Here is a 123,470-nt window from a genome sequence, read left to right on the forward strand (position 1 = left end):
GTCACATAGGCCCAATCAAAACTACTTCATAGGATTGTTGTGAAGACAAAATAATCTCATAGGGTTGTATCCAGTGCTAGTTACAACTCATATTCTCTCAACCATGTTCCTTGCAGGAGAAAGGGTTTTGAGATACAAATTAGGAATTTGCCTCAAAAGTGGTGATTTCAGGGAACTAGATCCCACCAAGACTGTGGGATCCTACCTCTGTTGTGTTTGTTTGAAACTGTTTGAACTCTTACCGCCCTCCCCCCCATAGATCGCTCCTCCACTTTTATCACAAGTGGTGGGGGTGGACAGAGAGAGAGAAATGGCCACTGCTGCTGCCACAACGATTACTGCTTAAGTGAGTGGTCACTTACGCATTGCCAAAAAATAAGAAATGCATCACCAAAAGAGAGGACAAAAGAGGGCATCAATTTGTGTCAGCTAATTTATATATATAGATTCAAATTTAGAAATAATTACTATCATTTAAATAGAAATACAGTACATCTCACCATAGTGGTAAAGACTATGAGTCAATGACCGATGTGTGTCTGCTCACTTTGCTGGCCAGGCCCTGCCAACTGTTGATGGTCAACCCTTCTTAGGGGTTTTTTATCTTTAAGCAGGACTTGGGCCAGACAGCCCCGCAAACAGTGAACACCTTCAAATAAAGGATGCCTTTAAATAAAGGACTGTCTTCTATAAAGTAGAATACATGGCCACACTAAGGACACTCCTCGTTTGGACAGTCCCCCTCTACCGTCATCTCCACCACCCCCAGCAAAATATATTCAAGCTGAAAGTTCAAAACTGCTATGTTTCAGCTTGGCCCTACTAATACAGGTATTGGTAATGTGTTTTAATTCTTTGTAATATTATGTTTTAGATTTTGTAACCCACCCTGGAACCTATTGGTGAAGTGCAGGCAATAAATATAAATAATAATCATTATCATCATCATCTCTCTTTTTTTTTACAATAATTTTTATTCAAATTTTCATAAAACAAACAAAACAAAATAAAAAAACATTCAAAGACAAAAAACAAAACAAAACAAAAATAATTAAACAGTAAAATAAAATGTTGACTTCCGATTTGTTGCAGATCAGTTATATGTCTACAATATATAACAATCCTGTCTCTTAAATTATATTATAAAATCACTTTCCTCCAGTAGTTATCTTAATTAATCATCAAATCTCATAAACATTACTTTATTCTATCCACAAAAAGTCAAAGAGAGGTTTCAATTCTTTGAGAAATATATCTATCAATTTTTCTCCAAATAAGCATGTCGATTAATCCATCTCGTTCAAATCTATTAGGTCCAATAATTTCAATAGCCATTCTTCCATTATCAATGTTAATTCCATCTTCCATCTTCAATAATCCTGTTAAGTCCAGTAATTTCAGTAGCCATTCTTCCATTATCAGTATCCCATAATAATCTTGTTGTCATAGCCATAGTCCAAATAGACATATCGATTAATCCATCTCATCAAATCTGTTAAATCCAATAATTTCAATAGCCATTCTTCCATTATCAATATTAATTCCATCTTCCATCTTCAGTAGTCCTGTTAAGTCCAGTAATTTCAGTATCCATTCTTCCATTATCGGTATCCCATAATAATCTTGCTGTCGTAGCCATAGTCATATAGTAAGAGTCTGATGGGAATTTCCTTTAGCACAAATATTTCCTTGCCATCAATTCTGAATATGTTGCTGAAATATTGTTGTAAAGTCATATCTCTGTTCTTCTTTTTTACAAAATGCACTGGCTCATCTCTTGAGAGTTTTTCCATTGTCACATATCTGTAGTTAATTCCATAGATTTTTTCTATGTCAAGCTCCATCACATCATTCCAGTCCAGAAAATTATCCAAGACATTGATAACTTTATCTCTAATATCTTCATTAATTTCTTCAGAGACAACGTTGAATTCCAGACAGTAAACTTTGTTTCTAATATCCATAAACTCCAGATCTTTTTCCAATTCCACATTTGTTCCAATCTCCAGGGCTTGTATCTTCCCTTTAATTTCTCATCTCTGATCTCATCAATCTCATCAATCTCCTCTCTCACAAGTTCCCCTATTTCTTTAAGCTCCTGCATCATTTTGCCCAATTCAATTTTCATCTCCTTTCTACCCTGTCTCAGGGTTTGTTTCATTATCTCAATCTCATCCATTATTTTCTGAAACATAATTACTTCCAGAATCTCAGCCACTTTCTTAATTGCCATTCTTAAAACCACGAAAACAAAACAAACAAACAAAAACCACTTCTTATTTCAGCAACAATTGGGTTAATATTCCAGGCTTGATGACATCACAGTATAGACAGAACAGCCTGCCTTATCTCTTATATGTTCAGGAATACAAAACAAATTTAGTTCCCAGCATCAAAACAGTTAGTGGCGTCGTGAACAAGCAGATTCGTCAAAATGAAATAGACCAAAAAGAAAATAGTCCCAGACATATAATATTCCAAAGTTCATAAATCAAATTTATTTATTTATTTTTCTCCTCGGAATAGAAATCCCTCTTCCGTTTGTATCTTTAGAATGCACTTCCAGGACAGCTTTTTGCAATAAAAACAAAGATAAGCTTTTTCAATTTCTTTCCTCCTTAATTTCGTGAATAAAAGAGAAGAGTTATAACTCACCCAGAAATTCTTTATTCATTGACAAATCTCTTTTTGCTACAACAATTTAAACCAAGTGAAAAAAAAATAGAAAGAAGGATGCTTGCCTGTTAAAGTCCGTTTTTCTTTGAAGAAAAGATAAACGTGTCGCATTAATCAGTTAGAGCTTGTTTGGAAGTCCGTCCGGCATTGTTGGCTGAACCTTCTCTCATAAATTAATGAAATCCAGTCCTCCCAACAAAAACAGGCTTTTGTGGTTAATCTCTACGTTTCTCCCTGCCCGGGAGAAAATCTTTACCAGTCAAAAAGAACGTTCTGACTGATTTTAAAACTGAAAAAGCTTCTTCTGAGACGAGAGCTCGTCTCAAAAAGCAGGCACAAGCGAAGTCACCCTTCCCGGAAGTCCGATTATCATCATCATCTCGAGGCTGAACTGACATGAGGCTACTTGGAAATCACTGCCAATCATTGTAGACATTAAATTCAATGGCCTGACTCACTGTGTTCCTAAGACTTGGTATGTTCTCAGAATGACTTTCTTTATGTTGTTATTGTTTACCATTCTTTCATTTTTATGAATGTATATTTACATATACAACATTTAAGAAAAAAATGAGTCCACCCTAACTGCTCTTACGTTTTAGCATACTAATTGTTCAGGTTGTCATATGTTTTGAAATGAATTCCTATTAGACTGTTTATGTAATGTAATATAATGATGGGTATTTTGCTGTTGTATTGTGAGCTGCTTTGGGCACATTTAGGTGGAAAAGCAACATACAAATTGAAATAATTATAAAAATAATATTTTTAAAAAACACTTGAAACATGTTTAGTATCATATCTAATCTGGTACTGAGTAATTGGTGCATTATTCAACACAACTATTCAGTGTAATTAAACCCAATGGAGCACTATTGTTGTATAGACCCTTCTGCCACTTCGGTTCAGCTCTTGGAGCACCATGATGGGGATGCTCCTACATTTTATGCCAGTTATGCAACTGGTTGCATTTGTTACTATGTGCCTTCAAGTCAATCATGACTTATGGCGACCCTATGAATCAGCGACCTCCAAACGCATCTGTCATGAACCACCTTCCTTTATGGAATCAATCCATCTCTTGTTTGGCCTTCCTCTTTTTCTACTCCCTTCTGTTTTTCCAAGCATTATTGTCTTTTCTAGTGAATCATGTCTTCTCATGATGTGTCCAAAGTATGATAACCTCAGTTTCATCATTTTAGCTTCTAGTGACAGTTCTGGTTTAATTTGTTCTAACACCCAATTATTTGTCTTTTTCACAGTCCATGGTATGCGCAAAGCTCTCCTCCCACACCACATTTCAAAGGAGTTGATTTTTCTCTTATCCACTTTTTTCACTGTCCAACTTTCACATCCATACATAGAGATCGGGAATACCATGGTCTGAATGATCCTGACTTTAGTGTTCGGTGATACATCTTTGTATTTGAGGACCTATTATAGTTCTCTCATAGCTGCCCTCACCAGTCCTAACCTTCTTCTGATTTCTTGACTATTGTCTCCATTTTAGTTAATGAGTGTGCCAAGGTATTGATAATCCTTGACAAGTTCAATATCCTCATTGTCAACTTTAAAATTAGATAAATCTTCTGTTGTCATCACTTTAGTCTTTTTGACATTCAGCTATAGTCCTGCTTATGTGCTTTCCTCTTTAACTTTCATCAGCATTTGTTTCAAATCATTACTGATTTCTACTAGTAGTATGGTATCATCTGCATATCTTAAATTATTGATATTTCTCCTTTTCACACCTCCTTCATCTTGATGCAAACCTATTTAAACAAATAGAGTGATAAAATACACCCCTGTCTCACACGCTTTCCGATGAGGAACCAATCAGTTTCTCCATATTCTGTCCTTACAGTAGCCTCTTGTCCAGAGTACAGGTAGAGTATAGTTGCATAATGATACATTATAGCAAAACTGCTACATGGTACTCCATAACAAAAGAGACCAGCTGATCCTTTGTGCAATAAGAGTGATTTGTCAGCATGGAATAAACCAGACCGCAGTCTGGTGATGATGTTTCGACACATTCTGCTGCCATTGTGTTTTATACAACAGTTTTCACTGTAATGTCTTAGGGATGCCAAAGGCTTTGGTTGTATCAACACAGAGAGTGAACGCCGGCTTCGTAGGCAGAAAGACATGCTAAGTAGTTCAGATTACTGTTTTCATCCAAATGTGGGGCTGATCAGAAACCTTTCATTCTGAACATTTTTTGAGCACAAAAGGATTAGCATTTCATACCTGAGGTACAAGCATTCAAGTAAACAAATGGCACCAATGGGAAAGGCAATCTCCCCTCGAGGGCCCAAGCACACATACCAACTTAAGACTCTTGCACAGGGAGTCATGGCTAAGATCTAACCTATCCTAGGGAACAGGGGACCTTTACTGTTCCACAATGATTATCATGCCAAAAAGTCCATCTCAGAAGTCATAATTCAAATGCTACGTTTCATCAGGAAAGATTTAATAAGTAGATGCCTCTGCTCTGGAAAATGGCAGTACAAGAAAGAGGAGGAGGGAACACTGCTGACAGTTGATACAAATATGTTTGCATGAGCTAAGTAAGGAGTCCCAGCATTGGTAACACTCAAGACAATGATCTATTGCAAAATAAGCCAGGATAGCTGAGGGAGGGATGGTCTGAGATGCCATAACCATAGACTGGCACTCAATCACTTTTTAAGGCAGTTGCGCCCCCTCCAACGCAACCTAAAATGGAAAGGGGATGTGAGATGGTTTTCTCATCATTCTTCTTTGGTCTCCAATGGCTTGAAAGCTCCAGCAGGAGGTTTTTCCCCAAATGAAATCTAGGAGACAGTTTGACATAGGTACTTTGCTTATTCAGCATGCATATCAATGAACTTTATCAGCTGGCAGGCAGGTCATACCAGGGATGGAGAACATGTTGCCTTGTCGCTGTTGCTGGACCCGTTGCAGCACATCATCCCTGACTATTGGCCATGCTGGATCAGGCTGTCCAACAATATCTGCAGGGCCACAGGATTGCTATTCCTGCCATATAATAGGGGTGTGGATTAGCTCTGTGGGGGAGTTGAATAACAAGGCAGACTGGGGTGATTAGGAAGTCTTTCTCCACCAACACCAAGGATGGTGACAGACATTGTTCAAAGGACAAATGAACTGATGCCAGTAACAGCAACTCCCCTCCAAAAAATCAACGAAATGCCCTCCCATTCTTGCAACCTGCAATTGGATTGGCAAAAATGGGGGGTGTCACCTTTGCCCTATCATTCTTCATACCCTATCAATGGCAATCCCTCCTATATTCCTAATGTGCAATAATCCAAGAAGTAAGCAACTATGATATTGAGATGACTATCTTGAGAAGGTCAGAGGCAGCATATTCAGGACCTGAATACTCTCTGTAGGTCAGGTTCATTTAAAATAAAAATTGAATCCTGCCAGAGAAGGGTGAAGAGAAGCACTGCAAGTTACTGCATGCATTTAAATTATTTATTTCTGATTATTCCTGTTCACACTGAGTTTGCCTCAGCCATTAGAATGATGGGAGGATTGTGAATAAACAAAGCAATGGAAAGAATCTCTATTTGGCTTTTTGGGGTGGATTTTTATAAGGCTCCGGTTACACAGAACAGAGCTTCAGATGTCACTATTTATTACTTGAGCATTGGGGAGGGAATGGGAGGGCATCTGCAAGTCTCATCACAGCACCCTGTACACACAGTCAGGGTGTAGAAAAGGGATTCTACAAAAGAAGGGACTCCAGAAAACTGACTCAGTTCCTTCACCCCTGCCTTAGTAGAGAAGGAATGGATACAATTATAATTTATTTTTCCTTTGTGAAAACATGCTTTGTGTCAATTTAATCACTTTTGTTAAAAAAATTTTTTTAAATATTTGCTCCTTTAATTTATCATGCTATTTTATCATGAAGAAGTTACAATAGGGCCTACCAAGCCCAATTCTATTGATCCTTGATGGCAAGGCCAGCACAAACCATCATTGTGTTTACCATCTAGCCTGATGAAGAACTCTATAGAACTTGAAACCCTGTATGGTATTTTGTGATATTTTGATGGGCCTAGTGACGGTATTGCCTTAAAGTGGATTTTGACACTTTCTTATGGGCCAATATGGCTGCATTTGTTTTTCTGTGTTACTGTAAAATCCATATTAGGAAAATGATGGTGTGGTTGGGCATCACTGCTCACTTGACTTCTGGTCAGTCACTTTGCTGCTGCTTACTGGGAAGCAGAGTGAGAGGAGTGAGATGACAAGGAGGCAGGTGTGGTGCTAATGCATTGGCAGGAGCATCAGATTGCATTGTACCAACCTCCCCACTGCCCTGCTGTTCCCCTCTACTTTCTGGTAAGTAGCAATGATACAACCAAACGGAGGTCAAGTGACACCCCATCATGCCATCCACTACTAAGGAAATGCTTTTATTAGGTCAACCAAAATATCACAACATAGTCTGCAAGGTTTTGAGTTCCCTAGAACACTTCATCAGACTAGATTATACCTTTTGACATAGGAAGCCACTGCTACATCCAGCCTCTTACTCTCACTTCAGCAAGTCTGCAATGGGGATAGAAAATCCCAAATATATAATGTAAATGGATGACTCCTTTTATAGGGAATCTGTGCATCACAGTGGGAACAGGGGGCAACCTCCAACACAAGAAGCCTAGTTACAGTACAAAGTCCAGCTGGTAGCACACACGTTGCTGTGTTTCCAGAATGTTCCTTAAGACTCATCCTGTAAAATTTGGTGGCAGTTGTACTACATACTAATATACACATTGGAGATTCAAGTCCAGGGAAAGTTATAGGAATACAGAACTTTCTATTTGTTTGTTTATTAAATGTTGTCATATCAATAAAGTTTACAGCGCTTTGAACAGTGAAATTTAAATGTTATATTCAGCAGCATATGCAACAGAGGAAAAATGCAGACATATAGATCTGAAATATGTTTTTGCTAAGATAGCTGAGACAAAGTATAAACATGTCCAAAAGGATTGTCCATAAATGTTTGTTGTTTCCCCATAACTGTCATATACACACACGGTGAATATCTAAGAACATGTCTGTGTAATTTGAAACTGAAGACATCGTAGCCATTTCTCAGTGCTCATCTTTGGTCCAAACAATTACTCATCTCTGGGAGATGGGATAAAAATGGAGGCACAGATTTCTCAAAAGAAAGGGTCTTTGTTTTTCCCCAATCAGCATTGCTTCAAACTGTCCTTGATTAACCTCTCTTCACAGAGTTTTAGGAGACTTTGGGATGATTCACTCACATACCTAAAGAAAATCTCTATGTAGGAAAGAAATATGTGCACCCATACACTGTTTGAAAACCGTCTGAGTGTTTGCTGTGATTATACATGCTTGGAAGTCACTTTCCAAGTGACAGTCACAGGCCAGTTGTCATCTTCACTGGTATAAAACATATGCAAAGATTCACAATGGACAAGGTGGCTTCCTACTGTTTCCCCTTCCACTCACATCCATTGATAAGCTCATGCCACAATGGATTTTAACTACAACCACTAACATGTCACCCTGCTGATGTTCCTGGACTACAATCCCCATCATTCCTGACTATTGGCCATACTGGCTAGTGCTGATGGGAGCTGGAGTCCAAGAACATCTGAAAGGCCACAGGTTAGCCACTCCTGTAATACATGTTGGGTTTCAAGAAAGAGTGCCATCCCATGTCTCTGTTGTGCTCTGGAGATGATCTTGTTACATGAGGAGGATTTTCCCACCAAGGGAATTGGATAGTCCTTTTGATGCTGGCAAAAGCCACATGGCAACTTTTCAAATCATTCCACTCTGTTGGCTTTTCATCAAGTTCAACAAGCAAGCCAAAGAAGGACAAGAATGAACTGCACTGGGCCAGAAAATATTATACAGAAATACAGCCACTGAAACAGAAGACATAAACATACAATCAGACAAAAAGGCAATGCAACTCCACAGATTCAAAGTTAATACTACTAAGGTATTACTTAAGCAGGAATCTTTCTGGATATTTACGTTAAATTTGATATTGCCCACTGGATTAAAAATTTTTAAATGATTTTAATTCCATCTTGTAAAAAAAAGGTTTATGCATATTTGCAAGATGAAAAATGTTCAGAGCTTCAATTCTCCGATATTATTCATCAGTTTTTCTAGAAAGTGGATATTGCAGTTACTGAGTATTTTCGGAGGGTTCCCTCCTCCTGTTCTTTTAAGGCTGCGTACACACCATATATTTAAAGCACATGACTACCCCCAAAGAATCCTGGAAATTGTAGTTTGTTAAGGGTGCTGGGACTTGTAGCTTTGTGAGGGGTAAACTTCAGTTTCCAGGATTCTGTAGGGGAAGAATGTACTTTAAATATGCTTTAAGTGTGCTTTTTAATTCTTTTGGCACTCTTCTATAGCTTTAAGACAAGAGATCAAGATATGTTGCTTTACCACATATAATTTCGATTAGCCTTTCCCAATCTGGTGCTCTCTAGATATTTTGGACCACAGCTGTCATCATCCCTGTCCATTGGCCATGCTGGCTTTACCAGGTCGAGGAAGGCTAGCTTAAGTGTTCATTCTCCAGTATATGAAGGACAATATCCATTATGAAGAATCCCACTGGACTGGCTTCCCTTTGCAGTTTATAAGGATTTTGTATGTTATAATACTGAACTATTTCTTCATTATACGGTTACAGTCCTGCATAGGCATAAGTGAATATGACATTATTGTGCTTTGATTGCTTGACTAGATTCACTTTTCATAACGTCTTTCCTTATCCCCCTTTTTTCATCCCCCCTTATGAGTATTTACATGTGTAGTTGGACTCCATTTTAATGCATGCAATTTTTAATGTTATTTTACCATACCTGGTATATTTTGATGGTCAGCTGTGTGTTCTCAAACACGTTTGCCATCATCATGACAGCAAACCTGCATGATGCTTCAAGTCTTTCTTGAAGACTTGAAGCATCTGGAGGTGAATTTGTTGACTCCTGCAAGCAACAGAACTTTGTGTAGTTGGATTCTCTCTGTTCCTTTGTAAAGAAAACATTGCAGTGATCATTGAAGGCAGCATAGGCAAGCTACAGCAACCCAAGGCATTTGAAAATTAAGAACCAAAGAATACTCACTAATATTCACAAACATCCTTTCCTTACTTTTCTTCTGCAGTGAAATCAGCATTGCTATAAATGAGTAAAAGTGGTTGGTAAAAAAAATTTTTTTACTGGAAAGGCCCTTCTATGTTACAAACCAGCAAAAAGATGAATAGTTTTCTCTTCCATCATTTGCCCTGCTCACGTTCTCTCTCTCAAGTGTCAGCTCGTTAAGTAATGTCATATATAAACTTTTGTTTATATTCCCCACTTTTCTGAGTGGTGAAAAGTTCCAGGACAGCATGACCTGGGTTTGATTTCCTTTGGAAGAGAGAAAGCGCTGTAGACTTAATGATGTCTTTCTAATATTTGCTTTATTTACAAATATAAAAGTAGAGAAGACATGGCAGCAAAAGGAAAAGGCAGCAGATCCACAGTCCCTCATTAGGTGGGGGGAGGGGGGAGGACAGAGAGGGAGAAAGAGATTCTACATTCATATTAGAAACTTTCAGATGGCCTTCAGGTTATTCACAGCCCTCTGTCTCTCACTCTCTTTCTGACTCTCTGTTTGTTCCAAACTGCAAAAACAGCTGTTTCTTCACATGCAGGCTTTATACCAGCTCTCCTCCTCAGCTAGGAATTAAAATGAAAATACAGACCTAGGAAATACTTGTTTTATACAGTTCTGCCGGGCTAAGACTGGGGAGACCTAGGTGCAAATCCTCACTCAACCATTAAGCTTATTGGATGACCTTAGGCCAGTTATTCTTTCACACATGATCTACCTCACAGGGCTGTTATGAGGATAAAATGGGAGACGGACATCCTTCTGCTCCCTTTGAGGAAAGGTAGAATATAAATATAACCAATTAAAATTGCTGTTGGAGTGACTTTAGGTAGTGCTTCCTGGTCTTTAAGACTGCAAACTAATTTTTTCCCATAGTGTTAGTGGGAAAGTCTAAAGATCCTTGTGAGGTGTGTGTGCAAGGGAAGAGCCCATTGGAACTCAGTACCAAGGACACCGTAAAGAGGACTTTGGGTTGGACTTAAAACAAAAAATATGGGTTCTTCGTGCAGAATTTGCTCCTCTCTTCCTTGTAATATCAAGTTTAATATAACACACTCCCAATCAGTGACTAACAGGATGAGAAGATGAGGAAGTATGCATCGTGCATTGTACTAAATGACACATTACAAAGAAGAGAGACAGAAATATAGAGCGCAGCAACTGTTCTCTATCTCTTGTAACATCTAGTTCTACCCACAGTTTAACAACATTCTCATTTTCAGAGGTTTTGAACATTCCTCTGTTGTGTCCCATTGATGCATGTTGTCTCACTTAACTTCCCTGGTTTACTGAAAACATGGTGTAATGTTACAGGGATTGACTATGAAAATGGACCAACACAGAGAAGTGGAACTTTGGCTACAAAGGAAAAACAAAAAGAATTTAATCCTTCAAGGTTCAGGAAATATTAGCTTAACTAAATTTTCTGAAACAGATCTGGGCTGAGCCAGATTTGGGAGAAAGAGAGAGTGAGCTGTCCTTTATGCACAGTATCCTTTCTTTTTTATCAGTTACCTTGGTTTCATTCTGCATCAACCCTGGTTAAAGTGGATGTTAAATCCCCACCAGACATCTTCAGGATGCAATATAGGCTTCAATTCTGACAGGTTGTTTCGACCTGCAGAACAAGCAAACTGCCATATGAATCCCAGGGAAATGCCACACCAGCATGACACAGCCTTCTATTGTTTATACCTGGCAGAACTTGTGAGTTTCTCCTTGATGTTCGTTTGTTAGTAATTACTAACTGAATTAGTAACTATAGCTGAATTCTTGTAGGGGGTGTGTGTTGCATCCCAACCCTGTGAACCATCCAGGGCAGGCTTCCATTTCTCCAGATGCTGAAAAGATCTGAGGTGTATTGTTGCCCCCTTCAACATCTGGCTGAAACCTCTAACCCTGGAAGCTGAAGTTTGCAGAACACTTCAGGAGCATGTGAGTAATTGCTTACTTTAGAACACATGGAAATATTTCATCAGAGTCCATCCAATGTGTAATCTCGGTCCTCCTCACATCAGTTACTGGCCATCAAAGGACTGCTTCCTGTTGCATTGTTGGTTTTCCACATTCCAGAGAAACATCGCTTCAGCTCCAAGCCAGCACAGCAGCTACATCTGTTCAGCTCTACATCAGCAGTAGGATTTTGGGCAGCCATCACAACTTGAGCAATTATCATTGTGTGCAAGGGCAGAATCACTCATAATGGCAGATGAATGACTACTGTCCAAAACAGAACCTCTGCTCTTCTCTCCTGGACCCATATAGAAAAAGAATGTGTGCTGTCATGTCATCACATTCAGAGTTTGCCCTCTAAGGGTCAAGTCTAGATATGATTCTGTTCCTGCAATTAGCAACTGTGTGAATCTGTGTTTAAAGTAAATACCAAGTATGGAAGACTGGGACTTTAAACTGCAGTCTGATCACGTCCCCCCCCCCGATTGCTATTTACATTGGGGGGAAGCTCCCATTTGCACCAGTGAAAGCTTTTCTTCCAATGCAAATAGCAGGCATACCCCCCCCCAATATGGATCAGAGCCACAGCAAGTGACAATGGTTAATCCCTCTCCCTCCCAGGTCCCAATCTGGACTAGCCCCCCTCCCTGTGAGTCTGCTATGTAATTTTAAAAACCCATTCATGCAGTTGCATGAATGGCATCGTGTCTGCATAGGCCCTGAGTGCAATGACATCCTGTCACATATTCCCTTTAATTATTAGTCATCATGGAGAGGGAAGGGAAAGATGGGTGGGGGGAAATCTTTATTGTTGGCAGCCATATGTCTCCTTTGTAATGTATATTTTCACTCTATTGTACAAATTTTCAGTGTTGTTTGTTTTAAGAAGGTGGGAATTTATACACATGCCTCTTTCTGATACAAGAATTAATAAGATTCCAAAAGCAGCTTCAGAGTTCATGAGGCTACTCTCAGAAACACAATAATTTACAATCAGAAGAATGGGATAGGTCCTAAAAATATCTCTCCCAGGTGTCAAAGGGCAGGGTAAAGAGGTACATCTTCGGCATATGACAAATGTCATATAATGTAGGTGCAATTGACCTACTGTTCTCTGTCTTGATGCACAGCTCTAGCCACTTTTGATTTATTTATGGAATTAATGGAGTATATGTTTTTTAGATCTCCTTCCCCATTAAAATATTAAATTGTAAATTGTAACTGTATGTTGCCCTGAGCCTTCAAGAGAGGGTGGGATATGAATAAAGTCACCTCACTTCGTATGTCACATTACAATTGCTTTTGTATTCTCCCACCCCCTTGGAAATAGGTGAGGTGGTCATGCTGAGGTTTACACCTAAAATGCAGAACAGTGTTCTGAACATGCATACCAACTTTTATTCTAGCTGCTCAGACTCAGGGAATTTGGGAGGTGCATGCTGAACCCAGGCACTATTGAACAAATGCCTTGCAAACATTCACATCTCATAACAGAAACCAAGTCTTGAATAAAGTCCTGGGTCCTCTTCTTCCATCTGCTTAGTCCCTTCACTTCTGCAGGGCACTGCATCTTGCCCAGATAAAACTGGATGAAGATGTCACTTCCTGGACACATGTTTTGCAGGGTGCCAGATTGCCTGCTCCTCTAAGCCATTCTGTCCCACACTGACACACACACACACTCTCTTTCGATTTTCTTCCTAGGTCTTCTTTTTCACCCATCAACTCCCACTCACTTTCCCTCTAACCACCCCATTTCAACTGTGATTGCCCCCAACATTCTATTCCCCATAACAACTGTTGCTATGAGTGTCACATCAGCATTTGACATCACCTTGCATCGTATGTTGAAATTTTCAATCTTTGAAAAGGAGTCTAGGAGCTGAACTGTTACTGGAATTATTATTATTTCATTTATGAATTGCTTTCTATGAAGCACCTCAAAGTGATTTTGCAATATAACAAAAACCCATTTGAAAAATGTGTGTACAAAAACAGTCATAAAAAGGTATATAACAAAAGTCATTACCTATATAAAAGCAATTTCAAATCCAATACAGATAAAGTGGGATAAAAATCTCCACTTAGAAGGCTTGTTGAAAGAGTAAAGTCTTCAGTGGACACCAAACAAAGACAACAGAGATGGTGCCTGTCTGATATGCAACGGGAGGGGGTTCCAAAAGGTAGGAACTAGGGCTGTGCACAGCATTCCCCTATCCACCCTGTGGCTCTGATCCAGGGGGCACCAGACCAACCCACCATGGAGACCACCACCCTACCCCACCCTGGATCCAGTCCTGAATAAGTACAAGGGCAGGGCTAATGTTTAATTAAGGTATGAAAAACCTGATACAGACAGGAGAGGGGTGGTCAAAGGAACCATTAATTCTGAAGAGTGCTGCAATTCATTCTGAAGGGTAGGGAGGCACCGCAGCACCCTGCATTATTGAGCCCTTTACTAGCTATTGACGGTGCTCCACAAATGGTTTTCCTAAAGGAAAGCTGCTTGCAGCGCATCACCGGCACACTGCAGAATCGCCCCCCTTTGCCGAACAGCTGTTGGTGATGCTCCACAAATGGCTTTCCTAGAGGAAACTTACACACTGCCAAATCAAACAGCTGACATGTTGGATGGAGGGGGAGATTCTGAGTAGGTGATGCTCAGCAAATGACTTTCCTTCAGCATATTGAACACCATTCGCAAACTGCAGAATCGCCCCTCAGCAGAAGAATCTATGTGGGAGAGTAGGTGGCAGGCAAGCAGGAAAGCAGCAGGCAGGCAGAAAGCCAGTCCTACTTTCTCCTGGATCTACGGTAGGTCATGACCTTTTTGCAGGCGTTTCCTACCCTGCTTGGCTCTCCTCCTTGTCTGATGCCCCATCCAACTCAACCCATAGCAATCTGTGACTGTCTGAATCCAACTTGTCCGACACCCTCCAAATAAGTCCAATTTGGCTCGGGACTTTGCTCAATCCAGTGCACAGCCCTAGCAGGAGCCACCACACAAAAGACCTAATTCTGGCTTAGTGTAGAATGGACCTCCTCATAAGACAGTACCTGCAAGATGCCCTCTGTTGGATATATAAGGGATGAAACAACAATTGTCCCCGAACATGTGTAGCAAATTTCATTCAATGGATTTCTCACGTTACAAACAACAGAAATGGAATGACAAATGGACTAATAAAACCAAAGGCTTCACTCTGACACAAATGGGTACATTTGAACATATAGCCAAGCATGTGGTTCATATGCAGGGGTACATGATCCTTTAAAAAAGGAATCATAATCTTCAAGAACCTATCCTTCAAGACATGGTGACTAATAATGGACAACACCTTGTCCCCAGTTGTAAATCAGATTAATTCTGGGAAAACTCAAAGCCCTCCCTGCCATTCCACTGCCACCTCCAGTGGGAACCCTCCTTGCCTTCCTTCTTTTCCCAGGGTAGCAGGCAGGGTTTCAGCATGACCATAGGCCTGAGGCTGCAGGCTTTACATGCCACTACATGCATCTGTAGCAACATGCAGTTCTGCTGGGAACTATGAGCAATATAGTTCCTATGGTTTCCGAAGTCCCTGGATGCTATCATGCACGTTCATGGGCACATCCAGGTTTCCTTGGAACTATGGGAACTACAGCTAGAGTCATTGTTGAAGGAGGAGTCGGTGGTGGCTGGACTAAAATTCACTCTGGGTAGCATGGCGTCGCTAACCCATCATCTCGGTCGTCATGGAGAAAGGATTTCTCCTCCAGGTCTTTCCCTCAAAATCTATTCCTTTGGACTTCTGTGCCCATCCTTCTTCTCACCCACATTTATTTTTTTATGTATTGGCTACTGTAAATTGTATTGTTTTATTGATGTATTTTGAAGTATTTTGATGTATTGATGTATTTTATTGGTGTATTGATGTATTTTTATATTTGTGTTTTTTTGTAAGCCGCCTTGAGGGCCTTTTGGCCGAAAGGCGGGGTAGAAATAAACAACAACAACAACATCAGCCTGAATCCTAAAGCCAGCTATGACAACTGCAACTAATCCAGTAACCAAGCATAAGTATATGCAACTGTAACAATTGTGTATTCATTTCCTGTGTACCCCAGCCTCTGTTTCCACTATGCTGAGTTTTAGATTGTAAACTCTCTGGGGCAAAGATCTGTCCTTTTGTACTCTATAAAGCACTATGTGCTCTACATAAATAAATCATCATCAACATGGTAATTTATGCTGGAAAACCACTGTAGACAACTTTTACAAGAATAGATCTGCCAGTGATCACCTGTGGAAAGGAATAGAGAAGAATTTCATTTGGTCTGCATTTTTAAGCAGACTGACCTAATTCACACCTCCCAGACTAATATGCAGATCAGAGCATTAGTAATCCTTTGGATTTCACACGTCTCTGAATTTTGCAATACAGTTCTCAGTTAAATGAAATACCTAGCTGCATTTAAAAATACATATTTTATGGTTAAATACATTTAGAAATGCATACATTGAGATGAAATATGCATTTAAACTGGTTATTAATTTGGAAATGGGATGGAAAAAGACTTTAAGAATGAGTACATATGAAAATGACACCAACTGGAAGTAGACCATCACTACCTGTAGAATGTCCTTAAGGCAATGTATGCAGTGCCGCTAAGTGCTAAAGAAGCAACCCTACTACTAAAGGTGCCATTTTGGATTGCCAACAAACTAGAAAAAGAAGCCTAGATTGCTTCTGTGTCTATAACAGCAAATCAATCTGCAGAAATTAGAAAATGCAGCTTTTCATGGAACAGAAACACATATTATTGCACATAATTGGAAGTCACCAAAACAACCATCTAAACAGCAGTAGATCATTAAAATTATTAAAATTTGTGAGATTCCGAATACAAACTTACAAACTTACTCAGCAAGTGTGGCAAGCACGGAATCCTCATTTAGCACCATGGTTTCTGCTTATTGTCTATGCCAGTGTGCCAGTGGTTCCCAACCTGGGACCATGATCCCCAGGGGGACCATGAAGTAATCCGGAGGGGCTGCAAACAGTAAAGAAATGAATCATTTATTATTATTATTATTTAAATTCTTCACTCCCTGGATGCTGTCTATTCCCCACTACTGCTGCAGATGACACCTCCCCCTTGCTCCAAACAAGGGAGGACTTTGCTGAAGCGCCAGAGTGTCTTTGAGGCACACCAAGGGCAGGCATCTACCGATACCATAGAAGGAGGCTGAGAGAGGTGCTACCAGGCAGGGCTGGTGCCAGGCATGCCTGGACCCCTGGGCACCAGCCTATCCCGGGCCCCAGTGCACGCATGCATACCCTACCTACCTGTCTTCCCTGTCTTTTGCAGCTGTGCGCACTGTGTGCACAGGGCTGCCATTAACCAAGGTGGTGGCTGAAGTTTCCCTAAAGGGCTGAAGCCTCCACCACCATTGTGGTTGATGGCATGCATGCGTGCTATGCACGCGCATCCCTGCCATCAACCAAGATGGCAGCAGGGGAATCAGCACCTTAGGGAAACCTCAGCTGCCATCTTGGTTAATGGTAGCCCTGGACACACCATGCACATAGCCGCAAAAGACAGGAGAGACAGGCAGGTGGAGCCAGCGAACGGGTGGGTGGCTTGGAAGCTCCCTCCCTGCACAGTTCATGGAAGGAGAGCGCTACTCCTCCCCCACCCTATCAAATGGCCCCTCAGGGGCCCCTGTGGCCCTCAGCCAGGACCTGATCTGGCTGCCCTTTGGCACCGGCCCTGCTACCAGGAAGAAGGGATTACTGTCCCAACTCCCATCTCCTTGCACTGCCACTGCTGACGACACCCTTACTCAGAATGAGAGAGGGCTTTTCATGAAGCAAAAAGAAGCAAGGCTTGAAGGAAAGATTGCTTTCCTACTTCCTTCCTGGCAGCCAGGCAGCCAGCCTGCCTTTCTTGGCTCCTGATTCACTGCCATCTCCTTTTAAAAGTTGCTCTCATTTGCAAGGCCGCCCAGATCTCACCTTCAGCCCAGACAGAGCCAAGGAGCAATGAGGAAGTTCAAGACTTGCTTGCCCCCATCTCTGAGGCTAAGTGCATGTGCCAATGCCTTTCTTCCACTTACATTCTGCCTCCCCAACCTCTCTCTCCAAGATGCTGCAGCAGTTGAGGGTTTCCCCCCTTCCACGTGCGCAGATGCATGCACGCCTGCAGATGCTTGCAGGAGGGGCAGGTGTGTTTATGTGTTTGCGTGAGCTGATCTGTCTTCTGCTCCACTCTCATTCCCCAACTGCATGCTATCGAAGTTATCAGTTCTGATGATCATCCCAAGGCCTAAAAGTACTAACCCCCCTCCTCAATCTGTGCATCCTTTTGTCTTCACAATCTAGCATCCTCACCATTACCATATTGCTGCTTCTTGACGATGATGATGATTTTTTAAAAGCTCAGAAGGTTGGCTGAGGCTGGGGTCTACATACTGCAGCTGAAAAGTATTTATTTAATTAATTATTATTGCATTTATATCCCACCTTTCCTCCAAGTTGCTCAAATTGGTGCACATGGTCCCCCCCCCTTTTCCATTTTATCCTTACACCAACCCTATGAGATAGATCAGGCTGAGAGACTGTATCTGGCTCAAGGTCACCCAGTGGGCTTCATGGCTGGGTGGGGATTTGAACCTGGATCTTAGCCTAACGCTGTAAACCACTAGTGTTGGGAGACAGGACAGTACATCTTCAGACTGTCAGGGCAGAGGGGGATCCCAATTTGATCGGATCTTTGCATTTAGAAAAGAAAGCAACACCTCCCTGTCTGCAGGGAGCTTTTCATGGAAATGGATATTTGGAGATGTGATTTTGCCACACACCAATTTTTCAATTAACAGAGACTAAAATTACAATTAGGGTCGAGGGAGGTCACAAAAAGTTTTGAGCTTACAAAGGGGTCCCGTACACATCAAAGTTGGGAACCGCTGGTCTATGCAGAAGCTGTTCAAGCTTCTGATTAAGTTCCAGTTAAGTACAAGTGTCTATATTTTTTCTGACTATGATGTATATGTCATATATTACTTATATATATGTCAAGTTATTCCATACAATATATCCAAGAATTGTTACTAATGAGGCTTTTTTGTTCCTTTAATAATCTTGTTGCACATTTGTGTCTATGTATTTTGTGCCTGTATTTTAACTCTATTTCAAAATAAAATTTCATGAAGGGAAAAAAGTATTTTTGTCTGCTAATGTCTGCAGATTAAGTTGCTGGTAAAGGAACAGGAGCAGCAGTTGGTAACCCTAATACCAGTGGGATTGCCTGGCAGCAGACACAAGGAGAGTTCTAATGTTATGAGGAATCAAATATTTGGAATTTTTAATGTTAGATTCATCTCAGTGAACCAACGTTAGGAAAGGCCTGCAACAGCAAAGATTCCTGGGAAACAGCCCCTCTGTGACCTCTGAATACATATCTTGCAATGCCTGAAGGTATAGACTTCCTGACTCCCATGGAAATTTGGATTTGTCACCCAGTAAGAATAGGCACTCGTTTCAAACAAAGGAAATGCTTAGGATAATCTAGGCCATCAGGAGGAAACAGAATAGCTCCTTTCAAACTAGGAGGTGTTGTGCATTTCTAAGCCTTTGGAGAAGACAAGATAAACTCCTGTCAAACAAAGAAACGGTTTTACACAAGGATTATGATAATCTTAACCTTGAGGAATCTACAACAGGGAGATCACACCTATTATCTGGGAACTTATCAGGAAATGAGTGGGTTCACACCTTCCTGATCACATTTACTTTGGGGTCAGTTAAGTTAGGAAAAATGATAAAACATGAGGAGTGAGAAGGGGAGGGCAGTTCCTCTTCTGGAGGGCTCCAACAACGCACGCTAGCATCTTTGGGACAATTTCAGAGCTATGGATTTGGGTGAGAACTTTCAAATCTGGTGCTGGTTACAAAGGGCGGAGCTTTTGCTCATTGGGCTAGATACGAAAGTCTCTCTCTCTTAGCTTTAGGCTTGCAACAACTCTCCAGGAAAGGTATATGCAACTATCTGGGCCTTTTTCTTTCCTTTTTTTTCTTTCTGTGTGGGTGAGCTTAATGTGAAAGTGTTTATTGCTTTAGTCTATCCAGTGTTACTGAAAGAAAGAATGAATCATAGTTAGAAAGCTGCTCATTGTTAACTGCAATTGTATACTGCAATATTTTCCCTTGTTCCTTCTCTTAATAAAACCACTCTTTATTTTACTTTCAGTGTAGGTGTTATTGGGTTAAGAGTAAAATTATACATGCTCTGGGGGTGACATGCGGGTAACTCCAGCAAAAGATCCTGCTGCTCTCTTTGGGGACTTGGATTTCTAGTGAGCTATGCGCATGAGGAAGTTCAAGGTCCTGTCGTAACACTAACCACAGCAGTTTCCAAAGTTTAAATGGAAACTGTTTGTGAAATTTTTCAATCTACTATTAATGACTAGTATTCCTCAGACCATTCCTCCTACAGTTCATCCTTCAGCCAATACTCTAATAGATTGCTTTGGAAGAGAACTGATCCTTTATTTATCAGAGCAAAGTTCTGCCAGTCCTCCTCACTGGAGGGAAATTCCCTTGTTCTCTGTTTATAATGAAGGTTTAAAGCTCTCAGTTTTGTATCCAAGACTGACCTGGCATTTGGATTCTGGATTTGCTAATTAATATATCCTGATTTAATTCAATAAGCAGAAGAAATACTAATTACCAAGGTATAAAAAGCCACCATCCATCTAACCAGCTTTGTAAACATTAGCAAATCTTGCTGTATTTCTGCTGAACTGGATTAATCAAACAATTAATCAATGGAAAACACACTGTAGTACTGATTACAAATCTCAATCCACTTACTCCGGGGTGGTCTCACTGAAAAAGGAAAGCTTTGGTATAAATGGCTAGAGGATTGGACAATGCTTGGTGCTACAATTGCTCTTAGGCCTGCCAATGGGTTTGCGCAGGCCAACCGCTGTATAGCCCAGATGCCAGTTTCCAGATGAAGCAGGCTATGTGAGTTTCATCACGTAGCATGTGCTTGGCCACTGTATAAAAGACAGAATGCCAGACAAGTCTTGAGTACATTGGATTCTGAGAAGGCTGGTGCTGGCTTTACCAGAGCAAAGTCTTGATCATTATTCACTAATAGGCAAAAAAACCTTGCAGTTTAAGAACGTACCTATAGCCCACAGAGATTTCTATCAAACTTTAAAAAGCAGGGAAATTGGGCAGCTATAGTGAATGCACCAGGGGAGCAGGAGACCTGACCTCCTCTCTGAGATAATGTACTGCCCTACAAATTTGTCAAAATGCAAACACAATTTGGGTTGGTCTTTCACAGTCCAATCCACTTTTCCCTGCTTTTTAAAGTTTAATAGAAATATCTGTGGGCTATAGGTACGTTCTTTTGCCTATTAGTGAATTTCTCTGTTTTTTAATTCAGGAGGTAAGAAATGGGATCCTGTGCAAGTTTGCTGAGAATGGATTGATCATTTGCATGCTTATTGAGTTCAGTGGGATTGACTCCCCTGCAATCATGCTTGGGATAGGTGAAACTGGCCACAGGGGATGGGGGGGGCAGAGGGGAGGAGGGTGATGGGAGCAGGAAGGAGGGGGAGGGGAGGAGAAGGACAGGTTTGATCTTTTGCATGTCTATTGAGTTCAGTGGGATTTACTTCCATGCAATCATGCTTAGGATAGGTAAAACTGACCAGGGGGAGAGAGGGAGGGCTGGGGTGGGCAAGGGAAGAGAAAGAAGGAAGTGGGGAGGGGAAAGACAGGTCTCATCATTTGCATGCTTATTGAGTTCTATGGGATTTACTCCTCTGCAATCACGGTTAGGATAGGTAAAACTGACCATGGGGGAGGAGGAGGGGGAAAGGGAGGGCAGGTTTGATCATTTGCATGCTTATAGGGTTCAATGGTATATACTCCCATGCAATCATGCTTAAGATAGGTAAAACTGACCATGGGGAGCAAGAAGGGGAGGGGGAAGAGGATGGGATTGGAAGGGGATGGGGAATGGGGAGGGAGGGGCAAAGGAAGGATGAGGGAAGGGGCAAGAGGGAGGGGATAGGAGGGAGGAGAAGGGAGGGTGGGTTTGATCAGTTGCATACTTTTTGAGTTCAGTGGGATTGATTTCTGTGTAATCATGTTTGAAAATGGAAATGGACTGCCTTCAAGTCGATCCCGACTTATGACGACACTATGAATAGGGTTTTCATGGTAAATGGTATTCAGAGGTGGATTTACTATTGCCTTCCTCTGAGTCTGACAGGCAGTGACTGGCCTAAGGTCACTCAGTGAGCTTCATGGCTGTGTGGGGATTCGAACCCTGGTCTCCCAGGTCCTAGTCCAACACTGACCTGGGGGAGGGACAGGGAGGTGAGTGGGAGGGGAAGGGGAGGAGATCTTGGCACTGGGCAGAAGGGAAGCCTCTTTCCTTTCCAAAAGGAAAACCTTGTGAACAGTATCATCGCTTTACAGCGTTTCCCCCTCCTTTTTATTCTACAGCAGGCACATGTAGACTCCCACCCAAATTTAAACCAAAGCTGTCCCTGGCCACATCCACACCAGGCCTTTATTTCACTTTGGACAGTCATGGCTTCTCTCAAAGAATCCTGGGAAGTGTAGTTAGTGAAGGGTGCTGAGAGTTGCTAGGAGATGCCCTGTTCCCCTCAGAGACCTTCAGTCAGAGTGACTGACTATTAAACCAGTGTAGCCACTGGAGCTCTCTCAGTGGAATAGGAGTCTCCTCTCAGCACCCTTCACAAACTACACTTCCCAGGATTCTTTGGTAGAAGCCATGACTGTCTCAAATGAAATCAAAGTCTGGTGTGGGCCCCTGATTAGCCAAGCTAAGCAGCTGTGAGTCTGGCTTTTAGAACACTGACAGTTGGTTCTTACTGAGCATGCCCGACATTATCATTCAGTTCAATGCAAAATTTCTTAAATTAATTAAAAATCAGCCAGGCATTTTTTAACTTTTAAACTACAGAAAACGAAGGTCAGAGTATGAGGCAAGGTCAGTAACAGGTTTACAGGTACTCTGTGAACATGGCTGATTTTTAATGAATTTCAACAGATTATGAGAAGTCTGCGAGAAAAAAGTCCAAAATGGCTCTGGGGTTTTTTTCTCTCTTTGTAGACTTTGAACTCTCTATTCTCTCTGATTGTTTTGTATATCACCATGAAAATTGAGAGGGTTGTAAGCAAGCGTTTCTGAGTTCAGGACTATAAATTTTGTAAGGTTTTGTTTTGAAATGAGCTTATGGGAATCATCAGAATGGCATAGGGGGTATTTTCAATTTAACCTTGCGGAATGTGAAAAATCCACACTGACTATAGTATACAGCCACTCTTGTGGCTGTACAATAGCCTGTGCAAGGAAAGACATATGAGTTTTGACATATCACAGTCCTGTAAATGATAGCAGCGGAAGCTGTGGGCTGTCTCATCAGTGAGTGACATCAGTGAGTGACATCAGTGAGCTAACTGAACTCCAAATTTCGAATACAAATGGTTTGATGCTAAGCTCAAGATAGCATTCAGTGGTGCAAACCTACCAAATGAGCAAATAACCCTATCATCAAATAACTCAAGCTTGAGTTAAAGCAATTGTCTTACACTGTGGATTTAGACAAACGATATTGCTCAGTTTTCCACTCCATGAGCACACTATTGAAGAGTTCAGCTTACTGAGTGGGAATCAAGTTCGCTTTACATCCTGCTTCATCTTCATCTCAAGTAATAGTGACCTTTTCCTCTAGTGAATCTACCTTGATGTTTGTTTCTAGAAGTAGCTCAGCTACTGCTTTATAGTTACAATGGAGCACTAAAATTCAAAGCACCCTTTCTAATCTTATCACAGCCACAGACAGTACAGAAACCTTTTTCCTTGAGAAAGAAGGCCTATAGACTTGTGCCAAAGCAAATGGTGTTCCTGTACTTGCTCCAACTTTAATCCCAATTCATAGTGCCCTAGTGCCTTCTGGCTCCTTTACGGGTTTGAACTGCACACTTGACACTGCTGTCATATTGCACAACAACAGAACACCTGCCTTTTAGTGTCATTAGGATGATGATAAACCTACCCCTTTGGCAGGTTAAATACAAGTCCAGGAGCCCTGAGCCTCCAGAGAGAATCCTGCCACCTTCACGACAACCCATATTGGAAGAAGGCAGGCCACACTAACACACCAGTTCCCTAAACATGGCAAAACATGATTCACAAGTGGCTGCAAAGGTATACCATAATTACTATGAGTATTGAGTCCCTACATAAATTCACCCTTTTACCATTACATGTGTCCACTTTGTTGCATGGGCACAACCTAGCCGCGGCAAAGCTATACTGGCAACTGGAAGCCAATATCTAGATTAGGGGACAACCTGTGGTCCTCCAGAAATTGTTGACTACAGTTCCTATCACTACTGACTATTGGCCATTCTAGTAGGGACTGATGTGAGCTGGGATCCAACAATATCTGGAGGCCCACAGGTTCCCAGTTCCTGATCTAAATAGAAGGGCACTTGTTCTCTTTATCTGGGGAATCATCCCTTGAATATCAAGTCTAACCATAACCTCTCAGGGCCCAGCAGGGTTAGAGGTAGAAGATGTAGAGGTAGAAGATGTGGTCTAAGGTGAGCTGATGGTCAGGTTCCAGATCAGAAAGACAAGGAGGGGGCAAGGCGAGGTGAATCTGTTGGGCCACCCGGTGAGAGAGACACAGTTATATCCATCCAGCCAGGTCCCTGTTGTCTCCATCCCTGAAGGTAACCCAAACAGAGCTGAGGCAGGGCAGCCGCATGGTCAGGCCTGAGCAGGTGCGCCAGAGGAACCAATCCACTGTTTCCTGTCATGGCCTTGGAGTCAGATTCCCCTTCTTCTGGAGATAAGGTCAAGGACTCTGAGGCAGAAGGGGAAGGTCACACAGGGCCACCCTCAGAAGCACTTCCACCTGATGACCCTGTGATGCCAAAGTCCCTCCAGCTAAAGAATACAGTACTGTTGTCTTCAGACTTGGGGGACTCCATTGCAGAGGCTCCAGGGAGACCGGAGCCTACCCTTCTCCATTGGAGTAGAAGACAGATGGAGGGGGCTAGGGCCCTTTAACCATAAACGCACCTTCCAATGAGGGTCGGGCGAATGATAGGGATGCAGCTGCTGCTGCTTTATGGGGCTCAGTCTCAGCTTGACGGCTGCTGAAGCAACACCAGAGCTCGGTTCTCCTATGGCCTCAGACTGAGCTCCATGTTCCGCTCACAGCTCTCCCACCAGTGCACAGCCCAGACTTGCCCCATCCAGGTAAGCTGTAGCAGTACCAACGTTGGCAGGACAGCTCTGCCCCACCACGTGGGCTGCTGTGGTGGCTGCCGCTCCTGCTGCCGCCACCACCCCCTCGCTAGACATATATATCCTTCTATCTATCCTAATGTTTTTTCCTTGCAACTGTGCAATAACCAAATGAAAGGATACTAAATACCTGAGCAATTTGTGATGGTGAGGCTGCTTAATATCTAAAGGCTTTCCCCTCCAGGGGAAACTAGACACAGCATTCATTTCATTTAAAAGGAGCTAATGCATACAGTTTTTAAATTTTAGATTGCTGCTGTGAGGGTCCACTGAACTGGAGTTGGGACCATGGCACATGTGGAAGGGGGCTTAACCCTTTCCCCCACCATGATCCTAATTAAAATCATGCCCCCAGCTGCTATTAGCCCAAGAATACAAACTCCCCTTGGAAAGGCAGCTTCCCTTCTGGAGCTAATAGTCATTTTGGGAAGTGCGGTTTCTCAGGACTGCAGTGGGGTGGAAGTGTTAACCCCCTTCCCCACCTTGAGCCTGCTCAGACTGGCTGTTTTCATTTTAAAAACTGTGCCTATTCATTCTTTTACCCATCATGAATGTCATCTCTAGTTTGACCCATAGTGCCCCTGGGGCAAAGCCTAGAAAGTTGAAGCAGCTTCTCAGTTAAGAACTGCCTAGATGTTTGCCATCCTTTCATTTTGCTGTTGCCTGGGTGCAAGTCTCACCTGGCCCTATGCTCTGCAAATTCAACTTATCAGGTGCAGTGCACCAAATCACATTTACTCTTCTTCTGATTGGGGCACTTCTGAAGCATGCTCATACATCCAGCTTTAAACTTTAAACTTGTGCCAGGAATAACGGTAACAGTTTATTAATTAAAGCCAATTATCTTCTGAAATTAGAGATGTGTTAAAATTAAAAGAGTTGCATTAAAGACAAATCAGAGATGCAAGAAGCCAGTTTTACAGGACTGAATAAGGGGGGGGTTAATTAACTCAAATGGATGATTCCTGCCACATTTAAGCTGCCAAAGTTTAAAGGAAGTTCAGAAAGAATTAACCTGGGCTGTAGTTGAGGATGAGGCTCATTATCAATTCATTTCACCAGCCTGCCTAGGAAAGTGAGTTTTTTTCATGTGTGGGAGGTGGGGTCCACACAATGATCAGAGTGTGCGGTTGTGTCATTTGTCCCAGCCCCACACAGCAAGGTTAGCCGTGCCCCCTAACAGCCATGCATTGAGTGAGGATGTCTGAACAGGAGCCTGTATGTCTGAGCAGCTGTAATGCATGAAGGTGGCTAGAATGTGTCCAGCCATTCAAGTTTAGGTTGGTAATGCACTTTGTAGTTTACAAAATACTATTCTTTGAGTATTGAACTGTTGAAATATTTTGGAAGAACTTGAACTGAGCAAGTTCATTTTGTAAAAGAATAAACGGGAACTGGGACTAGTTTCTTTTTGGACAGGACTAGAACTAGTTCCTTTGAAAATGAACTTCTCAAGCACTGCAGTTGAGTATCTCATATTCCAGTGGCATACGGGGGGCTTCTGTCATATCCAGTAGTCCCTCAGCCAGCAGATCTTCAGCACAGGATTGTCTCCTTAATCATTTCAGAAGAGAATTCAGGCAGACAGAGATTTATTGGATGTTATCCACTAACAGGCAAAACACCCTTGCAGTTTAAGAACCTACCTATAGCCAACAGATATTTCTATCAATCTTTAAAAAAGCAGGGAAGTTGGGCAGCTATAATAAACGCACCAGGGGAGCAGGAGACCAGACCTCCTCTCTGAGATATTGCACTGCCCTACCAATTTGTAAAAATGCAAACACAATTTGGGTTGGTCTTTCACAGTCTAATCTACTTCCTGTACAGCTTGGAAGAATTTGGTAACAAGTGCCTCTGAGCATATGGTGAGTGGTGGCAACACCTGCAATCAGGATTGCATCTCCAAAGATGGAGAAATGTATGTTTGTTGGTGTTACTTGGATTCTTTCCTGTGTTACTATTGATTCTATTTCCTGTGTTACTACTGATTCTACACGGAATCTAACCTAGAAAATTATATTTCTCTCATTATCCATCCTAAAAATCTGTGTCAAATATATTTTTATTAATTTCAAAGCCTTTTTATTGGTGAATGTCATATAATGGTGAAGACAGGCTTTTGTGTTTCAAACTAGAGGTTATATTCTATTTCTATTTTGGATGCATTAAAACAGTTGAATCTGAAACGGCAGTTTGATGTAAAATTAGACTGATTACAATACGTTTCTACTTAAGCAATCACTCTAGCTATTGGAAAAAACAAACTTGGCCTGCCCAGTATGAATGTGTTCAGCCTGCTATGCTTAAACCATTCCACTTAAGGAAGGATGGGCATGGTCAATTAAAACACAGAGCACATCTGGAAATTGGCTAGAATTTATTTCACCTCCCACTGTTTATCTTGTGCAAACTGAGACATCGTTCATATCCACTGGAGACTATTCTGCAGAATAGTCAGTGCCATTATTCCACACTTTTTAAAGGTTTTTTTAGTGTAAGTTATGCAAAGTATTGCTGTACACATATCCACAGAAACAGAAGAAAAAGAAAATAATTTACTGTAGGAAACTTCACTAAAATTGCAAAGTAAATCAAATATATTTCAAGTAGATACCTGAATGATATCAACTGTCTTAATATTGTTGCTTCCTCCCTTCTAAAACAAGATCAGCACAGCACATGTCTTCTTTCTGTTATTTGGGCTGATTGCAGGTGTTGCTACCACTCACCATATGCTCAGAAGCACATGTTACTAAATTCTTCCAAGTAACAAAGGAAGTGGATTAGACTGTGTAATACTGGCTGTATAATACTGGAAGAGTACATATGAAAACACACCTCTGGGTCTTGCTGTTTACTGTTAATAAATGAGTTTGCAAATTACCAAGTACATTTTTTAAAAGAAAGAAAGAAAATGGCTCAGGCAGTGCTCACTTCTTCTGTTCACTCCTTCTGACCAATGTCTCTCAGCTGTGTTGATTTATGAAGATGTTCATGATGTGGAAAGTGTTCTTTCAAATTCAAAGATGCTTTTAGATCAACATACCCTCATAAAAATATTTCCTGGAAGGTAATATTTGTTGGAGACAATTGGGTTCACACACGCCAGTCATTTAAGTGTATGTTGGCAGAAGTCATAATAATGCAGCTATAAGAATGAATCCACACATAAATTGCCTTCCTGCCAGATGTTTCTTGTGACAGAAACACAATACAACCTTCTAATTCCTTGCAGTTTGATATCTTGCAGGCATCTCCCCTTTCAAATATTTTGCCTGCAGAACATGTTTTGTCAGTTTCTCAGGCTTCCCTAATTAATTAACAGCTTGCTTTGTGCTTTATTCAACTTTCAAAACTAATTTATTTTTTGTCAAATGCTAAACACAATGCCTGCAGCATGCTCTTATGGCACATACAATGATGTGAGCAAATCAAGATCCTAAAGGCTTTTCCATTGGAAAGAAAATTATTGTTTTCTGAATAGTAACTGAACACTAACAGATGTTGTTTTCTTGCATCATTAGCCTTGGTCTTTGCACAAAAGGGTAAATGCTGAACTGAATTGTTTTAGTCCCTGCCCAGTTTTCTCACCATGCATTCACACCATTCTGAATCTGGATGCTATTTAAATGATAAATAGCAATAATACCAGTACAGGAGTCTTATCTTTCCGGAGTGGGTGGAACTAACTTATCCATACAACTGTTTCATGAATGACACTAAAAACAGCTTTTAGATTGCATCATATATGAAAGTGATAAATGTGCCCATGCAAAACAGGAGAGACATTTTTAAATCATATATTCTAGCCACTGTCCAATTTTCACCCAAATTACAGACACAAGAAATGCAAACTCTAACTGAAGCATCATTTGTAAAAGGTTTCTTAAAAGCACTAAAATGAACATGCCAATTTTACCTCTGTCGCTACTAGAAAATATTATTTGCAAATATGCAATAAGCTACAACTAGGATATTAGGAAGGGATGTCAGATGAGAGAGAATCAAGAGGTTTTTGAGTAAGTTTTCAGACTTTCCTAAAGAGCTAGTGAAACTAGTGAGGAATGATAAAATGGAAGTGAGAGGCCATAGCTTAGTGGTAGAGACCATATAGGAGGTCTCTCGGGTTCAACCCCAGCATCTCCAATTAAAAGGATCAGGTAGGAGGTGATGGGAAAGACCTCTACCTGAGACCCTGGAGAGATGCTGCAATCAGAGTTGGTTATTGAGCCAGACCAACAAACAATCTGCTGTAATATAAGGCAACTACCTGCGTTCATACCTTTGTGGATTGTAGGGTTGTAGTTGTGCAGGGGTTCAGGGGGTCTTAGACCCTTTACTTTTTGGGGAGCAGGGCTCCAGCAGGTCCGTATGTCTCCAGCATGCTACAAGTCAATCAGCATGGAAGGGGAGTGTGTTAGCCACTGAGAAGAGTCTTCTAACACGCTTTCTTGTCCTTTGCTGCAGATTGAAGCCAATCAGTGAAAGATGAGTCAAACACTGAGAAGACTCTTCTCAGTAGCTAACATTCTCCTCTTTCATGCATATTAGTTCCTAGGCATTATCAAGGATCTCATTCTCAACCCCACAGCAAAAAAAAATGGGGAAGGGGCATGACTATGATTAACATGAAGGGACCCTGCACTTCTGAATTTGCCACTACTCTACTGGTGGATTGTTTGAATACTGGTAACAGAGCCTCTTAGCAACTGAGAGAACTGGTGCAACTGCAAGCATTCAGACAACTGATTTGGTCGAGATCTTGCAGATTGCAAGCCCTCAGTGGAGGCTGGTCCACTGGGGCTACTGGGGCACAGCCTTTCCAACAGAACATACAGGATTTTTAACCACCACCCCAAATCTAAAAGCTAGACACTCTTTCCTCTGCAGCACTCAGCCAATCTTAATCCAAAAATATTGCTATGACAAAGAGGTCCCTCCGTATGTCTCTAGGCAGAAAACCCATGTGACTGATATTTGAATTGTAGGAAGGCTAGTCTGGAAAGGCTATGAGACTCCATCTGTTGTTGTAAGGACTAACCAGCAATCTCATTATAGGCCTAGTAGGGCTGCCTTGAAGGGGTCTGAGCATGTTGTGTGTTTTTTTGAAAGCCACACCTCAAAGCCCATTCTTTGTAGGAAAAGGATGTGGGTACTAGTTTGCGCAGCTTGGTTTTTTTATTATTGTTATTTGTTAAGAGAGAGCAATGGTGGACAGAGTGTGTGAGTAGTTATCTATTTTTTACTTAATCATTTGCATTTACTTTGTGAATGGAAAGGAGGATTGGGAGAAGAAATGGTAGATGGTTTCTGATTTTTACAGTCTGCTACAGAGGAAGAGATACTTTGACCTTAAGAGGGCGTGGTCATTAGGAAGCTGCGAGATTAACCCCAGAGCTTGGGAAAGTTACTTTTTTAAAACTACAACTCCCATCAGCCCCAGCCAGCATGGCCACTGGATTGGGCTGATGGGAGTTGTAGTTCAAAAAAAGTAACTTTTTCAGGCTCTGATTAACCTTTTGCCTTTAGTATGAACGGGAAAAAGTAGTTTGAGGGCTCATATAAGGTAAGCAGTATGACCCTTTAAACCCTATCGCAACGAGAAAAGCTTCTTTAATCTGAAATTCAGCTGAAATCAGCTGCAGTGTGAACCAGCCTCACCCAACATATTTTGTTGATTTATAGTTTTGACTGCTTTTAGTTAATTTTCTGTAATTTGTGTATTCTAACATGTATTGTCTGTACCCCACTATGGGCTCTGGTATGATGAAGGGCGAGTAATAAATATACCACATACATAAACCGTCTTCTTCTCTCAGTTTCTCTTTTGCTCCCTCCTCTATCGGCCCCTGCCTCCTGCCTGACTTGCAAGGTGTGACTGGGCTCTTCTGCCTCTGCTAGAGGGATGGAGAGAGGGGACTGTAACAACCAGGAAATGATGACAGGATGGGAGGTTTGACCTTTTCTTCTTCTTTTTTTGAAAAGTTATGTACTGTGTCCAGGACTTACATTGTGTGACTTGGTGGCCCTTAGGATATGAAACAAACATCTATAGATTACCTTGCTATCTGACTTTTTTCTGGGCCTCAAATGCCAGAAAGGCATTTTTATGAAAACAGCCATTCTGATACCACTGGTATTTTATATTCCACAAGGCCCACTTTAATTTAAACCCACATTTTCTCATTTGGAGCAACAGCCCCTCTCTTAACTGCATTGGCAGAGCTCCCAAGAAGTAGAAATTGAGCAGGTAATGCTTTTCCCATCATTTAATCTCCATGTTAGAAAAAGGGGAAAAAAGGCTTTGCCTCTGAAATTTCTGCATGCTAGAAACTTAGAAACACAGGAAATTTTCCAGGAGACAAATTGGTAACCTTATCTAACTCTGAGCCATGGCTTTTGATGAGTACACCATTTTGGGACAGAGCCTCTGGAGCAGAGGTGGGGAACCTGTAGCCCTCCAGATTTTTGCTGACTACAAATCTTTCCTGACCATTGGCCTTATTGGCTGTAGCTGATGGGGAAGTCCAACAACATCTGGAGGGCTACACGTGATCCACCCCTCCTCTACAGTGTTAGTGGTTAGGGGAGGCTTGGCTCTGTTTCAGCCCTAAGCTACTGCAGAACTAAAAGAGGAGCTCAGAGTGGAGTAGGGAGCTGATGGCATTCAGTCCCAATAGTAGGGACTAGATCTGTTAAACTTCCTGGTTCGCATCCCTCACCCCCTTTGCCCCACTTGAGATATAAACATACTAGTTGCCAGATCAAATCATTTACATTAGCCACACCTGGAGGGGAGACTGGTTGATCTGCTGATCAGTTACAAAATCTCTTTGAAGCTGATTTTTTTTAAAAAGGACTGAAGCTGCTCCCACCAGGCTTTACAGTAAAACAGGGTGGGGTTTGACTAGCATTGTGTGTCCCTATTTTCCAAAGAGTGAGGTGGAGATGCACTGGAACTGGCAGAACGGTGTGTGTGTTTCTACCCTTAGTATTGCACTATTAATCCAGAATAAGGATGTGACTATTAATTGGGACTGGGCAGTTCAATCATGTTATGCCAATATTTTATCATCTGCACTGAATTCCAGTCCATTTCCAGGCCCAATTCAGAGTGTTGGTTTTAGCATCCAAAGCCACTGTGGGCTCCTTTGAAGGAAGGTGCAGGATATAAAACGAATAAATAATAAATACAAAGACCTAACCTGCTTGGAACCAGATTACATGAACTCTTCCCATGTGTTCCTACCCAGACCCAGGCTGAGATAATCTTCAATGGTCCTGGTGTACATGCCAAGCAAGAGGCAGTGGGTGGCTGCAGGAGAAAGGGCCTTTTCAGTGGTGGCACCATGGCTATTGACTGCTCCCCCCCAGAGAGGCTTGTCTAGCACCTACTTTATATTTTCAGCACCAGGTGGGTCTTTTTATTTTCCCAGGCCTATTAAACGCTTAGTTTTTACATCTAAAATATGTCTAATTTATTTCTTGGTTGTATTTTATTGTTTATAGTTGTAATTTATGGTTTTTAATACTTCTGTAAGCCAATTAGAGAATGTTTTTCCTGGACAGGATAAATATTGTTAATAAATAAATCCACCAGAGCTGCGCTTATGACTCTACAAGTCTTTTGTGAAATGAATTTCTTGTTTGATAATGTGGGCCAACACACAGCGATACGGGTATAAATAATGAGCATATTAAGAATGATTGTTCTTATAACAGAATTGCGGGAGCACCAGGTGTCAAACTGGCTGTCTCTGGCTTGGACATTAATAAAGCACAATGTTCCAGGTCACATCAAATTGTAGTTCCCCTTGCCTACCTGTGTCACTCACACACACACACACATTTGCATGCTCTTTGTTTCTGAGGAACATGACCATTTCCACTTCTGGAACACCCGAGTGACAAATGATGACATGGGGCCCAATAAGCATTTGTGTTAAATGAAGCCGTTCACTGTCACTGGGTAATTTCTACCTTTGTCACCTTGTAAAATGATTGCTAGCTTCTCTGAAAGTGAAATCATTTCAGGAGCTCAGACATATGCAGTTTCTCTTTTTTGCTGTCAGTGGATTCCAAATCTAGTTTACAGACCTTCCCAATGAGTTCTCATTTGTCAAGCCCTCTCATTAAGAGCTGCGCATCTGCATAAATCAGTCAAGATGGAAACTATTTCAAAAAAGAGACATTTCTATTATGCTAATGACATGCTACATTTCCTATCAATATTGACAAGAGATGCTGTGGGTGTCAAACAAGATACAAGTACAGAGATGCTTTTGTTGCTTGCTCTGAGTAATAATACAAGGGAATGGCGCATAGCCTCCAAAATGCATTCAGTGCAAGTAGACAAGGTTTCTAATAATAATAATAATAATAATAATTTAATTTTTTTTAATTTTATTTTTTTTTAATTTTTAGGCCGCCTATCTGGCCGAAGCCACTCTAGGCGGCGTACATATTAAATTCAGTAAAATACAAAATACAGTAAATACAATAAATACAATAAAATACAAATAATCATCAGTGACAGAATAGCAGCAATTGTAATATGTTATATGTTATAGCAGCTCCCCACAACAGAGTAGAGAGCCATGAGCACACACAAGATATTAATTTGGTGTGTGTTGCAGTCTCATGCCCTACTTCTGTGCATTTTGGAAGCTTTAACTATAATCCACAAATGTTTGTGTGTTTGTTTATTAAATCTGTATCCCGCCTTCCCTCCCAGTATAAGCCCAGGGCAGCAGTAGTGATATATAGACATGCAAGGTAGAAACGCAAACAACAGCCAGGGCTTCATCCATTGTTTTCTCCACAGCGCCTCCCACTCCTGAAGAGTCAAGTCATAGATCCATTTGCAGCACTAGTGGAACCCCTTTCAGAGAGACAGCACAACAAACAAAGCCCCATCTGTCTGCTTTGTATATCCCACAACCTACCCGCTCCACCCTGACTGCATGTGTGTATCATTTCTTTGGCTCCTATTTTTTAAATTTAAAATGTATGTTTCTACATAGCCCAGGAAACACACATTCTTACTAAAGGCCTTTGACAATTAAGAAATTTTTGTGGGCCACCCCCCTTCTCTTTTGTTGACTCTATACTGTGCTGCTTATGCTTGGAACTGTTTTACATGTTTTAATAATTGTATATAAATTGTTTTATTTATTTTATTTGTTTCTAAATATATGGTTGCATATTACTGTAACCTGACCTAGGACACTGGAGTGAAGGGTGGGTAAGACATTTAATAAATAGGTTAAATAAATAAGTATGAGTCCAGAAAAACTGACTGGCTAAATTAGACCTGGGGTGATATCCAGTTCACTCATTCTGTCCGTGCAAAGATTTCCTTTGTGCAATGGAACTCACCACCACCACCATATGTGCCGTGCACTCTCCCCAAATCTGCTCTGGAGGGTTGGGGGGGAAACCCAGAACAGATGTAGGTGGTACATGGATAGGGTTACCAACCGTACTCTTTTAAGAGTACATGTACTCTTTTTGAGATGGTGCAACAGCATACTCTTACTTTGCACTTATCGAAGCCAAATGTACTCTTTTTGAAATGACAAAATGATGATAACCCTATGCATGGAGGATGTCTAGGGAAGTGAGAGGAAGGAGAAATTCTGTTGCACAACCAAAAGTTCTGGACCTGTTTATCCTGGTCTTTGACACTTGAGATGTATATTGTTGCAACCTGCCCTGGGACTTCAAGGTGAAGGGCAAGTAAATAACAACAACAACAACAATAGGGCTGGTGGAAATACCCCAGGTGCCCATCTAGTCTAGCATTTTATTTCCTATAGTGGCCATCCAGAAGCCGCTGGAAGCTCATAAGCAGGTAATGATGGCCGTCTCTTGTTTGTTCCAGACATTGAGATATAGTCTACCACTGAATATGGATTTCAGTTTAGCTAATCTTAAATGAAACTGTTTAACCTTTCCTAAATGTCATCTCCCTTACTGACTATCAGCACCACATTCAGAAGCTCTAGCCCAGGGATAGGGAATGTAATGCCCTCCAGTTGTTGTTGGACCCCAACTCCTATCATCCCCAGCCAGTATAGCCAATGGTCAGGGATGATGGGAGTTGTACTCCAACAACAACTGGAGAGCCACAGTTTTGTCACCCCTTCCATAGCCAAAACCTACTGAAGCCTTTTTCTGCATCATCCCTTCTTGTTGTTGTTGTCATTAACAACTTAATACCAAGATGTCTTCTTAGTAGTAAATGGTTTACAAACATAAAACCAACTGCACAACATTGATGAAATACAGAATAATTAAAAATGCACTATAATTAAAATACAATATAACAATTCCATTAAAACATTAAATTATAAATGTCCGTGATTAAAATATGCTATAAAATAATTCCATTAAAACAGCACAGCAGTTAAAACGAGATTCTGTCAACAGATTGAGAGAATGCCTGTGCAAGCAGATGCATCTTCAAAATCAGGAGGAATGCCAGTTCAGATGGAGCCTTTTGTATTTCATCAGGAAGTACATTTGATAGCACCAGTGCTACCAGAGAAAAAGCCCTCCTCTGCATCACCACAATGTATCTAAATACATATCTTGGGCAAAGGTGAACAGTAAAGTGAGAAAGCCCTCTGGGATAAATAAGAGTGAAGTGTACAGACCTCATCAGCTCTTGTCTTACTTGTTGTCCAGAGATTGTCTAAGGATGTGTGCGAGAAGCATCTTGGTTTAGATCCTGAATCTGTGGGTTGTGTGTCCAAGTAAGTTCTACTCAGAGAGCAGACTCACTGAAATTAATGGACCTAACTTAGTCATGTTCATTCCTTTCAATGGGGTCTATTGTGAGTACGACTAATATTGAATACAAAACTGTTGTAAGCTCCTTTCTCAGGCTGTGAACACACTAGTCACCAAAGCAAAGTGTTTCATTAGCCATACCCGGAGGAGGAAGGGGTTGATCTTCTAACCAGTTGAGAAATCCCTTTGAAGCTAAGTTTTTAAAAAATGCATTCAGGTTGCTTCCACCAGCTTTTACAGGGGTGGCGTTTGACTAGCACCATATGCCACTGTTTTCAGAAGAAAGAGGTGGAGATGCACTGGAACTAGCAGAATAGTGAGTGTGTTTCTACCATCACCTTCAACCCAAGCTGCAACAGGGGTATAACGCCTCTAGACAACATTGCAAGTTTGCTGTAAAGCACTCAGAGCCAGATCTGCAGGATTCAGTATAGACTACCCAGCCTTTCCCAACCAGTGTGCCTCCAGATGTTGTTGGACCACAACTCCCATCAGCCTCAGCCAGCATTGTCAATGGCTGAGGCTGATGGGAGTTGTGGTCCAACAACATCTGGAGGCACACCGGTTGGGAAAGGCTGGACTACACTGTCATAAGTCACACTCTTCTGGCTACAGCCACTTACAACAAGCAGGTTAGGTACACAGAAATGAATTTGTTTTGGAATAAGGTGGACCCTAGTGATGTAATGGGGTAGGCCCTAGTGATGTCACAGGGGTGGGCCTGATTAATGTTAGTAAGCATGATACATTAAGTATCAACTACAGTTTCTTGGAGCATACCACTCAAACAAAATCTCTGATTGGAAATTAAGATAAAAGTCTTAGCTAAATGAGGGTGTTCCCACGTCCAGCTGAAGTGACAGGATCTTTCCTTCTCACCTGCTTAGGGAGTCTCGGTAGAGAACATTTAATCTAGCCTGCTTGCTACTGGCCCCCACTAGGATGCACACCTTAATGTGGTGAGGGGGTTTGAGAGTGTCAAAGAAGCTGAGAGCAATGCCGTCGGGAGTCTAGACCAAGAGGCTAGATTCCTAGCAAATCACCCAAGGCGGAATGGTCAAAGCTGAGACACCAGACTAAGATGCATCCATACTCAAAGGAAGGCAATGGTAAACCACCTCTGAAAACCTCTTACCACAAATATCCTATGAACAGAGTATCCAAAATGCAACATGAGATACTGCTGGAAGATGAGACCCCCAGGTCAGATGGCACTCAGCGAGCGACTGGGGAAGAACAACGGATAAGTACAAGTAGCGCTGTGACTAATGGCGCAACTGGGTCAAAGCCGAAAGGAAGCCCAGAGGCTGATGTGCACAGATGCAAAACGAGAGTCCGGAGTTGTACAACGCACACAATAGGAACATGGAATGTGAGAAGCATGAACCAAGGAAAGTTAGACATTGTCAAGCAAGAAATGGAACTTATGAATATTACAATATTGGTGTGAGTGAATTAAAGTGGAAGGGAATGGGACACTTTCAATCAGGCAACTACAAAATATTTTATGCAGGAAATGAGAAATTAAGAAGAAATGGGGTTGCTCTAACAGTGAGAAGTGATGTAGCAAAAGCAATTAGAAGCTATAATGCAAGCAACGTGTCCTCCCGACCCTTACCCTTCTTCGCTTCTTAAAGCTTGTCGAGGGGGTCTGACTGAGTGGATCCAGGGTGTGGTCAACACATCATTGTGGGAGGGAGTGGTTCCAGCCACCTTGAAAGAGCGGTGATCCGACCACTCCTGAAAAAGTCTACTCTGGACCCACTGGTTTGTGACAACTACCAACTGGTTGCAAATACCCCCTTTTTAGGGAAGGTGATTGAGAGGGTTGTGGCGCAGCAATTGCAAGTACTCTTGGATGAAACAGATTATCTTGACCCATCCCAATCTAGGTTCAGGCCTGGTTATGGGACTGAATTGGCTTTGGTCACCCTGATGGATGACCTTTATCGGGAGAAGGACAGGGGGAGTGCAACCCTGTTGTTCTTGCTTGATCTCTCAGTAGTTTTTGATACCATTGACCATGGTATCCTTCTGGGCCAACTTGGTGAGCTGGGTACTGGAGGCACTGTTTTACAGTGGTTCCGATCCTATCTCCAGGGTCGCTCTCAGAGAATAGCACTGGGTGACTGTCTTCCGTCCCCCTGACAGCTGTGCTGTGGGGTGCTGCAGGGAACCATCTTGTCCCCCATGCTGTTTAACATCTATATGAAGCCCTTGGCAGCAGTCATCAGCATATTTGGGGCGAGGTGTCAGCAGTACACTGACAATACCCAGTTCTATTTCTCCGTAACATGAATCGGGAGAGGCCGTGCAAGCCCTGGACCACTGCCTGGACTTGGTGGTGGGCTGGATGAGGGCCAATAAACTGAGTCTGAATCCTGGCAAGACGGAGGCACTGTGGGTCGGTGGTTCCCGAGTTTGGATAATTGGTCAGTTGCCTGCTTTGGATGGGGTCGTACTCCCTCTAAAAGAGCAGGTCCGTAGCCTGGGGGTGCTCCTGGATCCATCTTTGTCGCTAGAGGCCCAGGTGACCTCAGTGGCTAGGAGTGCCTTTTACCAACTTCAGCTGGTGAGACAGCTGTGGCCTTTTCTGGACCGGGATAGCCTGACCACTGTTGTCCACGCACTGGTAATCTCCAGGCTGGATTACTGTAATGCACTCTATGTGGGGCTGCCTTGAGGTTGGTCCGGAAGCTGCAGCTGGTGCAAAATGTGGCGGCGAGACTGATCACTGGGGCAGGGTATCGCCAACATGTCACCCCGCTGCTGAAAGAATTGCACTGGCTGCCCATTTGCTACCGGGCCAAGTTCAAGGTTCTAGTTTTGGTGTACAAAGCCCTGTACAGCTCGAGACCAGGATACCTGAAAGACTGTCTTACCCCTTATATACCCAGTCGATCACTGCGCTCTGCAGGTGAGGGCCTCCTGCAGATACCATCTTATCAGGAGGTTTGTTCTGCACTATATAGGAAACGGACCTTTAGTGTGGCAGCACCTACCCTGTGGCACCATCTCTGCTATCTTTTCAGCGCCTTTTGAAGACTTTCCTCTTTCAACAAGCCTTTTAGATTGAGACCTATCCCAGTCTGCATGTGTTAGAATTGCTTAATATGTTTTTAATAATGTTTTAAACTTTTTTTAAAGTTGTTTTTTAAAAAAATGTTTTTAACGCTGTTTTTTTTTAATGTATTCTAAGATCTGTTTTTATAATGTTTTAAAGTGTTTTTAGCGCTTTGTTTGCCACCCTGGGCTCCTGCTGGGAGGAAGGGAGGGATATAAATCAAATAATAAATAAATAAATAAAAAGGAAGATGGAAGCATGACAGATTCATTCACGAAGGAACCGCATGATGTAGAACCAGAAATTTTAGAATGTGAGAAGAAAGCTGTTCTTAAAATACTTGGAAGAAACAAATCACCAGGAACAGATGGCATACCAGTAGAGTTGGTACAAGTTACTGAGACTGGATCTGTCCAAAGTTGACAAAAAATTGTCAACAAATATGGAACAGAAAACAATGGCCCACAGACTGGAAGCGTTCATTATAAATCCCAATTACAAAGAAAGGGGATCCCAGGGAATGCAGTAATTATTGAACTATCACCTTATATCCCATGCAAGTAAAGTAACGCTCAAGATTCTACAACAAAGGCTCTTACCATATATGGAGTAAGAAATGTCAGATATCCAAGCTGGATTTAGAAAAGAAAGAGGTACCAGAGATCATATCACAAACATACATTGGATAATGGAACGGACCAAGGAATTTCAGAAGAAAATCACCCTGTGCTTTATACATTACAGCAAACCCTTTGATTGTGTAGATCATGAAAAACTATGGAATGCTTTAAAAGAAATGGGGGTGCCACAGCATCTGATTGTCCTGATGCGCAACCTATACTCTGGAGAAGAGGCTACTGTAAGGACAGAATATGGAGAAAACAATTGGTTCCCAATCGTAAAGGGTGTGAGACGGGTGTATTTCATCACCCTATTTGTTTAATCTATATGCAGAACATATCATACGGAAAATGGGTTTGGACTAAGACGAAGGAGGTATGAAAATTGGAGGGAGAAATATCAATAATTTAAGATATGCAGACAATACCATACTACTAGCAGAAGCTAGTAATGATTTGAAATGAATGCTGATGAAAGTTAAAGAGGAAAGCACAAAAGCAGGACTACAGCTGAACATCAAGAAGACTAAAATAATGACAACAGTAGATTTATGTAACTTTAAAGTTGACAATGAGGACATTGAACTTGTCAAGGATTATCAACACCTTGGCACAGTCATTAACCAAAATGGAGACAATAGTCAAGAAATCAGGCTAGGACTGGGGAAGGCAGCTATGAGAGAACTAGAAAAGATCCTCAAAAGCAAAGATGTATCACTGAACACCAAAGTGAGGATCATTCAGACCATGGTATTCCCGATCTCTATATACAGATGTGAAAGCTGGACAGTGAAAAATAGTGGATAAGAATCAACACATATAAAATGTGGTGTTGGAGGAGAGGTTTGTGGATACCATGGACTGCGAAAAAGACAAATAATTGGGTGTTAGAACAAATTAAACCAGAACTATCACTAGAAGCTAAAATGATGAAACAGATTATCATACTTTGGACATATAATGAGAAGACATGATTCACTAGAAAAGACAATAATGCTGGGAAAAACAGAAGGGAGTAGAAAAAGAGTAAGACCAAACGAGATGGATTGAGGAAGCCACAGACCTTAACTTACAAGATCTGAGCAGGGCGGTTAGAAAAGATGCTATTGCAGGTTGCTGATTCATAGGGTTGCCATAAGTCATAATCGACTTGAAGACACATCACACATCACACACACACGCTTCTGGCAAGAAGGATTTAAGTGCCCTCAGGCCAGACCAGTCACCAGAAAGCCATTGTAGGAAGAAGAGAGCGTAGTGTTGTGGAGATGTTAGATTAGAGCACTCAGGGGTAAAGATGGATGCTCCACAATTCTGCAATTCTAAACACACTTGCTAAGGGACTATACCCCATAGAATTCAACAGGATATACTTCTGAATAGGTATGGTTAGGATAGTGCTATTGGTGAAGCTTGACTAGGGATCCTCTGCAATGATTCCATATCCAAGCAGTGCTGGCAACCCCCTGCCTGGAATGCCCTGCCTGCCTTTTAATGTGGCTGCTCCAAACTTCTTTACAGACTTGACCCTTCACTGCAGAGAGAGGTTTGAGAAATGAGTAAGAGTTAAGAAGGTTCTCTACCTTTTCCTGCCTACCCTGTAAGTTGCTATAAACTAGGGTTGCTAGACTCAGGGCCTGAGACTGATCCTGTATCTTTAGGAGAAGAGAAAGCCAGCCAAGTGCAGGTGTTCTTGCAACACTGTAATGGGAAAAACCACAAGGTGGGATTATCCCTTTGCCCTGCACAACTTTTAAAGATACAGAAGACCTCTCGGTTGCCAGGCCCGGCGTCCAAGTTATACACTCACACAACTTTTGATGTGCAGACAAGCAGGAAATGGAAACTGTTTTCAGGATTTGCAATGGCTTCTAGCTATTGCCTGGAGGTCAGCAAATCTCTCATCAATCACAACCCTGACTTCACTTACTGGCTAAAAATCTGAAAGGGTGGGGACTAGAGCAGCCAACTTCTAACAGAAGTTGTGGGGGGGCAGCTGACAGTATATCTCTTGAACCAGACCACCTAGAAACTTTAATTTTAAAAAAATGAAATCTTAGAGTCCAGAGATTGGGGGACTCACCTGAAGACCCGGAGAGGACCCCCCAAAACCAGAGTCTCCAGTGAGAACCAGAGAGAAGTGTGTGTGTGTTGAAGCTTCCTGTTGTAGAAGGGAAGGTACTTCTTAGTAGCCTTTGAAGTGTTGGCTTTCTTTAATTAAAGACAAGCATTTCACTCTTTTTGAGACCTACTACTACATACTCTCAGAGCACTTGTCACTTTAATTTAAAAAGTTTCTCTGCACAAGTGTGGAGCAGCCATAACATAAGGCAAAAAGCTACTGAGCTGTAATTTGACACTTGGCACCATGCAGGGGCTGGATGTCATGTCAGCGGGAAGTGTTGGCTCCTGTTCTGGATGATACCTGCACCTTAACATCCTCCCTAAGAAAGAAGAGGGATTTGGATGGGAGGCATTATCAAATCAAAGCAGAGTAGAACGATAGTCTTGTGGAAAGAAAGAAAAATCAAGATATGAATTGGGGAGGGTGACAGACTCATGACAGCAGCCCACCACACTGCAGCTCTCTTTGCATCTCTGCCCCTTACCATGAAAGGCAAATCATATGTTTTCACCTCTGAGAAGAACTTTACAAAACAGATGGAAGTTTTTAAGAATAGGTGCTTAGGTGGAAAATATTCTAATAACAAACTCCTATGCATGTGTTCTCAGAAATAAACTGCACTGAGTTCAGTGGGGCTTACTCCCATCCCAAGTAAGTACATAATAATATTACAGCCTATAGGAGTCTTCTTTGTGGCCCATTCTTAACTGTGTGATAAACAAGATCTTGAGACTGTGCTGATCATATGAGGACTAGTGAGACATTATCCAACTTATCACCTGATTTTGTACATCTTGATTTCAAGCTGATTTTTTTCATCTAAACATTTGAACTCACCCTCTAATATTGCAGTCTATGCGTGTATGTGTGAAGGAGGGAGTCTTCAAATAGATGGTCAGACTTCAAACACAGGATAATAAACATATCAAATGTCACTCTGATATCTCAGTGTTCAAGGAACATATTACAGTGTAATTTGCATCTTCTCTCCCCCCCTTGAAAATGGATGTGAGGTCAAAAAAGGAATGTAGAAAGGTGTTCTGAATAGGCACACTAATGTTCATGCTAATATCTCAATCTTTAGAAAATATTACATCTCAATATATTTTATATTTTCCTCTACAGCTATGCAAGCAGGCGTGGGGGTGTTATTTGAACTTGAAATGTAGAAAGTGTGTCATGAATTTATGTGCCACAATTCCACTATCACAACATTCAAAGGAGTGGTGTTACAATCAAACAAATTTACAAAGAAAAGAAATGCCAAAAATGTGAGTGAAACCAAAGCCTTCACTTTGTTTGGCCAATAAATTCAATATAAAAATCCTAAAAGCAGGCCAAACTATGATATCCAAGTCCACTACTGGAATTATTGCAGATTTGAATTGATACCTTGTGAAAATTCAGTCTGCAACTTTAGAAAGATTTACTCTGTAACTAACTATTTTTTACCACCAGGAAAATTTGGGCAATAAACCTTTGAAATTATGGGTTTCCTTGCCTTATTAGTTAGTTATATTCAATTAAAGGCAAAGACCACATCAGTAGACACATCTACCTTTCCTAGAGGCATGACCCCTGAACAGGGAAGGGGAAAAAATTGATTCATTCCTAATTTAATGGTGAATCTATCAAATTCACACTTTCTGAAGCAATGTGAGAATCAGAACAAAGCCATTCATCAGATTTGCACTTACCTGAATTTTTTGATGCAGTTCTTCAACCAATGTTTACAAAAATGCACATATTAGGGGAAATGTGCATAAAAATGAATATATTACTGAAAATAACATACCATGTATTATATTATGATAAATTGTTTGCAAAAATGTGTACATTAGACAAAACTACATATATACATTAGTTCTATTAGGTGAAATTCACACTAAAATGCTGAAGAATTTCCATGTGGGTTGTTTTTTTAAAAAATCACAAATTGCTGCAGGAATGTGGAGAGCTGAATTTAAAATTATTATTACATTTATATTATATTATCATTGTATTCCACTTTTCCATATAGATATGCTTAAAGCGGTTCACAACAGAACAACAAAAATGCAAATCACTACATCAACAATAATACTAAATAATTTCAAAACATAATATAACAAATAACTCAGTTTGATTACATGAACATTATAACATTTAAAGTCACAACAAAACAAACAATCAATTAAAACATACTAATTAATGACAAGCATAATTAACTTTCCAATACAAAAATACAAGAAAACAGTCACCCCAGGCCAGATGTTGTAGCCTCTGCTGGTTGCTGTCAATGTTGCTGCTGCTAGGAAAGGTTGGAAAAATGAAAATCTGAGAGACCCAAAATGGACAAATCCTTCCATCCCTACCCCTGAACGATCATACTTTCACTGGGCTGAGTTTACTTCTCCAGTTGGGCAAAGCAATCCAAACCTCCTTTGCATCAGCTTGGAGTGGGGTATAGGATTGGGCAGGGAGAGGCTAAGCCACACTGTTGCCATTACATGGTGGTTCTGGGCCCAGTCCTGGCTTGATCGCTGTGCCAGCTGCAGGCTGGTGTAGTGAGCTGCCTAAGCTCTCTCTTTCACACATACACACTCATAGACCACCCTGTGCAGCAGGTCTGCAAATGCAGCAGTGGCCAGCCACTCCATAAAAACCCCTCATGAAAATTCATAAGGTGAACTTCTAATATACACATTTTGTTTGCAGTTTTGCCCATATACATATCTTTGCAAAGTCTATTTTACATAAGATTTATATTTTCTCTTATATAATTCAGTTTTATGTTTTTTATGAATATATGTGTTTTATGCACAATTTAGTATCTGCATTTTTGTATACGTTGGTTGGAGAATTGAACTGCAAAATTCAAAGAAGTGCAAACTTCAAATGTTGGCTCCATTCCAGTTCGCATAATATTTCAGAAAGTGTGAATTAGGTAAATTCACCTTTAAATGTGAACTGAATCAAATTTCTCCACTGAGCAAGCACACACGCCTCTATCTTGCTAATCTTAAAAGAAAAGAAATAACGAATGGGGCTCTCATCAGAATCGTCACACCCCTCCTATTTGGTCAGGTGGTGGTAGTAATGAATCGTTCTGTATATGCTGACTCTTAAGAGACAGCAAGAATAGAAAACATTTACCTGCATCTCTTTAGCACAGCAGTCCTTTTGAAATTGCTTTGCTATTATTTATCCAGCAGAATCCTGAGTGTTTGCAGATATATAATGCAATGTATGCATGCAGCACATGTGTCTAGTTGAGACATCCTGGTGTGTGGTTCAGCTTTGTTTGCATTGGGAGAAACTCTCACTAGACTTGGCAGTACACCCTCCCAGATGTGAGCACACGGATCCAGCCAGTAGGCAAGCAACTGGCTTCTTCAGGAATCTTAAATACACCCCTGAAGAAGCTAAGGTTCTCATTCTGTTTCATTCCACACACCTACACAACACCAAACACTCCAGTAATTCGTTTGTATATTCAATACATAAAAGAGAGGCAAGCAGCCTGTGGACTTGGGGCCACACAGCTGCCCACAGCCTAATATTAGATGGTTTCAGTCTAATTTCATAAGACCTCTGCAAGCTGTCAGTTCACTCTTCTGGCAAGAGTGGCCTGTTCCTCCTCATACAGCCCACCGGGTGAGGAGGGAGAGGGAGAGAAAGAAGGGTTGATAAAAAGTAAAAGGGGAAGGGGCCCCTCTCACTTTTACCTCTGGCCCTGCCTGCTGGTGGCATGTGGCCCCCAAAGGAGTACTACCAAAGGAATGTGGCCCTCAAAATATTATACACTCCTGACCTATTAGATTCTTTCCATGAGCTATGGGCAAAACCAGGATCAATTTCATCATTTGGAACTATCTTCAGACTTCAAACTGTGATGGATGGCCATCACAAGAATCTACTGAAATCAGAGGCAAAAAGGATTTCCTCTTAACAACCATCCACAGAGAATGCACAACATACTGAGTTGGGTAAATGAATCTTTTCCCATTTCTGAACAAGTATGAGCTATTTTTGCAAAAGGCATTTTTTTAAAAAAAATCCTGCAGGTTGTATTCAATGTACTATAGTTCCATCAGCGCAAAGATTTCTGCTTGCTTAGTGGAACTTCCCCCCTCCCTCTGTGCCACCCTAAATCTGCTCTATGGGACGATGTGGGGTGTGAGGAGGGGAGAGGAGGGAAGCCCATTACTAGCAGTAATCCTTGCACTGGTGGGACTGGTGAGTAGAATATTGCCCTGCATCTGTGTGATATCGTTACATTAGATAACAACAGGACCCCCATTACATGCATTCAAAATTAATATTTTTCTGCTTTTAAAAATATGAACCAACAATCCTATATTGCAAGAGATGCCACACTCTATCAAGGAGATCCCAGATGGTCTGGGGAGACAGGAAGAGCTATGAAACCTCAGTCTTTGTTTGTGCCTTCAAGTCAATTACGACTTATGGAGACCCTATGAATCAGACCTCCAATAGCATCTGTCGTGAACCACCCTGTTCAGAACTTGTAAGTTTCCTTTATGGAATCAGTCCATCTCTTGTTTGGCCTTCCTCTTTTTCTACTCCCTTCTGTTTTTCCCAGCATTATTGTCTTTTCTAGTGAATCATGTCTTCTCATGATGTGTCCAAAGTACGATAATCTCAGTTTCATCATTTTAGCTTCTAGTGATAGTTATCGTTTAATATGTTCTAACACCCAATTATTTGTCTTTTTCGCAGTCCATGGTATGCGCAAAGCTCTCCTCCAACACCACATTTCAAATGAGTTGATTTTTCTCTTATCTGCTTTTTTCACTGTCCAACTTTCACATTTATACATAGAAATCGGGAATCATCCACACAATCTGCTCCAAGGCCAAGAAAGTCTGCTTACCTGGGTGCCATCACAGCAATAAAGTCAGAAAACAATGCCCAAAATGTAATTCATACTATGCATACCCTAGATCCGACAGTCCTCCTATGCTGCTTGTAGCCCACTTCACTAAGTATAGCATATTGCATGTTGCTCACCTCCTTCCTCTTTCTATAAACCTAACACAATAAAGACTCAGGACAGATCTTTCCAGCCAGGGCCAGACATTTTGCTACCTGAGGTGAAGGGCAAGGTGGCACCCCCCCTTCCCATTTCACATACGGAAGCTGACTGGACTGTCAGTTGAGTCTTACTTAGCACTGGTGATAGCATATTCCACTGCATCTGAGACCAGGTTGAGGGGACCAGGATAGGCCATGTAGTAACACACACAGCTATGGCCTTAGGAGAAAGGGGGCTGCCACCACTGCCGTGCAAGGCGGCCACCTCACTTTGCCTAATAGGAGGGCCAGCTTTGCTTCTGGCTAATAGAGTATGGTCTCATAGAAAAATTTTCAGGTGTGCTGATTCATAGGTTCCAACAAAAGAGAAGTTGCTGTAGATTTCTCCCCATGGTAGGTTTTTCTAAAGTGCCAGCCAACTTATGATTTTCTTTCTTTCCAACTATGGTTACAGTGATCTTTCATACTAGCATTGGGCATCCCATGTCATTCCCAGTTGACTGACACCTTCTCCCTCAACAACTTTCACTCATGTTCAAAAGCACTCCTACCTCTAACTGTCAGCACCATCTACTGAAGACAATAATATATGATTCCTTCCTGTAAATACTGTGGAAGGCAGGCCAGGCCACTTCTACGCACATTGTCAAGGAGTGACAAGAATGGACCACTTCGAGAAAAGATTGACCCCGACACTGGGTGAACAGCAGCTCAATTCAAGAAGTGGCATTTCCTAGGCCTATATTGAACAACAGGTTTCTGCCCCATTCCACTAGGTCACTCATAAATGGGAAAGCTCTACCTCTGTCCCTGATAAAGCAATACCTGTATCCCTGACAGAATTCACCTCAGCTGACCTCAGTGCTGCTCCTTTTGCTGCTGTTACTCTTGTTAAACACCAACACTGACAGAGCTCCACCTCAAAGGACAATGTTTTGGCTATTCAACAAAAGCCTCCTGTTCAGGTCTTTGCATTCAGCGCGTCCTGATTAGCTGGGTACACAGTGTACTGTCTGCAGATGGGAATGTTCCCTATACCTCCTACTTGGGACTTGTCTCTCCCCCCCACACACACACTTTAAAAGAAGCTGGAAGCTGTGGGGTTCTCAGCTGTGGGGAAAGGGGATTTTTCTCAAGCGTGAACAAAAGCTTATATTTCCTGCTGTCAGCTTCTCTCCCTTAATCATCAGTACCCCTTTTACTAAGGCATTCCAATTCCTCCAATAAATAAAGGGTTTCAGTTCATCTTTCTTGATATAAGCCCAGGTTTCATTCACATCAATCTGGGGTGAACATTTCAATCTGAATCTGAACAATCTACATACCAAGAAGGTAATCATAGGCAGTGCCCATCTATGTTATCTTGTCTCATGACTGACAATTCAAGAAGCCAGGATGAAAATAAGGACATTAGAATAAACGAATATATTCAGCCCCACCCCCTACCCAATCACATACCTGACCCTTCTTCCTATCCAATCACCAGCTACCAATTACACAGTCATCCACTCTACTGTTGGCCACTGTAGAATTGCTGTAGAATCTTTAGGTTTATTAGCTAAGCAATAATTCTCTCATCCCTGTGGCATTATGATATCAGAGCCATGTCAGCCAATTGTCAACCCATCTTTGTTTTACATATAACTTGTATACATCACAATTATCTTGTCTAGAATGGTTGTGAGGAACCAAATTGCTGAGGAGCTAGGTGTCATCTCTGTGGGCCGATAGATCATGACCGAAATAAGTAAGGTATTGCTAAAGATGACGTAGCAAGGGCATTTATTCCAGGGCATGGGAGCACACGGAAAAGATCTTTATGGTCCACTTCATTGAACCAGATACAGATTCAGAGGCGGAGGAGACATAATGTCTGGACCTTTGCTATGAACAAGGATGAGGTGTCCATAAGCTACTCCTATGGATCCTTTGTTGTCTCATAATGCCAGAATATTTTGTGGCCCCCAAGCCCTCCTTTAATTTAAAATTTGCTTTTTAAAAGTTTCTGACTACTCACATAGGTCCCCACTGTAATAACTGTGATGTCAAAATGTTTTATGTTCCCAACGCCCCTGAAATTCATCATTTGGCCACATCCACTTTGACATGCAGCCCCCAGAAGGTTGACCATGGGTCAATGTGGCCCTCAGCCCAAAATCATTTGTCCACCCTAACCTAGATGGAGCGATGCTACCAGACACAAATGTCAGAACCAAGAACCTGGCCTGCTTCAGCAGGAGCCCCTTGATAAACTGCTCCACCCAGGGCTGGCTCCATCTCTGAAGAGGCCCCAGGTAAAGTGCCCTCTTGATGGGGCCTCTCCACTGTTGGTAGGCCCTGGTGGGCTTTCTTGGCAGCAGTGGCAGGCAATAGCAGTGCTCTGAGCTGCACCAGGTGGGTGGGATGCCATTTTACTTTCCCACAGTGCTCCAAAGTAACATTACATCATATCCTTGTGAGAAATTAAAATAGCTGTTAGACACAGCCAGCAGGTGCTGCTTGGGGCACTGGGCTGGTGGGGAGGGAATAAAGAGGACCTAGGGCAGGAGTCAGTGGTGAGTTCTGCCAAGGCACTGTGGCCTTGGCAATTGTCAAAGGCTGTCCAGTGCTGACACCACCCATAATCCCACCAATTGCCCAAGTCACCCAGACTCACTCTCAAAGACACCAGGAGACCCATGAGAGATCACAAAGTACCACAAGGATACTGAGCATGAAGAGGTAAGAAGCATACAGGAAGGAGGGGGCCTGGCTTTGGGCTTCAGGTCGTCCAACAGCTCAGTCTAGCTTCTGACCCACACAGAAAGCCATGAACTGCACTGGAGCTGTCTGACATCCTGCAATCCATGTCTAATCAATGTTTTGCCCCATTGCCACTGCCTTCTGTTGCTTCCATATGCTTTGACCCAGTCCTCAATTATTTCTTCTTGCCCCACAGGCCACAACCTGTCAGGACAAAATCCCCAATCCAGTATTAAAACTGGGGAGGAAGGACTTCCGGGAAGGGTGACTTCGCCTGTGCTGCCCTTGAGACGAGCTCTTGTCTCAGAGGAAGCTTTTTCAGTTTTAAAATCAGTCAGAACTGGTAAAGATTTTCTCCCGGGCAGGGAGAAACGTAGAGATTAACCACAAAAGCCTGTTTTTGTTGGGAGGACTGGATTTCATTAATTTATGGGAGAAAGTTCAGCCAACAATGCCGGACGGATTTCCAACAAGCTCTAACTGATTAAGCGACACGTTTATATTTTCTTCAAAGAAAAACGGACTTTAACAGGCAAGCATCCTTCTTTCTATTTTTTTTTTCACTTGGTTTAAATCGTTGCAGCAAGAAGAGATTTGTCAATGAATCAGCTATAAAGATCTTCTGGGTGAGTCATAACTCTTCTCTTTTATTCACGAAATTAAGGAGGAAAGAAATTGAAAAAGCTTATCCTTGTTTTTATTGCAAAAAGCTGGCCTGGAAGTGAATTCTAAAGATACAAACGGAAGAGGGATTTCTATTTCGAGGAGGGAAAAAAATAAAATAAATTTGATTTATGAACTTTGGAGTATTATATGTCTGGGACTATTTTCTTTTTGGTCTATTTCATTTTGACGAATCTACTTGTTCACGACGCCACTAACTGTTTTGAAGCTGGGAACTAAATTTGTTTTGTATTCCTGAACATATAAGAGATAAGGCAGGCTGTATTGTCTGCACTGTGAAGTCATCAAGCCTGAATTATTAACCCAATTGTTGCTGAAATAATTTTTGTTTCGTGGCTTTAAGAATGGCAATCAGGAAAGTGGCTGAGACCATGGAAAAAATTATGTTTCAGAAACTAATGGATAACGAAACAAACCCTGAGACAGGGTAGACAGGAGATGAAAATTGAAATTGGCAAAATGACGCAGGAGCTTAAAGAAATAGGGGATCTGGTGAGAGAGGAGATTGATGGGATTAGAGATGAGAAAAGAAAAATTAAAGGGAAGATACAAACCTTGGAGATTGGAACAAATGTGGAATTGGAAAAAGATCTGGAGTTTATGGATATTAGAAATAAAGTTTACTGTTTGGAATTCAACGTTGTCTCTGAAGAAATTAATGAAGATATTAGAGATAAAGTTATCAATGTCTTGGATAATTTTCTGGACTGGAATGATGTGATGGAGCTTGACATAGAAAAAATCTATGGAATTAACTACAGATATGTGACAATGGAAAAATTCTCAAGAGATGAGCCAGTGCATTTTGTAAAAAAGAAGAACAGAGATATGACTTTACAATAATATTTTAACAACATATTCAGAATTGATGGCAAGGAAATATCTGTGACAAAGAAAATTCCCATCAGACTCTTATTATATGACTATGACTATGACAGCAAGATTATTATGGGATACTGATAATGGAAGAATGGATACTGAAATTACTGGACTGAACAGGACTATTGAAGATGGAAGATGGAATTAATATTGATAATGGAAGAATGGTTATTGAAATTATTGGACCTAACAGGTTTGATGAGATGGATTAATCGATATGTTTATTTGGATTATGGCTATGACAACAAGATTATTATGGGATACTGATAATGGAAGAATGGATACTGAAATTATTGGACTGAACAGGACTATTAAAGATGGAAGATGGAATTAATATTGATAATGGAAGAATGGCTATTGAAATTATTGGACCTAACAGATTTGAATGAGATCGATTAATCGACATGGTTATTTGGAGAAAAATTGAAAGATATATCTCTCAAGGAATTGAAACCTCTCTTTGACTTTTTGTGGATAGAATAAAGTAATGTTTATGAGATTTGATGATTAACTAAGATAACTACTGGAGGAAAGTGATTTTATAATATAATCTAAGAGACAGGATTGTTATATATTGTAGACTTACAACTGATCTGCGACAAATCGGAAGTCAACATTTTATTTTATTGTTTAATTATTTTTGTTTTGTTTTGTTTTTTGTCTTTGAAAATTTGAATAAAATTAATGATAAAAAAAAAACTGGGGAGGAAGGCGGTAGAGGGGATCTCATCTGACCATAGGCCAGCGGACTTCCCTCCAGTAACAAAGAGGAATTTAACTCCTAATCTGTCAAATGTCCAGAGACTGAAAGAACCATCTCCTAACTGATCCCACACCTGAGTTGCTCACTGAGCTGAAGCCAAGATCCATGTACAGAAGTAATTCCATATTACTGAGTCACCTGGGGGAAGTCAATGGCTATTATGAAATAATGTTCTGCCTATGATGAGGAACCCATGGGTGTCTAGCATGTAGGATCAGGCATTCAGAAACTTGTGAGTCAGATGCCCTCTGAGGTGTGTCCTGTATTCCTCTTCTGATGTAGTTATTTGACTGAGGTGTATAAGTGATGAGTTGCTTCCAATTATTCTGTATTCTGAAAGCAATTAAGAACATGAAAACACAAGAGAACAGCCCTGCTGGATCAGGCCAAAGGCCTATCTTGTCCAACATCCTGTTCACATAGTGGCCAACCAGATGTCTATGGGAAGCCTACACAGCAACAGCATTCTCTCCACTTATGATTCCCAGCAACTGGTGTTCAGAAGCATGCTGCCTCCGACAGTTTTCTCCAAACCATTGATTGAAACATCTGAGTTTCTCAGCTGCAATTTGCCAAAGTATTTTTTCTAACTTAAAGAGAAGTTGAGCTGAAGATTAAAATGTTTGCTTTGCATCAGCACCTGAACTTCTGAGCAACTTTGCCATCAAGCACGTTATGTGATCCAGATCACATAAGCATCACTCTGAGAGCCAATTAACACAATCCCTGGATACATGCCAAGGTATGGGATAACCAGTCAATCCACATTGTGGTGCATGCATTATGAAGGGCCCATTTAATTGTCTAACTGTTCATCCAGGTCAGAATTCAGTGGGAAAATGTACTTCGCTCATTGAACACTCTGCAGTGATGATCCTGTTGGGTGGTGCTAAAGCACCGTGGTCATTGCTCTCTGCGTACTCACTGCAGTGTGGTTCAAAGTTAATCCACTTCTCAGTGTGTTGAGAGGATTGTGTGACTTGGCTTTCTAACAGACAAGAGCCACCCCTTCATTCTCTTTCACAGACATTCCTGTGTGACTTTATACATTCCTGAGAGCTTAGTTTTCTCTATTTTTTTCCAAAAAGGTACATCTCTAGCCTTTGGGAAAGCAAAGAAACAAACAAAAAAAGCTTTAAAAATGCAAAGAGATGCATTTAAGGTAACTTTTATCTCTTTGACATTATCTACATTTTTTTTCAGCTCTACCTCTGGCCTTGCCAGGCAATCTATATTTCTGCAATACTTTGTAGAGTTATCACTCAGAATAGATCCAGATATCTATCACCAAGCTAGCATTCTGTGATGGGATACCACATTTTCCCAATATCCAAACTGCAGTGGAGTTGGTGTTGTTTCCTCCTAGTAAGATAGTGAATGTCACAGGCACCCATGCCTCTTGCCCCCATCTCTCCTGGCAGCATACTGGCAACTTTTTTCCTGCAATGTTTACAATATCATTTGCCAATTGAGCCTTACTGTGATTTATAGATCCAACATCTCATCCGGCAATGAAGTTTTGTATTTTCTTTTATTTCTCTTTTTAATATGTGAAGCAAAGCCCTGCTCTTTCCATCACAACCAGTTGGATTGCCCAAGCTGGGTGTAAAGCAGTGGAGGGATCTCAAACCAGGTGTCCTGGCAACCAGACCAAGGTGCCTTATGCCACCTTTTAGTGACTTGCCAGAAGAAGGAGGTGTCAGCCTGCTTTCCCCTGCACTTAGGCACCACCAGTGCAGCTGGTCATAGTGCAGAACTGCAGCTTCTAATTCAACAATTATTAGGTGACACACAGAGCCAGCAGGATTCCACCAAACCATACAGGATCAGACTCTGGCCTAGGTTCTGTGTCTGAACATACTGCTTCAGAAGACCAAGTGACTATCAGGCTTCCCCTCCTGTGCTAATTTTTCCTTCCGATTGTTGGCCTTGATGTTGGGCAGCTGCAGAAGCCACGTCACGTCCTCCTTCTAGTGCTTTTGTGTTCCTCCTTTCTGTGCCTGAACAGTCTTATTTAGAAAAAAAAACAGGTGGGAAAAGCTGGAGTGCAGCTGTCCTACCATTCACATGCTATCCCCATGGTGTGATGTGCCAGCTGTATATTTCACTATTAGCAACTTGCATTAATCCTGGAAGACTACAGGGGAAAATAAGTCTGGGATAGATAATGATTACCTGATTGCATAGATAAACCCTAATTAATAATATGTGTTACTGTAGATCTCAATTCTTACATCTGTCTTCTTAGTATCAAACCAGAACTGGCCACATGGCATCATAGAAGAAAAATAAAAAAATATTTATGGTACTCACCAGATATTGTTGGCCTACAACTCCCAATATCCATGATGATTGGCCATGCTGGCCTGGGCTGATGGGAGTTGTATTCAAACATCATCTGGAAGGCACCATGTTGGTTGCTTCTGAATTAACCATTTGAATATGAGTAGGCAGGCAAATGAATTGCAATTTCTGGTTGCAGTACAGTCCATAGTGCTGAAAGCAAGGATCAGGAACTATCATTCCTTACCATTGGTCATGCTGGCTGGGCCTAATGGAGTCCAACATGTGGAAGTCCACAGGTTCCCTCCCCTCCCTTGAAGCTTCCTCACTCCTTTTGTAAAACAAACAGAAGAAGCCTGATAGACAGAAGTAACTGAGCAGGATAGGAGAGGGGGAGTGTATGAATTAGGGCTGACATCCAATTAAATAAATCTTAGACAATGATTTGCATGGGTTTTACACTCAATCAAATCTGCATAATATGATACTGGGGGAAGTAAGAAAGCATTCTCCTTGGCTTTAGATGGCACATAGATGCATGGTAGCAGGCATCATGTGAGAAGAGGCACTCTTTTACAAAAAAGAATTTTATTTATAAAGTATGTTTTTTTTAAAAAAAAACACTATTAGTTTATGTTAATCATTTAAACAAAGAAAATATAAATAATCTGCCTATATTAAAAATTTAAATAACTTTTCATATATATACATGAAACAAAATCTGCACATAAAAGAAAATCACTGTCATACATGTAAATAAGTGCCACATTTTCTTCTTAGTTTGAATCTAATCCACTTCCAGAGGTTCTCTCAGAGACTGGTGGATCCCTAATACCACTGGGAATCAAGGATTCTTATCACTTTTCTGCAGATAGCCTCTGTGTTTCTCCTACTCCTTTCCTGGCTCGCCACTGAGGTTTCTCCCCCAGACTTTCTACCTAGCAGTCCTCTACCCCACAGTGTCTGTGCTAGTAGCAGCATTTCCTTCTTGTGCGAAACCTGCTCTGCTCCTCTCACCTCTTCTGGATGTGTTTTCTTCTTTCTGCCCATTCATGCCTCCTTCTCATGTGCTGCTACCAATACTGCTAATGCTGTCCCCCACACTGGACGGCCACCCTTTCTGGGTCCATAATGAGTGTGAGAGCTTGTCTCTGGCCCTGGTGCTGCACCCCACTTCTGGCTCAGTTGTGTTTACATCTGGCCAGACCAAGAGACAGTTTTGACAGAGGCTGCTAACCCATGTTGCAGCCACTTCCTCACAGCATATGAATCAATGCTAAATAAGACATGGTCTGGTGAACACTTTTGATAGTGAAAGTAAACTACAAGCTAAAATTAGGGCTGAAATTAGAAACCCTTAATAGGCATATGTGGTTTTATATTTTCTAGGCTTTGTTACTGATCCATCAAGATCCCTGGCATCCAGGTAAGCATAATGCAAAATAGCATATGCCATGCCCATCCATGATTTTTGTAGATAGTTGCATTGATTGATAATCTGAAAAGGGGTAGCTGCCTGTACTTTGAGATTAGCCTTGGAGGCCCTGCTTGTATGCCCATCAGTGAGAGCAATTAAACTGATGGACAGCAGGGACAGGGCTTTTCAGTGGTGGCCCCATGCTTGTGGAATTTTATCCTGATGAAAATATATATTGCTAGTGCTTCATGTGTTCCCTGGCCCTTTAACGGCTGTTCTCACACGGGTGAGAGACGTCCTTTGTTGGCTCAGGCTTGTTGCTTCTGCCTCGTCCTGCCGTCCCGTCGCTGTGTTTGTGCCTTTGGTGGTAGCTGTGTTGTTGTGCTGCTGACTGGGGCATCGTGGTGTTGTGGCGTTGTTCCCATTACCTCGCCTGTTTGCGTGCAGCTGGGCTGCCGCTGGGATTCCATTGCTGGGGCTTGCGCACGCTGCGGCTGACCTGCTCCTCGGGGTCCCCTTGTCGTGGTGGGATCGTTGTTCTTCGTTGCTGTCTGCTGCTTGTCTGCTGTCGTTGTCGACTCGTTCGCTTCTGCCGCTGCTGTGCCGCCGCCGTTGTCGCCCTGCCGCTGCGGGCCGTTGGTCTGTGCCGCTGGTGGTGGGCGCCTGCTGTCGAGAGTGAGAGCGTGGCGTGCGGAGTTTGGGGCATAGCGGCGGGCCGGACCCTGTGATGGTGAGAGCGTCGCAGAAAGGGTCCAGGCTCATGATTTAGAGGACACCGCGTGGAGCTGCACATGAGGCGGAAAGAGATTCGGCTGAGTACAGAGGACGCTGTGTGGAGCGACGCTGGAGGAACGAGACGGCCGGGTTGGCAAGAACAACGCGGAAGTCCGGGTGAACGCCCAGGGGCCATGTAGCAGCTTGTCAGTGGTGAGAGCACCGCAGGAGGAGGCTAGGCTGTCGTCGTGGGCCAGTTGGCGGCGACGGCGGCGGCAGGAAAACGCTGCGGAGGATACTCTAGAGAAGACTTGCTACGGAGGAGGGTTTTTAATGCTGGTTGTTATTGTTGTTGTTTGGCTGTATTTTAATTTGTTTGTTTGTCTGTTGTTGTGTGAATGAGATTGAGTGGATGTGTGTGTGTCTTTGTGTTTATGTTGTTTAAGTGTTTTGTTGTGTTAGTTTTATTCTAAGATGTGCCTGGGAGAACATACCTCGGGTTTAGCAAGGAGTTTTTCGGGGGCCCCAATTAACGTTGTGACGGGTAATGGGAGGTACGGTGTTGGGAGGAGAACGTGCCAGGTTAGGGGAACTTGTCCCAGACAAGTCGTGTCTGTGCCTTGTTCCGGTTCTCCTCATACCCACAGGATTGTTGGTTGTACTGTCAGCCAGCTCTCAGATCTCCAGGTGCTGCTTTTAAATGCTAGGTCGGTCGTTAATAAAAAACCCCTTATCCACGATTTGATTGTGGAGAAGGGCGCCGACCTTGCGTGCATTACTGAGACCTGGGTGGGTGAGGAGGGAGGAGTTGCTCTTTCCCAGCTTTGCCCACCTGGGTATTCGGTGCAGCACTGTGGTAGATCTGAGGGCCGGGGAGGCGGGGTTGCTGTGGTCTATCGGAGTTTTTTCTCTCTCACCAAGCACCCTGTCCAGTCGGCGACTGGTTTGGAGTGTCTTCATCTTGTGTTGGGCCATGGAGACAGATTGGGAATACTGTTGGTGTACCGCCCACCTTGCTGCCCAACGGCTTCCCTAGCTGAGCTGACGGAGATAGTCTCGGAGGTATTGTTGAGGTCCCCCAGACTGGTGGTACTGGGGGATATCAACATTCATGCCGAGGCTGTCTTGTTCGGGGTGGCTCAGGACTTCATGGCCTCCATGACAACCATGGGGCTGTCTCAAGTTGTTACTGGCCCTACGCATGTATCAGGACATACCCTTGATTTGATCTTCGCCACTGGTCATGGAGATGGTGATCTGAGGGTGGGGTATTTTTCATCTACCCCATTGTCATGGACAGATCACCGCTTGCTGAGCTTTAGACTCACGACAGCCCTTTCCCTCTGCAGAGGTGGGGGACCTATTAAGTTGGTCCGCTCCCGGAGGCTTATGGATCCTGTTGCTTTCCAGAGTGCTCTGGGAGTTTTTCCGGCTGATAGTACTGGCGCTCCTGTCGAGGCCATGGTTGACCTGTGGAATACGGAGATGACCCGGGCCATTGACATGATTGCCCCCGCACGCCCCCTTCGGTGCAGAACTCAAACAGCACCGTGGTATACCCCGGAGCTGAGAGTGATGAAGCAAGAGAGAAGGAGGCTAGAGTGCAGGTGGAGGCGAACTCCTGATGGATGCAGTCATTCTTTGGTGAGTGCCTCCACTAAGGCGTATGTAAAAGCGGTTAGGGCGGCAAAAAAGTCTTACTTTGCTGCCACCATTAGATCATCTCTTTGCCGCCCAGCGGAGCTTTTTAGGGTGGTACGAGGGCTCTTACATTCTGCCCCTCATGATACTAAAGAAACATCAGAAGCCCGCTGCAATGAATTTGCGGAGCACTTCCAAGACAAAATTGCTTGCATCCGTCGGGACTTAGACTCTGATGTTATTACAGATGATTCCATTGGAGTGTCCAGAGTGCGGTCTTGTCCTTCATTGTTGGATGAATTTCAGTTGGTGCAGCTTGAGGAAGTGGACAAGGTGCTTGGAATGGTGTGGGCGACCACGTCCGCCCTGGATCCTTGCCCATCTTGGCTGGTGAAGGCCGGCAGGGCTGTAACCACCGGCTGGGCCAAAGAGGTGATAAATGCCTCCTTGAGAGAGGGAGTAGTCCCTGGTAGTCTCAAGGAGGCAGTAGTGAGACCTCTTTTGAAGAAACCTTCTTTGGACCCAGATGTTCTGAACAACTACAGGCCAGTGGCGAATGTCCCTTTTTTGGGCAAGGTCTTGGAACGGGTGGTCGCCGGCCAGCTCCAGGCGCTTTTGGATGAAACCGATTATCTGGATCCGTTTCAATCCGTTTAGGCCCGGTTTTGGCACCGAAACAGCCTTGGTCGCCCTGTATGATGACCTTTGTTGGGAGATGGACAGGGGGAGTGTGACTCTGTTGATTCTCCTTGATCTCTCAGCGGCGTTTTATACCATCAACCATGGTATCCTTCTGGGGAGGCTCGCGGAGTTGGGGGCACTGCTTCGCAGTGGCTCCACTCCTACTTAGCGGATCGTCGCCAGAAGGTAGTGCTTGGGGAACACTGCTCGACACCCTGGACTCTCCATTGTGGAGTCCCTCAGGGGTCGGTCTTGTCCCCCATGCTTTTTAACATCTACATGCAGCCTCTGGGTGCGGTCATCAGGAGTTTTGGAGTGCGTTGCCATCAGTACGCTGATGACACGCAATTCTACTTCTCCTTTTCACCTTCTTCAGGTGAGGCTGTTGATGTGCTGAACCGTTGCCTGACCGCGATAATGGACTGGATGAGAGCTAATAAACTGAAACTCAATCCAGACAAGACTGAGACACTGTTGGTGAGCTCTTTACCTGCCCAGATGGTGGATGTTCAGCCTGTTCTAGATGGGGTTACACTCCCCTTGAAGGAACAGGTTCGTAGTTTGGGGGTCCTTTTTGACCCTTCCTTGTCGCTTGAGGCTCAAGTGGCCTCGGTGGCGCGGAATGCATTTTACCTTCTTCGCTTAGTAGCCCAACTACGCCCCTATCTGGACAGTGACAATCTCGCCTCTGTTGTTCACGCTCTGGTAACTTCTAGATTGGACTACTGTAATGCGCTCTACGTAGGGCTGCCCTTGAAGACCGTTCGGAAACTTCAGCTAGTGCAAAATGCGGCAGCCAGGTTGTTGACGGGGACCCATTGGTCCGTGCATATAACACCTGTCCTGGCCCGTTTGCACTGGCTACCTATTCGTTTCCGAGCCAGATTCAAGGTGCTGGTTTTGACCTATAAAGCCTTACACGGTGTGGGACCGCAATATCTGATGGAACGCCTCTCCCGCTATGAACCTACCCGTTCACTTCGTTCAGTATCTAAGGCCCTCCTCCGGGTACCAACCCATCAGGATGCCCGGAGGATTGTTATTAGATCCAGGGCCTTTTCTGTGGTGGCCTCCGAACTATAGAACAGCTTACCTGAGGGGATACGCCTGGCGCCTACGGTACTTTCTTTTAGGAGCCAGGTTAAGACCTGGTTATAGTCCCAGGCATTTTAACGTTCATGTTTTATATTCAATGTTTTTTACTCTACCTTGTTGTGACCTTGTATGTTTTATTGTAACTTTGTATTTTAACTCTGCTGTTCACTGCCCAGAGAGCTATTCGCTATGGGCGGTCTATAAATAAAATAAAATAAAATAAAATAAATAAATAAATAAAAGGGGGCAGGAAGTTACTCTGCAGAGGCTTCTCTCTGCTCTCCTTTAATACCTCCTTAAGGGACATGCCCAATATAAAGTCTTAAGATCAGATATAAATAATACAGGTCAAGCATCATAGGTATAAGAAAAACCAGTAAAAGGAACACAAGTAAGCAATGTCAGGAAACAATACAAATAAAGTTGGAATGATCAGAAAAAAATTATACCTGCTCCAGTCAGAGCTGGCCCACCCATTAGGCAAAATGAGGCAATTGACTCAGGTGGCGGGGGCTGCACATAACAAATTAGTGTCCCCAGGCCCCTGCTCAGTTGCCCTGCCTGCCACTCCTCTCCTCCCCTTCCCATCCCAAAATGTTTCCCAAAACATTAGTTTTGCTGCTGCTGCTGCTGCTGCTGCTGCTGCTGCTGAGCAGCACATCCCCTCCACCCTGTCCTCCTCTCCTCTGTGCCTTGCTCACCTTGCCTCAGTTGGAGTCATGTCTTGTACTAGCCTTGGCTCCAGTTCCTTCAATGAAGTGGGGCTTAGTTGGTGCTGCCTTGCTTCCTGCCAGTGCTGATTTCCAGATTTCTCAGGAGCAGTAAAAATGAAAGAAAGTTCTGGGGTTTTTTTGGGGGGGGGGGATCTTCCATGCGTCAGAATCACCACAAATGCTAACCAGCCTGTTGAAGAAACAATGGGTGAGATGGAGAGGGACTTCTATCACTCTTCAATGATACTCCTTTTCTTCCTTGAAAAAGACAGACACTGGCTCCTTGACAAAGTCTCTCACTGTTGCTGATACCTCCTGCAAAAGGGAAAAATGAGCCCTTTTGAATCTTTCTGTCCCGATTCATGGGATACTTACTACCACAAATAATGATGGTCCAAGCAAGGGGGAGGTCAGTAATCCAAGGCGGATTGGCAAGGCAAGGATCAGCATCTTGGAGAGCAACCTAGGAGTGGGTTTCAAGACCACAGTGATTCTGAGGCAAAGCATACAAGTTGTCTCAGCAGTGTCCTGGAGCAGACTTTGAGCTAGATATTCACTGAGTAGACGCTCCACCCCCTGAATGCTGTATCTGGCCATCCCCACTCCACAGAGGACTGAGTGTGATCAACAGAAAAGATACAGGGCAAGTGCCTTCTTCGAAGCCTGAAGTAGGCAATGTGGTGCCCTCCAGGTGTTGTTGGACTACAACTCCCAGCATCCCTAATCATTGGCTATGCTGGCTAGGGTTGAAGGGAATTGGAGTCCAACAACATCTGGAGGGCACTACATTAGCCACCCCTGTTCTAGGCCCTGCAGTTTCTAACTGTGTGGACATCTCCTCAGGGCTCTCCTGATCATCTGAAGATCTGTGGACCATTCATCAGAATGTGATGGTAGAGGTGTCACCTTGGGGTTCAGGGAGGGTGGATTAGAGAGTGGATCCATCTTCTTCCCAGGGCCGCTGTCATCGGAGTACTCTGGCCTGAAGGATTCCTGGTCTAAGGGCCATGACACTGTTGGTTTGGTTTTGCATTGACTGGTAATAGTTTTAACTATAATTAAGATTAATATGATGAATTGCTATCGCTATTGGTAAATTTTATTGCTGTCAGACACTATTGTTGGTTTATGGCATTTTGATGTCTTGACTAATGAATACTGTGTTTTATATATTAGAGGCTGCCTTCTGAGGACATGGCCCTAAAAAGCAGCATAGATACTGCATCTCTTAACTAATAAACAAATACCTTTTAAATCCCTCAAAAAATGTTCATTGACTAATCTAACCAATTAATCAATAAAGGCTGCAATCCTATTCATAATTATTTGGAAACAAGCCTCACTGAAGTCAGTGGGACTTACTTCTGAGTGAGCATGCATATGATTGGGCTGCAAATAGGAAAGCATGTCAAAGCAAGTTTTCTTTCTCACCATGAGCTGCCAAAGCAAGCTTACTGAATGCCATAGATAAGGAGTTTCCATTTGTATGCACAGGTACAGAATGATATAGGATGGCTGGAGTTATCATTTCTTCAAGCCAATTCACTGATGTCCCATGACAGTGGGTTGTTTTTAAATGGATTAACTGAGCAAAAGGCTGCTACTCAACTTGAAAATCGGGTGCAATGTGAAAATAGAGCTTTTGAAATAACTTTGAGTGTCTACACAGGTGCTAAGTGACTGTTCCAACTCAGCGTTTGTGACTCATGGACATGGCACACACTTGTCTCTCCCAAGACTTCCTGTCAGCTGCTGTACGGGAAAAGGCTGTTTTGTCACACTACTGGGAAGAAGAACTGGTTAAGGGAAATGGGGAAAGGTTTTCTAGTGCTCATTACAAGTTTTTGATGCAGAGGAAGTCAACTGAGCCAGCCAATTGTAATTGTATAAGGACAGGGCCAGCCCCATCATTAGGTAGAGTGAGGCAGTAAACTCAGGCAGCAGATGCGGGAGGGGCAGCTATTCTTCCTGAGCCTCCAGTCATTTCCCCCTGTTGGAGATCAAAACGATGTGTTCTATGTGTGCCACATGTCTGTGATAGTAAAGCTAGCCTGCTGACATCAGGTGCTGCTGTCCCGTTGCCGGTGTTGAAGTAAGATTCAACTGCTGATCCAGTCAGCCCCTATACAGGAAATGAGGGAGTGGGGGCACCCTCTTGTCCTTTGTCTCAGGCATCAAAATCTCTTGGCCCAGCCCTGTAAATGGGAGAAAAATGCTTTTCCTGGAAAGTAACATGCAACCATCTCCAACCTAGTGCCCTCCAAATATATTGGATTACAACTCACATCACCTCCAATCAATGGGATAATGAGAGTATCTGGAGGGCTTCGCATTGGGAAAGCTGACATAGAGGTTTAACTCAGTTGTAGTTACCTATGTCACTGTTTATGGGCTTGCAGCTAAAGTTGATCCATAGACTGATAGTCTTATGCTGAATTCAGCCAACAGTCTATTCTGTGTCTATTGTGAGTTGATTTGCTTCCCATTAGTCTAGAACTGAGGCACATCAGCATCTGCCTGTGGGATTCCCACAGACATGTGGTTGGCCACTGTGAGAACAGAATGTTGGACTAGAGGGGCCTTTGGATTGATCCAGCAGAGCTCCTGTTATGTTAGGATCCCATAACAGATCTTTCTTTGACCTTCATAGTCAGAACACTGTGAGATTCTCTGCTTTCTATGTCCACCTCCAAAACTCAGTCAATATGTTTTTTATTATTATTATTAATATTGCACATGATGAATAGGCTAAAAGAAACCAGGGCCAGCATCTGAAGGCTCATGAACAGAGCCATTCTCTCCTTGCCTGTTCAGCAGCTGTAATGAACACAGAATGGTGGGGCACACAGAGCCAAGTCTGGGGGGTGGGGCAGGTCCCTGCCCAGCTGGAATGAGATTCTTGCCTCCAGCATACTGCAGTTCACACTGACAGGACAGCTATAAAGGTGAAAGGGAGCCATTCCACTTCTAAGAACTGGATTCTTTCCATGCTGGCTGAGTGCTTTGAGCGCTGTGCCCATGTTTCAGCTTTGAATGCCTTCCAGCCAGAGCATTTTTACTCCAATCCCCACCCCACAGAGGACAGAGTGTGATCAATGGAAAAGATGAGGATGTCAGGTATAGCATTACTTTGCAATCCCTTAAAATCTAGGTGACTCCATATAGAATGACCTTCAAATAAGCAAATATTTTTTGCAAATCAAATTTCTGTGACATGAAAACATTGCCCGCTTGTAGTTCTACTATAGAAAGTTAATATTCATCAATCAGTTGTAAATTCCCCTGTCGGAGTACATAGTACTACAATGAAGTTTACTTTAATCCTAAAGGGGTTCTCGAGATCCCCTTCAATTTTGTGGTTTTATTAGCTGTAAGATGAGATTCTGCAAAGAGTGAGTGAAAGAGAGACTGTTAACATGGTCAAACCAGTTTCTTAGCCTTCACCTATGCTGTTAATCCACTTTGCTATGTGAGCTTGGCTCAAGGTGTTGCAACAAAACTACTAGCTGAATACACTTCTAGAAGATTTTATTTACATTTAATAAATAATAACAAGGAGCTCAAGGTAGTGTACAAATATGGTTCTCTCCCTCCTGATTTTATCCTCACAACAACCCTGTCAGGTTGACTGACAGGCAGTGACTGGCCCAAGATCACCCAGTGAGCTTCATGGCTGGGTGGGGATTTGAACCCTAGTTTCCCAGGCCCCAATCCAACACTCTAACCATTACCCCACACTGTCTCTACACCTTCCCCAGCTGCAGATGATATCAGCAAAGTCTCTGCATGCTTGAGAAAGAATAATAGCCGGTCTGTCCCAAAACTGGGCTGGAAAGAGACACAAACGGCATACACACCTTACATTTAAAGCACATTTCTTCCCCAAAAGAATCCTGGGCACTGAAGTTTACTCCTCACAGAGGTACAAATCCCAGCACCCTTAACAAACCACAGCCCAGGATTCTTTAGGGGAAGCCAGGTATGCAGCAATAGAGGCCTGATTAGCTCCCCGTGAGAATCCAAAGCTATGGCTTTGATTCTCTCCTCCCACGGACCCTAATGGAGGGACGTGATCTGTAGGGATAACGCTTCTTTCCATCTTTCACTGTATATATTGTAAATGAAACCTTATATCACAAAAATGCCAAAACCAAGTTTATGCTGGGAACCCTGAACCCTGTTTCCAGTCAGTTACCAGTTATGCACTAGTGGTCTATTAGTACTGATTTGATTATTTGATTATTATTTTATTTATTAGCCTCCAATTCTACCCCCACTTCTGTGGGAGTAAACCCCACCATACTTATTGGGGCTTCCTTCTGAGTAGACATACTTAGGATTGTGCATTTAATTACTTAATGTGCAGATTGCGCCATAATAAGTTTAAACACACCATAATAAGATAAAAATCATAAAACAAACCAGCAAGCAATGTTAACTGCAGCTCTAAAATAACTATATGAAACAGATGACTGCCCATATTTTAAAGTTTTTCATCCCTTATGGAAAAGAGCAGAGCTTGGAAGATTACTTTAAAAAAGTAATTAATGTTACATGGCCCCAAAAAGGAATGAATTACCATTACAATTACAATTGCTCTTAAAGGAACTGATTACCATTGCTCAAAAATAATCACTACAATTACACTTAAGTTACTTTTTTTTAAAAAATGGAATGCCTGCAAGGTGCTAGCCTTGGTTGCTGCACATCTAAGTAGCCTAAAGCTACACACACACACACACACACACACACATCTTCAAGCAGTGCCCACAGACTTCAAATTTTGCACGTCATCTTTCAAAATGTAGCACAAGGTTATCTTCCTAATGGGCACCTTGCAAACCATTATACTCTGACTCCCTATACATCCTCAACCAAAAAATTGGGTTGGTATTTTCAAGGTTGGTTGGAGTACTACATGAGATTATGATATATCATTAGTAATATATTTTCTTATACATATATATAAGCTGAATGAGATGTATCTATGTAAAGCATTTTTTCTCTTTCCCTTTTCTTTTTTATTATTATTTTAGTACTACTTTGTAATTCTATTTTTCTGAATAAAGATTATTTTTAAAAAATATTATTAATAATGGTAATTAATTAATTCTGCACAAGCGTCTATGCATTATTACAAAATTGCCAGGGGGGTCGGGCATGGATGAATTGAAATGGGTTTGCTTTGGAACTTTGGAAGGAAGGAACTATATGGAACAAACTTCCCCTGCCAGCAACTAAGACATGTGCAGGACTCGCCTGCCCAAGCAAACATTATTAGTGTGTGGGAGGCAGGCTGTCTAGCTAGCTAACAGTGGTAGTCTCTCTGCTGGTAAGGGGGGAGGGGAGGGGAGGGAGGCAGAGGCCACCACTCAGAGCTTCGTGCACCAAACCAAGCACAACCCACACACACACACACACACTCAGCCAGCAAGCATCGTCTCTCTCACTCGATCACCTCCCGGACCTTGCCTTATCACCAACTAAAGCACACCTGCCCAAGCAAACATTTTCCCCTGGGGTGCAAAAAAGTTTAAACCCTGCAAATGCAGCAAAGTAGCCAGGGAGGGTGGCGGAGGCCGCTTTGTGCTTCAAGTGCAAACACAGTATTTACACACATACACCATCATCATCTCTCACCTCCACAGTTCTTCATCTCCATTCCACTGGTGCCTCCTTCTTTGCCGCCTTCATTTACGTCCTTGCACTCCAGCTGCTTTCTCCTTTCATTCCATTCTTCTCCACCACCACCCATTTTTAAAACAATTGTTTTCTCACTATAGCTGCCCAATTTCCCTGCTTTTCAAAATTTGTTAGAAATATCTGTTGGCTATAGGTACTTTCTTAAACCACAAGGTTTTTTGCCTGTTAGTGAATTCCTCTGCTTTTTAATCTGGGAGGTAAGAAATGTGCAAGTTTGCTGAGAATGGATTGATCAGCGATGGATTACTGAATTCATGCATTACGTTGGGGACTACATCCAGATGAATGGAAAAGCAAAAAAGCAGGGACAGGCAAACTTCAGCCTCTGTTTTAATTCCTACTATAGAATGTATTCTCAAAAATGGGTACACAGGAAGGCATTTTCTAGTCCAAAATATCCAAAATTTGAGGGGAGAGGGAAGTCTCAGATGTGTACATTAAAATAAATGTTCTGCCTGAGCTACAAGGAATGGACTATTGGAAGTCAGCAGAGTTACACAGCAGTAGCAACAAATCCATCTGTTAAGACCACTGGTAAAGGTGAGAAAGAAAAGTTAAGGTTTATTTACTACTAGCACACATAGCCATCTCTCCAAGTGGGAGCTCCTTATACATGGAGGGAAAACAAAGGATGGATTCAGTCTAACAAGAAGAAGGACAAGTTCAAAAAACAAACAAGTTACAAGAGTCAGTGAAAGGAACACAATGATTTCTCTGTCTAGCACCCCCAACTGGTTCAGGTAACTAACTACAAGTGTTGTCTCCCATTCCAACATGGACAACTGGCTCAAATTCCTTCTGATTACCCATTGATTGGCTAGTGCTGGTGGAGTGGAGTTCTACCTATTATGATAAGGAAAAATCCTTTGTTTTATAGATAAACTGTTCCAGAAAATGACTGTGTACTCTTGAAACTTCTTGAAATGCTTCCCAGCAGCACAATGTTGTTCCAGCTGCAGATGTCCTGAGCTACATACCACTCATTATATACAAAATGCCTGAACCCCCTCACAACTAGTGATGCTACTAACATTCAAAATTAGTCAGTCTGTAAGTTGAATCTAGCAGACTTGTAATTCTTGAATATTTTACAAGCCCTGTCTTTGATCCAACAAACTTATTTTCATGGTTCAAATATTTTCATGATTCAAATTTAGATTGATTATGAGTCTGCATGGCTGGTATGACTAAGCAGCCAAACTCTTCCATCTTTGTGTATGCTCAGATGTTTGTGACTACTGTAATCCTCTACTTTCCAAAGGAAATTTAAGTGTCCCATTTGCAATGCCCATGTGGGTAGAATTATTTACCTTTCATTTCCTCCTTGACAGGATCAGGAACATGCCAAGGCTTATGACTGTTGGAAGTGGGACAAGAGCAACTCCTAGTTTGTTCTTTTGTTTATGTTCCAGAAGGGAGATAGAATTAGGGTCCTCCAGATGGCTAGGCTTGACTACCTTCACCTGTGATGCTCTGACTGACTTCCTTCCATCGCAGACTGATATAGTTAGGGAAGCTTATCTGCCCCTCCTCCTTCCTCCCTTTCCTTCTTCTCTTCTTCGACTCTCAGAGAAAGGGGAGACATATTTTGTCTTTGCTCTCTCTTCTGAGCCATAAGGGCAAATCCCACATCTGTGTTTTGCACCTCCAACTTAGTTAGTACTAGGTATGCCTTTCCTATCTACTATGTATTTCTATACATAAAGTAGCTTTTCTTATTTTACTAAGTCTTCAGTCTCAGTAATCCTGATGCAGGGTAAAAGCCTGTTTTCTTAGGTAAACGCACACACTGGTACACAGGAATCTCAAAACGATGATAATCTCTGCTCAAAATATACAAATTTACATAACAATTATGAGCTGGCATTTTGCTTGCTGCTACCATGTCTGCTTCCACAGCTGATGCCTGCACATGTGGCTTCCATTCCAAGATGATCTACTATTGTAAACAAAGCATATAAAATAACAGCCAATCAGAGATGGATTCACCATGACACATAATTTTGGGACTATGAAGGACAGAGTAGAAGAGAACCATTTTCTGCATACCACACTCCCTAAATGAGTGGCACACATGTGCAAAACTTAAAAGACACGTCAAAATTTCGCAATAACAAGGGACCTTTGTCCAAATTTATACTGTTGGATTTGTATCTCAGCAAGCAAAGTACAAATTATGATGAGGTCGGTTTGTCTATCATTACTCAGAACAAATTCTATTCATTCTTATGCATGTTTACTCCCAAGTAAGTCCAACTGAGTTTAATGAGGCTTACTTCCAACCTGTTAGGTGTAGGATTGCAGCCTATTCCCTATCATGCTGTATGCTGGGCAAGAAAATTGATGCCAGGAAAGAAAAAAATGATGGATTTAATGACCTATAAAATAGAGATACAACCATTCCTGGGCAACGGGGGAACAGAAGGGCTACACTGGTGCTAAACAATTTATCATCCTGTCCCATTCTCAGTACATCATAATTGCTTTCCTTTCCTGCACATCAAAAAAGGCATTTGAGTGGGGGAAGGGTGTCATAATAAGCAACGCTGACTACTGGCACTACATTTGTAGGTAGGGCCCAGACATATATTGTACTTAACACCTTTTAAATTGGCATTCTAAAGTGCTCTCACATGCCTCGTGTTCTGGTCTCTAGGAAGATTGACTGACTGCAATCTCTAAATATAAAGTGATAGTTTCTTACATAGGAATGCAAATAAGATGAGGGAACAGTTTTTCTAAGAATGTTGTTAGGTGAAAAGTAAAATGCCCATGTCCTATGTTTCACGGCTAGCCATTGTGACTGCAGACTTTAAGCACGATGCGTAAGGGAGGTGTCTGTGGTTAGACATGTAATGTGAACTATGAAAAGTGTGTTTTATTTATCCCTCGGTTGTCCTTTCATCCTGATTTCTGACTTGCTCCTTGCTCCTGTCTCCTGGTTTGTCCTTCAGTTCTTTCTCTTTGGTCCTGACTAGGGGCTTTGTCCACAGCTGCAGGTTCCTTTCTCATCCAACAGCTGCCTTGGCTCACCAGCCCAGTCCCGATATACTAGTGTACCTAGGATGAGAGTCAAAACCGTTTAGGAGGTTTAAAGCTAATTAGCAGAAGTAGTTTGGAAGTTTTGGAGGAGTTGCTGTTGTCTTGGGGTTGATGTTGCTGTGGACTTACTCAGCCTACAGGTTCAACCTGTACATTTGTCAATAAACAGGCTATTATAAGAACAGCCTGTTTTACTATTGTAACAAACATGCCAAGCTCTGTGTGGCATTGTACCCCATAAGTCACCAGTGCTTCCTCTTTCAAAGGAAATGGACCTTGTAAAAGGCTGTCTTGAACTTCCCACTGGTAGGGAAAAGAGGAAACAAAGTTATAGCATGGAAATGGGAAAATGTGATTTAATGGACAGCAGCTGCAAACTTACCATATGATAATAGCATCATCTGAGAAGGCCCCAACAAAAAGTCTCTTCTTCTGTAACCACAGGGCATTTAGACAAATAAGCTGGAAATCACAATTCGTTCATTAAAAGAACAATCTGAAAAACATGAATGAAATGTGTTCAGGGACGCCTGCTTAGTCATTTTCAATACTATGGCTGTGTTTCTGGTTTTCCAACTGTGTGATCCACTAAGCTGAGAAAGGATGTTATAGGGCTGGGTGGCAGGGTGTTGGCATCAATGAAAGGGCATAACATATTCTCATGCACCATTGCATGAGATCCCAACAGAGGTAGTTCTGTTTTAATTGGATTCTTTTCCCCCATGGATTTGGGAGTATGGGTTTTCGAACCAATTTGGGACATTCTGTTGAAATCACCAGATGATTGAAATGAGACCAAAACGCCTCAAAACCTACAGAATTCTTAAACTTTGAGAGGACCCTTTCCTGAACATCCAGGGTCTCAGCCACCTTCTTGATTGTCATTCTTAAAACCAAAAGAACAAAACCCCTTCAATTCCAATATAGTCACTATTCTCAAGCAAAGAACAGTTTATTTCTTTTTCCAGTCACAAAAGAGTTAATCTTCCAAGCCAGATGACATCACCCTCTAGACAGCACGAATTGCCTTATCTCTTATATGTCCAAAACAAATTTAGTTCACAGCGTCCAAATGATTAGTGGCATAAGGAATAAGCAGATTCGCCAAAAAAAAAAGTAGACCAGAAAAAATAGTCCCAGACATATAATGCTCAAATATCAGATAAATCAAATTTTCTCTTCAAATTAGATGCCTCTCATCCATTTATATCTTTAAAATGCTCAATTCCATGCCAGCTTTTTGCAATAAAAAACAAAGATAGGCTATTTCGATTTTCTTCCTCCTTAATTCCGTATGTAAAAGAGAAAGTTATAACTCACCCAGGGCTTCTTTGTTGCTGACTCTTTGACAAATCTCTTTTGCAGTAACGATAACAAAATGATGATAATAGACAGGAGGATGCTTGCCTGTTAATTTCCGTTTTTCTTTGAAGAAAAAAAAAACATCTCGCTTAATCAGTTAGAGCCTGTTTGTAATCCCTGGCTCTGTCCGACGCTGTTGGCTACCTTCCTTCATAGGCGATTCCAATGAATTCCAGTCCAACAAACAAAACGAAGCTTTCTGTGGATAATCTCTTCGTTTCTCCCTTGCCTGGGAGAAAATTTTTTCCAGTCAAGAAATCTTCTGACTGGTTTTATAACTGAAAAAGCTTCCTCTGAGACGGGAGCTCGTCTCAAAGCTGCACAGGCGGAGAATAATGTTTCAGAAAATAATGAATGAGATTAAGCTAACGAAACAAGAGCTGGGACAGAACAGACAAGAGATGAAAATTGGATTTGGCAAAATGAGACAGGAGCTGAAAGAAATTCAGGATTCTATAACTGGACAAGAAAAAGAATTTGAAAGAAAGATCAAAGGGAAGGTTCAAGCCCTGGAGATTGGAATAGATTTATCAAATATGGACCTGGAAAAGGATTTGGATTTTATGGTTGTGATGGATCCTAAAGACAAATATTACTGTTTGGAATTCAGCACTGTCCCTGAAGGAATTGGTGAAGAGATTAGAGATAAAGACATCAACGACTCGAAAAAATTCCTGGATTGGAAGGATTTGATGGAACTTGAAATAGAGAAAGTTTATAGAATAAATTCCAGATATGTGACAATGGAAAAACTCTCAAGAGATGTGTTAGTGCATTCTGTAAAAAAGAGGAACAGAGATACAACTTTACAACATTTCAGTAATACATTCAGAATTGATGGCAAGAAAATATCTGTGATGAAAGAAATCCCTATCAGACTCTTATTATATGACTATGGCAGCAAGACCAAGATTATTGGGTGTGCAAAGATGGAAGATGGAATCAATACTGATAATGGGAGAATGGGAGAAGAGCTATTGAAATTACTGGACTTAGTAGACCTGAAGAGATGGATTAATTGACATGTCTATTTGGAGAAAAATTGATGGATATATATCTCAAGGATTAGAAACTTCTCTTTGACTTTTTGTGGAAAGAATAAAATGATGTTAATGAGATTTGATACCAATTAAGATAACCACTGGAGGAAGGTGATTGTATAATTTTATTAAGAGACAGGTTTGTTATATATTATAGACTTATAGCTAATCTATGACAAATCGAAAGTCAATAGTTTTTATTGTAATAGTTATTAATTTGTTTTGTTTGTTTTGTTTTGTTTTTGAAAATTTGAATAAAAATTAATGATAAAAAAAAGAATTCTTAAACTTTGAATTTTCTGAGAGAAATGCATCATAATCAAAAGTCAATAACCATGTGAAGGGTTTTTTTGCTTCGCTCAAAGCACATAGGTCTCCCACCTTTCACTTTGAGCCATTCTCAAGCACACTTGGAGCTCTCATGAAAGCCACCTCCGTTCTTTGTATTGACCTTTTAAGTGGGAAGCTTGATTGGGATATTGCTAGAGGGCATAGGCTTTGTTTTCTTTTTATCTAAACAGCATAATCTTGTGAGTGGCTTGATCAAGGTACAACAGCATGAATCACTGTGATACTTTTTCTTTACATCTGAAGATTTTTCAAGGTACAAGCAAAACTAATGGGACCACATCAATGGCTCTGAAAATAAGTACCTACGTTAGGAACCACTGTCCTGGCCAAGCCTGCTGGAATCAGCCTTAGACTAGCTGATGTATTCTTCTCCAGTATGTTTAATGAAAAACTTCAGAGCACTTCATGGATCAGCTTACAGGTCACACAAGATTGGGCATCTCTACACAGCATAACTAGGCATGACTTCAGAAAGCTAATACATTGTCGTAGCAATTAGACACACTCCCTTACAACCTCTGTATACCATTCCAATGTAGCTTCTTAAGCATGAGTAGACATTTCTTGCCAGTATTGTAAAAGCACTGATGATACTAAGGATCCTCTTAGGCCTAAGGGATATGCATAAACATCCTCACTGTTAAAGATGTGCAGGGATGAGAACATTCTGATCTATTCTACAGTCGGTTTAAGGCACAAACACCTACAGACAGTGAAGGCAACAATGTGACTCTCATATGTTACTGCACAGGGTAAGATAATGTCAACAACAAAGATTTCTTTGACCACTTATCTCCTACGCATCATTCCCATTATGCCTTTATTGGTTCTTTATCTTCAAAGCCTTTTAAAAGTATGGATGATTGAAGAAGGATTCTAAATAAATGAAATCAATGTTTCATTTGCTGCAAATATGTCATCAACTGAAAGCAAAGAAGCAGTCACCAGTCTGCCAGAATTACTAAGAACTCTGAGACATCATGTCATCTCATAAATTGTTTGCACCCACGGAGTAAAAATAACATCTCTACCACAGTACTGCCATTTTGGCAGCAGATCTTGTTGTCCATTTCTGAATATCTGAAATCTTTGCCATATATCTATCCTGGCATGATCATTTAGGAAGTTTGAGGGTTTGTCATTTTAACCTTTTCTTAACATTCACAGTCCTCAAGCTCCTAGTTCTCAAAGAAAGTGGAAGGCTATAGCCAAATTATTCTTATAATTGTTATTCTGATGACTTCTTACCTGGTAATTTGCACATTATATTTAACCTTTCACATGTAAAAGCTAGTTCCCAAAATCTAGTGGAAGTTTAGCACTAATTTTTATAATAATATCAGAAATAATCTGTATGCAAGGCTGAGATCACAGGAGCTTTGCACTAGATGCAGCCACTCACGTGACAGGCATCCCAACATGCAACACCATCCTGCCCTTTGGTCACACACCAATTTTTCTTTTGTTTGATGAAAATTGTACCAGTATTCCAGTGTAGGCGAAGGTAGTAGCATTCCCTTCCTTCTTTTCCCACACACAGCCCTGTGTCCAGACACTAACTCAAGCAGTGAATTATAGGGCAACTACAGTGCACTTATGTATAACAGGTGAGGGACAAAAATAAGGCGCTGTTTGTTGCAGCAATGAGAAATGCTGGTATATTGGCTGAAAAAGCCATGGTTCCTTAATGCAACAGTTACTGCAATGTGAAAGGAATTTTAGAAATTGGGACAGAAATGCTACCATTTTAATCCATTAAACTAATACAATAAGCCACATGTCTGAATGCAGCCTCAAAGTTCATACTCATCTCTACTGTGCTATAGCAGCTTTCTTGTGGTGAAGAATTCACCATCCTGAGAAAAATCGCCTTGTTTATTAAATGAAACAAGTCTGTGTTGTTGTTTTAGTCCTTACTGCTACAAAGATATGTTTGTCAGCATTTGATAAAACCTCAGATGCCATACAGGGACTCTGATGAGATCTTTTTGCAGGAGGGGCTCTTCAGGAATCTGCACCATGCTCCAGCGAGTGCTCTCAAGGGCTAGGGTCCCAGTCCCATGAGATAAAAGCTTCTCATTAAAGTACTTAACTGCACAGACAGGCCATGAGGTCCAGCCCTACTTGGACTACTGTCTGCATCCAGGAAGCCCACAAAATGTATGCCTAGGAAACAGCAGCACAAGTGAGTATTTCGCAAAAGAACACCTGATTGTTCTGACTGCAATCTAAATACGTTGTTAAAATGTAAACTCAAATAAAAGAAGTGTAAGAATAATACCACCGGTGGAGCAAAAGGCAAAGATGGAGGAAGCAATCACAAGCTACGCATAAGCACTATTCAGTAGGGCAAAAGCAACCTAGAAGAGAACAGTCATTTTGCCAGGCTCAAAAGCCTAGGAGGCTGAATGCATTAACAGAGGGACAAGGACAGGAAAGAGAGAGGAGGCCATGGAAAGAAACATTACCAAAGGAAACTTAGAGAAAGGAGATTATTGACTTAATAAATAATATTCTATTCAGCTGAATTCCAGGGGCAGTGCTGATGACAGGCTTTGTTAGCAGGGAATGAGTCATTGTCCAAGTGGTTAGAAGGGGCAAGCTTCTCTCTGGCAGTTCACAGTCAAGAGGAAGAGAGTCGGCCAAGGAAGTCTGCCCCTTTTATCGCAGAGCTATCTGCAGCAAAGTGATTAGGCCCTTTATGGGCTTGGTGCCATGAGCAGCTTTGCATTTCTGACATAACTGGGGAGAAGGCTATTGACACCAATCTTTGTTTAATTTATTGGATCTCAGAACAGAAAGGACCTTGCAGATTGAAGCTAACAAAGAGCAACCAAATTGGTCTCCTGAGTAAAAGGGCATTCATTGCCTGAAGAGGATGTGAAGGCACAGCAGTTCATGAATTATTAGTGGTTACAGTCAGATGTTCTCATGGAGGCTTTGGAGGGAATCGTGATTTTCAGCCTTCACAAAGTGCTTATCTATAAGTGCAGACTAAGCATGCTTTACAAAAGAGGTACGCACCGTTTGTAACACAAGTTCTGTCAGCTAAATCAACTTTATTTTTTTTTTGTATTTTCCTTTATATATATATTTTTGCTTTGTTTGTGAGCGCTTATAGTATGCTAGTATCTGACTGTTCTGATGCGCAACCTATACTCTGGACAAGAGGCTACTGTAAGGACAGAATATGGAGAAACCGACTGGTTCCCCATCGGAAAGGGTGTGAGACAGGGGTGTATTTTATCACCCTATTTATTTAATCTATATGCAGAACATATATGGAAAGTGGGATTGGACCAACATGAAGGAGGTGTGAAAATTGGAGGGAGAAATATCAATAATTTAAGATATGCAGACGATACCATACTACTAGCAGAAACCAGTAATGATTTGAAACAAATGCTGATGAAAGTTAAAGAGGAAAGCACAAAAGCAGGACTACAGCTGAACGTCAAAAAGACTAAAGTAATGAGACCAGAAGATTTATGTAACTTTAAAGTTGACAATGAGGACATTGAACTTGTCAAGGATTATCAATACCTCGGCACAGTCATTAACCAAAATGAAGACAATAGTCAAGGAATCAGAAGAAGGCTAGGACTGGGTAGGGCAGCTGTGGGAGAACTAGAAAAGGTCCTCATATGCAAAGATGTATCACTGAACACCAAAGTCAGGATCATTCAGACCGTGGTATTCCCGATTTCTATGTATGGATGTGAAAGTTGGACAGAGAAAAAGGTGGATAAGAGAAAAATCAACTCATTTGAAATGTGGTGCTGGAGGAGAGCTTTGCGCATGCCAAGGACTGCGAAAAAGACAAAAACCAGAATGAGCTGAGGCTGGCGAGGGAAGTGAGGAACAACAAAAAGGGTTTTTTCAGATATGTTCGAAGCAAGAGAAAGACCAAGGAAATGGTGGGACTGCTGCTCAATGAGGAGGGCAAAATGTTGACAGATAACAAGGACAAGGTAGAACTGCTCAATGCCTATTTTGCCTCTGTTTTCTCCCAAAAAGGGAACAGTGTGCAACCTTGCATCGGTAGCAATCTCAGGAAGGGGTCGGGATTGCAGTTCAAGATTGATAAGGAGATAGTTAGGAAATACCTAGTTAACCTAAATGAGTTCAAATCTCCAGGGCCTGATGAACTGCATCCCAGAGTATTGAAGGAACTTGCTGATGTACTCTCGGAACCTCTTGCCATCATCTTTGAGAAATCCTGGAGAACGGGAGAGGTGCCAGAGTATTGGAGACGGGCAAACATCGTCCCGCTCTTTAAAAAGGTTAAAAAAGAAGATCCGGGGAATTACAGGCTGGTCAGTCTGACTTCAATACCAGGAAAGATATTAGAACAGATAATAAAAGAGTCCATTGGCAACTATCTAGATGACAATGGTGTGATTAGTAGGAGCCAGCATGGGTTTGTCAAGAAAAAATCCTGTCAAACTAATCTCATCTCTTTTTTTGATTGGGTCACTAGCTTAGTAGATGGTGGAAATGCTGTAGATGTCATCTATCTAGATTTCAGCAAAGCATTTGATAAAGTCCCCCACGACCTTTTGATTACCAAACTGGTCAAATGCGGACTACATGGAAATACTGTCAGGTGGATTCACAACTGGTTGGAAAACCGTACTCAAAGAGTGGTCGTCGGTGGCTCTGCTTTGGACTGGAAGGAGGTTTCGAGTGGAGTGCCACAGGGTTCTGTCCTGGGGCCGATACTCTTCAACATTTTTATCAATGACTTAGATGACGGGGTGGAGGGAAGCCTTATGAAGTTTGCGGATGATACAAAACTGGGAGGGATAGCTAACACAATGGAAGACAGGAATAAAATCCAAAGGGCCTGGATAGACTAGAAAATTGGGCTGAAATTAATAAAATGAAATTCAATAAAGACAAATGTAAGATTCTGCATTTAGGCCACAAAAACAAAATGCACGGGTAGAGGATGGGAAATACCCGGCTTAGCAGTAGTGCGTGTGAGAAGGACCTTGGAATTGTAGTGGATCGCAAGTTGAACATGACCCAGCAGTGTGATGCTGCGGCAAAAAAGGCAAACGCGGTTTGGGGCTGCATAAACAGAGCTATAGTTTCCAAGTGGAGGGAAGTAATAGTCCCACTATATTCGGCATTGGTCAGGCCTCATCTGGAATACTGCATTCAGTTCTGGGCGCCTCATTTTAAGAAAGATATAGACAAGTTAGAGCAGGTTCAGAAGAGGGCGACGAGGATGATAGCCGGTATAGAGAAAAAGTCTTATGAGGAAAGGTTGAAGGAACTTGGCATGTTCAGTCTGGTGAAGAGAAGGGTGAGGGGTGACATGATTGCACTCTTTAAGTACCTGAAGGGCTGTCACATAGAGGAGGGTACAGATTTATTCTCTGCTGCCCCAGAGGGTAGGACTAGGTCTAGTGGTTTTAAGTTGCAGGAGCGTAGATTCAGATTGGACATTAGAAGGAACTTCTTGACAGTAACAGCGGTTTGGCAATGGAACCGAGTGCCTAGGGAGGTGTTGGAATCCCCTTCGCTGGATGTCTTCAAGCAGAGGCTGGACAGCTATCTGAGGGAGATGCTCTAGCTGTTGATTTCCTGCTATGAGCAGGGGGTTGAACTCGATGGCCTACAAGGCCCCTTCCAGCTCTATGATTCTATGTGTTAGAACAAATTAAACCAGAACTGTCACTAGAAGCTAACATGATGAAACTGAGGTTATCATACTTTGGACACATAATGAGAAGACATGATTCACTAGAAAAGACAATAATGCTGGGGAAAACAGCAGGGAGTAGAAAAAGAGGAAGGCCAAACAAGAGATGGATTGATTCCATAAAGGAAGCCACAGACCTGAACTTACAAGATCTGAACAGGGTGGTTCATGACAGATGCTCTTGGAGGTCACTGATTCATAGGGTCACTATAAGTCGTAATCGACTTGAAGGCACATAACAACAACAACAACAATAGTATGCTAAGGTAAAAAATGTAATTTTTTTTTAAAAAAAAAATTAAAAAACAAAAAAACTCCAAAAGAGGTATGCACCAGGGCCAAACAAGCCATTGGCTTCATAAGTAGCATGCAGCAACACATCTTGTTGTCTTTAAATAACTAGCGGTGCAGGGAGGGGGGACTGATTCTTACTAGAAAGACAATGGCTGGGGAAGGGAGGCTTATGTCTTCACTCCTCTGCTGGAATGAGAAAAGTCTCCATCGGAGCCAATGGAGAAGTTTTTCTAAGGATCCTTAACTCTGCTGGAGAGAGAGAGAGAGAGAGAGAGAGAGAGAGAGAGAGAGAGAGAGAGAGAGTTTTCCATTCTAATCATGGTAGAGGAGTGAAACCTCTCCTCCCCACGACTCCTTCCCAGTAAGAATCTCCCCTCCAGATATGTAGCTGTATGCTATGTGCAAACCAGATGTCTGATTTGGCCCCCAGAAACCCCTGTAAAGCATGGGTACATGTATAGGGGAAGAGGTCATAATGAGTTCATACAGAGCATGAAAGACCATGTAACTATTACTGCATTAAACCAAGGGGGCTGCATTTGTCAAATGCAGACTCCAAACCTCCTTGTCCAATAGATACAGTGTCTGGACAAATGCATCAAAGTTGAGCCATCATGGAAAAGCAGTGTTGCCAGCTCCCCCCCCCGCAGTTCTTGTGTCTTTAAATAACAGCTGTAAACCCCCTCTGAATACCGCTTACCATGAAAACCCTATTCTTAGGGTTGCCATAAGTCAGAATTGACTTGAAGGCAGTCCATTTCCATTTTCAACACAGAGGAATGTAGCAGTTGGCCAAAGCGTTGAAATGTAGCAGCTGAAACACTTCACTTCAGATCCTATGCCTCAAAAAATTGAAATTATTCAATATTCTTATCTTTAAAAAAGCTTGATATTGGAAGTAACATATACTCTGTTGAAGAATACATTTTAAAGTTTCCAATATTTCCTGATGAAGAGTTAATTATCACAAAAGGCATTGGGATAAGGTACTTTTTGTTAAAAGGTTTTTAATAATCATGTGCTCTCTCTGGATTGTATCTAACAAAGTTCTCCCATTAGTGCAAGGACTTCCACCTTCACAATGGGACTTCTCCCTCTCTTTTCCCTGTGTGCTCCCCATGCCCCCCATCTGCTTCAGAGGGTTGGAGGGAAACCCAGAATAGCTTGGGGGTGCACTGGGAAAAAAGAACAAGTCCCATTATGCAGGCAGGAGTCCAGTGCTCTAATGGGATGGCTTCACTGGATGCAAGCCTACAAAGGCAGTTGTAAGGCCTTTGCTGAAAAAGCCCTCCCTGGACCCCTCTATTATGGATAATTATCGGCCAGTGTCTAATATCCCATTTCTGGGCAAGGTAATAGAGCGTGTGGTGGCCTCCCAACTACAGGGATTCCTGGATGAAACGGATTATCTAGATCCATTTCAGTCTGGTTTCAGACCTGGTTATGGGATGGAGATGGCTTTGGTCGCCTTGGTAGATGACCTATGCAGAGAACTGGACAGGGGGAGTGTGTCCCTGTTGGTTCTGTTGGACCTCTCAGCGGCTTTCGATACCATCGACCATGGTATCCTTCTGGGTCGCCTTACCGGGATGGGACTTGGGAGCACCGTTTTACAATGGCTCCGTTCCTTCCTGGAGGGTCGAACCCAGAAGGTGGTGCTGGGGGATTCCTGTTCGACTCCTTAGCCGTTGGCCTGTGGGGTCCCTCAGGGTTCAGTTTTGTCCCCCATGCTATTTAATATCTACATGAAACCGCTGGGAGAGGTTCTCCGGAGGTTTGGGGTTCGGTGCCATCAGTATGCAGATGACACCCAACTCTACTTCTCCTTTCCACCTAATTCCAAGGAAACTGTCTCGGTTCTAAACCAGTGTCTGATAGCAGTGGTGGACTGGATGAGGGTGAACAAGCTGAAGCTTAATCCAGACAAGACAGAGGTGCTCCTAGTCAGTCGAAAGGCGGATCAGGGAATAGGGGTTCAGACTGTGCTGGATGGGGTTACACTCCCCATGAAGACGCAGTTTCGCAGTTTGGGTGTGCTCCTGGACTCAACCTTAAACCTGGAGGCCCAGGTTTCTGCGGTGGCCAGGAATGCTTTTGCACAGTTAAGACTAGTGCGGCAACTGCGCTATGGTGACACATGCCTTAGTTACATCCCGCTTAGACTACTGTAACGCGCTCTACGTGGGGCTGCCTTTGAAGACTGTTCGGAAACTTCAGTTGGTGCAACGAGCTGCAGCCAGAATGTTAACTGGGGCTGGTTACAGGGACCATACAATTCCCCTGCTGCAACAGCTCCACTGGCTGCCAGTCTGTTTCCGGACATAATTCAAAGTGCTGGTTATGACCTATAAAGCCCTATACGGCTTAGGTCCAGGCTATTTGTCAGACCGTATCTCCCTATATGAACCTGCCTGGGCCCTGAGATCTTCAGGAGAAACCCTTCTCATGATCCCAACACCTTCACAAGTGCGACTGGTGGGGACACGAGATAGGGCCTTTTCGGTGGCTGCCCCTAGGCTCTGGAACTCCCTCCCTAGGGAGGCAAGAATGGCCTCCTCTGTGCAGTCCTTCCGCTGACAGCTAAAGACTTTTTTCTTCCGGCAGGCCTTTGGAACTCAAGGTTTTAAGGGTAGTGACTGAAGAGGATGCTGTATGTTATTGTTTTATTTGTATGCTCCTAAACTGGGTTGCAGTATTTTAAGTGTATATCTGATTGGTTTTAACATCTTAATAGTTTAATCCTGTTTTAATGCTGATTTTATATGTTTATATGTTTTATATGTTTATAGGTTCTTAATGATATGTACTTATTTTTATCTGGAAGCCGCCTTGAGTTCCAGTTTGGAAAAAGGGCGGGGTATAAATAAAGATAATAATAATAATAATAATAATAATAATAATAATAACCCTATTTCTTTTTTAAAAAATCTAGTTTTTTATAGTGTACTATATTGTTTTTATTTGATTTGATTATTTGATTATTTGATTATTTGATTTATATCCCGCCCTTCCTCCCAGAAGGAACCCAGGGCTGCATTTTGTGCCTTCAAAAATCTTATCAATACCATTGAAACATTTTTGCTATCTTTGAATCTGGTACCCAAACACCATTGCTTTGGAACCCTCCTGAGGAGAAAGCTCTTTGGAGAATGCACAATTTACACCTTTTCGTAGTGAAAGTAGGATCATGAAGTATTATTATCCACAGAACAGCGTAATGCACCTCAGATACATTGATGGTCATAATACGCTTTCTTATTCCGGGAAGAAATTTTCTGTAAGTGCCATTTATATCCACCATCATGGCTTAGACTTTGCATTACAAAATATCATATCTTTAAGAAGGATGCTAGTTTAACAAGAAAGTTCTTGGAGTGCTTTAAAATGTCTGTATAAAAATGGCACTGTATCTGGGGGATTGAGGGAGATGACGATGTGTTAGACTTGAGTTGTTTTCATCATAATCATTCCTTCTAATATCAAATTTGGGTAGTCCCATGCCTATCAGTCTGAAAGTGAATTGGGGTTATTCAAAATAAGGGAGTGGTTTTCTTTTTTAAATTTTAAAAAAATCTTTTAAAAAAACAATAATTTATTAACACAACAAGTACTGCTGCCATTACAGGGTTGGTTCCAGAGGGCAGCCAGGTTGGACACTGGCCAAGGGCACCTGTGGCCCAGAGGGGCCCCTGAAGGGCCCCTCCTTAGAGTGGAAGGGTAGAGCTCCTGTTCCGTGATCCCAGTTAACTCCCAACCCTGCTGCAGATTGCAGAGAGTGAGCTCCCAGGCACCCCCCTATACAGACCATGCGGGCTTCAATAAGCCTGCACTCACACCCCACCTACCTCTCCCATTGCTGTGAATGCTGTGCATGCTGCATGTGCTACCTACTATCAACCAAGATGGCGGTGGAGGTAGCATAGCACCCATGCATGCCATCAACCAAGATGGCAGCAGAGGCATCAGTCCCTTAGGGAACCCCCCATCGCCATCTTGGTTGATGGTAGGCATGCACATGCAGCATGCATGGCATTCACATGAGGTGACAGGAGAGGTAGGTGGGGTGTGCGGGTGCCGCAGACCCAGGACAGGTTAATGCCCAAGGGCCCAGTCATGCCTGGTGCCAGCTCTGGCTGCCAATATCAGATAATGGTACAGGGAGAATGAAAGAATACTTCAAGAAGCCATACAGACTATATAAGAGAGAATCAACCAAATTAATCAAAGCAAAGGTAAGTAATATCTCACCCCAAATCCCATCTCTCCCCCAATTCAATTAATAGCTAATGTTAGGAAAGTTATGTTGTACATGACAAAGCCAATTCTTGTTCCAGAGCTGTAGAAATGCATGCAACATGTCCAGTTTTTGCCTATATGTGTTAATATAATCCATAAAAGGAAGCCAGACTGCAAAAACATCCATCAGCTTTGCTTTCCTTTTTTAACATTTTCATGGTAAAAGTTAATTTTTCTGCCATGGCCACATTCCAAATTCTATGAAGCCATAGTTTGAGGATCAACATTTCTGCAAATTTTAGCTATCTCTAACTTAGTTGCCAATAATAAAAAAGGATATTAAGGATATACATGTTAAGTCCTCATTTTCCCCTCTCACGGGAGTACTTTTTGGTTTGTTTTTTCTGTAATTTCCTTAAAAATAATTATCCAGTCAGATGTTACCTTAGGGCAACTCCAACACATTTGTATATAGGCCCCTCTTGTCCCACATCCCCTCCAGCAACTATATCTTTTTAGCCAGATACATGCTAACATAGTGGAAATAAATACAAACAATGGACTCACTTCAGAGAGCGCTCCTTGGCTATCATGGAGGTAGATTTAACTGGTTGTTTGCTCCATAGGTTGGCTCAAACTTCATCTGGTATAACTTGTTCCATATCATGTTCTCATATCTCCTTTAAGGAAGCAAATGAATTTGTCTTATCACTTAATAAAGAGTATATTTTTGAGATCAATCACTTAGTGCTGTGTTCATATTCTAATTGCAAATGTTCAAAACCAGCAAGCTTATAATGGAGTGTTTGTTTATAAATGGATGGCCAGTGAATATGAAGCCAATTTACATGCAGACCTTGTAATTTAATAGTCAAGTTTTCCATAGATACATGCTGCCTATATTCATAAAAATCCCTCAGACAGTAAATTCCTGTATTGTATCAATTTATTTATTTATTTATTTATTAGATTTATTAGTCGCCCATCTGGCTGGCTGTCCAGCCACTCTGGGCGACGTACATAACAGAACATACAAACACATCAGGACATTAAAATCTAAACAATAAAATAGAACCTAATTCTGTCCTTGTCCAGAGCCTCCTTACTCTTGCCCGGCGACGACAGAGTTAGAATCGGTTATGGTGTTAGTGGTGGGCGGCGATGATGTACGGGCTGGGGGCCGGTATGGCCCGGAGCCTGTAGTTCTTTCTAACTCTCTGGAAAGGGGAAGCGCCATTTTTGCGAGGCTGGCTCCTAGATCTTTTGTCTGTGGCGGCGGCTGCCGTGGGGGGAGCTCCTGGCTCGGGAAGTTGTGGCAGCGGTTCTCGAAACTTGCGTTTCTCTCTCCGCAGCTCCCGGCAGTTCTTCCTTGATATTAAAAAGATGGATGTAGAACCAGAGAAAGTAGTGGAGAGATATTTTTCATGACTTTACTTCTCCATTTTTTCCGTATAAGAATGGTAGCTTTTATAAATTGATTATGTATCCAATCTAAAATACAGAGTGGTTGCTGTCCTAAAATTAAGGAGTGATTTCTGCAGACTGAAAAGTACTATGAATGCAGAAGTATATTAGTTTGCAAATTAAAAGGGTTTCTTTTAAACTCCCAAAATGGCCTAATAAGGACCTATGCTCAGTGACTTTTTGGACCTGCAAAAAGTTAAGAACAGTCAGACCCAGTGACAGTGGTTGGTCAGTGTGGACACTGGCCAAGAGCCCCGGCACCTCAGAAAGGCCCCCCACCAGCCCAACCTAGCTGTGCCACCACTCCACCCTCCTTGTCAGGCCCTTGGATAGCTGTATAAATGGTATCCATCCATCATTTAATCTATAGACTTCATAGATCCATGAGCTTGAGCACTGCATTTTCAATGAATTAACATGACAGGCAGGCACACAGAGTGGAACCAACCAACTGCTTGCCCAATGCTAATATGTCCTCAGGTGTGCTGGGAATGAGAGCATTAAGTATGTTGCTGCAGTTGCTGCAGTTGCTGCAACAGCAGTACTGGAGGAGAGTGTGGTCAAATTGGGGGAGGGATCACAGTGGTGGCACCCCCAAATTCTGACACTGGTCATGTGGGCAGTTGAGCTGTGCTATGGAATGTTACGTGTGACAGTTGAAGAAAAGGGAAAGGGAAAAAAGAATAGAGAATTAACCATGCTTGAGTTCCTAACATCCTAGAACAGGGGTGGGGAATCTTTTCTAGACAAAGGGCTGGATCATCATCTCCCCAACTGCTGGTAGGCCAAAGTTGGCCCACCCACCTTTCATTCACCTGACATCATCAAGACATCAGGAGATGCTTCCCTTGAAGCTCCAGTTTTTGGGACTTCAAAGCAAACCAGGAGGCATACTCCAATGTGTCCAGGATAGGAGCACGCCTCCAAATGCCCCACCTCTGGGGACTGAAGTCATGCTCCAATCAGACCATCAGCTGGAAGGTGGATGGGAGCACACATTCAAACACTCCCCTCTGAGGTCTGAAAGAGAAGGGTAAAGAGGATTGAAAGCGTGCACCAATAGACCCACCAGCTGAAGGGCAGATGGGGGTGCACCTTCAAATGCCCCCCTACACTTCTGCTTCAGACATCTGCAGTCTGAAGGAGACGCATGGAGGTGGCCGAAGGCATTCTCTGATCTGCCTATCAGCTGATGGGCGAATGGGAGGACACCTTCAAACAACTGCTCTCACATCAGCTGGTGAACGGGTGGGCACAGTTTGGGGGAAATGGTCTTGGGGGCCAAATTGGACTCTCTTGGGGGCCATGATTGACCCAGAGGCTGGAGGTTCCCCACCCCTGTCATAGAGGGAAGAGGTTTCAGGAGAAATATGTTTTTTCTTTCCCTGCTGTTCAGACTACTACCCCCATAACAATAACAGCCAGATTCAGGCCTGGCAGCTAATGCCAACTCTGGGTGCCATATAGCACTCTGAAGGGGGTGGGTGGGAAAGAAAATATGATGTCCTTTTCTCTTTGCCTCCACCTCAAGGCATGAACATCACAAAAGGCTCCTGTACCAGACTAGTTGGAATCCTGAACAGGAGCATTCCTGTGGTAGGGCTACAGATACATTGCAAAATATTGTGGTAGGTCCCCCATTTAGTAATACTATCTCAAAGAATATTTCACTTTTTTATCTTGAGAACCAATGCAATTTGAAGAGTGACATTCATGGTGACTTGCAACGGTTTCCTTATTCACTGAGAGCAGGGATGTTAAGCTGCGTCAAGGAAAGGCCAAAAGCAACACATTGAAAGGGGGGAGAGGAAGAATAATGAGGAAAATGAGAAACAAAACAAAACAAAAAAGGCCAGACAACACTAAATGGGTTTTAAAATAGCCTGAACCAGAAAGAAAAAATAGCTGTCTTCTCCTGATGTTCTGATCTGTATTAAATTGCTTTTAAATGTGAATCTTGTTGTGTAAATTTGTATAGATATTAGCAGAGATTGTCAACGGTCTGAGATGCTGTGTGCCATGTGTGCATTTACCTAAGAAAGCAGGCTTTTACCCTGCATTGAGATCAGTGAGACGTAAGACTTAGTAAAGTAAGAAAAGCTACTTTATAGAAATACGTGCTAGATAGAAGGCATACCTAGTTCTAACTAAGTTGGAGGCCAACGCCCAGGTTTGGGAGTTGCCCTCATGGCTCAGGAGAGAGAGAGCAGAGACAAAGGTGTCTCCTCTCTCTCGGACAGTCGAAGAAGAGAGGAAAGGAAAGGGCAGAAGGAGGAGGGGCAGATAAGCTTCCCTAAGACATATCAGCCTGCGACAGAAGGAAGTCAGTCAGAGCATCACAGGTAAAGGTAATCAAGCCTAGGTATCTGTGCGGTAGGTATCTCTAATGAAATGGCACTTCACATCTATGTGCTTGGTCCATGAACTCACCCCTTCTGATTTCCTGAGTCTGTTGCACCCTTGATTGCTTCATGCATCACAACAAGCCCAGGTATAGAGATGCCTAAGTCTTTGAACAGTTCAAGCAGCCTTTGCATATCCCACTAGTTTGGGATCTTGCAGCTGCTAGCTTCAGTTTCATGGTTGTAATGCCCTTTAGATGTCTCACCACTCTCTTTATTGCTTCCCAGTCCTTCTTGGTTGGTGAGCTGGGGTTTTTTTCCGGTACAGGAATCCCGCTGCTACCACCACATCTGGCCTGGTAACAGTACTGATATACACACATTTTCTGATGGCTTGTCTTGTATCTCTCAGCATCTCCTTTAGCATCTGGCTTTTTCTTGAATTTCCTCTTGTAGCCTACAGCTTTCCTTTCTTGAGGAAGCTTGGTCAGTGTCCAAGTTTTACTTTTGTGTAGAGCTTCCAGCTCTTCCTTGGCTGGCTGTCTCCACCTCTCAGCTTCAGCTTTGGATAAGGCTTCGATCTCTTTCCAGGTCTCTGGTTTTGGAAGTTCATCTCTCATGAGGTAAGCAAGTCTTTCTGGTGGTACACCTCTGTTGGTCCGTTCAGAGCATCTGGGTGCTGATGCTTCGGCTTCCCCTTCTGGCTCTGTTGCCTGTTCTGGCTCTGTTGCCTGTTCTGGCTCTGTTGCCTGTTCTGGCTCAGACTCCTCACCTTCCTGTGAAGGTGTATTGTTGTTATACTTTCTATGATGGAAGAATAACTCAGCTTCTTCTTCTATTTTGCTGTCATCTGTTTGGTGTTGCACCCCTTCTGGTGGGTGTGCGTACTTTCCTTCATCACAGTGGACAGCTCTGTATACTCCAACTTCCCCAGTTTTGGGATCTATTACTCGATATCCCTTCTGCATTGAAGAGTATCCAATGAATATTACTTCCCTGGCAGTGTTGTCAAGTTTTGACCTCTTTTGTTTCAGGATGTGCACAAATGCCTTGCACCCGAATCCATGAAGGTGAGACACGCTTGGTGTCCTATCATGCCATAGTTCAAATGGTGTTTTGTTGGTTGCAGATTCAGGAAGTCGGTTCTTCAGGTAGGTGGCATTAACTGCTGCTACTCCCAAGTACTTTTGTGGTAACTGGACTCCTGCTGGGAGGAAGGGCGGGATATAAATTAAATAATAAATAAATAAATAAAACTGTGCATCTTCCAACAAGGAACAAATCATCTGTCCAAGGGTCCTGTTCATGCGTTCCATGACCCCGTTCTGTTCTGGACTGTAAACAACTGTAGTCTGGTGCTCTATGCCTTCCTCATGGAGAAAGTCTTGCATAGCCCTTGATACATATTCTCCTCCATTGTCAGATCTTATGATCTGTGGCTTTCTGCCAAATTTGTTGGACACAATCCTGACATAGTCCTTCAATTTTTGAAGTACTTGACTTTTCTCTTTTAGTAGGTGCATTGTAGTATACCTAGAGTAATCATCTATAAAAGTCAGCATGTATAAATTTCCACCCTGGGATGGCACTTTCATTGGCCCACAAAGATCAGTGTGAATTAATTCTAGAGGCCTTTTGGTTTTCCTCTCACTTTTCTCAGGAAATTTTGGTTTCACACTCTTTGTCTTTATATGACACTCACATCTTTCTGTGCATTTGCACTGTCCAATATTTATGCCTCTTGCCAAATTCTCTTTCTCTAGAGCTCTTACTCTGGCTAAGCTGGCATGTCCCATTCTTCTATGCCAAATATGCAAACATTCAGAATTACACGTTTCCTTGACCATATTTGCATGCATAGCTTCAAGGTATTCTAAATGCAAAAGTCCATCTTTCAATTTTGCAATGCAACATATTTCTCCTTCATCTAGAACGTGGCAAAATTCTCCACTCATATAAAGTTCACCTCCCAATTCCATTATCTTAGTAGCACTTATTAAGTTGTCTTTAAAATCTGGAACATATAGGCAGTTTTTAAGTTCAAGCTGTCTTTCGCTTGCTGGCATTTTGCCAATCAGTTGGACCGTGCTTATTTGTTGAGAAAGGAACGTATCACCAGAGGTGGTCTTTACTTCCTCTGTATCATTTTTAAAATACTTAAACAAATTTTTATCTTTTATTAGGTGGGTTGCACATCCTGAATTGATTAAAAATCTTTTTTTATAATCATCTTTCCTTTCATCAGATAGATGATAACTAGAAGCCTTTGTTTTTGCCTTTTCAGTCTGTCTTTGTTGAAAGACAGGCTTTGCTCCTGTCTGACACCTATCACAATCTCTTTGAAGATGATTTGATTTGCATTTAAAACAGAGCTTCCTCCTGTGTTCTGTGCCCTGTGGATTCTGGCAATGACTAATGATGCTATTGTTTGTTTTTCCTGCCCATAGTAAGGTTTGCCTCTTCAGACAGAGTGTGTTCCTGTCTCTCTTTAAAATCTTGATCCTTTAAATATGACATAATGCTATTCATACCCTGGCCTGTCTGTTGTAGCACACAAGCAGTTAATTTATGGTGTTCATGGAGAGAGCTCAGGAGCAATGCTTTTTGCATCTCATCATCAATGTTTCTTCCACATCTCTGAAGTTCTCGGATCAGACTTGTAAATTTTTCTAAATGTGTATTCAGAGTGTCTGCCTCTCTTTCCTTCAGAGTAAACAATTCCTTGTAAAGGAACATTACATGATTTTTAGACTTTCTGTCATATATTTCTTCTAGCTTCTGCCACATTTCTTTCACATTCTTACATCCTATGCAAACATTTAGTGCCTCATCTGATAATGCAGAAATACGTCTCCAGAATGCTGTAGCAGTTTCATCCTCTGCCGAGGGTTCAAGATCGGTCAGGATTCCATACAAATCCTCTTTCCAGGAGTGCAGTCATTGAAAAACTCCAAACCACATAATTGTCCTTCTCCAGCCTTGAGATGCTTCTCTTAAGTGTTGATTCTTCAGCCATCCTTTCCTATCTTTTGTTCTGCTTTTCTTTCTCTAACTTAAAGTCTCCTTTTGTTGATCTCTTTGTAAATCACAAACAGTATTTAGCCTTTTTAGCTTTTAGGCACAACTTGCAATTCAACTTAGCTTACTGGGCCAGCATAACCCTTTGTTGTGTAAATTTGTATAGATATTAGCAGAGATTGTCAACAGTCTGAGATGCTGTGTGCCAGTGTGTGCATTTACCTAAGAAAGCAGGCTTTTACCCTGCATTGAGATCACTGAGACGTAAGACTTAGAAAAGTAAGAAAGCTGCTTTATTTATAGAAATACATGGTAGATAGAAAGACATACCTAGTTCTAACTAACTAACTAAGTTGGAGGCGCAACACTCAGGTTTGGGAGTTGCCCTCATGGCTCAGGAGAGAGCAAGCAGAGATAAAGGTGTCTCCTCTCTCTCAGACAGTCGAAGAAGAGACGAAGGGAAAGGCGGAAGCAGGAGGGCAGATAAGCTCCCTAAGACATAGTCTGCGATGGAAGGAAGTCAATCAGAGCATCACAGGTAAAGGTAATCAAGCCTAGCCATCTGGAGGACCCTAACTCTATCTCCCTTCTGGAACATAAACAAAAGAACAAAACATGAGTTGCTCTTGCCCCACTTCCAACAAATCCGTGATGTACAAAGAGCTTGAAATCTCGTCTTCTCTAGAAAAAAAATAGCAAGAGTGTGGCACTTGGGGCTCATCCAAACGAAGCGAGATAATCCACGTTTTCCATATCCGGTTCGTCATCTGACAGTCCTCACTTTGCCTGTTTGTTCGCTCTTTCCCAATTAAAAAAAATGCTTTTTTTTGCGCCCGCACACACAGCGGGAGGACCCATACTTCTTCTTGCTTTTTCCCAGCTCTGCCCATAACACTCCCCCCTATCAGCCAATTGGTCTGCAAAATATGATGTATGCTCCTCTCCCCTTTGCAACGAAGCACAATATCGCGCATGCGCTTAATCATAAGAGTACAAAAGTTTGAATTTCCTCTGGGTGTAATGGAGTTCCTTGCCGCTCGCCACTCTGGAGCAGGGCCGGCGGGGTGTATGTGCTTATATGCCAATAATTCCTGTATTTTTGTATGCTTGTATTTGCGATATAAAGCAAAAATGAATGTATGTGTTTTTGCCTTTATGCATAGTAAACATTCTGGAGATACACAGGGCTGGCAAGGCTCAATCAGCAGAGAGAGCAGAAGGCTGCAGGCAAGAATGAAATCCTGGCCTGGAGCCAGGGGTTCCTAGCCAAAGGATGCTGAATGCACTCTGGAGAGGGGGAAGGGGCGCCTGGGCGACTGGCATCCCTTGCTTCTCCATCGCCTGCTGCCCCTTTTGCTCGGCGCCTTGCCTGGCAGCACCCCCTGTCAGCTGCTGCCAGGCCGCCTCAGCTCTCCTCCCCTTTTCGCCACTCTGGCTGGCTTCTCTCTGATCCACCCCTGGGCTTCCAGGGTGCTCTAGCCCACCACTTTGCTCTATGAGCGGCTGGAGCGAAGGGGCGGCAAAAACGATCTCCAGCTCTCCTGAGGAGGGGGCCAAGGGCTCCAGGGGCTTAGCGGGGGATGGGGCACCCCTCCGAGAGCCCTTGCCACCCCATCTCCCCCTCCACCGCCACCTCCTCCCCAACAGCCAGGCTTGCACTGAAACTGCCTGCTTCCTTCCTTTGCTCTCTCTCTCTGTGCTCTGGCTGCTCCACGTTAGGCAGCTGTTCTCCCTCCTTCACCAAGCCGCCGATCAGCTGGGCTGACAGCTGAGTCATCAGAGCGCCCCACAGCTGATTCGGCAGACCCCTTCCCTTGCTGCTTGCCGCCCAGCTCTCCCTCAGGCTGGCGATCATAGCTTCAAGCAGCCTGTGGGAGAGAGGCTCCTGCAAGGAAAGGGGTTGCCTGGGAGCCTCCCTGGGGTCTCCCCCCACATGGGGGTGGCCTGGCATCACTGCCCGCTCTTTCCCCAGCTGGCCCTCGCCACCAGCGACCCCTTCCTCCACTCTCCTTCCAGAGCCTCCTTATGTGTTTTTGCCCTTAGATGGTTGCGGGTGGCCATCTAGCAAACCACTTATATGCCAATAATTGCTGTGGGTTTTTTGGTTGTATTTGTGATATTTCGCAAAACCAACTGTATGCTTTATGCATATTAACATTTCTGGAGATACACACTTATTTCTCCAGAACAGCTCCTCCCCATTCTCTCTCTCTCTCTCTCTCTCTCTCTCTCTCTCTCTCTCTCTGCCTGCCTCTCGCTCTCCTTGTAGGCAGTGGCGGCAGCATAAGGGAAGAGCCACCGAGGGAGGCTTCCCAGCAGCTTCCCAACCACTTTGAGCAAAACTTGATGCTCCGTTGCCTTCACCCCCCCTCCTTCTCCCTTTCCTTCCCGTGGCCCTTTGCAAAGCGCCAGGCTCTTGCTTATCTCCGCCTTGTGTGCCTGTGCGTGTCTGTCTGTCTCCGAGTGAGAAGGAAACAGCAAAGCGAGCTCCCTGCACCAACCAGCCACACTTGAGTGAGACCAGCTAGGAAAAGGGGGCCTTTACAAACAACCACAATTGCAGATCTCACCCTGAGCAGCTGCCCAGTTCACAGGCTGGCTAAAAATTAACAGCCGTTGTGCTTCTGCGCAAATGCGGTTTTTTGCATCTGCGCAGTAGAAGTTGCCGAGGCCTCCCCAACACCACACCATTGCTCTGATTGGTTCCGTTTTCCCGGGCTTTCCCCAGACATTCGTGCACATGCGCAAAAGTGGAAATACGTGATTGGCTGGGGATGAGGGGAAACGCCCAATGACCACCCACGGAACACCTCCTGCTCTAAAGTCCATGGTATTGCATCCCAGCCCCTAATGTTGCAGCGGATGATTCCCGATCTAAAAAAGCAAATCGCATTTTTCGCAGTAATGCCAAAGCAGATTTAACCACACGAAAATGCGCAAAAGGGCGCGATGTCGTATGGACGACCGAAAAATTATGAATACACAAAGTGATCATGTCACACATTATACAGTCGTCTGGATGAGCCCTTGGATTTTAAGTATTTGTCATGGAGTCAAAGCTTGCTGTCCGAGCTCCTCCAGATAAATGTTTATTGTGTGTTCATTCAGATTTGCTTGCACAAAGCAGATGCAGAGGTGAAACTATGTCCAGTCATTACCGAGCATTTGTTCCGATTTGTTTGTGGTGTGATTATATGACAACAATGAGCATTCATCCTGCATTCATCTTTAATTTGCCTGTACAGTGATTATATATCTTCCCATTAATCATTTATTCATCCAGGGCCAGCACCAATCTTGGGTGATGGCAGGAATGCATGTGCATTGTGCAGGGTGTACCCACTGACACACTAACATGACAGGTGGGGCAGGTGGGCTTATTTAAGACTGTGCTACCTGTATCCAGAGGTGCCTGGGAGCTCCCACTCTGCGATCTGCAGCAGCCCTGGGTCGCATGATCCGATGCTGCTGCAGATTGCAGAGTGGGCTCCACCTTCCCACCCTAAGGAGGGGCTCCTCTGGGCCACAGGGGCCCTCAGCCAGGGCCCAACCTGGCTGTGCACTGGTGCCAGGCCTGAATTCATCCTACACTTTTCAGTGCATTTCCCCATCACATTCTTAACCACAAAAACTCTGGGTGTGTTTTCTAAAGTGGATTTGTTAACAGAGTGTATCAGAGTGCTTTAATCCAATTTACCTGTGCAAACTAAATTTCCAATAAGCAGCTGAATTCGTCTCACAAAATAATGACAGTGTGGAGGCACTTCAAGTTTCTCATTCTATCCAAACATGTTTCTTATTCCACCCAATGCCCCAAATGCAGGATATAAAATACGAATAAATTCATTATATCCTGAGAGAACATTTAGCCCGGGAGAACCAGGATCGTACCAGGTAAGCAACTTTCACATTAGCACAGGTATCTGTTGCATGCACACATCTAGATAGTAGGGGGAGAGTGGATTTCTACAACAGGGCTGATGCCAGCTTTTTGTGGGCACTTGAGCAGCAGAGTTTCATCTGTGTGTTCTCTTTTGCACCACCCCATCCTCTTCTGACCACATGCCTTTCCTTCTCTGGCCCACTCTTACCATTTGCAATTAAGAGGTCAAGAGAGCAATGAGAAATCATGTGGCAAACTACCCCTAAAATTTTGCGAACGTGTAGTCACAAATCAATTCATACTATAGATCACTTCATCTGATACTAACAACATATAGCAAAAACATATTAGTTCCCAATGGGTACCCAACATATCAAACATGTTTCATTCTCAGAAAAGTGGGCAAGAACAGCTTCATGAAAAAGAACATTCAAGAAGGAAACTCACATCAGGTTGTATCCAATCCTACTCAGAGAAGACCCATTAAAATTGGCTTGTTTTAGTTGTGGCCATTAGTTTCAATGGGTCTACTTTGAGTAGAACTAAAATTGGATAAAACTCATCAACTACAATTGATCAAAACAAAACGGAGCATCTTCTCTATGAGGAAAAGTTTAACTGTTTGGTACTTTCATTTTAGAAACTAAGGAAGACATGAAAAAGGTTCATAAAATTATGCCCATAAGCAGTCAGTTATGCAAAAAAGTGATCCTATCGCAAACATACGTTGGATAATGGAACGGACTAAGGAATTTCAGAAGAAAATCACCCTGAGCTTTATAGATTACAGTAAAGCCTTTGGTTGTGTAGATCATAAAAAACTGTGGAATGTTTAAAAGAAATAGGGGTGCCACAGCATCTGATTGTCCTGATGTTCAGAGTATAGGTTGTGCAAGAGGCTACTGTAAGGATAGAATATGGAGAAACTGGTTGGTTCCCAACTGGAAAGGGTGTGAGACAGGTGTATTTGTTTAATCTATATGCAGAACATATCATACAGAAAGCGGGATTGGACCAAGATGAAGGAGGTGTGAAAATTGGAGGGAGAAATATCAATAATTTAAGATATGCAGATGATGTCATACTACTAGCAGAAACTAGTAATGATTTGAAATGAATGCTAAAAAAAATAGAGGAAAGCACAAAAGCAGGACTACAGCTGAACGTCAAGAAGACTAAAGTATTGGCAACAGAAGATTTATGTAACTTTAAAGTTGACAACGAGGACATTGACCTCGTCAAGGATTATCAACACCTTGGCACAGTCATTAACCAAAATGGAGGCAATAGTCAAGAAATCAGAAGAAGGCTAGGAGTGGGGAGGGCAGCTATGAGAGAACTAGAAATGGAATGAACTGCCTTCAAGTCAATTCCAATTTATGGTGACCCGATGAATAGGGTTTTCATGGTAAGCGATATTCAGAGGTGGTTTAACATTGCCTTGATGTTAACTGAGGCTGAGAGGCAGTGACTGGCCCAAGGTCACCCAGTGAGCTTCATGGCTGTGTGGGGATTTGAACCCTGGTCTCCCAGATTGTAGTCCAACATTCTAACCATTACACTACACTGGCTGTCTTGAGAGAACTAGAAAAGGTCCTCAAATGCAAAGATGTATCACTGAACACTAAAGTCAGGATCATTCAGACCATGGTATTCCCGATCTCTATGTATGGATGTGAAAGTTGGACAGTGAAAAAAGTGGACAAGAGAAAAATCAAGTCCTTTGAAATGTGGTGTTGGAGGAGAGCTCTGCGCATACCATGGACTGCGAAAAAGACAAATAATTGGGTGTTAGAACAAATTAAACCAGAACTATCATTAGAAGCTAAAATTATGAAACTGAGGTTATTATACTTTGTTCACATAATGAGAAGACATGATTCACTAGAAAAGACAATAATGCTGGGACAACCAGAAGGGAGTAGGGGGAAAAAAGAAGGCCAAACAAGAGATGGATTGATTCCATAAAGGAAGCCAGAGACCTGTACTTCCAAGATCTGAACAGGGTGGTTTATAACAGATGCTGTTGGAGGTTGCTGATTCATAGGGTCACCATAAGTCGTAATGGACTTAAGGGCACATAATAACAACAGTGCAAAAATGTAAACCAGGGATAGCCCAGAGTGATTTCCTGAGGCTTTAAGTGATATAACAAACCTATGTAGGTGTGCATCTTAATCACATGTTAAATTGTGCAAACGTCTTTGAAATGAGTCATTCTATTACAGGAGGGGACAGATGTTTAATAGATAGTAATTAAAACTGTTTAGGAAAAACATACACCAGAGGTAGCCAATATTGTGCTCTTGAGATGTTGCTGAACTACAACTCCCATCATTCCTGACTACTGGCCATGCTGAGAGACTGATGGGAGTTGGAGTCTACATAATGTATATTGCTTAACAGCAGACATCAGTAGCTATGAAATCGAAATACTGAGAGAGAACAAAAGGTAACTCAACTTGGCAGGGGTAGTGCTGAAACTTAGCTCTGATAGTCCTGGCAGTATTAAAAATGGGTGTAACGAGGTCAAGATCGTCACCAAAATCATTGAATGCAGCAGCATACATCAAATCTCTGTCTTGGGGCCAAAGAATGCATTGCATTATATATGTGGTTGTTACCAAATATGACAATGAGACATTTTCTCAACCCTCCCCCAGTAAGGAGCCTGGGGATTGCATGCAAAGCATGTGGTCTACTGAGCCATGGTTGTGTTTTAATGCCTTCATAGGTTCTATCATGGGAACGTTTTCTGTGAGAATTTCTATGCTATAGCTCATAGTAGTGGTTGTTTTCGACCCAGGTTGTTTCTAGAGCCCTGCTGAGGTGTCATTTCCCCATCCCCCCAACACAGAGTTAAGTAAATTTGTCCAACCATGTTTAGAAGCTCCTTGTGTTTGGGCAACCTGCATTATCAGAGTCATGAGGAGCCTCCTCAGCATGTTCAGCAAATTGCACTTAGAAACCCCTTCAGACCTTCCTGCCAAACAAAGTCAGGACAAGGTACAATGGACAGGGACATGTTGGGCGGGAAGATCTGAAGGGGTTTCTAAGTGTCTGGTGGTGATATTAGCAGCCAGGCTGGCAGCCTCACAGCCCCAACTTGTATTGCCATTCTCTGTTCAAGAACAATGCCTGAACAGGACTTAGGTCAATCCAGAAAAGACTGTGCTCAACCATGCTATCGGGGATATGTGAGCAGCCCTGCCTCAGTAACAAGACTGATTTCCACAAGAAGTTTTAACTCTTCACTAAGCTTGCACATGGGAGATTGTCCCAGCAACCACTTAGCATCTCTCAGAGTTTTCTTGTCCCTTGAATTAGAAGCACCTGGCTCTATTTTAGGTACGGGGAGAAATTTGATTTGATTTCTGTAGGGGATGCTGGGAGGGGACTCTTGCTTGAGTGCTGATTTCTGGCTTTTCTCTGGTTTCTGCTTTCCTTTTCTGCTCCAGTGAGCCCTTGGCAATTTATCCCTTTCATTTAGATTTTCTGTTGGCATAGCACCCTAACCTGCGGGTGGTGACTCTTAGTTTTCTATTCTTGGTGCCTTCCTTTCTCTTGTCTCTTGAATTTGATAGCTGCCTCCATATTATATGCTTTGGAAACAAATCTACTTCTGTCTTAAATAATAGTTTCAGAAAGTTTACTTTCCCTTGTTCACCATTTCTTAGTTAAACAAAACACAACCACTGGAATTCTAGACTACAAAATAACCCCCCATCTATCCTCATTTCATGATCATTTACTCTAGGCTGAATTACACCACCTTTTGTCTTTGGTTGAAGGCCAACAAAACCTTACTGTTAAGAGCAACAGAGATTCAGGTATCTTTCTTGGAAGCAGAGCCGTACTTCAAAGTAGGGACTTTCTACTTAGCAGTACTGGTATGTGCACAAGAGATTTATCCACCAAAGTTGCTAGAATTTGTAGCTTTGCATATCTCATACTTTAACTGCACAGGAAACTGAAAAGAGGTTAACTTTAAAGAGGTGTGCTATATGAAGAGAAACACAAAGATGCAGCTCATGTCATATTCAAACCCAATGTACCAGAGCTGGAAGTAAAACATACCTATAAACTAAACAAATCTTGTTTGGGATGCATATGAATCCCTTCCATTTAGATTATGATTGTGAATCTGGTAGTATTATAAAAAAAACTTGGGACAGTGATCACTTAATCCACAATAAATTATTTTTATCCCAGTGTCGACTTCCATTGTGAAATATAATTGGATTTTGCAAATCCAAATTATCTTCATAAATACAGAGCCCACACTAGCCCAAATGTCTGTGTTTTGATGCCATTCAGTTAGTTTTAATTGCCATTCAGTTAGTTAACAGATTTTACAGAATCTCTGGATATTTTTTCCATTATAGCCTTTAATGTCTTGTCTGTCTAAGTGGTTGTTTGCTGTCAGGTGCATTAGTATCCAGGGAGCCCATGACTTATTGTTGACATGGGCTTTTTAAGCAGTAGAGCCTGATAAAGCACAGCTACTGTCTAGTAAAAGTTGGGGGTCTTTTAATGGCTGTGCTTGAAAGAGTCACCTTTGCAAGTCCCTGAAGATTGTTCAGGGTGCTTCCAAATGGGTGTTTATTGTGGGATGGGTGCTGCTCAAGCATGCACATTATTTACAGCAACCATATGATGCTGTTGACGTCAAAATGTCAGCCTGTACTTTCCCCCCCTTTAGTCTAGATTTACCCTTTCCAGGGAAAAAAAAACCCTGTTGCCAACAACCCATTTGCAATATCTGAATAGCCCATTTGCAAGATTAAGCCCCTGTCTGAAAGCACCCTTAGTCAACTAGAACTGCAACATCTGAAATAGGTCAAACCTTTAATAAAGGAGTAGGAGAAGTAGGGGAGAAGGGAAATGCTAATTTCATATATACACTGACACCGAGCTGGCAGTGACTGACCAGGAAAGAGATCTTGAGGTCATACTGGACAGCTCAATAGAAATATTGATCCATTGTGCGGCAGATGCAAAAAGGCGAATTTAATGTTAGGGATCCTTAAGAAAAAAAATCAGAAATGAAACTACCAATATCATAATGCCTTTATATAAATCTTTGATGTGACCATACGGAAATAAGGTGTGCAGTTGTGGTCACCACATTATTGTATTGAAGAGCAGGTGCAGAAAAGGGCAACCCAAATAATCAAGGAGCTAGAGTAACTCCCCTATAAGGAAAGTTTACAATCTCTGGAGCTTTTTAGCTTTGAAAAGGGGGTAAGGGAGGATGTGACAGAGGTGCATAAGATTATGCATGGTGTAGAGAAAGTGGATAGAGAAAATCTTTTCTCCCTCTTTCATAATAATAAAATCTGGGGCTGAATTATGAGAAATTTAAGGAAGATAAAAGGAAGTACTTCTTCACACAGCACATAACTATAGAATCCACTGCCACTGAGGTAGCAACAGCCACCAACGTGGACAGCTTTAAAAGGAGATTAAACAAATTCATGGAGGATAAGACAATGGTTACTAGTCATGATGGCTATGTACTGCCTCCAGTATATGTCTGGGGAAAATGAGAGGGCTATTGCCCTCATTATATCTTGTTTGTTGTGGGCTTCCCATAAGCAGCCACTGTGAGAACAGAATGCTAGACTAGATGGGCCACCAGGTCTCTTCTTCATATGTTCTTATGACTCCATACCTTGTCAGGTGCTTCAAACCAGGTGTCCTGCAGGTAGGGCACCAATTCTCTACTTCCTGCACTAATGAGGCCACTGACTGGAGAAGAAAACTGCAGAAAATTTGAGCCAAGACAGTACAACCATAGACTTGAAATTCCTGGCCCTGGGAATCAAATGTCCTCACAGAACCAGTCCTATGCCACTACCTGCTATGACGCTCTTAGATATTCTGCACTCAGCTGAAGCAATTTGCTATTAAGGAAAGCAATTTGTCACCAGGCTATCCCTCTGTCATTCCAGGACGCCTGCCTGTGCATTCCAAATATTTGCCAGCACTTCAACCTGAGTACTCTCTCATCTCCTTTAGGGGCACACCAATTAGCCAATTTTCCCATTCTTGGATAGATGAACCTTTTAAGAAAAAAGAAGGGTCCCGATGGATCCAGCCAAAGACCCATCTGGTCCAGCATCTGTACTCATGGTGGCTAAGCATGTGGACCGTGAGAAGCCCACAAGAAGGACCCAAAAGCAATAGCATTCTCCCTGAAACCTTTTCTTTCTATTACTTCGGAGCACTATAAAAACTTTTCCCACTGGAAGAGCAGCAGCAGTAATGGATGGGCAGATGAGTCTAGGTCTAATGGCCCATCTAAACGATTGGGTTTGTTTGTGTGTGTGTGTGTGTGTGTGTGCACAAGTCCAGCATTCAGTTTGCTAATCTGTTTATCTGGTAGTTCTGTGACAAAGATGGGAGGAAGTCTTAGAATCTTCTTTTTATCTTACATATCCCAGCTGTGGTCTGAGAGAATGGAAATGTGGCAAAAAACACAGTCCATTAGGAAGTAGAGGGAAATTTGAGCACCAAATACAGTAACTCATCTTCTTCTATATCCCCTAGTGACATTAAGAAACACTGAAATCAAATAATAGTGTTTGTGTAAAATGCTGCAGACATGATCACTTGGTAAAAGATTAAAAAAAAGAAATAGTAAACCTGCAGTCAGACAAACTATATTTTCATTCTGCTCAGTGAAGGACACTTTAAGGTCTGCACAAAATGGGTGCAAATGCCAGTTTTGCTCTGAAAATGAATTAAGCCCATCCCTTGTATAAATGCAATTACATGCAAAAATATAGAAACCAAACATTTCCTGTCATATTGTCATGCCCTTTTAGTATTTCATTTGTCCATTCATCAGTCTTGGCTTGGTGACGCATTTCAATATCATGTTCCATCTTGATTGTTTCCATTCTATTTGACTACACATTAGGCCTTCCAGATCACTGCCTGTTTCCACAAAGGAGTCCATTTCAACGGCAACACAGCAAGTATGCCAGCCATGTGCTCCGTGGAGCACGTAGAACAGCATGACTTTGTCACCCCACCAAAGCCAAAGAACAAGGTGTGTAGGATGGCAGGTTGAAATTTCACTTCCTCAAGGAAGCAGATGGAGCACAGGGCGCTGCAGGTGGTATGTAGCTCCTGCTAAGAGGTCAATTAATGTGGCAAGGAAGTGTGATATTCCTTTTTTAAAAGACCAGAATACCTATTGCCAACTCTCACACATGACATCTCTCCAATCATCTTCCTGCAGTGTGATGAAGTATCATATATATCATTGGCAAACTCAGTTACTCGAGGGCTCAGATGAAGCAGACTAGAGTATGCCTGCTCACCTCCATCTCTAGATTCCCTGTCTGAAGCACATGCATGACAGCTTCAGCTGTGGAACTCTACTGCCAATCAAGGCTAGTGCCCAGGTGCTAGACGGGGGCTCCTGAGGGGGTTGGTCATGTTGGGTGAGAAGCAGCAGTGTAGTCATCCAGGGTCTTGCAGGGGGTCTTAGACCCCTTACTTTTTTAGGGGCAGGGTCCCAGCCAGGTCCTAAGAGCCAGTGTCCTAAGAGCCAATCAGCATGAAAGGGGAGTGTCTTGGCCACTGAGAAGAATATTCTAACATGCTTCCTTGTCCTTTTCTGCTGATTAGAATCAATCAGAGTGAAAAGAAGTGAGTCAGTAGTTAACACACTCTAACACACTCCCATTTCATGCTGATTGGCTCCTATGGACATCTGTTGTTGTGGGAGAAGGCTCAGGGAGGAAGGCCTCAGGAGTGCGGAGATGACAATGGAAATCAAGCAAGTAAGTGAGGGGGTGTGGTGTGACTATCATGAACGGACCCTGCACTTCTGAATTTGCCACTACACTAATGGAGAGAAGGTTCTTCACACCTGCTTCTCTCCAATCAATACATCTTTCTTTGTACATGTATCTGCCTGCTCCTGGAAAGTTGACATTGGAATCCACTACTACTAGAACAAACCTAGGACTTATCCACATGGGAGCATAACATCGTATTAAAGACACTGTTTTTACCTCCATTTTCTGGATTGATTTGATGCAGATTTATAGGGAAAAGCAGCAGCATATCTTCACCTTCAGGGCCGGCTCCAGGCATGCCGGGGCCATTGGGCACCAGCCTGCCCTGGGCCCCTCCGCTCCCCTTCCGCAATCCACGGCAGGAGCCACAGATCGCAGGACAGGAGCTTCCAAGCCGCCCACTATCCCCCCGCTGCACCTACCTTTCTCTGCTGTTTTTTGCGGCTGCACACACTGTGCATGCAGGGTTGCCATTAATCAAGATGGCGGCCAAGGTTTCTGTAAGGGGCTGAAACCTCTGCCTCCATCTTGGTTGATGGCACACACGCACACACATTGCTGCCATCAACCAAGATGGCGGCAGAGGCTTCAGCTCCTTACGGAAACCTCGGCCGCCATCTTGATTGATGGCAATCCTGCGTGCACTGCAAAAAACAGCAGAGAAAAGGTAGATGAAGCAGGGGATGGCGGGCAGCTTGGAAGCTCCTCCTGTCCTGCAATCCGCGCCTCCTGCTGCGGATCGCAGAAGGGGAGCGGAGGGGCCCCTCAGGGAGGGCAAAGTGAAAGTAGTATGTCAGAGTCAGAGATAACAATTTCACCAAGTTCACACAGAATTGAGAAAAGTTGGAGCTGAACCTCATACATTCCAACAAAAAGGAGGCTTCAGCTAAATGCATCAGCTTCCCTCCCTAGAAGGAGCTCCCACCTTGCTGCACAAGCTAGAAAACACCACAGTACCTAGTGCCAGTAATGTGCCTGCCCATCTCTCTTATGTTTAGAGTGGATGGACTTGATAAGGTCATTGTGATATAGTCTGCTATTGCCTCCACATGTTTAGTCTGTTTCTGAGACATGCCTAGTTGGTCCCTGAGACATGGCTAGCTGGTTCTTGTTCTGTATCCTGAGTATGCCTTGTCTGCTCCTGTTCTGTATCCTGAATCATGCCTAGAATGCCTGATGTTGCATTGCTGTACTGACTACTGGAATAAAGCTTTTCATATAACCCAGTTTCCAATCCTGAGTCTGCTTCTCTGGTTGGGAGTCCAGACAGCAGGGCCTTTTTAGCTGTGGTACCCACTCTCTGAAATGGATTACCTAGAGAACATGGAATGGGCTCATACCCTGCATGCTTTCTTCTTCCCCCTCACCATTGGGGGGTGTTGGTTTCTGTCAAGCTTCCCTGCTGTGTTTATACTCTGGATTGTAGTTTTGTTGTAGTTTGCAGGGCTGGCGCCAGAGGGTGGCCTGGTCAGGCCCTGGCCGAGGGCCCCTGAGTCCCAAGGGGCCCCTGAAGAGCCCCTCCTTAGGGTGGGTGGGTAGCATTCCTTTCCACAATCCACTGCAGTGTTGGCTCCTGACCCTGCTGCGGATTGTGAGAGGGAGCTCCCAGGCACCCCCCCTACTGCCGTGCAGGCCCGTGACACCCGCCTGCATGCCCCACCTACCTCTCCCATGACGTAAATGCTGATGGCACTGCGGGCACAAGCCTGCCATCAATTAAGATGGCGTGTGAGGTTTCCCTAAGGGGCTGATGCCCCTGCCAGCATCTTGGTTGATGGCAGGGATGCACACATGTAGCATGCATGTGTGCCATCAACCAAGATGGTGGCCCAGGCATCAGCCCCTTAGAGAAGCCTCGGCCACCATCTCAGTTGATGGCAGGCATGCACGCACAGCACAGGCAGCATTCACCAAGGGAAAGGTAGGTAGGTGTGGCGTGTGTGTGCATGTGCCGGGGCCTGGGGCAGGCTGCTGCCCAAGGGCCCTGGCATGCCTGGCGCTAGCCCTGTTAGTTTGTATCCTATTTGTGTATCTTGCTTTGAGTGAATAGAGAAAAGTGGATAGATAAAAGTTTTTCTCCATTGCTCATAACGCTAGAACTTGTGGGTATCTAATGAAGCTGAATGTTGGAAGAGTCTGGACAGAGAAAATAATGTACTTCTTCATACAGAACACAATAAACTAAGGATTTTGCTCACACAAGATGCAGTGATGACCACCAACTTGGATGGCTTTCAAAGAGGATTAGACAAATCATTGACGATAAGGCTGTCAGTGGCTACTAACCCTGATGGCTATGTTCTACCTCCACTGTTGGAGGCAGTATACTTCTGATTACCAGTTCCTGCAAACTGCGGGAGAGAAGAGTGTCATTGCACTCAAGCCTTGCTTTTGGGCTTCCTATAGATATCTGGTTGGGCACTGTAAGAACAGGACGCTGGATTAGATGGGCCACTGGCTTGATCCAGCAGGCTCTTCTTATGTTCTAATGTTCTTATGGTTTTGGTTTGAAAGGAGACACAAAAGATAGGTAGATATCTATTCATTTTGTAATATAGAAAACATTCCTATTCTCTCTGTAAACATTTTTAAAATTACTCTGCTAATGCCAATACAGACAAAGTCTGTCATTACTATACCTATATTCCAGAGAGTGAGTCTGTGGCTGAGAGAGTGTGGGTTATGCCAGCCCTCCAAAGTAACCCCCTGTTACTCCGTTGTTAATGTTCTAGCGTGTTGTGTTTGGGTTTTTGTTTAGGGAAATGCAATGTGGCAGGGTTGTGAAATTGAATGAATGTAGCAGCAGTGCAATTAATTAAGGACCAGAGGGGGTGAAGGGGCACAGGAAAAGAATTTAGAGTGAGTGAAAAGGCAGTGTCTTGATGCCAGGTCTACCCATAGTGAAATAATGGATGAGTAGACCTGGTCTACAGGTTTATCAGGGGCCAGGTCTATCCCAGGTCTTGCCACCATTCAGTCACCAGAAATTGTAGATGTTGGTTATATATATTATTTATTTATTGAAGTATTCCCTCCCCCCCAAAAAATTCCTGTGGACACCCATGTTCTCAAGTGCCTGGTATACAGCTTCTGCCCCTTTCCTGCAGCAAGTTCGCTATGCTGTGATTTTTGATTGTATTCCCTTTGCAATCCCTTCCTTGTCTTTATTTCCTTGTGAATTGTTTATTGCTGCTGAGTACTTTGCCATTTCAGCAGTACAGTAATAATAATAAGATCATAAAACACTTGCAAAACATTAGTCAACAGAACATTTTTAAACCATCAGCCAGCTGACCATAAACAAATAATTTGGCCTCAACATGCTGACAGCCTATACAGCATTTGCTTTCACGACAGCAAGTCAAATATTGTTTGCTATAAGCACAACCACAACCACCTTGAATGCCAGCCATCTCAGCTTTCCCAAGATCAACTGTTGATTCTCTGTCACTGGCCAGAGTAGCAGAGTTCTGTCAAGAATACTAGCCAGTCACTTTTTGTCTGATCTCCTTATACAAACATGTTAATGGCAAATGGACAGGTGCTTCCATCTTCTTCAAGCATTTTTTATTTTTTTCCCTCCTAGACAAGCATCTCAGCATTTACCTGACATATATTTTACCTGTGTGACACCTGAAGAATACTGAAACAACTGAAATGTAGAAGCATGTCTACAACAATTCAGGAAACACATGGTGTACGTGTATCCAAGAGTTGTGTTGTATGCCTAACACTGCTGCAAGGGCATTTTCAAGGGAGAATTAGCAATAGGGTGGCCACTTTCTTACCCACCATCAAAAAAGAGAGAATGCAAAAAAAGGGTGGAGGTTTATATAAAATTTACATATGCAAATTTCTATGTAGACATGCAAATTTAGACATTAGTATACTTTAAATGGAAATACAAACCATCTCCCCATAGTGAGGAAGACTGTAGCCAGGTCACCTGTGCTGCCTGGTGAGTCTCCTATCTGGTGCTAACGCTTGAAAGGCAACTCCAAGGCCCTTGGTCTCCCTTCTTAAGGTTTAGTTGGTTGGTTATTCATTGAAATAATGTTTAAAATACCCACCACTCAAAAATATTGTGGCAGTGTACAAAAGAAAATTAAAAATAAAAATAGTAAATTAAAACAATAAGAATACATTAAATCCATCAGTAAAACCAACAATTATTTTCCTTTAAACTGGACTTAGACTGAACAGCCCTTCAAATAGAGAACTGTCCTCTGTAAAATAGGACACATGGCCACACTAATTAGCAAGTGGCACAAAGGTGTGTGATTTCCTCTGCAACTCCTCCCTGCTGGCTAAATGTTTTCATCCCCCCACCCTTATCAACGAATCCCAACAAGCCCTCCTGCCCACTGATTCTTCCATATAGAGGAAGGGTCATAGCTCAATGGCAGGGCATCTGCTTTGCATGCAGAAGGCCCCAGGTTCAATCCCCAGCATCCCCAGGTAGTGGTAGAAATGTCCCCTGTCTGAAACCCTGGAAAGCCCCTGCCAGTCAGGCTAGGACCAATGTGCCTGACTTGTTATTAAACAGCTTTCTCTTTGTTTAGGTACAAAAAGCTCCCACCCCTGCACTACCATCAGCCAACAAAGATATGCTTGTCTGCCTGCATGGTGTGTCTTTCCATTCTAACCAGCAAACTTAGAAGTGCTGGTTAGATAGTCATGATAGTCACAGCCACGCCCTTCCCATTCTTTTTCTTTTTCTTTTTTTGCTGCTGGGTTGAGAATGAGGTCCTTGTTAATGCCTTCTCCCACAACAACAGATGTCCCTAGGAGTCAATAAGCATGAAAGTGGAGTGTGTTAGCCACTGAGGAGAGTCTTTCACTCTGACTGGCTCCAAACAGCAGGAAAGGACCAGGATGCATGTTAGAAAATCCTTCTCAGAGCCCAACATGCTCCCCTTTCATGTTGGTTGGCTTGTAGCATGCTGGAGACATTGATACCCTGCTCCTAAAAAAGTAAGGGGTCTAAGACCCCCTGAGACCCCGGATGACTACACCCGATTCTAACATAATGAGGTAACTTCAGCAGTGGGTAAGAGCTAAATGAAAATGCTGAGCTAGTCTTGGGACAGCTGGGAAAGGGGAAAAAAGATGCCTATTAGCTTTCTTTTCTTTTTTAAACTATGAACTTCAGGAAATCAATGGGCTGCAGGTGGCTGGAGAACATGCTTTCCTGTCAAAGTCATTTTCTGCTAAGTTCTGTGGATGCCGAAAGCCAGCAAAAGCCTAAACAATTTGTTCCCTTTGTCCGATGGCCTTGAATCATATTCTCTGTGAGTTCCATTTCTCTCTAGATGCTGGTATCAGGTTGTGTACAATTACGTAGGCAGGGAAGGGCAATCTGAGGAGACAGTGATGATAATTTCTGGAAATTTTCAAAAGAAGTGTGGGGGAAGCCCTGATGGAACAAAACAGAGAGGTCTACCTGAGCCTCTTACCCTTCCTGTATCACTTCATTATTTCAAAATGTGCAGACATTGTTATCCAGGCATTTAAATCCACAAAGCCATCTTCTTGATTCTGGGAAACTCAAATAACACTAACTTGCTAGGTAGCTCAAAGGAAAGTAATACTGTACTGCTATTCAGAACACCTTCTGCTATTCATTGACTTCCATCAGCTGGAGTTCTCAAGTCTGTCTTGTAGCTGCCTGCTGGGTAATTTTCTCTCATTACTTCAGTGCCAGTAAGAGTATTCTCAATTTATGTACCCAGCCCCAAATGTGGCACTCATTGTTGACTCCAAAATCTGTTAAGCTCATTAGTAACACTAAAGATGAGTAATTATACAGCCACGAAAATGGGTGTATATTATAGTCAGCTATAATATCTTTCACATTCCTCCATGTTAAATTGAAAATACCCTTCATGCCATTCTGCTGCTTTCCATAAGCTCATTTCAAAACAAAATCTTACAAAATTTATAGCCCTGAACTCAGAAACATTTGCTTACAACCCTCTAAGTTTTCATGGCAATACACAAAACACACAAAGAGAATCCAGAATTCAATGTCTAAAACAAGAGGGGGGAAATCCAGACCCCTACTGGACTTTTTTCTGTCAGTAGAGCCAGTGTGGAGTAGTGGTTAGAGTGTTGGACTATGACCTGGGAGACCAGGGTTCGAATGCACACATAGCCATGACCTGGGTGACCTTGGGCCAGTCACTGCCTCTCAGCCTCAGAGGAGGACAATGCTAACCACCTCTGAATACTGTGTACCATGAAAATCCTATTCATAGGGTCGCCATAAGTCAGAATCGACTTGAAGGCAGTCCATTTCCATTTTCAGTCTCATAATTTGTTGAAATTAATTAAAAATCAGCCATGTTCACAAAGTATGTGTAATCCTATTATTGACCTTGCCCCCTACTCTGACCTTCATCTTCTACAGTTTAAAAGTTTAAAAAATGCATGGCGAATTTTAATTAATTTAAGAAAATTAACATAGGAGTCTATGATAAGTGCAGACATGCTCAGTAAGAACCAATGGTCAGTGTTCTAAAAGCCAGACTAACAGCTGTTTAGCTTGGCTAATCAGGGGGCCACACCCACACCAAACATTTATTCCACTTTAAACTTCATGGCTTCCTCCATAGAATCCTGGGAAGTGTAGTTTGTGAGTGCTGGGAGTTGTTAGGAGACTCCTATTCCCCTGACAGAGCTGTAGTGGCCAGAGTTGTTTAACTGTCAGCCCCTCTTCCCAGAGAATTCTGGTGATTGTATGTCTCTGAGGGGAACAGAGCCTCTCCTATCAGCTATCAGCACCCTTCACAAACTACACTTCCCAAGATTCTATGGGAGGAGCCATGACTGTTTAAAGTGGAATAAATGTCTGGTATGGATGTGGCCAGGGACAGCTTTGGTTTAAACGTGGGTGGGAGACTACATTTGTCTGCTGTAGAATAAGGTGGGAGAACCCCTGAAAAATAACGATACTGTTAACAATGCATTCCTTTTGGAAAATGAAAGGGGTTTTCCCTCTGGCCAGTGCCTGCCCACACACACAATCTCCTCCTCTCTCTCCCCCTCTCCTACTCCTGTCCCTCCTCCCTCTCCCCTTCACTTGCTTCCCTATCTCTACCCTTCCTCCCCTCCTCCATCCCCTCCCTTCCCCTTCCCCCCTCCCTTCCCCTCCCCAAGTCACTTTCATCTATCCTAATCATGATGGCACAGGAGTAAATCCCATTGAACTTAATAAGCATGCAAATGGTAAAACCTGCCCCCCTTCTCCTCCCTCCTATCCCCTCCCACCTGCCCTGCCTCTTCCCCTTCCTTCCTCCACCCTTCCCTCTCCCTCCCTTTTCTCCTCCCTCCTCCCCCTCTCTTTTCCCCTCCTTCCTTCCTCCTCCCTCTCTCCCCTCCTCTCCCCTCCACCTCCTCTCCCCACTCCCGCCCTCCCTCCCCCCCATGGTCAGTTTCACCTATTGACAGTAAATCCCACTGAACTCAATAAGCATACAAATGATCAAACATGCCTTTCCCCTTCCCCTCTCCCCTCCTTCCCCATTCCTCTCCTCTTCCCCTCCCCACTCTAGCCTTCCCTCCCTCCCCCATGTCCTCCTCCCCTATGGTCAATTTCAACTATCCTAGCCATGAGTGCATGGGAGTCAATCTCATTGAGCTCAATAAGCATGCGAACGATCAAACCTACCCTTCTCCTCCCCTCTCCCTCCCCCTCCCTCCACTGTAGTCAGTTTCACCTATCCAAAGCATGATTGCAGGGGAGTAGATTCCATTGAACATCTTACCAATTTTTTCCAAGCTACACAGGAAGTGGATTGAACTGTGAAAGACCAACCCAAATTGTGTTTGCATTTTTACAGATTTGTAGAGCAGTACAATATCTCAAAGAAGAGATCAGGTCTCCTGCTCCCCTGGTACATTAACTATAGCTGCCTAATTCCTCTGCTTTTTAAATTTTGATAGAAATATCTGTTGGCTATAGGTACGTTCTTAAACCGCAAGGGCTTTTGCCCATTAGTGAGTACGTATCTAGAGTGGAACACATTAGGGTCTTTGGGCTATTTTGGGGTGCTTAGATAACTTCCAACTTAAAATACCCTCATAACAGATATCATGTTTATCACCACACATTCATACATTTTAAAAATCATGTGCAACATACCATTATTATTATTATTATTATTATTATTATTATTATTATTATTATTATTATTATTATTATTATTATTATTATTATTAGCTTGAAGGACCCCAAGCTACTTACACAGTGTTAAAACAAAACACACTATAAACACATAACAATAAACAACAGCAAAATAATAAAAATACCATCACCACCCCACAGCCTCAAGACGTTTTGGCAGTATATTAAAAACAAAACTTCATCTCAAACTTTCAAATGTCTGGAAGAAAAAGTACATCTTTCCTTAGCACTGCAAAGATGCAATAATGGTGCCAGGCAGACCTCACTGGGGAGCATATTCCACAAATGGGAAGTTACACCTGAAAAGGTCCTCTCCCTTGTCACCACCTTCCGAGCTTCCCTCAAAAGGGGGACCTGGAGAAGGGCCTCAGAGGAAGATCTAAGGGTCTGGGTAGGTTCATATCAGGAGGGGAGTTCCAGAAGATATTAGGGTCCTGAGCCGTAAAGAGCTTTATAGGTCAAAACCAGCACTTTGAATTGAGCTCAAAACATATAGACAGCCAATGCAATTGGAACAGAATAGGTGTTATATATTTTATTTTCACTTTGAACCTGTCAATAATCAGGCAGCTGCATTCTGAACTAACTGAAGCTTCCAAAGGCAGCCCCACATAAAGCCATTGCAATAATCCAACCTTGAGGTTACCAGAGCATAGATTACTGTAGTCAGGTTATCCCTGTCCAGTTAGGTGTCCTGCTCAGAGCGTGAGACACAAGATGGAGGCAAGGCTGGAATTAATTCTTGCTTTATTAGAGCAACGGTTACATCAAAAGCAGTGAACTTCATAGACCTGTCTATGCTAACTCACTACTGGCTCTACTTGAACTACCTAGGCATGCTCTGCAGCATGTGGAGTAAGTTGACTCAGCACCCCAATCCGTGGGATTCTGCCTTAAATAGGAAAAGTCTTCGCTCGTAATCTCTGACTCTTCCAAAGTACCATCTTCTGATCATCCCGCTTCTCACGTCATCTTGCATGGGGCAAGGGGGGACAATCCTCCTGCTGTACATCTGACAGCACAGGCTTGCTAGGTGCCAACTTGACATCAGGGGGTGGGGAGCAGGTTGGCGGGGAAGTGCCAGGTGGGGAAACCCGGGGGGTGGAATTGGCAGGAGAGAGAGGTCGCTTCCCAATGGCTCTGTTGGAGCACTTGCAGACGGAGCGGGATCCACGTGAACAGGAGGGCTGACTATGGGAACTTGCGGGCTGTCGACATCTCCCCCTCCCTCAACACCCTCGAAAGCCTCATCCTCCTCTGACACTTCTCCCTGGTCTATCTGGGGGAGCTGGGGCTCAACAATAGGGTCACAATTGGGCCACCAGCCTAAGTTAATAGAAGGCACTCTGGGCCACTGAGGCCTCAAGCAAAAGCAGTGGATCCAAGAGAATCCCCAACTTTGAAGCCACTCCTTCAGATGGAGTGTGACCCCATCTAAAGCAAGCCACACACCACTCAGGTGGTCTAACCAACAGCATCTCAGTCTTGTCTGGATTAAGCTTCAGTTTATTGGCCCTCATCCAGTCCATTATCGCAACCAATTCAGCACTTCCACTGCCTCACCTGCAGAAGATGAAAAGGAGAAATAGAGCTGCATGTCATCAGCATACTGATGACAATGCACCTGAAAACTCTGTATGGCCCCATTCAGCAGTTTCATGTAAATGTTAAACAACATGGGGGACAGAACTAACCCCTGTGGGACCCCCATACTGGAGAGCCCATGGAACCAAGAAATGCTACCCAAGAACCACCTTCTGGAGCCATCCATCCAAATAAGAATAGAACCACCACAATGTGGTACCCCCAGTACCAAACTCAGACAGTCTCCCCAAAAGGATACCATGATCAATGGTATCAAAAGCCACTGAAATATCAAGGAGGATCATCAGTCACACTCCCCCTCTCTCTCTCCTAACACCGATCATTGTACAGGTTGACCAAGGCAGTTTCCGTACCAAAACTAGGCCTGAATCCCGACTGAAATAGATCTAGAAAATCTGTCTCCTCCTGAATCTGGTTGGCAACCACCCTCTTGAGAATCTTGCCCAGAAAGGAAACATTTGCTACTGGTCTAAAATTATTAAGATCTTCCCGGTAGAGTTAAATACAGTAATTTCAAAAATTAACATTCAGGCCCTTATTCTCATTGCAAACTACTTTCAATATTTTCCATATATTGACTTCCATATTATCTATAACTTATTAGCTATGCCTAATATATTGGTGACACTTCATTGATGTTAAGAACAGTTAGTGGTGGTACCTTATATATATAAGTAATAGTCAAATTTAGTTTGCCATCTGTAATGAAATCAGAATTATTTATATGTTTAAAACTGTTTTGAAATTGTGTTCAGGTAAGAAAGTGTTAATAGAATGTTAACAGGTGCAGATGAGGTACAACTAACAGATGGGAGGGGGTGTGTGAGTGAGAATTCTGAGGGGAGTTTTAAAGAGAAAAACAATAGGGTTTGACAGAATGAGATAGGATTAGGGATCAAGAAGAGAACGTCTAGTTAGCAGGGTGGTGGTTTGGGGGAGGATTTCATTGGGATTAATGGAGTAGGATCGGTAGGAAGGAAAGGGAGAACAAGTTTTACATTTACTATCACATTTACCATCTTGTATATAATTAAGTTTATTTGTTTGATCCAAAATCTCACATGTCAGCATAGTCAAGAGTGCTACCATACTAAGGCCCTATTCTGTACCTATACCTGTACCAGTTTCACTGACATATTACTCCAGTGGTCACCTTTTGGGGGAAAAGGTGGTGGGGCTGAAGCTTGTGGTTCAGAGGGCATATTTGACTCAGGCTGATGCGGGCTTCCTAGGGATTTCCTGATCCAGTTGTTTGGGAATGAGGAGGTGGTAATCCCAGAGACACAGGAACATCACACCATCCTATACACACTTATCTGGGAGTAAGTCCCATTGTACTCAATAGGTCTTGCTTCTAGTAGACAGGGATATTATCATGCTCAAATGTCTTCACATTGGACAATATGCTGTGTACTAAATATGGCACAATAAATAATTGGCTCTTGCCAGTCTCATTGTATCTGTTGCCTGCAAACCCATCCTCCTCTCCTCAACACTGTGTAAGCTAGTATTTTGTCATTTCATTGCAAACATTCTGAATGCTCAAGGGGAATCTTCCAACTATAGAATATTCATAAACACATCACATTCAGCTGTGAAGCAACATGCCCATTTGTCATTGGAACTTCAGAGGTCTTAAAAACAGTATGAGTTGTGTGCTCTGGGCAGGAAGAGCGTCAGGATTATGAGGAAGTAGGGAGGCAAAGAGCTGAGAAGCCCATTAGGAAGAAGGTTCAAAAGCTGTGCAGTCCTTTGAAGAGGGACTAAATAGAAAGAGGGCTGAAAATTGGGGACATGAATAAAAGTTGGGTCAAGTACAGAGGGGTAAAGAGTCACTCACAAAGTTCAGAAATGGAGAAAGGGGCTGGAAAGGACGTAATTCTCTCACAGGTTTTAGGCTCTCTAGTATACATGTGCTCCAAAAATCTCTTCAGAACTATGTTCCCACAGTGCGCTCTTCCAAATGACTTGTTTATTGGGCCTTTATCCTGATTTGTTATCAAAACACTTGCACTGTGATTATACAGTGTTGCTGTCTATTGAGCATTCTTTCTGATTTGTTTGTGCGGAGGTTATATTCACTAATAGGCAAAAAACCTTGCGGTTTAAGAAGGTACCTATAACCAACAGATATTTCTACCAAACTTTAAAAAGCAGGGTAATTGGGCAGCTATAGTGAATGCACCATGGGAGTAAGAGACCTGACCTCCTCTCTGAGATACTGTATTGCCCTACAACATGCAAACACAATTTGGATTGGTCTTTCACAGTTCAATCCATTCCTGTGTAGCTTGGAAGAATTTGGTAACGTGCTTCTGAGCATGCGGTGAGTGGTGGCAACACCTGCCATCTCCAAAGATTACATTTTTGTATGTTTGTTGATGTTCTTCTTACTTTGCTTCTTTTCTGTGTCACTACATTCTACAGAGAATCTAACCTAGAAAATTATATTTCTCTCTATCCATCATAGAAATCTGTGTCAAATTTATGTTTATTAATTTCAAAGCCTTTTTATTGGTCGATGTCACATGATAGTGAAGATAACCTTTTTTGTCTCAAACTGGAGGTTATGCTCCATTTCTATTTTGGGTGCATTAACAGTTGAATCTGAAACTGCAGTTTGATGTAAAATCAGACAGATTACAATATGTTGCTATTTAAGCAATGGCTCTAGCTGTTGAAAAAACACATTTGACCTGCCCAAGATGCATGTTTTCAGCCTGCTATGCTTAAACAACTCCACTTAAGGAAAGGTGGCCATGGTCAATTAAAAACAAAGAGCACACCTAGAATTTTGCTAGAATATATTTCACCTCCCACTGTTCTATCTTGTGCAAACTGAGACACTCCTCATATCCATTGGAAACTATTCTGCAGAACAGTCAGTGCCATTATTCCACAATTGTTTTTGGAGCTTTTTTTTAGTATTGCAAAGTGTTGCTATACTTCACATATTCACAGAAACAGAAGCAAAAGAGAATGATTTACTATAGGAAACTTCACTACAATTGCAAAGTAAATCAGACATATTTAAAGTGACTATCTGAACTATGTCAACTGTTTTAATATTGTTCCTTCCTCCCTGCTAAAACAAGATCAGCACAGCACATGTCTTGTTTCTGTTATCTGGGCTGACTGCAGGTGTTGCCTCTATGCTCAGAGGCACATGTTACCAAATTCTTCCAAGCTACACAGGAAGTGGATTGGACTGTGAAAGACCAACCCAAATTGTGTTTGCATTTTGACAAATTTGTAGGGCAGTACAATATCTCAGAGAGGAGGTCAGGTCTCCTGCTCCCCTGGGGCATTCAATTTCCCTGCTTTTTAAAGTTTGATAGAAATATCTGTTGGCTATAGGTACATTCTTTGACCCCAAGGTTTTTTGCCTATTCGTGAATTTCCCTGCTTTTTAGTCCAGGAGGTAAGAAATAGGATCCTGTTCAAGTTTGCTGAGAATGGATTGATCATTTGCATGCTTATTGAGTTCAGTGGGATTTACTCCCCTGCAATCATGCTTAGGATAGGTAAAACGGACCACAGGGGATGCGGAGGGGAGGAGGAGAGCAGGCAGGAGGGGGGGAGGAGGGGAGGTTTGATCATTTGCATGTTTGAGTTCAGTGGGATTTATTCCCATGCAGTCATGCTGAGGATAGGTAAAATTGACCATGGGGAGGGAGCCTGGAGTGGGCAGGGGAGGAGGAAGAAGGAAGAAGGGAGGAGAGGAAGAAGGGAGGAAGGAGAGGAGAGGAGGGGAAAGGCAGGTCTGATCATTTGCATGCTTCTTGAATTCAATGGGATTTACCCCTGTGCAATCATGGCTAGGACAGGTAAAACTGACCATGGGGGGGAAGAGGGGGAGGGGAGAGTAGAGGGAAGCAAGAAGGGGGAGATAGGAGCAGAAGGAGTGGGAGGAGGGGATTGGAAGGAGAGGGGGAGGGGTGAAGGAAGGGGGAGGGAAAGGGCAAAATGGAGGTGATGGGAGGAAGAGGGGAGAGCAGGTTTGATCATTTGCATACTTATTGAGTTCAATAGGATTAACTCTTGGAGGCTGGGCCTGGCAACCAAGAGGTCTTCTGTATCTTTAAAAGTGGTGCAGGGGGAAGGGAGAATTTCACCTTGTGGTTTTTCCCAAGTTGCAAGAAAACCTGCACTTGGCTGAATTTTCTCTTCTCTTAAAGATACAGAATCATTCTCAGGCCCTGAGCCTGGCAACCCTACTCATAGGGTTGTTGTAAGGATAAAAAGGGGAGGGGGACAACCATGTTTACATGCCACCTTGAGCTCCTTGGAGGAAAAGTGGGATATAAATGTAATAATAACTAAAAATAAATAAATGTTCAATTTTCAAAGGATAGCTGAGTTTCATTTTGCATATTGTTTTGGGAAGTGCAAATTCAAATGTGAACTGAACCAAATTTCTCCCCCATCCCTAACTATGAGTTCATATTTGGTTTCAAAAATGTTTAGCCTACCAGTGTTCTATTTTCTAAGACCATTAAAATAGCCCATTGATGAAGAGAGAATTATTTTCCTTGTTTTGTAGGCACAAAGATAAATAAATTCTGACAGCTGTGGATTAGATGTACTGACTGCCACCACAGCTAATTCCAAGTCAGTTTTCGGCTCACATAAAAGAAAAGAAAGTTGAAAAATGTTTACTTTTACAATTTATACGTTATGTCCCACTGAATGGTGCACTGAATGCCTTGGAATTAATTCCAAGTTGTCTGCAGCTCACATCACAAGGAGGAGACGATTTAGCGCTTGAAAGTAGTCCCATGGGTTTGTAGATCACCTGTTTCAATCTAATGCTTCTCCCAGATGGCCATATTGTTATTCTAAGTAGTACATTAGTAATTTTCTGCCTCCTACATCCACTCCAGCCCTTTGAACTGTCCTTGGCACAAAAAGTAGCTGCAAAATACAGTGCAGTGCACTTTCCTCTCTTCTTCACTCTCCTCCACCCCTTTGTTAGCATTGCCACTTGACATTTTGTGAATTGATTATGCCTTTCACAACTGCATAACTGGCAGAAATCAACAAATGACACTTTCCCTATCATTACATCTCCATGCTGGGGAGAACTGCACCTGTTGATTTTTGCTTGTTATACAGCTATCAGCTATCAATGTCATACATTACCCATTTTAAAAGGTGGCAACCATGTCATGTGTTCTGCACCATGATAAACCTTTAGAAGAGGTGGGGTTGCTGGATCGGCCCGGTGTCCTCATCTAAACCCCACACAGATCCTATGACTGTAAGAGTGTGCTAGTGCAACAATGGATGCACATGGATTCTGTGCACATATGTACATATGAAACGCTATTGGTTCTGTCACTTTTAGAGGAACTAGCTGCAGAGCAAATGGAAGAACCAGTATTCAAACAGAGGTATAATAAATCCATTATTTTTGTTTCTTTTGAAACCCAGTGCAGATTTGCCTTGCAAAACATCACATGAAACTGAGATAACTGACCTCAAATATATTTGTTTATGAAAGCACAATATATTAATCAATGAGCCAATGACTGATGAGAATAATATAAGAATAATTTCAACTTGGGTTTCAATGTCACTCGTTTGGGTTGCAATAAAATCTTGCTATAACTTGTCCTAAATTGTAAATAATTGGTAGGGAAACTGTGCCTCTCTAGATACTGCTGAAATAAAAGACCTGTAGTCCCTAACCATTAGCCATGCTGGCTAGAGCTGATGGGAGCTAGAATCCAACTACATCTGGAGAGCCACAGCTTCCCCATTCCTGTCATAAATAAAGCAGTATAGAAGTGCACCTGGCAAGTACTAATATATGTGTTGATGTGTGTGAGAGCTTCCACTCTCCTACTATGGACTCCAACAGTCTTCAGAGCCCTATGGCTTCTCTTGCCTTTAGAAAACACATAGGCCCTGTTCACACATTACATTCAACGAGTGTACAGACCCTGTACCCAGATACACAAGTAGTTCGGCTGTACACTCATAGCTATTCACATGTAACATTCAACGAGTGTACAGTCTCCGTTATATACACATATGCTGCCAGGAAAAGAACATGGCTTCAATGACACTTATTAAATGCGCCACTGAAGCAATTCCCTTTTACTGGCAACAAGGCAAGGCATGCTGGGTCTGTTATGCTTCCTGAAACTGTTTCCTGTCAAGGGGTACATTCAATAGAAAGAAATTTGGCAGAAACAGAAATGTAGTTTTACTTTTTTCATTTTTCCTGCAGATTCTTGAGTTTTTAAAATCAAAACATCAACTTTTTAAAAGAAAATACCAGCCTGTAACTATCATAATTATAGCTATTAAAATACTGCATTTTCATTGCCTGTTGTTAGAGCATGTATGGTTATTGATGTAGGCTTTCATGGAACAATCCTATACATGTCTATACAGTCCTATAGAGATCAATAGGACTTACTCATAGATAAATCTGTGAAAGTGCAGACCTAAATATATTGAATATTTATATATGAAAATATTTTGAGGAGGGGGCTGCTACAAAAAGAAGCTGCTTAAAAGAGTATGAACTGAAATTATTCTTCCAACATGGTACACCTGATTCTTTCTTGAGGACATCATGTGTTTTAATACACAAAACTACACTCAAAGTATAAATGTTGGGGAAATTATTTATCAGTTGGGCTTTCCAGCCTGCTGCGCCCACTGTAACATATTCTGTCCCCTGGAAAGCCTTTCCTGGTATTTGGGAAAGCTCTGCGCTGTGGTTTTTATGGTTTTTCAGTGGACATTTTTGTAGCTCAGTATCAAAAAGTGATCATCAGTATCTCTTTTTATGGTCTATGTCATAATGTTTAGCTTTTGGATAGTACTTTAAATGCAGAAAGTAGATCAAAATGTATTGGTGCATCTCAGGATGACTCGCAGAAGATCAGTGAGGATTTCAGACTCCTGTTTCACAATGAAAACAAGAAAATGACCACCCCACCATTATACTGCTGAAAAGAAGAAAATGGGGGGTAATCCGGAGTGGATTTTTGTGTGGAAATACTGCGAGCTGTTCAATTTTGGAACTCAAAACAAATTCCTGGGTTAAGAATTATTTAACTCCAAGTGTATATATTTTGTGGCTTGGTTTGGTTGGTGGATCTTGGGTTTTAATCATCATCATCATCATCATCATCAATACCAAAAACCTGAAGTCTAACCATCCTGATCTAGAGTATTAGATCCTGATCTAGTCTAACCATGAAGTCTAACCATTCTGATTTAGAGTATTTGCCACCCTGGGCTCCTGCTGGAAGGGCAGAATATAAATCAAATAATAAATGAAATAAACATTACAACCCTACAAGGCAGGTTTGTGTTGCCATGAAACCATGTGGTGCAGCTAATTCTGACAGGTTTCTAATGGAGGCAGCCATTATCATGTGTTTGACTGTCAGGTGTGTCTAATTTTGATGCATGACACTTGATACAGAAGGTAAGAGCTGCACAGAGATGATCAAATCCACATTTTTTTCTTCTCAATTTCTGGATACGCAGTAGAAAGGTGACATTGCCTTTTTGACAATGCCTTCTTTGGCAATGTTTTGAAGAGTCTTACCTCTGCTATTGTAGTTTCATTCTTGCAAGCACTCCTTTGTACCATGCTACAAAAATCCTGTAAGGTAGGCCTGTGCCCATACAAATGATTTAGTGCAGAGATGACCAGAAGATAGATCCCTATCTATTGGTAGATCCCTGGGAGATTTGCAGTCAATTGGCAAGCACTTCTGGCTTCCAATTGTTTAACAATAGCAACAAAAGGGCACACACCCTTTGGAAATTTGACAACTGAAATTAAGAATACTTGTGGAAAGTAGGAATGCATCTATGTGTGGAAAGACTGTGATCTCATCTCAGTTCCAATAACTCTGCGCTCAGCAACTTCTCAGAGACACCATGTTCTTTCATACTAGATGTATGTCTTTTGCAGCTGGCTGTAGTTGGTAGCTCTTGGGGTTCTAGTAAAACACAAGGTAGATCCCAGATTCTGCAACAGCGGTGCTCTCTCAATAATGGCAGCATTGCCACTCACTGAATGGGGATGGGGCAAGGTACCTGCAAGTTCAGGGCTGATGGTACCACCATGAGGCAGCAGGTGGGCATACACCTGGATGCTTGTGCTGCATTCCACCAAAGTACCCCCAACCTTGCCATCTCTGTGCCACTGCCATTCTGCCCCCCCCATCACTGCTGACCTATGCCATCAAATTACTGGAAGAGTCCTGGCTATATTTCTCTCTCTTGACCTTTAGGAGGAAATATGAAGCACACAACAGAATTTACATTACAATTGATTTCAATAGGTTTTAAAAGACCAAGGAAGAAAAGTATAGTGGGTAATTTATATTGGATTTATAGAGGTACTGTAGTGTACAGGTTCTGCAAAAGCCAGTGTACTGGGCTAGGGCCTGGGAGACCTGGATTCAAACCCTCATTCAGCCATGAAAGTCACTGGGTGACTTTTGGGCTAGTTACCTTCTCAGCCTAAACTACCTCATAGGGCTATTCTGAGGATATATTGGGGAGGTGCAGGACTACGTATGCCACACTGAGCTCTTTGCAAGAAAGTTGAGACATAAAGGAAATAAGGCATTAAATAAGATTAAGGCTACAATCCTTTGCACAATTACTTGAGAGCAAGCTCCATTGAACTGTGAAAGTTACTTTTGATAAACCTGCTTGGGATTATGTTGTTAAGATACAAGGGATAACTATTACACAAAGTTTCTATTATTTATTGATAATTATCATTTCTGAGTAATGTATTACCTAGCCATTAAAATAATTTTGATTATATATATCAATAATTTCTGAGCAATGTGTTACCTAACCATTAAGTTATTTTATTATTGCAGTTGTGATAGCAGCTATTATTCATTACCTGCACAGGGGGGATTGGAGCAAGTTTTGGAATCTATTTGTGGCACTATTCTGAAAAGTAGGTGTACTACTTGTAACAAGCAACAATAAGAGTCACACGATGATGCATTGAACATTTAACAGACATTATAAATTTTATAATTATTGATAAATCACCTAGTATTTAAAGGAAAAGATTTAATTTAGAAGTTAAAGGCTGCAATTCTACATTCACTTTCACTTCAGGAGTAAGTCCCATTAAACTCAGTGGAACTTACTTCTGAATCAACATGGCTGAGACTGCACTGTAACTTCAGATTCCTAAGTCTTTCTCCCCATCTCCTTTACTAGATTACTGGTACATCCTCCCACATTCTCTCAAGATAGCAGTTTTCACTTGTCTGAGCCCATAGGGGTCACACAAATTCTGCTTCAGAGTCTTAGGGTTCCTCCCCCCACACACAAGCCTTTTCTCTCTTCATTATCTCTTTGTAGTTCTTTCACCTCTTCCTACATTCCCCTCAAAGTGATGCTGCAATCCTATCCCAACCCCACTTACCTGGGAGTAAGTTCCACTGAGCTCAGTGGGACTCACTTCTGAGTAAACATGGCTAGGACTGGACTGGACTGTGAGCAGACATATAGGCAAACTCCCCTCCCTTTCTCTGCCCCCCCACTGTTTCTTTTAAGGGGCTGGAATCCTAATCGTACTTACTTGGGAGTAAGTCCCACCAAACTGAATGGAATTTACTTTAGAGTAGGCATGGGGTTAGGATTGTACTAGGAATGTAATCAAACTTAATTTTGTAAAAATTAACAATGTAAACAGTCCTTGCCTAGCTCTAGCTTCTCTGGCAGAACACTTGCTTTTTTTAGGCAATCCTAACTCCACTTACCTGTGAGTAAGCCCCATTGAGCTAAGTGAGACTTACTTCTGAGTAGATGTTTTTAGAATTATATTGCAAGCCCTCAGAATATCTGCCCCTTCTCTCTCTTCACTAGCTTTCTGATTACTGTTTTCTTCTGCCCTTCTCTCAAGAAGATAGCAGTTTTCACTTGTCTGAGCCCACAAGAGGCTTAAACTCCATTTAAGTTTGTAAAACAAACTTATTTTTTAAACCTAGCTCCAGCTTTCTGACAAGTCTCTCTCACATTTTTAGTCACTCCATTTACCTGGCAGTAAGCCCCACTGAACTCAGTGGGATTTACTTCTGAGTAGAGATTTTTCCTCTTTCCTTCCCTCAAGCTCATTGCTAGCACACAGAAGCTCCACTTCACTTGCCTGGGAATAAGTCCCACTGAACTCAGTGGGATTTACTTCTGAGTAGACATTTTTAAAATTCAAATGTGGATTCTCCAAAGCTTTCTCCTCTCCCCTATTTTTTTCTCCTTCCTTCCCTCAGACTCAGCCACTGCCAGCACATAGAAGCACTGAACTCAATGGGACTTACTTCTGAGTAGACTTTTTAAAAATTGCAGTGAGTCCTTCAAAGCTCCCCCTCCCTTTTTTTTTTTGTCTCATTCCTTCCCTCAAGCTCATTCGTTGCTTCAGGCTGGTCTCCTTTCCCTCTTTGTTGCCCTTGCCTCCATTTTAGCTTTATTCCTCTTTCCTACTCTTTGGCTCCAGCAACTGACGTTTCCTTGAGCTTATTTCTGATTGGCAGCAGCTGCTGCTTGCTGCTGCTAGAACAAAGGCCCAGGCTGGCCCCAGGGAGAAAAACTAATTGTTCATGATCAGCTCCACGTGGAGAGCATGCAGGGAGAATCAACATGTGAACAAAATAGTCTTTTTTCAGGGTACTGGTACACCTGGTAATTTTTCAAATCACCACGTGTAGACTCTTTCTCAAGAGCAGCTGTACCCAGGTCCAAGGGGCTTCTACCTGGGTACAAGGTAACGTGTGAATACCCCCATAGTGAGCTCTTAACTCAAAGCACTTCTTAGACCTGTTTATTTAAGCAGTCTTTCTTCCTCATTAATCCCTCTATTATCATATGTGTAAGTAGTGTCTCCCTTCCTTCAGTTAACCCTTTCCCTCCTTGATTCACCACTGGGGTGACTAGCCCCCAGAATGTCTGCTTTTTGCTTCCTCTCATACCATAATAGGTCACTGTGCAAAGCCTTCCCCATAGCCTAGCTCTTTAATCATTTCTTTCACTTCTGCACCTTTGTCATCCTTGCTCCCTTCCTGCTTAGAGCCCCCTCTAAACGTGCCATAGGCCACACCTTTATCCTCAGACTGGTTGAGTGTCTCTCCTTCTCTGGCAGGGCTAGGATTGCCAGGCTCAGGGCCTGAGAATGATTCTGTACCTTTAAGAGAAGAGAAAATTCAGCCAAGTGGAGGTTTTCTTGCAACCCTGTAATGGGAAAAACCACAAGGTGGAATTCTCTCTTCCCCCTGCACAACTTTTAAAGATACAGAAGACCTCTTGGAGGCTGGGCCTGGCAACCAAGAGGTCTTCTGTATCTTTAAAATTTGTGCAGGGGGAAGGGAGAATTTCACCTTGTGGTTTTTCCAATTACAGGGTTGCAAGAAAACCTGCACTTGGCTGACTTTCTCTTCTCCTAAAGATACAGGATCATTCTCAGGCCCTAAGCCTGGCCACCCTAGGCAGGGCTGCCTTGCCCAGCCTCTTCCTGTCTGTTTGGGTCACCCCCACAGCTGACCATTAAGCTGACAGTGTGAGCAGAGAGCTGTTGCACCAGCCATTCCTCACAATTTGTAAATGTGTATTTGAAAAACAGAGCTGTATGCAATTTAGGAACTGGACCTTTTCATTAGCAGTTCTGTCATGAGTTATCTTGGTAACTGCCAGATGGAAATTTACCATGTGGATATAACCTGCAAATCAGTTTGGAGAGAGTTTTTCAAATCTTTTACCAAGAACCTGCTCCCATTCTGAATACTTAAATCAACTCACTAATTATAAAGGGAGAACAAGCTGCACGGTGAGCTTGTTGTTTCCATGTCAACAAGCCAGGCCTTCTGTGTCATCAGAAGAGACACTTCCTCTGAAGCATCCATTTGCTGACACCAGAAGAAGAGGGTCACATATGTATTTACACAGCAGATGTGGAGAAAGAGAGCTGCTGGAATCTATTAGTTAAACAAATAAGTAAAGACAGATAAAAAGAAAAGCACAGCTGAGGAGGCATAATTCGCTCAGTTCATGGCAATAGCACTGGAGGCCTTATCTAAGCTGCCACATTTTGCTTCAGTGCCATGTTGGTGTGTTTTCCCCCCACATTGTCTTTACAGCATAATGAACATGACAAGAACTTCTGTCATCCCTGAACAGATGTAATGACAGAAGTTCAATTTTTTGCAATTATGTCACCCTCTGGTGGCTGTAGCCTAAAGGGGAAATGGCCCCTTATATCCCAATAAGCAGAGTAAAAGTGACAGAAGTGCCAATCCCATGGTGGAAGTGTCTTTAGGGCACAATCATTCATAGGAGCTGTTCACTCCACTTACAATCAAGAGGAATGAAGCACATGAACTCATCCTCTTTCCCTGGAACTTAAGAGCAGTTCACTTTCTACTAATTTCATCTATATTCTTTAATAATAAAACAGGGCAATGAAATGTTGTGGCAGCTTAGAGACTAACCTCAAAGGAATTAGATGGAATTAGATGGAGGCTCATTTACAAGGAAGGCCTCGTGGCAGACTGAAGGTATCCAATAGGAACATACAAAGTGGCTGGATACAATTACAAGATTACATATGCATTACTATACCATACTTGGTCAGCACAAAAGTTATGATCTGCTTCATGGAAGGCCAATGCCTTCCAAGAGAAAGTCATGCCCAAGAGAAAGTCAGCCAAGTGCAGGTGTTCTTGCAACACTGTAATGAGAAAAACCACAAAGTGGAATTCTCCCTTCCCCCTGCACAACTTTTAAAGAGAGATAAGACCTCTTGGTTGCCAGGCCCAGCCTCCAAGAGGTCTTCTGTATCTTTAAAAGTTGTGCAGGGGGAAGATAGAATTCCGCCTTGTGGTTTTTCTCATTACAGTGTTGCAAAAACACCTGCACTTGGCTGACTTTCTCTTCTCCTAAAGATACAGGATCAGACTCAGGCCATGAACCTGGCAACCCTACGTTACAAGCTGGGCAGTTTACCAAGAT

The 123,470-nt window shown here is 42.6% G+C and overlaps 2 long non-coding RNA genes across 4 annotated transcripts; one reads left to right on the forward strand and one right to left on the reverse strand.

The window, feature by feature from the left end:
- The first annotated feature begins 30,674 nt into the window (after nt 1–30,674).
- LOC133382215 (uncharacterized) lies at nt 30,675–34,244 on the forward strand. Of its 2 annotated transcripts, none has more exons than XR_009761849.1 (3): nt 30,675–30,730; nt 32,418–32,578; nt 33,989–34,244. It is a non-coding gene; the product is annotated as an uncharacterized LOC133382215 (long non-coding RNA). The 2 variants fall into 2 exon arrangements; XR_009761848.1 differs by lacking the exon at nt 30,675–30,730 and adding an exon at nt 31,014–31,117.
- Nucleotides 34,245–60,614: 26,370 nt separating this feature from the next.
- LOC133382216 (uncharacterized) lies at nt 60,615–119,985 on the reverse strand. Of its 2 annotated transcripts, none has more exons than XR_009761851.1 (4): nt 119,899–119,985; nt 82,722–82,834; nt 69,544–69,657; nt 60,615–60,731 (listed from the first exon to the last, which is right to left on the reverse strand). It is a non-coding gene; the product is annotated as an uncharacterized LOC133382216 (long non-coding RNA). The 2 variants fall into 2 exon arrangements; XR_009761850.1 differs by lacking the exon at nt 60,615–60,731 and adding an exon at nt 68,459–69,179.
- Between the last annotated feature and the right edge of the window lie 3,485 nt (nt 119,986–123,470).

Source organism: Rhineura floridana, chromosome 3 (genome assembly GCF_030035675.1).
Source record: "Rhineura floridana isolate rRhiFlo1 chromosome 3, rRhiFlo1.hap2, whole genome shotgun sequence".
NCBI classification, from domain to species: domain Eukaryota; kingdom Metazoa; phylum Chordata; class Lepidosauria; order Squamata; family Rhineuridae; genus Rhineura; species Rhineura floridana.